Source organism: Balaenoptera physalus (genome assembly GCF_965194825.1).
Source record: "Balaenoptera physalus genome assembly, chromosome: 2".
NCBI lineage: Eukaryota > Metazoa > Chordata > Mammalia > Artiodactyla > Balaenopteridae > Balaenoptera > Balaenoptera physalus.
Window position 1 is genome coordinate 141,706,326 of NC_138883.1, and position 127,563 is coordinate 141,833,888.

A 127,563-nucleotide genomic window follows, 5' to 3' on the forward strand; every position below is an offset into this window, starting at 1 on the left:
GGGAAGATGCAAGAATCTGGGTTCATTGAAACTTTTCCTTAGATATGCATCTTAACTATCCAAGGATCCTTACATCCAAAGCACAGAATGCTTCCTGTTTTTCTCCATCCTGAGCTCCCCTCAGGCACACGGAGGCCAACGACTGCAGTTGCTACTGACTTGATCCCTATAGAAATGGAATGGCAGGCGACACTTTTTTCCTCTACAGGAGTTACTGACACCTCCACTGGCACAAGAAGTAGGACACCTTCCTCCGCCTTCCAGACACTTCCAATGCAAAGACCTCTACAGCCATCACTAGATTCATCCCCTCTCTCACTGACCCTTTCCCCAATAGTACACAAGAAGGCCTTAACTGGTCAAGACACCGTGGTGGCCACACCCAGGCCACACTGCCCTGGCTCACTCCGCGGTCCCCAATTGGAGTTCTTAGGCTGCCCCCCTCCACAGTGAGTGGGATCGTCCCAGGAGTTCCCCCCTCCCTTCTGCCTTAATGGTACGCCCCATGCGCACGCTCCCGGGCGGCGGAAGTGAGCCGCGGGAGGCGGGACCCGCTGCTCCCGGTAACGGAAGTGCGGCGCAGTTGGGTTGAGCGGGCTTTTTGGAAGATTGTGGAGGAGGTGAGGCTTCGGTGACCGTCCGGAGGGGCTTCGCGCGTTGCAGGGGCGGTGGGACTCAGCCCCGGGGAGGTAGCGGGTCTGGGAGGAGAGGAGGACCCCACTTCCATTGTGACGTTCTGGCGTTTTCCTTGGCCTGGAAGGGTCGATGTGCCCCGCCGTCTCCCTCCGCGTCGGTTGGCTCTCCCTGCTCCCCGGGCGTGCTACACTCTCGGCCCTCTTGTTAAATTCTTCCTCTCTATCAGCGTTTAGCTCCTACGCCTGAGAAATTTCTCTAAACCTGTTTCACCTTTGTAGCTCGGTCACAGCGCACATCACCAGCTGCCTCATTTTATAGTTTCTTTATTTGTGTTTATTTCTTGCTCTCTGAGGAGCCCCGGTGCAAGACCCGCGGCTTTTCACTTCTGTGGTGCGTCACTAACCTCAGGGCCCCTTGACAAAGAATCTGCAGCCACCTGTCTGTTACTCACCTCTGGTTTTAGGAAGAATTTAGCAAATGTACCTGCTGAAATAGAAAGAGTTCAGCATCTTCCCCTTAGGGCTGGACGTCTCTTTCAGTTGGTATGCCTTGTTTGCATCCTCTACTGTCACCCAGCCCCTAACAGAGGGTAGCTGGTAAAAGCATGGGATTTAGGGTCTGGAGCTGGACAGACTCGGATTTCAGTTCTGCTTCTACCCTTACTAGCCTTCTAACTTTGGGGATTTGGGGAAATTCCTTACTCTCTCTGAATCCCAAAAGATCTTTATCTAAATTCGGAGTAATAACACAAACCTCATAGGGTTGGTGTGAGGATCAAATTAATGAGTGTAAAGTGCTGGGCCCAGGGTCTTGCCCATTGTAGGGATTCAGTCATTCATTTGTTCAACAGATATTTATTGGGCACCTTTTATGAGCTAGATACTGTGCTAAGTACTGGAGGTTCAGTGATAAACAAAACCAGACAGGTCTCCCTGCCCTCCTGGAGTTTGTAGTGGAGTGGGAGGTGTAGTTCCTAATCTAATAATTACAAATGTAATGTTAAAAGTGTGGTGATGGTGAGAGATTATAGTTGCCTTGAAAGGATGTAATAGGGGAGTGTTTAATCTAGACTGAGCTTCTAAGGAAGTGTGGATTGAGCTGAGATCTGAAGAATTTGTAGGAATTAACAATAAAAGATTGGCAAGCAGCAGATGAAAGGAGGGGTATTTCTATAAGTTCCAGACAGAAAATCATGTGTAAGGGTCTGTGGCGAGAGGAACTTGGGGGTTTGAAGGACTGAAAATGATTCAGTGTGGCTGGAGAATAGAGTGAGGAAGGGGAGTTAGCATGGACCAGACCTTTTTATCCTGAATTCAGGATTTTGGACTGATATGAGAGTAATGGAAAGCCACTGAATAGTTTTAAGATGAGGATGGAGATTGAGGGAGGATAAGTCACATAATCTGGTTTGTGTTTCAGAAACATTATTTTAGCTGCTGTGTGGGGGACAAGTTAGGAAACTGTGCAGTAGTTCAGGTGAGAGATGATGGTGGCTTTGGAGTAATGTGGAGGTAGTGGATCTCAGAGAGAAGTGGACTTGAGAGATGTTTAGGGGGGTAACATCATCAGGACTTGGTAGTGGATGTGGAGGATGAAGGGGAAGTGGTTAAGAATGTTGTCCAGGTTTTTGGTTTCAGCAGCTGAGTGGATGATGGTACAATTTATGGAGATTGGAAACAGGAAGAAATGCAGGAGGAGGAGCAGGTTTTCTTTCCATTAGTCTGCATTTCCCCCTTCCCATAATACTCCCATAGCTACACACTAACTCCTATCTGTCTAATGTGCTTCCATTTCACCCTTTCCTTTCTGCTCCCCAGAGTCACCACCCTAAGACAGGCCTTTGTCACTACCACTAAAATAGCCCCCAGTAGCCTCTTAGCCTCTGTTCTTCCTCCTTACTCCCTCTCTACTTTAATCTGCACATCGATGCCAGATTCAGTTTCCTCAAACACTGTTTCAATCTTGTCGGTTATCTTTTACTCCAGAAATTTTTGTTGCTATCTATTATTTACAGAATAAAATCTGAATTCCTTAACTTGGCTTTTAAGAGCTTGCACAGTTTAGTCCCACCCTTTCTTTCTAGCCTTCCTACTCACTACTCCCCTACTTGAACTGTCTACTAATTTTCCCCAAATAAATTTTTCAAATTCTCTTATGAATGCCTTTGTTCATGATACTCTCCTTCCCAATAATGTATACCATGTGGTTATCTTGACTGTCTAAATTTAATCTTTAAGTTCCAGTTTAAGCTTTCCTCTGCTGGGAAGCCTTCTTGATGTTTGAGCACACATTTATTTCTTAGCCTTTTTAACTTCTCATTTGTTTTTACACCATTTAATTGGTATAAATGCATTTACAGTGCTGTTGATTTATTCATTTATCAAGTGTTACTTTATTATATGTTATAATATTCTTGTGTATGTGTCAATAATAATTTATTATATATTTGCTATACTGTTAAATGATAGCTTTGTTCTGGGCAGCATACTGGGTAGATGCTTAAAAAAAATGATAGAAATGTGACTTGGAATTAGGAAACCACTTGATTAGACTACAACTTCCTAATAAGGAAATTCCAGGGAATTCTCAAGATTATTTTGGTTTGGATAAGAATCACCTACTCACACTAGTTGGTAGTCCTTAGCCTGTTGAGTACCCACTGTGTACGCTGTCTATAATATGTATGAAATACTCAGTTAACAGGTAGAGAAGGGGAAAAAAATCAAACTTGTTTACTTCTGGAAGTTTCATCCAGCTCTGACATTTTCCCTTTCCAGTTCCTTGATATGTGCAACAATGGACCAGAAAATTTTATCTCTAGCAGCAGAAAAAACAGCAGACAGACTGCAAAAATTTCTTCAAACCCTGAAAGAAGATGATGTGAGTATTAGAAAGGATGTTCTGCCAAAAGCAAATGTCAAGCATGATAACAAATTCAAGGGACATGTTAGAAAAATTAATTCTGCCACTTCATCTATCCCCCACTCTCCTTAGGAGACAAGGATTTATTTGATAACAACTCATAGATACAAAGAAATGGGAGAGAGGAAGAGATATGGACAACTTAAGGACATTTGTGTACATTTATACAACTGTATTTATTTGTTTGTTTATTGATTGATTGTTGCAACGTGCGGCATGTGGGATCTTAGTTCCCTGACCAGGGATCGAACTGATGTCCCCTGAAGTGGAAGCGTGAAGTCTTAACTGCTGGACCACCAGGGAAATCCCTACAACTGTATAATATTTAAATGACATTTATGCAACCGTATAAGCAAATTAGTACACTTTTTAGTTCTTAGAACAATCCTACTTGAAAGCAATATCCAAACTATAGTTGTTGATGTGAGACATTAGATTTGCCTGTTGATGCTTCTTTATTTATGTTTTTCCCTAAAGAAGATAAGTTCATAAGTAGTAAGATATTTTGAAATTATTAGTAAAAGCGAAAACCAACCAATTTACATTGTGTCTTCACTATAAGTATATGATTATAAAATGGGACAATAGTTACCTTCTATGTTAGGCTTTCTTTCTAATCTTTCTCTCCTGATATACTTCTCCTTATTCCATTATAAATGATCTCAGCTTATTCAGATCCCTACATGGAAAATAATCCCTCCTTAAAATTAACCTTAAACATTAGTATATATGTATAGACAAATTAAGACTTTGAGTATTATTATTTTTTTTAATTTCTTTAATGTTGTATCTATTTTATTTATTTTTGGCTGCATTGGGTCTTCGTTGCTGCGCGTGGGCTTTCTCTGGTTGCGGTGAGCGGGGGCTACTCTTTGTTGCAGTGCACGGGCTTCTCATTGCGGTGGCTTCTCTTGTTGCGGAGCACGGGCTCTAGGCGCGCAGGCTCGGTAGCTGTGGCTCACGGGCTCTAGAGCACAGGCTCAGTAGTTGTGGCGCATGGACTTAGTTGCTCCACAGCATGTGGGATCTTCCCGGACCAGGGATCAAACCCGTGTCCCCTGCATTGGCAGGCGGATTCTTAACCACCGTGCCACCAGGGAAGCCCCGAGTGTTATGTTTTTAAGGAACTTTTTATGTGCTAGTTTTTATGGTCATTGAAGCTAGGTGCATCTTAATCTTTGTTATCTTATGCTAACTGGGAATTGATACAGGGATGTGCTCTGATTTTTTTTTTCTTTGAAATTATCCAGAAATTGCTTTTTGTGGCACTTTTTAAGACAGCCTGTTGCATGAGTTGAGAGTTGAATCATCCTATAGACAATTTAAAATTTGGTTGAAACCTGCTTTCTATTTATTTATTTACTTAGAATTTATAGTTTACCTGCTTCCAAAAGGAATTTGAGGAGGCTTTAACCTTACACTAGAAAATAAGTAAAAAATAAGAACTAGAACAAAACCCATGAGAGATGCTATGAATTACTTCTCTGATTCATGCTTATCACAAAAAGAATTCCTATCTTGGTTTTTGTGAGGATGAAATGAGATACTGTATGCATCTAACATCTAATAGACCCTCAATAGGCATCCAGTAGACGCTGAATAAATATTAGAAAAGGTCCTTCAGCTCTTCCTGTTTTAAGTTTCTTCGCCAGCATGGACACAGTCCTCTGAACATTTTTGTTTTGTTAACATTACCTTTAAAAGTTTTGTACCTCAAATTGAACACAGGGCTCCACATGTGTTCTACCACTAGAGTAGAGGGGCACTAATATTTCCCTAATTCTTCCATTAATGCAGAGTCAACTTTTTGGCAGCAATATCATATTATTGTCTCATTGCTCTTACAAGCAACTAAAAACCCCAAGCCATTTTTGCATATAGGCTAAATTTCCTTCATCTCTGAACTTCTATAGTTAGTTCTTAGAACCCACATTAAAATTTTTACTTTAAATCTGTTACTTATCTTTTTAGATTAATTTGATTTCACTCCATCAAGATCATCTTGTTGTATCCTGATTCTGTTGACCATTGTATTAATCATCATTTTATATGCTCTATAAATTTGATAAGCATTCCAGCAATATATGCATTCAGTCCATTTGATAAAAATGTCCATAGAAGATGTGCTTAAGAGTAAAAAATTATAAAACACATAAGCAAGTCCATGACAAGGAAGACTGACATATCCAGCAGTGGGAAAATTTACATTCAAAGATTTAGAGAGAATAGAGGAATCTAAAAGGGACTGCTAGAATAAAAGTGGAAGTTAATAAAGTGGAGAACAGTAGATCAAATTAATACATAAAAATCCTGGTTCTTTGAAAAAATAGACAAAACTATTAACTAATCAAGAAAACAATGGAGTAAGCACAGATATACTAAATAAGAAATGACAAGGGGGAAATAACTATTCATATAGAGAAAAATCTCAAAAAATACTAAGAGACTACTCTGTATATATCTACTACAAATAAATTTGAAAATGTAGGTGCAATGGATAATTTCTTAGGAATATACAGTTTAATTAAATTGACCCAATTTGAGATGGAAAGCTTAACCAGATCAATTTCTATAAAAGAAAAAAAGAGTCATCAAGCAATTACTTGACACAAAAATACCAGGCCCAGAAGTTTCATAGGAAACGTCTACCAAATCTTTAGAGATCAGAGGTAAGAGATAGTCCTGATGCCACATAAATTGTTTTAGAGCATATGTGATACATAAGGAAAAATGTGCATATATAAGGAAAGCTTCCAAATGCTTTTTATAAAGTATAACATTGATACCCCAAACCTGATAAAGACAGCTTGAAGGGGCTTCCGTTGGTCAAATTTGAACATTGAAATAATCAAGTTCAGTTATGAATTATAAACCACTGAAAAATATAGAAATTTGTGAGTCCATATTGATAATAAATGATGAGAAGGGCTCTTGCTTACCACAGAGTTAGAAAATCATCATTTGGCAACCATCATGATAAGGATTGGATCAGGCAGGAAGCATCAGTGGATGCTAAATCCAGGAAAAATTTTTTAACTCTTTATTTTGAACTGATTTTAGACTTACAGAAAAGTTGTAAAAATAATAGTTTCCATCTATCCCTCTCCCAAATGTTAGTATCTTACATAATAACTTTAGTAAAAATTTAAGAACCAGGAAATTAACATTGGTACAATGCCATTAGTGAAACTAAAGACCCTATTTGAACTCTACCTGGTAGTTTTTTCACTGATGTCCTTTTTTTATGTTCCAGAATCCCACTCAGGGATTCACTGCACTTAATTGTCATTTTTCCCTGATTTTCTGCAATCTGCAACCATTCCTTAGTCTTTCTTTGTCTCTTATGATCTTGATAACCCTGAAGAGTACTGATCCGTTACTTTGCTGAATGTCTGGTGTGTCTCATGATTGGACTCAGGACATGCATCCTTAGCAGAAGGACCACAGAAATGGTGCCATGCCCTTTTCACTGTGTGTCATATCATTGAGCTCATGATGTGGGTGTCATTCCTGGTGATACTGACTTTGAGAACCTGATACCAGAGGTTGCTGCTGGGCTTTTTCATTATATGAGGGGAAAATTAGATGAGGAGCAAGATGCCTGCATGGTCTTAAAGTTTCTTCCTACGAACTGCATACTGGTTGCAAAGGGAGGGGAAAGAAGTAATTACAGAGTGGGAAAATCAGGCAGCGTATTTGGGTGATCAGACTCATATTACCAGTGAGGGAGAGATGGATATCACATGCCTCCATGTGTGATACTCCAAGAAGGGCACAGTGTCACCTGTGTTCTGGCCAAGAATGCCTAAACTCAATCTAATCATGAGGAAACATCAGCACAAAATGAGGAATGTTCTGTTTTTTTAAAAAATCTGTATTTGGACTGTGCCATTAACTTGGTAGTTCCAGTCTATCAATTAAAAGAAAAAATTTTAAGCCTTCCAAAATAACAAGGATACTTAATCTTACTTGGTTTACTTCTGCATTTTAAAATGCAGTATAAAGCATAACTGAATAAGGTCAAAAAGTAAGACCAAAGATCATGTAAGTAGGGGGAGTAGAGGACAGAGGGAGTGGGAGAACTAAATTTTGTTGAGTACCTGTTGTGTGCTAGGCCCTGTGCCAGGTCCTCTACCTGTCATCTAATTTAATCCTCATAACAGTCCTTTGAGGTAGGGAATAGACACCCATAACAGAGATTAAGTAACTTGAGGTTATAAAGCTAATAAATGGTAAAGCGAGGATTCATACCCAGCTCCTCTGATTCTGGGTCCCATTTTTTTCTCCTATGCCACATTGCCTTCTGTTGAAACTGAATTTTTTTGAGAAGAGTCGGGGTTTCTCAGTCTTGGCACTGTATTTTGGACTGGATAATTCTTTGTTGAGGGATGTCGTCCTGTGCATTGTAGGATGTTTAACAGCATCCCTGGCCTGTACCCATTAGGTGACAGCACCCTTCCAGTTATGACAACTAAAAATGTCTCCAGACATTGCCCTATGTACCCTGCCGGGGGTGGGGTGCAGATCACCCCTGGTTGAGAACCACTGCTCTAATGGTTATGTCAAAGGCTGTTGGAGGTTCCAGGCAGAGCAACCAGGTACTTCCTTATTACGTATGTAAGAAGGTAGAGATGGACTCCAGTTGGAAAGACCAGGCACGTGTAGAAGAGATCGAATTCACTGTTTTATTAATTTTGGCCTCTGTGACAGTCCTTTGGATATTACAACCTCACCTTCTCCGTTGTTTTTGCTGGCTGCTGCTTTTTTAATCGCTGAATGTTGGTGTCTCTTTTCTCTTTACATTTTCTCCCTGGATGATCTTACATGTTCTCACTGAGCTCCACTTTGGCATATTCAGTTATCGATTTGACATCTCCACTTGGATATCTTAAGAGTAACAGTTCTGAGCACCACATCAGATCTGCTGAATCAAAAACTGCAGGTGGAGTTCTCTGTTTTAACATTCTGTTTTAACAAGCCCTCTGGATGATTTAGATGCTTGCTTAATCCGAAATTTTCACCATGTCAGTAAATGGTGCCACCATCTACCCAGTTAGTTGCTTAAGCCAGAAATTTGAGTCCTCCTTGATTTCTTCTTTTCCTTCATCACCACACCCGTTTCACGTCTAAAGCATGAGGAAGTCTGTCTTAGTCCATTCAGGCTGCTATAACAAAATACAGTAGACTGGGTGACTTATAACAACAAACATTTATTTCTCATAGTTCTGGAGACTGGAAGTCCTAGATGATGGTGCCAATGTGGTCGAGTGAGGGCCCTCTTCTGGGTTGCAGACTTCACATTATACCCTCATATGGTAGAAGCAGCCTGGGGGCTCTGTGGGATCTCTTATAAGAGCACTAATCCCATTCAGGGGAGTTCTACCCTCATACCTAATCACCTCCCAAAGGCCCCACCCCAAATACCATAACACTGGGTATTAAGATTCTAACACGTGAATTTTGGGGGGACATAAACATTCAGACCATAGCAAAGTCCTACTGATCAAGCTCTCTCAAATATATCTTCAGTGTACGGATCTTCCCCAAATTTTGATGGGGTTACATCCCAATAAACCCATTTTAAGTTGAAAATATTCTAAGTTGGAAATGCATTTAATATACCTAACCTACCAAACATCCTAGCTTAGCCTAGCCTTACCTTAAACGTGCCAAGAATGCTTACATTAGCCTACAGTTGGGCAAAATCATCTAACGCAAAGCCCATTTTATAATAAAGTGTTGAATATCTCATGTAATTTATTGAATACTGTACTGAAAGTGAAAAACAGAATGGTTGCGTGGGTACAGAATGGTGTATCGGTTGTTTATCCTTGTGATCCCGCAGCTGATTGCTAGCCCAGGAAAAGATAAAAATTCGAAATACAGTATCTACTGAATGCCTATCACTTTCGCCCCATCATAAAGTTGAAAAATCATAAGTTGAACTGTTATAAGTTCGGGGCCATCTGTACTTTTCTTCATCTTACAAAGTACTACAAACTGAGTACCTTAAACAATAGACAGTTATTTTTAAAGTTCTAGGAACTAGAAGTCCAGGATCACGGTGTTGGCATTGTTGGTTCCTGCTGAGGGCTGTGATCATCTGTTTCGTGCGTCTCGCCTAGCTTCTGGTGGTTTGCTGACGATCTTTAGCATTCCTTGCCTTGTGTCACCCATGGTCTCTGCCTTCATTTTCACATGGCATTCTCGCTGTGTATGTGTCTCTGTCCAAATTTCCCCTTTTTCTAAGGACATTAGTCATACTGGATTAGGGCCTACCCATATGACCTCAGCTTAACTAATTACACCTACAATGACCCTATTTCCAAATAAGATCACATTCTGAGATGCTGGGGGTTAGAGCTTAAACATGAATTTTGGAGGGGGACACAGTTCAACTCAGGACATCTCCCCTGCTATTACCTTGCTGTAGGCCATTGTCATCTCTCATTTGATCACTGATAACAATCTCCTAACAGATGTCCCTATTTCACTCTTAAACCCTCCCACAACCTATTTTCTACAAAAGGAATAAAACTGATTTTTTTTTTTTTTAAACATCTATCATATCACTCTCCTCTTTTCTCATTAGTTACTTCTGTTGCACTTAGAGAAAATCTAAGCTTCCTACCATGGCCTACAAGATTCTTATTATCTGGTTCTTGCCCATCTCTCCAAATTCATCTTGTGCCACTCTTTTCTTACTACTCTTCAGCCAAATTGGTCTTTTTTTTTTTTTTCAGGCCATCCACTATGCCAAACTCTTTGCTCCCTCGGCCTTTGCACATAACAATACCTTTATCTGAAATGTTCTTCTTTCCTCCCTTTGCATAACTAGCTCTTTCTCATCCTCCAAGTCTCTATAGAAATGTCACCTACCTCAGAGAAGCTTTCTCCCTGACTACTCTAGCTAAAGTTGCTTCCCTTTCCTCAATTATTGTCTCATTGTTTTGTTTCTTTTACAAATTTTTTTTCTGATTTTTTTTCTTGTCGTACTTTTCCCTCCTGCTCTACTGTAAACTGAGTCAGATTATCATGTTCATCCTTGTATCCCTAATGCCTAGGAAGAAGAACATGTTCAAAGAGTATTTGCTGAATGAATGTATATCCCCAAGAACATAGCTCGATACCTAGTGCTGATTAAATACTTAATAAACGTTTGTAGAATGTATGAATAAATTTCAGTCTTGACAACCCAGCATCATGTTAAGATCTACCCTGCTATATGTAAATAAATATGTTACTTGTGATACCTGGAGTCTCTGAAGGATATGAACTTGACAGATGGGTGTTTTTCATACCGGGAGTTTAGGTCATTCAGGTAGGGAAATTGTTGCCAGGGACTTGTAGCTTTTTCTTTCTTTGCAGCTGGCTAATCTCCTTCAGAATCAAGCAGTGAAAGGAAAAGCTGCTGGAGCACTCCTGAGAGCCATCTTCAAAGGTAATAATAATGCCACTTCTATCTCTCTGGATTCATTGATATATTTGTTTACTTTGGGCGCATATTGCTACTTTTCTTACTGTTTGAAGCCCCACTGAGACTTTTCTGTTTTGGGGATTTTACAGAATCAACTAAAGCAGCAGTCTCCTGTCTTGTGGACTTAAATAATTTTGCTAAAGGGGGTTGAAGTGGCTACCTGAGATTGTATTGCTGGTTTTGGAGCCTGTAAAGGATGCACGTCATAAAATCCGCTTTGATTTATTTGTGCTTTTAAAATTGTGGAGAAGAGGACTTCCCTGGTGGTCCAGTGGTTAAGACTCCGTGCTTCCACTGCAGGGGGCACGGGTTCTATCCCTGGTCGGGGAAGTTCCACATGCCCTGCGGTGCAGCCAAAAAAAAAAAAAAATTGTGGAGAAGAGAGCAGCAATGTTTAATAGTTAATCTGTGCTTAACAGAAGAGGCTAGGGTGCTCTGAGTTTTAATGAAATGGAGTATCTTAGGTGACTTATGTAGAGATTCTTAATTCCCAGTGGGGCATATTTTTATTCCATATCTTGAACAAGGGCCAGTTCTACCATTGTTGCGGGTTGTGACTCATAGTTGTTTTATAAATTGTAGTAGAATGAAATTCTACAAGCAAAAATTAAAACTCGCTTTACATTCTTAGCAGGTTATTTTAACTTGGTTTATTTTTCTTACCCCCTCGAGTAAATTGTGTCTCTTCTTGCAAGGGTTCAAAAACACATCTTCCAAAAAAAAAAAAAAAACACATCTTCCTATGCATGAAAAAAATTTTTTTAATTGGTTAAAAATTGGAAACTTGCTAAATGACTGTTTTGTAGAAATATCAGAGAAAAGGAAATAATGAAAGATCAAAAGCAGCTGTCTATACTTGCTAAGTGACAGTAATAAGAATAAGTGGAAGAAATAAGAGTAATTTCTTTCTTGGGTAGACAGACCTGGAACAGACTATCATGGCTCCCACTTCTGTAAATAACCTTATTTTTACCTTATTTAAAAACAGAGATTTGGAAATCCTAGTTTAAAAGTAGCATGAATTACCAAGTATATATGGAAACTACCTCATAACCATTTTAATCCTGTTAAATCAATGACGTAAACCAATAGTTAGCTAATGATGACATTTTAGAAAATTGAGATATAATCCACATACTAAAAAATTCACCCTTTTAAAGTGTACATTTTTTGTTGAGATATAATTGACATCGTACAATTCACCACTTAAAATAATGCATTTCAGTGGCTTTTAGTATATTCACAGAGTTGCACACCTATCACCACAATTTTCAAGTATTTTTATTACCCCTAAAAGAAACTTTGCATCCCTTAGCTGTTGCTTCCCTAAACTTCTGATCCACGCCAGCCCTAAGAAACCACTCATCTACTTTGTCTGTAGCTTTGCCTATTCTGGATATTTCATATAAGTGGAATCATACAATATGTGGTCCTTTGTGACTGGCTTTCACTTACCATAAGGTTACTAAGATTCATCCATGTTGTAGCCTGTATCAGTATTTCATTCCTATTTATTGGTGAATAATATTCCATTATATGAATATATCATACTTGTCCATTCATGAGTTGGTGGACAATTAGGTTGTCTACACTTTTTAACAGTTATGAATACTGCTACACGTTTTTGTGTAGACATATTTTCATTTCTCTTTAGTAAATAAGAGTAGAATTGCAGGATCATATGGTAACTCCATGTTTGTTTGGGGACTGCCAAACTGTTTTCCAAAGCTGCTACATCATTTTACATTCCCACCAGTACTGAAATAAGGATGCCCATTTCCCACATCCTCTGTCAACACTTGTTATTGTCTTTTTCATTCTAGCCATTCTAGTGAGTGTGAAGTGGTATCTCACTGTGGGTTTGATTTTCACTTCCCTGATGGCTAATGATGTTGCGTATCTTTTCTTGTGCTTACTGGCCATTTGTATATCTTCTTTGGAGAAATGTCTATTCAAATCCTTTGACCTTTTAAAAATTGGGTTGTCTTTTTATTACTGAGTTCTAATATTTCTTTAAATATTCTGGATACAAGTCCCTTATTAGATATATGATTCACAAAATTTTTCTCTCATTCTGGTTGTCTTTGCACTTTTTTGATGGTATCCTTTGATGCACAAAATTTAAAATTTTGATGCCTACTTAATTTTTTTGTAGCTTGCGCTTTTAGTTTTATATCTAAGAAGTCATTGCTTAATCCAAAGTCACAAAGATTTGTACCTGTGTTTTCTTTTCAAAGTTTTATAGCTTTAGCTTTTAAATTTAGATTTTTGCTCCATTTTGAGTTAATTTTTGTATATGGTGTGAGGTAGGAGTCCAGCTTCATCTTTCCCCATTTTCAGTAGCACCCTTATTGAAAATCAATTGCCCATAAATGTGACAGTTTGTTTTTGGACTCACAGTTGTATTCCCTTGATCTATGTGTCTCTCCTTATGTCAGTACCACACTGTCCTGATTAGAATAGCTTTGTAGTAAGCTTTAAAACTGGGAAGTGTGAGTCCTCTAACATTTTTTTTTTTTTTAGGATTAGTTTGGATATTCTGGGTTCCTTGAGTTTCCATATGACAAGATTAGCTTGTCAATTTCTGCAAGAATGGAAGCTGGGGTTTTGGTAGTGATTGTGTTGAATCTGTATATGAATTTGAAAAGTATTGCTATCTTAATATGTCTTCCATTAATGAACATGGAATATCCTTCCATTTACTTAGGTCCTCTTTCATTTCTTTCAACAGTATTTTGTACTTTTCAGAGTACAAGTCTTACACTACTTTTATTAATTTATTCCTGAGTATTTTATTCTTTTTGGTGTGATTGTAAATGGGATTGTTTTCTTAATTTAATGTTCTCAGTGTTCATTGCTAGTGTATAGAAATGCAATAGACTTTTGTATATTGATCTCATATCTTGCTACCTTCCTGTACTTGTTTATTAGCTCTAGTAGTTTCTTCTTTGTGGATTCCTTATAAACAAGATTGTGTCATCTGTGAATAGATACAACTTTACTTCTGTTTCAACCTAGATGCCTTTTGTTATTTTTCTTACCTAATTACCCCAGTTGGAACCTCCAGTAGAATAGAATTGGTGAGAGTAATCATCCTTCTCTTGTTCCTGATCTCACAGAAATCTTTCAGTTTTTTATTATTGAGTGTGATGTTAGCTGTGGGTTTTTCATGGATGCCCTTTATCAGGTTAAGGAAGTTCCCTTCTATTCTTAGTTTGTTGAGTGTTTTTTATCATGAAAGGGTATTGGAATTTTCAAATGCTTTTTCTGTGTCTACTGAGGTGTGGTTTTTATCCTTTACTCTATTTCTATGGTATATTACATTGATTTTCATACACTGAACCACTCTTGTATTCTTGGGTTAAATCCAATTTGGTTATAGAGTATAATACTTTTTAAAATGTTGCTGGATTCAGTTTGCTAGTATTTTGTTGAGGATTTTTGCATCTATAGTCACAAGGGATACTGTTCATAGTTTTCTTAGGATGTCTTTGTCTGGTTTAGGTATGAAGATAATAGTGGCCTTGTAGAATGAGTTGGGAAATGTTTCCTCCTCTTCTTTTTTTTGGAAGAGTTTGTGAAGGGTTGCAGTTGATTCTTTAAATGTTTCGTGAATTCACCAGGGAAGCCATCTGGTTCTGGGCTTTTCTTTGTAGAAGAGTTTTGATTGCTAATTCAGTCTCTTTTTTTGTAGGTCTGTTGTGGTTTTCTATTATCTTTTTTAGTCAGTTTTCATACTTTGTATCTTTATAACAATTTATCCATTTCATATAAGTTTTGTAATTTATTGGTATACAGTTATTCATTGTATTACCTTATTCTTTTTACTTCTTTAAGATTGGTAGTAATGCCCCTCTTTCATTCCTGATTTTAGTAATTTGATTCTTCTCCCTTTTTATCTTGGTCAGTCTGAAGATTTTTCAATTTTGTTGATCTTTTCAAAGAATAAGCTTTGGATTTCTTGATTTTTCTCTATTCTTCTATTCTCTGTTTCATTTATGTCTGATTTTACTTTTATATTCTTTTCACTTGCTTTGAGTTTAGTTTCCTCTTTTTATAATTTCTTATGGTGGAAGATTGGGTTATTGATTTGAGATCTTTCTTTTTTAATATAGGTATTTACAACTATAGATTTCGTTCTAAGCACTACTTTAGCTGTATCCAATAACTTTTGGAATGTTGTGTTTTTGTTTTCATTCATCTCAAGGTATTTTTCTAATTTCTCTGTGCTTTCTTCTTTGACCCATTGGTATTTAAGATTATGTTAATTTCCACATATTTGTGAATTTTCCAGATTTCCTTCTGTTATTGATTTCTAGTTTCATTCCACTGTGGTCACAGAACATAAGTGACATGATTACAATCCTTTTAAATGTATTGAGAATTTTTTTATGGCCTAATATGTGGTTTATCCTGGAGAATGCTCCATGTGCACTTGTGAAGAATGTGTCTTCTGTTGTTGTGTGTAGTGTTCTATATAGATGTTTGTTAGATCTGGTGTGTTCAAGTCTGTTTCCTTGTTGATCTTCTAATTGTTGTTCTATTGATTATAGAAAGTGGCGGGTTGAAGTCTCCAACTATTGTTGAATTGTCTATTTCACCCTTCAGTTCTGTTAGTTTTTGCTTTGTGTATTTTGGAACTCTTTTGTTAGGTGCTTATATGTTTATAATTGTTATGCCTTGATTCTTTTATCATTATAAAATGCCCTTTTTTGTCTTTAATAGTAATTTTTGTCTTAAAGTCTACTTTTTTCTGTTATTTTTAGAGCTACTTCAGCCCTCTTTGGTTAACTGTTTTCATGGTATATCTTTTCTAAACAATTTGTATCTTTGAATCTAAATTGTCTCTCTGATTGACAGCACATAATTGGATTTTTAAAAATCTGTTCTGCCAATCTTTGCCCTTTTTTTAATAAATCTATTTATTTTATTTTATTTATTTTTGCCTGCGTTGGGTCTTTGTTGCTGTGCGCGGGCTTTCTCTAGTTGCGGTGAGCAGGGGCTACCCTTCGTTTTGCGCAGGTTTCTCATTGTGGTGGCTTCTCTTGTTGCGGAGCATGGGCCTTAGTTGCACGGGCTTCAGTAGTTGTGGCTCGCGGGCTCTAGAGCACAGGCTCAGTAGTTGTGACACATGGGCTTAGTTGCTCTGCAGCATGTGGGATCTTCCCGGACCAGGGATTGAACCCGTGTCCCCTGCACTGGCAAGCAGATTCTTAACCACTGCTCCACCAGAGAAGCCCCAATCTTTGCCTATTGATTGGAGTATCTAATCCCTTTACATTTACCATAATTGCTAAAAAAGTCGGATTGATATCTGCCATTTTGCTGTTTGTTTTCTTTATGTCGTGTTTTTTTGTTCCTTTGTTACTACCTTATGTGTTATATGTTAAGTAGGTGTTTTCTAGTGTACCATTTTAATTCCTTTGTAATCTTTTTCACTATTTTTTTTCAGTTGCTTTCTTAGTGCTTGCCTTGGCAATTAGAACTGACATCTTAACACATTATTGACTGGAGACATATCAATACATTTTTAGAGAGTGCTACAATTAACATCACCATGAGAAGTTGTTAGAGCTTGAAATTGATCAAGGGTTCATTATACAACTTATGATTGTCATTATCATTCACATTTTGCTCCGTTTGGTTTTTGCTTCAATCTTGTGTATATTATAAATGTAAAATTTTCAAAAATGACACATCATGAAATTTTGAGTGAAAAATTTTTTGGTGAATTTTATGCAGATACTTTCTCTGATTGTCCAAGTGACATATATACTAGTGTCTCAGAAGATGATAGTTCTTCAGAATATAATTCTGATTCAGACGATGTGAATAATAGACCAACAAAAAGACAAAAAACCTTAGTGATTGATTCTGATACAGAAAGTGAAAATGAAAGTCATGGTGCAGGAGAATGCTCCTTTGCTTCTACAGAAGAGTGGCTTGAAGACAACATTTTACAAAAATTAGAAGACTTTACAGGTGTGTCAGGTCTAGCTATTGAATGTAATAACCCACAAAGTGTTAGTGAAATAACAGAATTAATTTTCTGGCTGGCCAAAATAAATATCGCCGGCCACAGGCATTAGTTTCTGCAAAAATTCCCCCGGGCAATAATGAGTTAATTTATAACAATCTAGTTCAGATTAATACCAGCTTAGATTTAATAGTTATAAAACTTTGCTCTACATATAGCTTCATTCTTCCCCTTCCTCCTTTGTGCTATTATTGTCCTACAAATTACATCTTTACACATTTATTCCCACCAATGCAGATTTATAATTGTTGTTTTATGCAGGTGTCTTATAAATCAGATAGGAGAAAAAATAATTACAAAGTACATTTATACTATCTTTCATATTTTCCTATGTAGTTACCTTTACTGATGTTCTCTATTTCATGTGGATTCAGATTACTTCTGGTGTCCTTTCATTCCAGCCTGAAAGACTCCCTTTAGCATTAGGGCAGGTCTTCTGGCAGCAAATTCTCTTTTGTTTATCTGGGAATGTCTTAATTTCTCCATTTTGGAGGAATAGTTTTTCTGGCTATAGAGTTCTTGGTTGACAGTTTTGGAGGGATAGTTTTTCTGGCTATTGAGTTCTTTCAGTACTTTGACTATGTTATCCCATTTCTGCCCTTCAATGATTTTTTTAAATGAGAAATCAGCTGTTAATCATATTGAGTACTCCTTTTACCAGATGAGTTGCTTCTCTCTTGTTGCTTTCAATATTCTCTTCTTGTCTTTAACTTTTTTATTTAACTGTACAGTTCAGTGGCACTAAATGCAATAATTGCTCTATCTAGAACTTCCAGTATTATGTTGAATAGAAGTGGCAAAAGTGGGCATCCTTGTATTTTTCCTATCTTACGGAAAAGTTTTCAATCTTTACTTATTGAGTATGATGTTAAGTGTGGGTTTTTCACATATGGTTTTTTTTATGATGAGGCATCTTTGATTTTGATAGTTTGCTATGGTATATCTAAATGTGGATCTCTTGGGTTTATCCTGTTTGGAGTTCTTTGAGCTTCTTGAATGTGGGTTTTGTTTGTTTGCTTTGTTTTTTGTTTTTTTGGCTGCACTGTGCAGCTTGTGGAACATTAGTTCCCCGACCAGGGATTGAACCTGGGCCCTCGTCAGTGAAAGCGCGGAGTCCTAACCTCTGGACTGCCAGGGAATTCACTGAATGTGTAGATTAGTGTTCTCATTAAAATTGTGAAGTTTTTGGCCATTACTTCTTTCTTCTCCTTTCTCTCTTTCCTTTCCTTCTGGGACTTTCATTATGTCTATGTTGGTATTCATGGCGGGATCCCGCAGGTCTCTGAAGCTCTGATCATTTTTCTTCTTTTTCTTTCTGTCCCTGAGACTGGATAATCTCAATTGCTCTATCTTCAAGGTCTCTGATTCTTTCTTCTACCAGATCAGATCTCCTGTTGAGCCCCTCTAGTGGATTCTTCAGTTCAATTATTGTACTTTTTAATTACAGAATTTTTATTTGGTTCTTTTTTATAATTTCTATCTCTTTATTGATATTCTCTATTTGGTGAGACATCATTCTTTTATTTTCCTTTAGTTCTTTAGACATGGTTTCCTTTTGTTCTTTGAACATATTTAAAATAGCTGATTTCAGTCTTTGTCTAGTAAATCTAATATCTGGGCGCTCTCAGGGACGGTTTCTATTGATTCCTTTTTTTTCCTGTGTATGGACCATACTCTTGTTTCCCTGTATGTTTTTTATTTTTTGTTGCTGAAAACTGGACATTTTAAATGATATTTTGTGGGAATTCTGGAAATCAGATACCACCCCCCTCCCCCAGATCTGTTGTTGCTGTTGTGGTGTTGCTTTTGTTTTTATAGTTGTTCTTCTGAACTAATTTTGTAAAATATGTACTGTTTGTTGTGTATGGGCACTGTTCTATGTGGCCACTGAAGTCTCTGTTTGGTTAGCTTTGTGGTCAGCTAATGATTTGGCAAAGATTTCCTTTAAAATGCCTGGAACCAGTGAGTTTCCCAGCCTTTGCTGAGGGACCCTGTGCATGTCAGGTGCACACCTTCAGTTCTCAGGCAGGTAGCTTATAACTCCTGCTTAGCCCTTCTGCTTGTGCAGAGCCTCAGGATCAGCCAGAGGTGAGAGATTAGGGTTCTCTTGGGTGTTGCCTGGCCATACACACAGCCCTTTCCATGTGCACAACCCTAAGTATTTGCATGGCTTTCTAGGTTCCCAGGAATATGTCAGAATGTTTCAAAGTCCTCTATGCACCTTTCTCCAGGCTTATATTTTAAGTTCTTTGGTCAGCTTGTTGCATGCCCAACTGTTATTGCTATCCAGGCAGCTGAAAAAGTAATCACTTGCAACTGGTTTAGACAAATGCCCCTGGTAAAAGATTGCACTGGGCGAGTTCTAAGTCAGGTCAAGTAAAGACAAGTCTTGCGAGTGAAAATTTCTAGGGAATAGCCAGACAGGTCAAATAATGACAGTAATCTGGGAATTGGGCTTTGGTGGAGCTCCAATCATATTCTGTCCCCTCCAGAGGCTGCTAGACTGATGGCTTGTACCATGAGTGTGAACTGTTGGTTTTAAAGACTACTGGACTGGTGGGGGTAGGGGTTAGGAGGTGGAATGAGGGCATGTTGAAACACAACAGAGCTTGCTATTCTGTCTTAGATTCAGCTGTTTATCTTAAATAAACTCTCCCTGGATTGTTGCAAGTCTGGTTAATTTCCAGAATTCTGAACAAGTTGGTTTTCACTATTTTTGTTAGTGTTCTAGTTGCTTTTATGTCTTTATTACTCTACATTCCTGCTGACATCAATCAGTGATGATGTTTTGAAGTGAAGTATGTTAAAGGCACTTAATTTGGGTTTCTGGATCCCAGAAAAGCTCTAAAGTATATTAGAAGGTGTTCCTTCTTCTGCACTATAAAATTATTTTAAAAATTAATGACATGGGTGGAAGTAGAAAAGGTAATGTTTCAGTTTTCTGTCTAAATTAAGCACTTTTTCAAAGCTCCTAAATATTGCTGTTCTAAACACCATAGTAATAAGTAGTTTGATAATTCTGTTTCTATATTCAACTACAAAGCTGTTTGTTTTTCCTGTTTACCCTTCAACCTTGTAAGAATTCTTCCTTTTTTCTTTCTTTGTTTCTGTACCACCTGTTTAAAACAATAAGGTTTCCCCTGTTCTGAGGAAGCTGGAGCTCTTAGGAGACTTAAGATATACAGTTGTTGTGTCCAATTGTTGGAATCAGGGGATTTGCAGAAAGAAGTAGCATCTGAAATCATAGGATTACTAATGCTGGAGGTGAGATGGAAAACAAAAACTTTTGTGGTTTTGGGTGGATTTTGGGGGGTTTGTAATTTGTTGAGGGAGGGAAAACTTAAGTGTGCCAAACCTACCATAGCTCCTATTTATGAATAAGAACTACTGTTATAAAACAAAATAGTTGATGGATGAGCCATAAACCATTTAGATGTTTACGTTACATTTCTGGTATCATGGACATGTATCTCTTTGAAGAGTTGGCGTATTTGAAAACATCAGGGAACTGGTGGAAGATCCTGATCTGTGAAATCCTTTACAATTATAAGTTTATACCAGAGCAGAATGATTCCCTGAACCACTTATAGGACCAGTTCTAGGTTTCAATGCCAGTTCTATTAATTCAGCAAAAGAGTATTTCCTAGAAAGAGATATCAAACATTTAGATTTCTGCTTAACATTTTTTTAATCCTATGAACTTTTAGGTTCACAACTTTCCAGGAGCATTATTGGTTGAATTAGCCAATGAGTTTGTTGATGCTATCAAAGAGGGCAACCTAACGAATGGAAAATCTTTGGAGCTATTACCCATCATTTTCACTGCCCTTGCTACCAAAAAGGAAGATCTAGCTTATGGAAAAGGTAATTTTCTTCCAATCTTAGTGGCTTTTACTCTCTTCACTGAATTAAATTTATTCCTCAGTGTATTTTGCATTTCTAGGTGAACTAAGTGGGGAAGAATGTAAGAAGAAGCAGTTGATTAACACCCTCTGTTCTGGCAGGTGAGTCTTTCTTATTAATATGTAGAACTTTCTTAGGACTACAAGTGACCAAAAAAAGAATTATCATTTATTTTAGGAATTTATACCACTCAAGTTTTTAGTCCATTTTGGTTTATGGTCTACCACTATAAAACCATTTAGTCTGTGATGAATTTTTGAGATAGATTATTTACTGTATTCTCTGTTCTAAGACTATACATACAGTTTCTACTTACTTGATTCTCCATCTTAACACAGCAGTTTATCCCTATAGCAGTATTTGGAGTCCCAAGGTCCTTGGGGCTGGAAAGTCACCCTACCACTATCTTTTATAGTTTTTTGAGGGAGTGAGATGTATAAGTGATGATTGTATCTTTAAACCAGAAATATGAGAATCTACCCTAAGGAGAAATTGCAACATAGAAAATCTTCATACATGAACATTCAACACAGAAATTTGTGACCAACTTAAGCATACAATAATAGAGATATGTAAGTTATGGTATGTAAGCTATGTATCAGTAAGTTAAGGTAGAGCCACTCCATGTAACTTATACCCATTAAAAATGAAGTATATAAAGACATACATCAAAGATGAAAAATTCTTACTATATATATATCTCTGTGTGTGTATATTTATAGTAAGAAATCCTTAATATATATATATATTTTTTTTTAATTAATTATTTTTGGCTACATTGGGTCTTTGTTGCTGTGCGTGGGCTTTCTCTAGTTGCGGTGAGCAGGGGCTACTCTTTGTTGTGGTGTGCGGGCTTCTCATTGCGGTGGCTTCTCTTGTTGCGGAGCAAGGGCTCTAGGCACGCAGGCTTCAGTAGTTGTGACTCGCGGGCTCTAGAGCACAGGCTCAGGAGTTGTGGCGCACGGGCTTAGTTGCTGTGCAGCATGTGGGATTTCCCGGACCAGGGCTCGAACCCGTGTCCTCTGCATTGGCGGGCGGATTCCTAAGCTCTGCGCCACCAGGGAAGTCCCTTACAGAAATAATTTTAGGCGTGAATCAGCACATGTATATTTATCCATTTATTTGTTTTTAATTACACAAGAGTTTATTCATTACATTGTAATATACCTTTCATTTTTCATTTAACACATCTGTTCATGTCAGCATATACCACTTTACATCATTCTTTTTAATAGTTCCATAGTATTCTGTTAAAATATTTGGCTAGTGTCCAATTGTTAGATTATTTGTTTTTTGCCGATAAATAATATTTAGCTATTTGGTTTTTTGCTATTATAAAAAGTGTTGGAATTAACATCCTTATATGTCTAGGTGACCTTTTATAAGCATGTACATGGGATATATTTCTAATAGTAAGTTGGGTGGGTCTTTGGTTATGTGCATTTTTAAAGTTGATAAGTAGTATTGCCAACTTGTCTTCCCAGAAGGATTATATCAGTGTACATCCCCTAAAACAGTATGTGAAGTACTTGTTTCGCAAAATCTCACCAGCACTGAATATCATCAGAGTTTGATTTTGCCAGTCTGATAGGTTAAAAGCTGTTATTTCATTGTTTGAAATGTCATTTCTTTGATCTTGTTTCCCAGTGGTACCAAATCAAACTTGAACTGGCCCTAATTTTTTCCTCCTTACTAATTTTACAAAGTAATATGTCAGTAAGTTTAAATGACATAAACTTTCTTTGTCAATTTCTTTAATCAGATGGGATCATCAGTATGTAATCCAACTCACCTCCATGTTCAAGTAAGCATCATCCTTCCCTTTTCTTTTTCTATCCTGCTATGAGAACTTACCTACTAGAAACTGAAATGTAGCAAGCTCAAATACCACTGTTCCCCAAATAAGAATATCAGTACCTCTGTTTTCTGTTACAGAATTTGCCCCACTCTTTTTTGCTTTGATTTCTTATTTAAAGTATAACTTAATGATTTTTTTTTCCAAGATAACTTTGGTTAGGTAAGGTTATTGGTCCCCTTTAAGGTTCTGCATTAGAGAAAAATCAAAAGAGGTAGTTATAGTGATCTAGTATCTCCCAAATTAGGCTCTGATCTTTAGAATCTTTGATCCACAGGGATGTCCCTCTGACTGCAGAAGAGATGGAAATTGTGGTGGAAAAAGTGTTGACGATGTTCTCCAAATTGAATCTTCAAGAAATACCACCCTTGGTCTATCAGCTTCTGGTTCTCTCCTCAAAGGTATAAGTGAAAAATTTGCTCTTTTAACTCTGGTGAAATGACCAGTTAGTACCATTCAGCTTATTCATACTCTTGTTTTATGTACTAGGGCATAGATGCTTTTATTTCATGTATGATGATTTGATCTAGTAAAAAGGTCATGGTCCTCAGCCAATGTAAACATACATTATCTCTTGTAGTACCACATTTTGTGTGTGTGTGGTAGTAAAAGGGATAAAGATCTCAGAAAGGGTGGACTATAGGCCCCTTAAAATCTGATATTAAGATGTATTTCAAACTCAGTTTCAACATGGAAGTGTTCTATAAATTCTTAGTGTGACTCTAGGTTATAATTTATCTATTTAAATTCATACTTGAAAATCCTTCAAGCTGAAAAGAACTTTAAGTTCAACTTGCCCTTTATGGGGAGACCTTACTTATTTTGTATTTTTTTTCAGGGAAGCCGGAAGAGGGTTTTGGAAGGAATCATAGCTTTCTTCAACAAGCTAGATAAGCAACACAGTGAGGAACAGAGTGGTGATGAGTGAGTAATACAGTATAGAAATAAAATCATTTTTCCAAATTCATCTTATTGTTATCTAACTGTTCAGTCCGTACCTTCACCTCAGCACAGAATTTCCCTAGTCCCCTTAGCTGCTCAGTAATAAAATTAAAAGAATAATGTAGTCTCTTCAACTCTTTCATTTTAATCTTTCCAGGAAAACAGCAATAATTGTTCTGTAAGTTGCAAGCTTAAGAGCTATTTAAGTGTTTACTCTGTGCCAGAAACTATTTGGCCCTAGGTCTACAGTGATGAACCAGTCAGACAAGGTTCCTGCTCTCATGGAGATATTTCAACGAGAAGAGAAAAGAAAATAAATAACAAAAATATTAGAGTGAAAAGTGTTATGCATATATTTCAAATGGATGATGTGATAGTGACAGCATAGCTACTTTAGGTTGAGTGGTCAGGGAAAACTTCTCTGAGAAGGTGCTATTTTAACTGAAGCCTAAATGATAAGAGCCACAATATATAGATCAGGAAAAAGCACATTCTCAGTTAGTGGAACAGTTAGTGCAAAGGCAGGACACAGCATGATGTGGCTGAAAAAGAGGATTTTTTTTTAAACAGATATTTACAGAGTGCTTGCTCTGTGCCAAGTGCTGTTCTAAGCACTTTAAACCTTACGGCAACTCTGTTTTGCCTCTGTTTTATGCATGTAGAAACCAAGGCACAGAGAGATTAAGGAATTTCCAAGGGTTATGTAGCCATAAATTGGTGGACCTGGGATTTGAATTCAAGCAGTTTGGCTGCAGAATTCGTGCTTTTAATCCTGTTTCAGCTTACTGCTTCTAATCTGGAATAACTTTTAGTTATTTGGCTTGAGCCATTGATTAGAAGGTGGTCTTGTATACTGAGTTAGGAAAGACTGACAAAAAGCAGGTTTAGGGGGAAATAAGTTCAGTTTTGACCATGTAAGTTTGAGATGTATATTAGTATCCCATATGGAGGTGTTGAGCAGGCAGTCTGGGGTTTTAAGGAGAGGTCAGGACAGGAGATACAGATTGGAAAGGACTAAAGCCTTCGGACTGGATAGGGTCACCTAGGGAAATCGTGAAGAGAAGAGAAAGAAACCCAAGATTGAGCTCAGAGGCGTTCACCATTTAAAGGGAGGATGAGCCAGCACAAATAATTAAGAGGCCAGTGACAATGCCCCAGAAGCTAAGAGAAGAAAATGTTTCAAGAAAGAAGGGGTCAACTGTGTCAAATCTGCTGAGGCTTTAATTAAGATGAGACTTGGTTATTGGTTTTGACAGTGTAGAGGTCATTTGATTATTCTTGCAAGGGCTACAAATAGCATTGGAAGGGAGGTTAGGGAGGGGACAGAAGCCTAATTGAATTGAATTGAACTGGGAAGAGGTAAAGAAGTGGAAATAATGACTATAGACAGTTCTTTCAGAAAGTTTTGTAAAAAGGAGCAGAGAATGAGACAGTAGATTTTGTACTTTGTGCCTGCCTCCAGTGAACATATTAGTTCAGCTTGAGTTTTTCTGTTTGTTCATATGAGCATATGCACTGTTGGTTGTCTCTTTCCCAAACTATAGCTCATACCGTTCTGTTGAATCTTTTAGGCTGTTGGATTTTGTTACTGTACCATCAGGTGAACTTCGTCACGTGGAAGGCACCATTATTCTACACATTGTGTTTGCCATCAAGTTGGACTGTGAACTAGGCAGAGAACTACTGAAACTCTTAAAGGTAGCCCCACACTCTTAAGGAGATCCAGGATCTCTTTATGAAACAGGGATGTTTGAACTCAAGCCTCTTTTATGCCAGTTAATGACAGGAAACAAATACATAGAAATATTGTAGAATGACCCTGGGTCTAGAGGATCTCTTTTTTTACTTTGAAAGTGGAAGATATATGATATCACTACATTCTTAAGCAAGTTCCGTTTTAAAACCATACCTTAAGTGTTTTAGTGTTTAAAAAGAAAAAAAAAGGTGAAGACTGTTCAGCAGGAAACTCAAAATTTAACCTTAACTCCATTATTATATGAGCTTCAGTCTTGACGTCTGTTTCCGTATTTGTGAATTGGGGAACTTGCCTATTTCTAGTACTATATTGTGGGGTTTTGTGAAGCTAAGTCATTCATCATTAAATATTTGTGAAGTAGTAAGATAAAAATTAGCAATGTTTTGAACTCTTTTTAAGTATTTTGCTACATTTACCTTATCTCACTTTCTCACAAGTATAGATTTTTTTCTGAACCATTTAAAAGAAGAAATCATGACACTTCGATGCCTGAATACTTCCACAGATGTCTCCTAAGAATAAGGATTAATACCTTTTCATTGAGTTTTTTGAAGCATCCAGCCCAGTTTTCTCGTGTCTCTCATTGTCAGATTTGTCTGTTTCCTCATGATTAGATAAAAGTTAAACATTTTTGTCAAGAATATGTCATAAGTGATGTTGTATACTTTCTCTTGTTGGGGTCAGCAAGCTTTCTGTAAAGGGACAGACACTAACTATTTTAGGCTTTGCAGGTGATACAGTGTCTGTCGGTGCTACTCAGCCCTACTGTTGTAGCAAGAAGGCAGCCAGAAACAACACATAAATGAATGACTGTGGCTGCGTGCCAGTGAAACTACATGGGCACTGCAATTTGAATTTTATTTAATTTTCGTGTGTCACAGGATAGTATTCTTCCTTTGATGTTTTTTTTCCCCTCAACAATTAAAAAAGTGAAAATCAGTCTTAGCTCATGGGCTGTACAAGAATAGGTGATGGGCTAGATTTGTCCCAGAGGCTGTAGTTTGCCAACCACTATTCTATTGCATTATGTCAAAAGGCTCATAGTATCAGGCAGTCTTAGCCAAATCATTTGATCAAGACAATGACCATCAGTTTTCTTCATTTGCAAAGATATATGTTTCCCTTTGTAATTAGAAAGTAATCCATGGGATCATAATTCGAGGCATGCGAAAATTCTTTTCCTCAGCAACCTTTCACACAGTAGATTTTGTTTTCCCGTCTACTGATGATTCGTGGCCTAAATCACTAATTATACTGGGAGTTACAAAATGGTAGAATTAAGATTAGAAATTTTTTTTTTTAAATGTTAGCCGCTATTGATTAGCTTTTTCCTCCTAACGACATTTATTCTTTTTTTTAAAATTAATTTTATTTTATTTATGGCTGTGTTGGGTCTTCGTTTCTGTGCGAGGGCTTTCTCCAGCTGTGGCAAGCGGGGGCCACTCTTCATCGCGGTGCGCGGGCCTCTCACCATCGCGGCCTCTCTTGTTGCGGAGCACAGGCTCCAGACGCGCAGGCTCAGTAGTTGCGGCCCACGGGCCCAGTTGCTCCACGGCACGTGGGATCTTCCCAGACCAGGGCTCGAACCCGTGTCCCCTGCGTTGGCAGGCAGACTCTCAACCACTGCGCCATCAGGGAAGCCCAAGATTAGAAATGTTTAATTCTGTCATTCCTTCTACATTATTAGCTGGTTTTCGTCTGTGAAAAGAGCCACCCCCCCATTTTTTTGGATATTGTTATGCAGCCATAAACCTTTTAAAATTCAATCTACTCGTATGCAGTACCCAAAGTGACCCATATTTGGCTAATTGGATCCTTGAGGTAGGCTTATGTGTCCTTCTGACATGGCCCCATTAGTCTTTGAGCACTTCTGTGGCATAAGCTATCCAAGACACACTTGTACTTTCCTTACCCCATCCTGCTTTCTCTAAGGAGCCTTGGGTCCCTTTTGTAGGAAAGGATATTTAAAGACCATGATGTGGGAACTAGCCTTTAAAGCTCCTTTGTCTTCTCTGTATCTGTTCACTCTTCTTTTTATTTAGGTTTACAGTAACTATATTATTGATCTTTTCAAAGAACCAGCTTTGTTTATCGACTGTTTTATATTTGTTTGTTGGTTTTCTGTTTTATTCATCTTTGATTTTATATTTATTCCTTTTTTTAAAATTAATTAATTAATTTGTTTTCATTTTTGGCTGTGTTGGGTCTTCGTTGCTGTGCACAGGCTTTCTCTAGTCGGCGAGCCAGAGCAACTCTTCATAGCAGTGCATGGGCTTCCCATTGTCGTGGCTTCTCTTGCTGCGGAGCACAGGCTCTAGGCGCGTTGCGGAGCACAGGCTCTAGGCACGCGAGCTTCAGTATTTGTGGCACGCAGACTCAGTAGTTGTGGTGCACAGGCTTAGTCGCTCTGCAGCATGTGGGATCTTCTGGGTCAGGGATCGAACCCGTTTCCCCTGCATTGGCAGGAGGATTCTTAACCACTGCTCCACCAGGGAAGCTGTATTCCTTTTTTTCTTCTGTTTCTTGTCTATCATTTCTTTCAGGGCTCAAAGACCTATTTTTTAAGCTTTATTGAGGTACAATTTACATAACATAAAATACACCCATTTGGGGCTTCCCTGGTGGCACAGTGGTTAAGAATCTGCCTGCCAATGCAAGGGACATGGGTTCGAGCCCTGGCCCAGGAAGATCCCACATGCCATGGAGCAACTAAGCCCGTGCACCACAACTACTGAGCCCACGTGCCACAACTACTGAAGTCTGCGCGCTTAGAGCCCGTGCTCCACATCAAGAGAAGCCACGACAATGAGAAGCCCACGCACCACAACGAAGAGTAGCCCCTGCTCACTGCAACTAGAGAAAGGCCGCGCACAGCAACGAAGACCCAACACAGCCAAAAAAAAAAGGAAAAACAAATACACCCATTTTAAGTGTGTAATTCATTGATTTTTCATAAGTTTACCCAGTTGTGCAACCATCATCATAATTCAGTTTTAGAACATTTTCACCACCTTGTAAGATCCTTCATGCCTGTTTCTATAGATTTACCTTTCCTGATTTCATATAAATAGAATCATACAATATGTAATCTTTTGTGTATGGCTTCTTTCATTTAGCATAATTTTCGAGGTTTATCCATGTTGTAGCACTTACAAGTCCTTCATTCCTTTTGATTGTTGAATAGTATTCCATTGTATAGACATATCCATTGTTTAGCTGTTCACCAGTTGATGGACATTAGAGTTTTTACTTTTTGGCTATTATGAATAATGCTGTTGTGAACATTCACATGCATGTCTTTGTGTGGACATATGTTTTCATTTCTCTTGGGTAGATACCTACAAGTGGAATTTCTGGGTTATGTAATACATTTATGTCTCTCTCTCTATATGTATAATGTTTTTCTTTTTTTCTTGGCCATGCCGTGTGGCATGTGGGATCATAGTTCCCCGACCAGGGATTGAACCTGTGCCCCCTGCAGTGGAAGCACGGAGTCTTAATCACTGGACCACTGGGGAAGTCCCATATGTTTATAATTTAAAGAAACTACCAAATTGTTCTCCAAAGTGGCTACATCATTTTACATATCCGTCAGCACTGTATGAGGGCTCCTGTTTATCCACATCCTGGGCAACATTTGTTACTGTCTTTTTTTTTTTTTAATATACCTATTCTAATAGCTGTGAAACAATATCTCATAGAGGTTTTACTTTGCAATTCCTTAGTGACTGATGATAATCGAACATCTTTTCATGTGCTTATTTAGCTCTTCTAATATCTTTGATGAAATGTCTATTCAGATCTTTTGCCCATTTTTTGATTGTGACTTAAAGAGTTTTAAGAATGCTTTGTATATCATGGGTACAAGTCCTTTATCATGTATGTAATTAGCAAATATTTTTTTCAATCTGTGGCTTGTTTCATTTTCTTAATGGTGTCTTTTGAAGCACAAAAGTTTTGATTTTTAATGAGATCCAATTTATCAATTTTTTTCTTATATAAATTATGTTTTTGTTATTGTATCTAAGAAATCTTTAATCCAAGGTCTTGAAGATTTCCTACTGTGTTTCCTTTGAAAAGTTTTATAGTTTTAGCTCTTATATTTAGGTTTCTGATCCATCTAAGGACTTGCTTTTAAGTAGAATATGTTATACTTTTAAGATGTAAGTTATGACTCCTTTTTGGTTTATCTGTTCTAGGCAGGACAGCAAGGAGATTTCAGTAGTAATATATGTCCTTTCAGCATTGCCCTCTTCCTCTCTGTAACAAGAATACAAAGATATGAGGAACAGGTATTTATGAATGACTTTTTGGTTCCTTCTGTAGTTGATAAAGTGTACAATAGCCTGGTTTTTTTATTATCTTTTCCTGAACAATTCCACTCCCACCCTGCCAGCAGCATATTCCCCTATAAGAATGTAAGCCCACACTGTGCGGGCTGCTTGACTTCTTCAGATACTTGGTTTATACCTCCACTTCCTATTTTGTGGTAAGCCAGGTGGTGAGATGGGAATAAGAGTGGAAACATCACACAGTCCAAGTAGCAAGAATGGGAAGTTTAGCTGGATATTCATTGCTGTTGTATTATGTTGTAGCTTTCTAAGAAACTGTCCCTGATCAACTTGAAATTAATGAGAATATGTTATTTGAAAGAATGAAAATATAAAATCCTTTACCCTTTTTTCTCATATGTGTTTCTCTGGTTGTGGGTAATATTGATTTTTAGCCCTTTTTCTCTCAAGGAAGGCCTGTCTTCAGCTCTTTTAAGTTCCCACTGAAAGTCATAATTTTTGTATCATACTCATCAGTGAAACAGTTGTCATAGGGATATGAGTGTATGGCAGCAAGTAGGAACAGTTACAGGGTTAAGATTCTGTAGTATGGACTATCATTTTTTGCTTCATTTTCCTATTTCTTTCATTATATTAGGTATTTGACCTTTTAAAGTCTTTGGTTATAAAAAGCTTTAAGGATCTTCAGCTTCTCCAAGGCTCAAAATTTCTTCAGAATCTAGTTCCTCATAGATGTTGTGTTTCAACCATGATCTTGGAAGTGGTAAAGAATAGGTAAGTTCATGAACCTTAAGGTTCATAGGGTATTTAGTGTTAAGATCAGAAGATCCTTGAATCCCAAGGCCTGAGTTCTTGGCCACCTTGATAGCAAGGATACAAAACTGAAGTAGGTACCTTTGCTCCTTTCATGCTATTACTACTCTATTGGCCTGAGTCTTCACTGGCTTTTTAGGTGAGTAGAAAACAAGAGTTTTATTTACTTAAACTGTTGGAGTTTGGGACTGATGGATGGAATTGAATTAGCAGTTTTAGACAATTAAATTAGCAGTTTTAGGCAAATCCATTTTAAATCAAATTGAAAAAACTGGTAACCATCCTGGTTGTTACTTTCATGTTTAATGTTGTATTTCAGAATATACGTTAGCTGTTATAACAGTCTTTACTGTGTCATGCTTTGTCTGTGGTTTGTCTCCATGGTTTGCTATTATTAGCTCTACTGACATACTTTGTGTTTACCTGCAGATACTTAGAGGTGCAGAACATTAATGTACTAGGAAAAAAAATCACCTACGAACCAATACAACTTCCAGGTTATACTTACTCCCCTATTTACCAATCATGTATGAGCTCTTTCATGTTACAGATAAACATTTTGTAGCAAACCGACTACAACTGTCTCCTCCCTCCAATATGGGAACTTTAGCCCACAGCACACACTATTTCTCCATTTCATTCTTTTTTTAAAAAAAATTTAATTAATTAATTAATTAATTTCTTTATAGCTGTGTTGGGTCTTCGTTTCTGTGCGAGGGCTTTCTCCAGTTGCGGCAAGCAGGGGCCACTCTTCATCGCAGTGCACGGGCCTCTCACTATCGCGGCCTCTCTTGTTGCGGAGCACAGGCTCCAGACGTGCAGGCTCAGTAATTGTGGCTCACGGGCCCAGTTGCTCCACGGCATGTGGGATCTTCCCAGACCAGGGCTTGAACCCGTGTCCCCTGCATTGGCAGGCAGATTCTCAACCACTGTGCCACCAGGAAAGCCCCTCCGCTTCATTCTTTTTAAGATTATTAACAGACTATACTTATTTAGACTTCATAATTTTACTGGTTTCTTTGTTTACATCTATCTTTTGAACCTCATACTTTTCACTTGGAAACATGCCATAAGTATATATTTTTTGTGGTAATCCTTTCTGATATGGTTTGTGGATAGTAAAATTTTCATATCTGAAAATGTCTTTGTTTTGCTCTTCCACTTGAACAATAATAGTTGGACCAGGTTTAAAACTCTGAGTTTATAATCAGTTTTACATTGTCTTTTTGCATCTAGCATTGCTGATGAAAAGTCTGATGGTTATCTGATTCTTGTATTATTTTAGATAATCTGTTATTTTTCTTCATGGGAACTTATAAGACTTTATTTTTATACTTGATCGTCTGAAATTTAACACAATTTGTGTTGATGTAAGTTCCTTTTTAATTCATTTCTGCTTGGTAATTGGTGTGCCCTCTCACTGTAAGGAGTCATGTCCTTCCTAAACTCTGTAATGATTTTCTTCTTTTATTTGCGTACTGTCTCCCCTTTTTCTCTCTGTTGTCTATTAACTGTTGGAATTTCTTGATCTGTGTGCTGTATCTCTTAATTTTTCTTTCATGCTTTTCATATTTTTGTCTTTTTGTGTCAAGTTCAACAGAAATTCCTTAGCTCACTCTTCTCAATAATTATTTCTTCAGCTCTGCCCATTTTATTCTTAGGTCCATTTATTGAGTTTTTCACTCTATCCATCATGTTTTTTATTTCCAAAATTTCCAATTGGTTCTTTTTTTATAACAGTTCATTTTTTGTTTCATGCTATAATATTCTTTCTTATTTCTCTGAGAATATTCATTAGACTTTTAAAATCTTCTGTTTGTTCCATTAACCTTTTCCCTTAGCGATTAGTTCTCTTCGTTGAGTTTGGTGCTTCTCTTTCATGGTGATATTGTTTTCTTGTATTTGGTGGTTATTGCTTATCTCCGTATTATTGTTTTTGATATTCCCCATTAGTTTGTCTGAGAGTGCTGTATGTTTTAACACATTCTACCTCTGTGACTTGAGGATAGTGGTAGGATGTACCAAGGGCTAATCTTCTAGGTGTGGCATCGCCCTAATCCTCCAGCATGTTGTCATCCTCTCAGAGTGCTGCTCTGCCTCTCAGGCCCAAGCTCCTCTATGCACAGATCCCATCTAAGGACAAGCCTCATGGTTGCTTATTTCTTGGCATAAACTGCAGATGCAGTGAGGTCTTGGAGAAAAAGGTAGAGAAGGCTGCTGTGTACCAAACTGTTCATGCACAAAAGTTGCCCCAAGGTTCCTTCCAGTTCCCAGTATATCTGCCTTTGGTATCTGCTTTTGGAGGCACCCCTTCATTTTACACTATGTGTTCTGTGGCTTCCTTCTTATATTATGTTCACTTTTTAAGGATTCTTCATAATTTCTAGAGAGTCAAAAACACCTCGTTTTTCCACATTATCATGGATTGTATGTATACACCACATACAGACATTCGCACACAGGTATATGTATCTTTTCTGTCATTTGTAGGTATTTGGGGTGGGAAGAATGGAGCATGTGCTCAGTCTATTATCTTGATCCCAGATCTCCAGAGTGTGACTATTATTAAAATCTGTCAAAGTGTTATGAGAATCTGTTCACAACTATCTCCTTCATTCTTTAATGCAGCATTATAATTTGTTGCTGTTTAGCAGGTAGATATAATGATATAAAGGTTATTATAAACATATCATTTCCACTATAGTGGGTAACATTAAGTGGTATAAAATCACCAAGGATTCTACTGCTTTACAAAGGCTATTTGTAGTTTCAGCTCATGCTTTTGAAACCCAGTCATTCATCAATTCATACTATAGATATGAATATGATATAAATATGAATATAAGTATTCCTACTGTAATTATTTACTTAATGCCTTCTATATGCCAGCCATTGTGCTAGGCTATATGGGTAAAAATATGACTACAGTGTACTCTCCATCGTAGAGAGTCTCAGTTTAGAGAGGGAGGAAAACTTGTAAGCATATGTATAGTGTAAGTGTTGTTATTGGCATGAGGGGAATAGAAGCAGCAGCAGTTAACTTCTAGTCATGAAATCTTGAATAGAAATCTCTAATGGTCAGTACATTGAGATATTCCAGTTTCTTCCATATGTTTTTTAATGTTCTGTAGTTTTTGGATTTTCTCGGTGTTCTGTCGGTAGAGATTGCTTGCCTGCCATTTGCATTACTGTTCATTAAGAAATTCAGAATTCATGTGGAGTGTTGGTTATCCAGGTCAAGTTTGGGAAATATGTAACATGGCAAAGAATATAGAGGTAAGGTATTTTACTAAGTTTTTCTTCTTAACTAAACTTTGTTTTCTTGCAGTGTTCATAGTTGGGATCATATTACTCAGGGCCTGGTAGAACTTGGCTTCATTTTAATGGATTCCTATGGGCCAAAGAAGATTCTTGATGGAAAGACTATTGAAGCCAGCTCAGGTCTTTCTAGAATGCCAAACCAGCATGCATGTAAGCTGGGAGCTAATATCCTGTTGGAAACTTTCAAGGTGAGACTCTAGCAACCATTCCCTAATTTTGTTAAATTATATTATAAATAGGGCATTAACTTGGGAGTTTGGGGGACAGGGCAATTTGAGTATGTAGCAGTTTCCCAGAACAGAGATTGGGATAGTAATTGAAACATTATAGACCCAGTTTGATGGAATACTTACTTTCTCACTCTTTATTTATATGAGATTTTCATTTATTCTAATTTCTGTTCTTCCTGACCATTTCTTAGAAGTTTGAATATAAGTTAACTCCCTCATGATTTCCTCTTCTTCCTCTAGCAGTAAATCATTTCTGGGTTTTTTTAATTCCCTTATACAAAAAATAATCTTTTAGGTTGCTGTAGAACATCAAGCTTGAAGAATCATGCTTACTGGTTCATTGTTTTTGAAGAACCAAAAATGGGGAATTTACACTCTTTTAATTCATTACCATATTATGACTATCATCTCAATCTTAATTTCTGAAATAGCTTTCAAAAATTCATTTCAAGTTAAAAAAATCATATCTGAGACTAAACAAATTTGCTTTGCTAGTGATTTCTCTAAGACATCTTCTTTACATTCAATTGTTCACTGTATCTACACACCAAAAGTATCTGCTGAAAATGTTATTTGGAGGCCAATTTAAATGTAAATCTGATGTTCTGATCCATAACTATGAAGTGAATGCCATATAATAGTCCTTGAGAGTTGTGTATTAGATACATATGACTCTCCTTAACCATAATCTGATTAAAAACATTCTTAGAATAAGAAAATGGTTTTTGTTTTTAAATTAATCTTTTTTAAAACTAAGAAGGTTCCACTTGATTTCACACAGATGTTGGCTTTGTCAAGGTATCTATAGAACATAGAATTTACTAATAATCAAATTATTAGTCCAAGGTCTGAAAGAAATTAGTCTGTACCCCAAAGTTATCAAGTTCAGGTATGAAATTTAACTAAAATTCAAGTAAAAATTCAAAACAGGTCGTTTTTTAGGCAATTGCTCTGCTTGTAGAAAGTGAGGAAGGGCTTGGTGAAGATTTTCTAGGTTTTCAGAAATTTTCGTGGGCTTTTAAATTTTAAAATAAAAGTTGTGCATACTGTCAGGAATATGGACATTGGCATGTTATAGATACCTAGGTAGAATTATTCCTGTTTGATGCTGGACCTTATATGTGGCAGTACTTTCATATGATCTCTCTTTTAGGCTAATAAAAGTTTGCCCTGCTAATGAATTGTCTGAGCACAGAAGGAGGGTAGAATTGAGTGATTCTTTCCAGATGATTCACATTATATTTGTCTTTGAAATAAACAGTCCAGTTTTACCCATATTCAAACTGTTCTTTAATCTGCCTAACATGCATTGATACAATTGTAAGCTGAAGGTCACCAAGGAATATTTTATTGGTTCTTCTGTTCTTTTTAGATCCATGAGATGATCAGACAAGAAATTCTGGAGCAAGTCCTCAACAGGGTTGTTACCAGAGGATCCTCCCCCATCACTCATTTCATAGGTATTGAACTTTGGAAGGGTGGATAAAGTTGTCAGGAACATTTTTATTTAAATGTCAATGCTTTTGGTCCTGGAAAAAAAATTTAATGATACAGTAGATTGACATCTTTAATGACATCTTTGATTATGATGCCAGTAAAACATAAATGCATTTATATTGTCTATGGTTGTCAAGAAGGAAAGGAGCATATAACTAACGAGTGAAACTTCTGTCTTGCATCAGCTTTCTCTCTTTTTTGTTTGAATACTTCTCAGGTGAGTGCTGTCCTTCTGCTATCACTCATTGACCTCCCGTTCTCTTAACCCTTGACATTCTGACTTCAGTACTGGTCTCTTTGGTGACCTCTGAATGTTTGGTTCTTTTAATACATATATCCTAATGCCTAAATCCACTGGTCTTATCTTAATCACCAACTTTCTTAATTTCTCTATCATTCTGTACTGTTTACAACTCCCCTGAAGTTGATAACTGTAATAATTTGCATCTTATCCTGCCTATGATCAGTTTTTCTTTCTTCTTTAGTGATTCCTTTTCTTTCTTCTATCCTTAAATGTCAGGGTTCTCCAAAGCTCTGTACTTGACACTTCATTCTACTTTTTTTCTTTCTTTACAGCTTTACTGAAGTATAATTGAGGTATAACAATGTCCACATATTTAAAGTATAACAGTTTGATAACTTTTGACATATGTATACACGTGCGAAACAGAAAGTATCACCACAGTCAAGATGAACATACCTATCACCCACAGATGTTTCCTGGTGCCTCTTTGTAATTTGTTCCTGCATCCCTCTCTTCCTTCCCACCTCTCATCTCTAGTCTGGTCTGCTTTCTGTCACTATAAATTTAAAAAATGTTATGTAAATGGAATCCTACAGTGTGTACTCCTTTTTTTTTCCTTTCTTTTTGGTCTGGCTTCTTTCACTCAGCATAATTCTTTTGAGATTTTTCTGTAGTTGTCACATGTATCAGTAATTGATTCCTTTTTATTGTTAGTAGTATTCCCTGATATGGGTATAACCACAGTTTATTTATCCATTCACCTGTGTGCAGGTTTTAGGTTGTTTCTAGTTTTGGGCTATCATGAATAAAGCTGCTATGGACATTAATGTATAAGACTTTCTGAGGATGTATGCTTTCATTTCTGTGTGGAAACATGTTATAGTGGAATGGGTACACCATATGGTAGGTGTAGGCTTTATAGTTTAAGAAACTGCCAGACTATTTTCCACAGTCGTTGTACCATTTTACATTCCTATAAGCGGTGTTTCTAGTTGCTCCACATTGTGACCAACTCTTGGTATGATCAGTCTTTTTAATTTTACTCATTCTAATAGCTATGTAATAGCATCTGATTGTGTTTTTGTTTGCATTTCCTCAATGCCTAATGATATATTGAACATTTGCCATGCTTATTTGTCATTTCTGTATTTTCTTTGGTTAAATGTCTGTTCAAGTCTTCTGTCCATTGTTAAAAAATTGAGTTGTTTCCCTTTTCATTACTGAGTTGTAAGAGTTATTTATATATTCTAAATACAAGTCCTTTGTCAGATATATGTTTTGCAGATATTTTCTCCTGGTCTGTGGTTTGACTTTTAATTTTTGTAACAGTGTCATTTGAAGAACCAACATTTATAATGTATCAGTTACCAGTTCATCAGTTTCTTTGTATAGTTCCTGCTTTTTATGTCATGTATTAAAAAAAATCTTTGCCAAACCCAAGGTCACTAAGATTTTCTCCTATATCTTCTACTAGAAGCTTTATAGTTTCAGCTCTTATACTTAGATCTATGATCCATTTTTGTTAAATTTTGTATAGGATGTGACATAACAGGGTTCATCTTTTTGCTTAAGGCTATCCAGTTGTTCCAACACAATTTTTTGAAAAGATTATCTTTTCTTCATTGAGGTACCATGACATCTTTATTGAAATCAACTAACCATCCATGTGTGGGTCTATTTTAGGAATCTGTTCTATTCCAGTGAGCTATGTGTGTGTTACGTCTTGATTGCTATAGCGTCATAATGTGTCTTAAAAGCAATAGTGTAAGTCTTTTAACTTCGTTCTTTTTCCAAATAATTTTGTCTATTCTAGGTCCTTTGCATTTCCAAATAAATATTCTAATCAGTTTGTCAGTTTTTATAAAAGGTCTGCTCAAGTTTTGATGGAGAATGCCTCAAATGTATGGATTAATTAGGGAGAGAATTGGCATCTTAACAATATTGAGTCTTCTAACCCATGAACACAATGTATCTCTCCATTTATTTAGGTCTTCAATTTCTTTCAGCAATGTTTTGTAGTTTTCAGTGCGTGGATCTTGCATATCTTTTGTCAGTTGATCCCTATTTCATTTTTTTGACACTGTTGTAAATAGTATTTTTAAAGTTTTCAATCTCTGATTGTTGATTGCTATTGTGTAGAAATAGTTGCTTTTTTAATATTGACCTTATATCCTGCAACCATGCTAAACCCACTTATTAGTTCTAGTCGCTTTTTTGGCAGTTCCTTAGGATTTTCTACATAGAAATCATGTCATCTCCAAATCTAGACATTCTTGATATCAGTGATATGTCTTTTTTCTTTTTTTCTTTATCAATCTGGCTTAGAAGCTTGCCAGTTTTACTAATCTTTGAAAGAATGAGATTTTAGTTTGAATTTTCTCTGTTTTTTTTTTTTTGTTTTCAATTTCACCAAATTCTGCTTTTTATTATTTCCTTCCTTTTGCTTGCTTTGGGTTCATTTTTCTCTTTTAAGTGATTGAAAAACATCAAAAGAAGAATATATCATGATACATGAAAATTTTAGACTTCAGAGTTCATAAAATATAGTATTATTGGAATACAGCCATGCTCAATCATTTATGTGTTGTCTATCTTGCTTTTATACTTTACCAGCTGAGTTGAGTTGGTATATATATATATATATATGTATATACCAACTCATGATATATATATATGTATATATATCTCACATGACCCATTAAGCCTAAAATAGTTATTGTCTGGCCCTTTACAGAAAAAGTGTGCCAACTTCTGGTCTGTTATATTTACCTAGATATTGATATTGCTTTTTTTTCCTTCCTGATGATTGAAGTTTCCTTTTGTTTGTGTGAAGGGTTTTAACTACAAAATCCATTCTTTTAATAGAAGTAGGGCTAGTCAGGTTATCTAAATCTTCTGGGTGAACTTTGGTAGTTTGTGTCTTTCAAGGAATTTGACCATTTCATCTTAAGTTATCAAATTTTTTGTCATGAAGTTGTTCAGAATATTCCATTTAATGTCTCTAGGGTCTATATTGATTTGCCCTTTCTTACTCCTGAAAGCCGTAATTTGCATCTTTTCTCTTTTTCCTGATTAGTCTAGCAAGAGGTTTATCAATTTTATTGATTTTTCTCCACGAACCAGCTTTTGGTTTCATTGAGTTTCTCTGTTGTTTTTCTGTTTTCAGTTTTATTGATATGTGCTCTTTTTTTGTTTTGTTTCTACTGCTACTTTGGGTTAGTCTGTGCTTCTTTTGATTAAAAGCTTATGTCATTAATTTGAGACCTTTCTCTTTTTTTTCAATACAAGCATTAAACTAAATTTCCTTCTAAACATTGCTTTAGCGGCATCCCATAAATTTTGTTTTTTATTTTCATTCCGTTCCAAATACTTTTAATTTCTTTTGTGATTTGTTCTTTAACCCGTGGGTTATTCAGAAGTGTTGTTTAGTTTTCAAGTATTTGTAGATTTTCCAGGTTTTCTGTTATTGATTTCTAATTTGTGGTTATAAAACATACTTTGTATGATGTGAATTTTTAAAAATTTATTGAGACTTGTTTTATTCTCAGAATATGGTCCATTTTGATAAATGTTCTGCATGCTATTGAAAATAATATGTATTCTATTATTAGGTAGTTTTCTATAAATCACTGAGCTCAGATTATTCAAGTCTCCTGTGTCCTTACTGATTTTCTATCTACTTATTCTGTTAACTATTAAGAGAGGGGTGCTGAAATCTCTGACTTTGTATTTATAGAAATGACTGTCTGTGCCTTTCAGTTCTATCAGTTTTTGCTTCAGGAATTTTAAAACTCTGTTATAGGGCATAAACATTGAGGATTGTTACGTCCTCTTGGTTAATGGATCCATTAATTGTTATGAAATGACCTTTTTGTTCCTGGCAATATTATTTACTCTGAAGTCTACTTTGATATTAATATAACCTCTGCAGCTTTCTTTTTATCAGTGTTAACATGGTATATTTTTTCCATCTTTTTAGATTTAACTTATTTATGTCTTTATAGGTAACTTGGGTTTTATTATAGACAACATACAATTGTGTTTTACTTTTTTTATCCAGTTTGACAATCTCTGACTTTTAATCAGGGCAGGCCATCTACATTTAATGTGATTATCATCTGGCTATTTGTTTTCTACTTTGTCTGTCTGTTTTTTGTTCCTTTTTTTTTCTTCTCCCTTCTCTTGAATTGAGGTTTTTTGGTTTTTAATGATTCCGTTTTATCTTGCTAATTTGATTAGTTATATCTCTTGTTTTATTTTCTTTTGGGTTGCTTTAGGGTTTATGATATACATCTTTAACTTATCATAGTCTACCTTCAAGTAGTAGCATACCTCTTTACATATAGTATAAGAGCATTACAACAGTATACTTCCATTTTTTACCCCTACTCCAGTAGCTTTTGTGCATTCTCATGCATTTTACTTCTCTGTCAGTATATTGAATTATATCTACATTGTTGTTAATTTAGCTTGTTTTTATTTTTTTTAATCTTTGGCTGCATTGAGTCTTTGTTGCTGTGCACAGGCTTTCTCTAGTTGTGGCGAGTGGGGGCTACTCTTTGTTGTGGTGCTCGGGCTTCTCATTGCGGTGGCTTCTCTTGTTGCAGAGCACGGGCTCTAGGGCGTGCAGGCTTCAGTTGTTGTGGCACACGGGCTCAGTAGTTATGGCTCACAGGCTCTAGAGCACAGGCTCTGTAGTTGTGGTACATGGGCTTAGTTGCTCCGCGGCATGGGGGATCTTCCCGGACCAGGGCTCGAACCCATGTACCCTGCATTGGCAGGCGGATTCTTAACCACTGCGCCACCAGGGAAGCCCTAATTTAGCTTTAAACATTTATCTTTTTAAGAATTTTTAAAAATAATAAGTCTTTTTATTTTTACCCATGTGTTTCCCATTTCTGGTGCTTTTTCCTTTGTGTAAATCCAGATTTCTATCTAGTATCACTTTCTTTCTGTCTGAAGGACTGCCTTTAATTTTCTTATACTGCTCATCTGCTGACGATGAATTCTTCTGTGTATCAGAAAAAATCTTCATTTCATGTTAGTTCTTAAAAGACATTTTCATTGGGTATAGAATTCTAGATTGACTTTTTTTCTTTTTTTAGTTTTTTAATTAATTAATTTATTTATTTATTTTTGGCTGTGTTGGGTCTTCGTTTCTATGCGAGGGCTTTCTCCAGTTGCAGCAAGCGGGGGCCACTCTTCATCGCGGTGCGCCGGCCTCTCACTGTTGCGGCCTCTCCCGTGGCAGAGCACAAGCTCCAGACGCACAGGCTCAGTAGTTGTGGCTCATGGGCTTAGTTGCTCCACGGTATGTGGGATCTTCCCAGACCAGGGCTCGAACCCGTGTCCCCTGCATTGGCAGGCAGATTCTTAACCACTGCGCCACTAGGGAAGCCTGACTTTTTTTCTTTTAGTGCTTTAAAGATATTGCTGTACTGCATTTTGGCTTTCATCATTTCCAATGAAAAGTCTGCTTTCATTCTTCTCTTTTTTCTTCTCTTTATAATGTCTTTTTTCTTTTTAGATTTCTTCTTTATCAGTGGTTTTAAGCAATTTAATTATGATGTGCTTTAGTGTTGTTTCCTTCATGTTTCTTGTGGTTGAGGTTTCTTAAGCTGCTTGGATCTGTAAGATTATGGTTTTCATCAAGTTTGAAAATTCTTCAGGTATTATCTCTTCAAAAAAATTTTTCTGTCATCTTCTTCCTCACTGGTGCACGCGCACGCACACACAGACACACACACACACACACACAGTCTTCTGCAACTCCAGTTACACATATGTTAAGTGGCTGTAAGTTGTTACACAGCTCATGGATATCCTTTCTTTAGTCTTTTTTACTTTGTGTTTCGTTTTAGATAGTTTTTATTGCTGTAAATTCAAATTCCAAAATCTCTGCAGTGATCTTATCCATTAAAATTTTCATTTTTAGATGTTTGATTTGTCTTCCATATCTTCCCTGTCTCTTTTTTTTAAACATGCTTCCCTTACCTATTTTTTTTTTTTTTGCTGTGCCACATCTTCTTGCAGGATCTTAGTTCCCCAACCAGGGATCGAACCTGGACCCCTGGCAGTGAGAGCACCAAGTCCTAACCACTGGACCACCAGGGAATTTCCTTCCCTTACCTTCTTGAACATATATTTATTTTAGTTCTTTTAATGTCCTTGTCTACTAACTCTATCATTGTATAATTTCTGATCTGTTTTTATTGATTTATTTCCTCTTTGTCATGAGTTGTGTTTTCCTGCTTCTTTGCATGATTAATAATTTTGATTGGATGGCAGACACTGTGAATTTCACATTGTTAATTTGCTGGATTTTTTTTCCTTCAAATATTATTGAGCTTTAAGTTTCTTGGAAAGCATTTAATCCTTTTTATGATTATTTTTATGTTGTGTTATGTAAGACCAGACAGCATTTAATCTAGGGCCAACTTGGTGCTACAATTAAAGCAATGCTCCTTGTATATTATGAGGTGTCTCCACTGTGGATGTTGTGAATATAAACTATTTCCTGTCCTTTATGACCTCTGAGAATGGATTTGCCTACTGCTTGCCTGTGATTTTTTCCCTGACTTCATGTTGTTTTTTCATACAGATGCACTGACTAGCATGCAGCTAACATACAAGGGGAGCTACCTGCACATCTCCAGGGCTCTCTTTCCATGCAGCTCTTTCCTTTCTGGTACTCTGCCCTGTGAATTCTAGCTGCCTTGGCTTTCCTGAATTGTCAACTCTGTCTCTCTAACTCAGGAAGACTGCTGGATTCTGAGTTTCCCCTCTCTGTGCTACTGCCTAGAAACTCTCCAGGCAGTAAGATGGGGCAATTATATAAGCCTCTCCTCATTTATTTCCCTTCTCTCAGGGATCATTGTCTGTACTGCTTCTTGTCTGGTGTCTGAAAATTGTTGTTTCATGTAATTTGGCTTGTTTTGTTGTAGATGTTTAAAGTGGGAAGATAAATCTGGTTACTCTTACTCCATCCTGGTGGGCAGTGTCTGTCCTTCTTTTTATACATTCTCTCACTTGCAGATATCATACCCTTCTCATGATTTCAGTTATTTTGGTGGGGTCTTTTATGGGCATGGCTCCCAAATCTTTATGTCAAGACTCTCCTCTTTCCTTAGTTCAGTACTTCAATGACTTCATTCCTGCTGGATATTTCCATTTAGTATTTTTTTTCCTTTTATTTCAAATGCAATACTGTTTCCTTCAAACAAATTCCCCTTTCCGTTGTCCCTATTTCTGTTATCTGAAACACGGCTCTGAGTCTCAGAGGCTAGAATTCCTTTTAGTCTTCTCAAATACACTTGGTACCTAAGTTCTTTCATTCTTTCCCTCATACTGTTACCTCTTTCTTCTTTTTTATACCCTCCCCCACACACGTACACCCATTGCCTAATTCCCAGTCTTATAACCTTGCATTTAGACTACTACCACAGCTTCCTAACTGGTTTCCCTGCTTTCTTTTTTCTCTGCAGCGATTCTCCTTGCAAATTGCCGCCAGATCAGTATTCCTAAAATACCACTCTGTCATTCAAAACTCACCAATACCTTCTTTCATAAATTACCAGCTCTTTATCCTGGTATTTAAAGTCCTTGATGGAATTCCCTGGCGGGCCAGTGGTTAGCACTCAGTGCTTTCACTGCCATGGGCCTGGGTTTGATCCCTGGTCGCAGAACTAAGATCCCAGAAACCATGTGCCACGGCCAAAAAAAAAAAAAAGTCGTTGACAATTTGATCCAACCTGCCTTTCCAGCATTAACTTCCATTATTTACTTTTCTGAATGCTTCACCCTATCTCCACAGATTTCCCCACCATTCTCTGAATATGTCTTACACTTGCCTTTCCTGTACTTTTACTCGTACTTTTCCCTTTAAATATAATAGTTATTTCCAGTTCTTTGTGCATCTAAATGTTACCCATCTTTTAGAATCCAGCTTAAATTCCTTCTTCTCTTTGCTCTCCTAAAGCACACCATCTCATAATGATCTCTTCCTTTTTTGCACTCCTGTTTAAACTCTCTCTTTACCATTTGCTAGACAATAAACAATGTTTGGAATTATTAGATTTTTGATATCATTCTATTACTTCTTTCATTCTTTTAAAATATTTTTTTCTTGACTTCCAGCTAAATTAACATTCTTGAAGGAAGAGAGACCAGGTTTTGTGCTTTTGAATATTCTTTATAGGACCATATTATTATGCTTGCACATAATAGAAATTCATAAATATTTATTGATTTATTTCAGTTTGGAAATATGAAGACAATGTGTGCTACGTATTCAGGCAGTATAATGGGTTTCTTCCTTTCTTTTAGACAGTTTAATTTTTATAGTCTTACACTATCACCAGAAGAAATTTTACAAGTATCCTGGTTACATTGACCTTAAAGTATTAATATATAGAATCAGTAGAAATCTATATTGCAGTGTACTTGGCTTATTTGAGAAAGAAACAAAAAACTTTTTACCATTTCTTTCTCCATTTTATGTTCCTTTTATTTGAAACGTTTTTAGTTATTAGAGGCAACTGATTATAGATTCTGTTTTTCAGACCTGCTTTCAAATATCATCATGTATTCACCCTTAGTTCTTCAAAGTTGTTCTTCTAAAGTCACAGAAACTTTTGACTATTTGTCCTTTCTGCCCCTTCAAACCGTACAAGGGCTGCTGAAGGCAGTGCAGGTAAGTCTTGACTCCTAAGGAGCTTACCACAACTGAGGTTGAACTGCCGAGTGGAGGTCTGATGTATTTCTTACACATATGTACATGTAAGAAATACTGTTTCCCTTGATTCTAGAACATAAAACTTTCTATTAAAATAGAGTCTATTTTCCAAGTTTACCCCCTCTTCATAGTGCTATTCTCTCCCCTTTGATTCAGTTTCAAGTTAGTGAAGTAATTGAAAGGCTCTTAGGAAATTATTAATTGAGGACAGTAGGTTTAAAGGTATTCACAACTAGTTTCAATTTAGCATTTCAAAACATAAAATTGTCCTTATTACTAAGTGTAATAAACAATGCAACTTGTTTATAAAACAGAGCCAAACTTTCTTATAAAAGCCAAATGGTAACAGTATTGAGTAGAAATGTGCTAAGGCTAATAAACAAATTGCTGTTTTTACCTACTGATTCTTCCTCTTTCAGCCCCTTCTAAAAGTCAGCTTGTCAATAAGAGACTCCTTGATACTTGTCCTTCGGAAAGCTATGTTTGCCAGGTATGTAGCCACCCATGAGATCTGAGCAAGTGACGCTTTCTCATGTTACTTAGAGTCCTCTCTGCAGTCATCTCTGGTACAGCCTGTTCACAGCAGTCATGCAAATTCCTAACCCAAGCTAGAGGTGATAATACCGTCTCCTAAAGATATGATGAGATGGGTAATATGTGGGAAGCATTTGTTACTTTAAGGATAAGATACCAAGTTAATATCACATTGGCCATATTATAATACACCCATGGATATTCAGAGGAGCAACTAGTAAGTAGCCATGTGCTGTTTATCCCTAGTCTAGAACTGGCAGCTTGTTGTTGCTCCTTACCCAAAAGCATGTCTGATAGGCCAAGGTTGTATATTGTGGCGTCTATAACATGAATTAATCATTGAGCCTCAGTGAGATGAGTGTATCATTTTTCTGGATGGAGGGTTTATAAGGCACCAAGCACTGCACTCCTCTATGAAGAAAGGAAGTGCTCCTTTAAACTCAGAGAAAATCAGCAATTTCCTTTGCTATATTTAGTACTTACATTTGAGTTATCAACCCATTGTCCAGCCTTTCAGCACTCTTGTTCTCATTTCCCTCATAGACTTGTCAGCAGGATAGAGGAAAGTATAGATAGTGTCATGAGGTTAAGTAGATAATGCAAAATTCAGCTGAATTCCTATACTACTAATTGCTGTGAACAGCTGATGCCTTATTTTGAGTATATAAATTCAATTTATTTTGCTCTGTGCTTCATTGTTTATACATATTCCCTTCCTGTACAGAACTAACTGAATTTTTCTGACCCAGAAGCCTATTCCTGTGAAATCAGTACTGTTTGGTAACTTCTTCTGTGTCTATTCCTGAGCTAGCCAGCTTGATGCCCGAAAATCTGCAGTTGCTGGGTTTTTGCTGCTCCTGAAGAACTTTAAAGTTTTAGGCAGCTTGTCGTCTTCTCAGTGCAGTCAGTCTATTGGTATTAGCCAGGTAAGGATTTTTTTTCACACCAGCTTATAGTGTGTGCACTGATGCAGGAGCTGATGATGTGCAGACTCTTTTCTTTTAGTCCTGTTCTGGTTGTACAAATGATCCTGAAACTGAGAGTCTGATGATGATGATGATATCAGCCAACACTTTTTAAATTTTTATTTATTTATTTATTTAATTATTTATGGCTGTGTTGGGTCTTCATTTCTGCGTGAGGGCTTTCTCTAGTTGCGGCAAGTGGGGGCCACTCTTCATCGCGGTGCACAGGCCTTTCACTATCGCGGCCTCTCTTGTTGCGGAGCACAGGCTCCAGACGCGCAGGCTCAGTAGTTTTGGCTCACGGGCCCAGCCGCTCCGCGGCATGTGGGAACTTCCCAGACCAGGGCACGAACCCGTGTCCCCTGCATTGGCAGGCAGATTCTCAACCACTGCGCCACCAGGGAAGCCCCAGCCAACACTTTTTAATGGAAAATTTGCTGTGTGTTAACTGTGCTTTTCAATATGGTAGTCCCTAGCCTCAAGGTGGCTGTTGAACTGAATATTGATTGAAATGTGGCTACTTCAAATTGAGTGTTGCTCTGTGTAAAACACACACTGGATTTTGAAGACTCTGTGTAAGATAAAAGAATGTAAACTATCTCATTAATAATTTTTTATTTTGATTATGTGTTGAGATAATATTTTGGCTGTGTTGGGTTAAATAAAATATTAAAATTAATTTCACCAGTTTCTTTTTACTCTTTTGATTTGGCTACTAGAAAATTTAATATTATATGTGTGGCTTGCATTTGTGATTTGTATTGTGTTTCTACTGGACAGCACTGTGCTAGACTCTATGCTAAGTGCTTTACATTTATTTTCTCATTTAATCTTCACGGCAATTCTCTGAGGCTAAATACTGTTATTGTCCCCAATTTTAATAGTTTATTTACTTTGCACATCTATTAAAACCTGTAACCTGAGAAAACAAAACTTTTTACAGTAATTTGATAATCTAGGTTTTGCAGGAATAAAATTGTCTTTGTCATTTAAATTCAGTAATATACGATTTGTAAATAAGAGACGTATCTGTTTACCAGTTTCATTAAGAATCATTTATTGCTCTGGTATAACTATATAAAACTTTTGTTTATAACATATGGCATAGATTAAATGTTATTAACACTGGATATCATTTATGTATTGTTATTATCCCCAATTTAAGGGTAAGAAAACTGAGACTGAGAGAGGTTAAATAACTTGCCCAAGGTGATATGGCCAGTAATGGGTAGAACTGGGATTTGACCTCAGTCAGTATTAACTTCCTCACTAAGATGCCTGAAGTAAGGATTAGGAGTTCTTGGTCTATAATGGCTGAATTTATTATGTGAATCAAACAAGCAGTGTTGTTCTTTGTCAAGTCCAAAACAAAACAACTACCTACCTCTAAAACTCTCAGGAGTTCACGGAACCAAAAAGAGCTCAATTCTTCTAGCTATTGAAGACATTTAAGGAAGTCTTTTAGACCTTTTATGTAAAATCAAGTTTATTATGACTACTGAATTCTAGAGGCATGAAATAATCTGTGTGCCTTCCTAAGCAGGTGACATTGCCAAGGAAAATCTTAAGGAATAAGGAAGAGTTAATTTTTTTAAGTGCTTGAAAATTCTCTTAGTCCGAACTAGAATAAGAGTGATAACTTGTCATGGCCTAATAATGCTTATAATGTCGGCCTCAGTCCTGGGTTTTGGCATATGGGGAAAGCTAAATGTAAGGTTCTTTGACCAAGTACATCAGCTCATCTTACCCCCTTAATAGAAACTACTTACTCTGGTAAGATAGACATGAACTGGCCTCTCTTCTTTTCAGGTCCATGTGGATGTCCATAGCCGTTACAATTCTGTCGCCAATGAAACCTTTTGCCTTGAGATCATGGATAGTTTGAGGAGATGCTTAGGCCAGCAGGCTGATGTTCGACTCATGCTTTATGAGGTAAATCAGCAGAGTGAAGAGATGTAGTACTTCCCTCCCCAACTCCACTAATAATCCGTTTAATTTTAATAATTTTTTTTCTGATTATCAAAGTACAGTAGGTATGCTCTTATTTAATGCAGTTAGGACCAGTAGTTAGTGATGCTTAACCAAAAAGTCGTTTAAGGTGAGGAATCATAAAGAATAGTTAAATCACCATAAATGTTTTATTTTAATTTGAAATATTTAAATGTACTGTTAATTTACCAGTCTTTAGTTTTAAGGCCAAGTTCTTTTGGTTTTGAGTATGAGTCTGCCATTTGGAACTTCCTGTCTCTCAGACAAACCATAACTTTAATGTATTGCCTATAATTTCAAGGTTTTGCTTACATAAAGTAGGATAAAAACTTTAAGACACTTCAGGTACAGTCTTAGTATAGAAATCTTCTAGATATGTTCAGTTTTTCCCCTAAGTTTTTAGAATTGTCTTACCCCTAATTCATCAGAAATTGGTTTTAGAGATTTACTTTTATTAAGTCTTTCCAAAACATTCAACTTAGTTTTTATAAAAGCAACTTCTCGTTTTTTCGTTGTTGTTGTTGTTTTTGGCCATGCCACATGGCTTGTGGGATCTTAGTTCCCCGACCAGGGATTGAACCTGTGCCCTTGGCAGTGAAAGTGCAGAGTCCCAACCACTGGACGGCCAGGGAATTCCCAGAAACAACTTCTTTTTCGTTTTGCACTTGGTTTCCAACAGTTTACAGAATGTCTGGTTAGATCACATAATTAGCAATGATGGTACAATTAGCAAAAACTGAGTGGAACAAATATTACTACTGACTTGTGATTAGGATATAATTCAGCCAGTGGGAACAGAAGTTTGCAGTCATGAGGGATTGCACTACAATTGCTAGCATTTAGTATGCTGTGTACTTCAGCATACATATTTTATAGGATGGCGAGCATTAGATAATCTAGCAAATAGATTAAGTGGAAGTCATTTCAGAGAACAGCTATTGTAATACTTTTATTTGCCCTTTTTAAAATAACATTTATTGAGCTACAGTGGTTGCCAGGCACTGTACCAGACATCGGATTTTTCAGGTTCATTGTAGAAAATACAGGAAAATATTTTTTAAAATATTATTACTAATCCCAGCACTCATATATGTATATTTATACAAAATTGGAATCATAAGATTTATCTAGCTTTTATCTCTTAATATTATGTTTTAAGTATTTTCCCATTTCATTAAATATTCTTTGACACATAATTTTTAATGCTAAAAAGTGTTCTTTATGTATACAGTAATTTATTTAACTGTTTTGGAGCATTTCTGTTGTTTCCAGTTTTTCACCATGAATGTTGTTGTACCCGAATATTTGACCACATTGCTGGGTTAAAGATTAGAACATTTTAAAGTCTACTGGCATACTCAGTCAAGCATTGAATTTTTTTTTAATAATTAAAAATATCTTGGACTTCCCTGGTGGCACAGGGGTTAAGAATCTGCCTGTCAATTCAGGGGACACGGGTTCGAGCCCTGGTCCGGGAGGATCCCACATGCCGCGGAGCAACTAAGCCCGTGCGCCACAACTACTGAGCCTGCGCTCTAGAGCCCGTGCTCTGCAACGAGAAGCCACCACAATGAGAAGCCCGCGCACCACAACAAAGAGTAGCCCCCACTCTCTGCAACTAGAGGAAGCCCACGCACAGCAACGAAGGCCCAGTGCAGCCAAAAATAAATAAATAAATTTAAAATATATATAATAATAAAATTTATGTGGAGTGTAAACCACCTAAAATGAACAAAACAATTGAACAAGTATAAAGTTGGTCAGTTGAGTTTTTTCTTTTTTTTTTTTAATTAATTTATTTTTGGGCTGCGTTGGGTCTTCGTTGCTGTGCGCAGGCTTTCTCTAATTACAGTGAGCGGGGGCTACTCTTCATTACGGTGCGCGGGCTTCTCATTGCGGTGGCTTCTCTTGTTGCGGAGCACGGGCTCTAGGCGGGCTTCAGTAGTTGTGGCACACGGGCTTAGTTGCTCTGCGACATGTGGGATCTTCCCGGACCAGGGCTTGAACCTGTGTCCCCTGCATTGGCAGGCGGATTCTTAACCACTGCACCACCAACGACGTCCCTGGTCAGTGGAGTTTTGACGGAGATCCCAAGGTAATTCAGTGGAGAGAGGATGGTCTTTTCAACAAACGGTGCTGGAACAATTGTTTGTTGTATTGGGGGTCCCCAAAACCACCTCTGTGTTTAAAGATTTCTTTAGAAGGACTGATAAAACTGAGCGTAAATTTGTTCTCATGGCTGAGATTTAGAGTTAAAGGATACAAAGCAAAAAACAGAGGCGTGAGGCACATAGGGTGAAGTCCACAGGAGACCAGGTGCAAGCTTCTAAGAGTCCTCTCCAAGTGAGGTTGCACAGGATGCACTTAATTCTTCCAGCAAATGAGTTGTGATAACGTATGCAAAGCATATTCAAATAAGTTGTGATAACATATGCAAAGCGTATTCTCCTAGGGAAGCTTATTAGCACCCAAGGGTTTTTATTGGCAGCTGGTCACATAGGCACCCTTACTTAGCATGTACCAAAATTCCTAACTCCCAGAAGGAAATCAGGTTTTCAGCATAAACTATATTGTTTGTACAAACAGTTTAGGCACAGTAAGCTTCTCATTGTTTAGGGAGTTTTATATCAGTATAGGAAAAAACTGTTTACCAGGCAAATTCCCAGCCACCAGCCAAGGGCCAACCTTGGAAGCAGACCTTTCTAAGGATAGCAGTCTCAGACCACTGTGTTAATAACTCTTTTCTGCACAGTCATCCATATCAAAAAAAAAAATCTCAATCTTATCTACCTCCAAATTTTAAAAATTATCTTGTAACTGCCACCCTTCCCGTCCTGCTCTCCTCCCGCGTGGGGCTGAATGGGCTTCCGCGACGCCCTCTGCCGTGAGGCGTTGGCGATTCCTCAGCACCCTGAGCACTGCTGACTCATCTTCCTTCGGCCAGAAACCCTCCTCCTTGGGCGCGCGCGGGAGGAGCGGAGCAGCGAGTCCGCTGGCCCCAGTCTCTTTCCCTGGCAGTCGCGGCTTCTTCTGTAGGACAGTATGTTCAAGAGAATGGCCGAATTTGAGCCTGACTCCGGTGGGAGAGTGAAGGGGGTTACTGTCGTTAAACCAATAGTTTATGGTAATGTTGCTCCATATTGTGGAAAGAAAAGAGAAGAGGATGGGCACACCCATCAGTGGACAGTATATGTAAAACCATACAGAAATGAGGATATGTCAGCATATGTGAAGAAAATCTAATTTAAATTACATGAAAGCTATGGCAATCCTTTAAGAGTTGTTACTAAGCTTCCATATGAAATTACTGAAACAGGTTGGGGTGAATTTGAAATAATCATCAAAATATTTTTCATTGATCCTAATGAAAGACCTGTAACCCTGTATCATTTATTAAAGCTATTTCAATCAGACACCAATGCAATGCTGGGAAAAAAGACAGTGGTTTCAGAGTTCTATGATGAAATATTTCAAGACCCAACAGCAGTGATGCTACAATTATTAACAACATCTCGTCAGCTTACCTTAGGAGCCTATAAGCATGAAACAGAATTTGCAGAACTTGAAGTGAAAACCAGAGAAAAATTAGAAGCTGTGGGGGAAAAAAACAAACTTTGAAATTGCAGAGCTTAAAGAGAGATTAAAAGCAAGTCGTGAAACTATAAATTGTTTAAAAAATGAAATCAGGAAACTCAAAGAAGATGATCAGACAAAAGAAATATAAACGGTTCTGAAGAGAACTCGTTAGGAAGTGAAACTAAAAATAAAGTGGAGTTTAAAGGAGAGATGGACTACAAGTACTGCGATGTTTCTTAGAGGAACTGCACACATAGTTGTCAGCCATAGATTTCTCAGCAATGGGGTCAAAGTATTTGTACTTTACAAGCAATCTTTAATGTGAAATATATCTGTATAGTGCTGTATAGGCATTTTATCAACCCATTTCGGGGTAGTTCTGTGATACTAAGCACAATTTTAAAACATTTTTTACTGCATTGTATGTATAACTTATCCTTTTGACAGATATCAAAATTTCACTATAAAGTATAACTTGTACAAATTTGTACTTCCCTAGTAGTTAAATTAGTGGTAAAATTAATGTGTATATTTAATTTCTTAAGTTCTTACCTGCCCCCGTCCCAACTCTTTTGTATCTGATGTGCCCAGTAAGCACTCTATGAATGTAGTTTACAGATGCTGGAAAAAAAAAAAAAATTACCTTGTAATGGATCATAGACCTAAATCTGTTAGGATATTGTTGTTCATTTATTCATCAAAGAGCTTATTTGTCCTCTGTTTGATTCCTTTTAGGGGTTCTATGATGTCCTTCGAAGAAATTCTCAGCTGGCTAATTCAATCATGCAAACTCTGCTCTCACAGGTAAAATGTATTTTTATGGATATAAGGGAACAGATACTAAGGCATTAAGAGGCGATTGCCATTCTTCATAATTTTCAAAATATGAAATAGTTCCCAACTAGTGCAGTGGTACATTGTGACCATGCCTGAGGTATGTGATGCTATTTCATGTTGTTTTATTTTAATCACCACTTATTGCCATTATCTGACAGTTATCCCTCTCAGTTAACAGTCTACATCCTAAGTTAGCAGGACGTTCTGAAGAACCATTTGTATAGAGGCCATCAGCAGCTTTATCTGTTATGTTTATTTCTGAAAGAAGAAAAAGAGAGATTTGGAGAAAATATAGCACAATATTGACATTTGTTAAATCTGAGTGACATATTCATGAGTGTCTATTAGGTTATTTTCTGTATTTCTCAGTTTTAAAAAAAGCTTTAAATTATGAAATATTTCAGAGGATTATCAAGATGAGAAGAATTCAACTGGAGAATATCTGCTGTAAATAAGACCTTTTACTCAACGTTTATTCATTAAGCATTTATTTGAATGTTTTTTTAATAACAGTTTAATAACAGTTTTGTGGTGATATAATTCACATACCATGCAGTTCACCCATTTAAAAAAATATAACTCATATATTTGCAGAGTTGTGCAACCATCACCATAATCAATTTGAGAACATTTTATCACCTCAGGAAAAAAAACCCTACACCATTTAGCTACCACCCTCTAATTCTCCCATCCTTCCCCCATCCTCCTACCCCTAAGCAATCACTTATCTTCTTTCTGTCTCTATAGACTTGCCTATTCTGGACATTTCATGTAAATGGATTCATACAGTGTGTGGTCTTTTTTGACTGACTTCTTTCACGTAACATGATGTTTTCAGGAGTCATCCATGTTGTAGCATGTATCAGTGCTGCATTCCTTTTTATGGCTAAATAATATTTCGTTACATGAATCTTTTTATATATTGAGAGAGTTCAAGATACTATTATGTACTAATAGTAATAACAACAGTACCTAGTGTTTAGCACTTATAGAAGGCCAAGCAATTTATGCAGCACTATATGGTGGATGATCTCATTTAGTCCTCACAAAACCCTGTGAAATAAGAACTGTCATCTCCATTTTACAGATTTATATTTTAAGGGTCTGAGAGGTTAAGTAATTTAATTTGCCCAAGGTCACACAGTTAATTAGCGGCAGAGCTGGGATTTGAACTCAGATCATCTAGCTCAAGAGTCCAAGCATGTTTTTCTCCTATTTGGAGTTGATTAAGCTTTTTGGATCTCTAAGTTGATGCTTGTCACCAAATTTGAGAAATGTCCACTGATTATTTCATCAAATATTTTTTTCTATCCCCCTTTTCTCTCCTTTCCTTCTGGGACTTCATTGGTATGTATGTTGGAATGCCTGATACTGTTCCACAGATCTCTGAGAGTTGGCTCATTTTTCCTCAATGTTTTTACACTATTTTCTTCAGATTTGATATTTTCTCGTAATCTATCTTCAAGTTTACTTTCTCCTCTGCCATTTCAGATCTGTTGTTTTACTCTTGAATGTATGTTGAATTTTATCAAATACATTTTTGTATCTATTGAGATGACCATTATGATTTTACTCCTTTAACCTATTACTGTGATGAATTATATTATTTAATCTTTTAAAACAACATGGCGGGGGGACTTCCCTGGCAGTCCAGTGGTTAAGACTCCGCACTTCCAACTGCAGGGGGCGCGGATTCCATCCCTGGTCATCAGGGAGCTAAGATCCTGCCTGCCGTGTGGCACGGCCAAAAAAAAAATTGCATTCCTGGGATGCACTCAAATTGATGATGATATATTACCTTTTTTATACACTACTGAGTTTGGTATTCATTTAGGACTTTTACATATATGTTTATAAGAGGGAATGGCCTGTAATTTTCATTTCTCATACTGAACTTCCTTGGTTTAGTATGAGCTTAATAAAATGATTAGGGATGTTCCCTCTTTTTCTAGTTTATGTAAAATTTGAAATTGTCTCTATTTCCTTTTTTCCATTTTTTCCCTTAACTTTTTTCAAAGTTATATGTTATCTTTCTTTAAACTTTCAGCTAACTTTTTGGCTTTTGATTTGTCGGACTACACAAGTAGTGTGAATTCTAGCCCCATCTACATTTGGAGACTGGCTTGTGGTTAGAAAGTCCCAGGAGAGACATTTTTCCCCCTTCACCTAAAGTCAGGGGTCAGTTAGGCAGGTACATATCCCTCTACCATCTTCCTCCATGTGGTGGATTTATTTTTTAGGTTTATCCACTAAGAATATCTCCTTCTGAGAATTCGAGCTTTATGTGAAGGTTTCTGATCCAACCTCCACCCCATGAGGGCCCTAGGCCTTGTCTTTAATTTCATGATTCCTTTTTACTTTCCTTTTCCTTTCCTCTTAGCTATCTATTTAATAAATATGTCTATATAAAATTTTTAATGCAATATTATTTACCGTTCTTTACCTTGAGGATTTCTCTAAACCCTAGTCCACCATTTTGCTGTAAATGGAACTGCTCTTTCTCTCCCTCTCCCTCCTTTTTATGCCGTTGCTTTGTGATAATTCTGCTAAAGAATCTCCATTTGAAAGTAAGGTCTCAGATGTGGAGAAATTATTGGAAGGTCCTATACTATTCATCAAAAGCTTTTCAGTGGGCCTTGGACCTGATCCTATATAAAATCTGTATCCTGTTATATTGTGTCTGTCAAACTGTAATGATCAGTCCATCTACATTTGCACATTTAACATTGCAAATTATGACTGAAGGCATAGACCAGTGCTTCCCAACTTAGGTTAGTATGTGGACCTGTAAAATTCTACAGACTCCCAAAAGTTAAAAAAGAGAAAAATGATAACTAACTTTTTTTTTAATGGAAGTATAGTTGATTTACAATGTTGTGTTAGTTTCTGGCGTACAGCAAAGTGATTCAGTTATATATATATTCTTTTTCATATTCTTTTCCATTATGATTTATTACAGGATATTCAGTATAGTTCCCTGTGCTATACAGTAGGATCTTGTTGTTTATTTATCTTATATACAGTAGTTGGTATTTGCTAATCCCAAAGTCGTAATTTATACCCCCTCTTTCCCCTTTGGTAGCCGTAAGTTTGTTTTCTGTATCAGTGAGTCTGTTTGTTTTGTAAGTAAGTTCGTTTGTATCATATTTTAGATTCCACATATAAGTGATATCATATAGTATTTGTCTTTCTCAGTCTGACTTACTTCACTTAGTATGATAATCTCTGGGTCCATCTTTGTTGCTGTAAATGGCATTATTTCATTCTTTTTTATGGCTGAGTTAACTAACAGTTTTTTGAGCTCTGTTATGTGCCAAGTAGTATTTGAAGCTCCTTACATGTGTTAGCATGTTTAATCCTTATATGAATTTATACATTTATATTAATAATATCCTCATTTCACAGATGAGGAACCAAGGCATGGATACCTTTATTGAATTAATAAGTGGTGGTACTGGGATTTTAGACTCAGCCAGTCTGACTCTAGAGCCTACATTCTTTTTTTTTTTTTATTTTTTTTATTTATGGCTGCGTTGGGTCTTCGTTGCTGTGCGCAGGCTTCCTCTAGTTGCAGCGAGGGGGGCTACTCTTGGTTGCGGTGAGCGGGCTTCTCATTGCGGTGGCTTCTCTTGTTGCGGAGCATGGGCTCTAGGCCTGCGGGCTTCAGTAGTTGTGGCACGTGGACTCAGTAGTTGTGGCTCCCAGGCTCTAGAGCACAGGTAGAGCCTATATTCTTAACCTTCAAGCTATACTGAAAATGCTGATTGCCTATACAAATTTAGGAATTGGTGTGAGAGAGTATGACGTTTTATAGGAGAGGTTATGAAGTGGAAATAGGAGAGGAGATCTCAGTTAGTACAGTACCTAAAGCAAGGGCAAAGGATATGGTTGAGCCAAAGCAACACAAATTTTGCTGCAATGTTCTTTGGACAGTTGGGAAATAATGTCTTAGAAAGCATTAAAGGTGCCATTAGCTTGACCCGCTAAAAAAGTGAAAAACATTCATAAGCCATGGTATCTTTTTCCTTACTATACACAGTTAAAACAAGTCTATGAGCCAGAACCTGATATGCTGCCACCTCTGAAATTAGAAGCTTGTATTCTGACCCAAGGAGATCAGATCTCTCTACAGGAACCACTGGTGAGACTTTTTTCCCTCCTCCCAGAACCATTATTTTTACTCTTAAGTAAAACTATCAGCCCTGTTGATATGGTTGATCTTCAGAAACAGATACCTTCCCCTGTGAAGCGCTCTTCCTGGTACTCCCAATGAATTTTTACTCTTAACTCTTACCTGCTTATCTTTTCTGACCCATCTTCACCTTGGTTTTCTTGGTAAGATATCTGCATGTCAGCACTTTACTAAATCAAGGCATCCATTGTTTCTCCCAAGGAGCATTTTATCTCCCGTTTATGGCTCTTTGATTACATATACTAAATAAATATACTTTAGAATGGAGAGAAGGAGGTCGCCCAGAAGCAGATGAACTCAGGGGACCTGCTTCATTAGTCTGGGGTATATGATTTAGGCTGAGCTAAGAATTGGCATTCTGTCGAACCTTCAGAGGAACTAGGACAGGTTGGTTTTCTATTCTAGTTGTCTAGCCTCAGAAAGAGAAGAAAAGATAAAAACTGAAACTCTCTCATCCCAAGTGACTTATAACTGAGATGTCCTCAGCCTGGATCAGAGATGCTAAAGATTGGTCTCCCAAAGATTCCCTCAACATAAACCCCTATCTTTAGAATAGCCTCTGGGACTCAAAGGAGCTAGAGAGGATTTAATTTCACAACCTGGCTCCATGGTGTTTGTACCAGATCAGAGGCAGCACATCTGTTGCATTCTTAGGTGTCAGCTACTTATGAAGACAGTGCCTTTGGGAAAGGCCAGAAAACAATGCCTCTGTTAGTTCAATTATTTTTTTTCCGGTTTTGTTAATCCAGATTGACTTAACTTGTGATGCTAATGAATAACTTACTTTAGCCTTATAGATAAGGATTATTTGTTGATTATCAACAGCTTCATAGGTTATCCTTTAACAAGAATATTCAATTATTATTTTCTTCTGCAGGATTGTCTGCTATGTTGTATTCAACACTGCTTGGCCTGGTATAAGAGTAGAGTGATGCCCCTACAGCAGGAAGAAGAGGAGGAGGAAGAAGAGGGATTCTACCAAGACTTAGATGATATGTTGGAGTCTATTACTAGTAGAATGATTAAGAGTGAACTAGAGGACTTTGAACTGGTAATTGCTAAGTCTCAGCTGTGTTGAATAATGGAGGTTTTTAATAGCTTATTAATTTTATCTTCCGTCTTTTAGGACAAATCATCAGATTTTTCTCAGAGCACTGGTATTGGCATCAAAAACAATATCTGCGCTTCTCTTGTTATGGGAGTTTGTGAGGTTCTAATAGAATATAATTTCTCCATAAGTAATTTCAGGTAAGGTATTGCTGTGACTCTACTTGTAGTTCATTTTATGTGTGTGTGTGCGTTTGTTTTTTTTTTTAACACTAACAATATGCTAGGTATGAACAGACCACAGACCATACACTATGTATTAATGGACATGTAGCCTAAGACCAAACTATGTTCTTTCTACCAGGGAACACCAAAGCATATGCCAAAGAGGCTGGTGAATTTTGTCCCTCCAGCAGGCTTTAATGTATTCAAAATTCCTCAGACCCTGAACATAAGAACTCCTGATTTTAACAGAGAAATTTTGATTGGTGGTAGTATTGAACTTTCATTCTCTGCAGTGACTGGTATAAATAAGGGAAGAAAAGAAATAACCCGGATTGGTATGACCTGGGAGTGCTATGTTAATGAAGATCCATTCATTTGTAATGTTGGGTCTAAAATATGACCTCTAAAGAAGCATTGTGATTTCTTTATTACTGTATGTGAAAGTAAACCACAGTATTCTGATGCTTGTCCTTGGTGGTCTCTTTTTCCTTTTTACACAGTAAGAATAAGTTTGAGGAGGTTCTGAGCTTATTTATGTGTTACAAGGAACTCTCTGACATCCTTAATGAAAAAGCTGGTAAAGGCAAAACTAAAATGGCCAACAAAACAAATGATAGCTTTTTGTCCATGAAATTTGTGTCTGATCTTCTCACCGCTCTTTTCAGGTAAGGTGCTAACAGAGTGCTTAAAGACAGCAGTGTGGTGAAGCTAAAAATACCTACCCAGGCTCACTGATATTACCTAGCTTGCATTCACAATTCTTAGCACATATACAGTAAGAAGTAAGGTAGGAGGTTTGTAATTTTCTTGAAATGAAGGCAGAACAATCTTACCTAGGCATTAAAGAGATACTTTGAATTATTAAAGGAAAAATCAGAAACAGTGGACTAGTGAATGAAAAAATAGGATGAATTCCAACAATGTGTTCTAAGAAAATCAACCTAAGTAGCTCAAACACGCTAACAGATAAAAAAAGAAGAAAGAAAAACCTGAATTAAAAAAACAAAGGAACAACAACAAAAAAAAACCACTAAAGAAAACTAAGACATTTAAATTTCATCAGAGTTAAAGGAGTGGGGGAGGGGGAGAAAGTGAGGTAACACTGAGAATGATATTTGTAGGACAGCCATGGCAGTGACTCTGGCATGGGCTGCCTAGAGTCTGTCATTTAGAGCTTGCTGGGTACTATTATCCTGAACAGTCCCTAGAAAACCTAATTCCAGGTCCCAATAGCTGTAGAGGAATCTTTCTCTTTCTCTCTCTCTAGGGACAGTACCCAAAGTCATGAAGAGAGCCTGTCTGTTCTAAGGTCCAGCAATGAGTTTATGCGCTATGCAGTGAGTGTGGCTCTGCAGAAGGTACAGCAGCTAAAGGAAATGGGGCATGTGAGTGGCCCTGATGGCCAGAACCCAGAGAAGGTCTTTCAGAACCTCTGTGACATAACTCGGTAAGCCCCACTCACCCTTAGAAACCGTTTCCACTTGCTGTGGAGTCTCCAAGAGAAGAAATTGGGGATGGGGATGAAGGTGGGTTTGAGGTTGGGCATTGCCCTAAAGGTGAAAGTGCAGTCACTATATTGGGTTTTTTTTCCTAGTCATGTTTTGGTGTGGATTGTTAGTCACATATAAAATGTTATTCTATTACCAGGAATAAAGAGGGATATTACATAATGACTAAATAATTTATCAAGTAGACATAACAATTTTAAATGTATATGTACCTAACAACAGAGCTTCGAAATACTTGAAGCAAAAATGGATAGAACTGAAGGAGAAATACACAAATAATAATCTACCTCGGGCTTCCCTAGTGGCGCAGTGGTTGAGAATCTGCCTGCCAATGCAGGGGACACGGGTTCGAGCCCTGGTCTGGGAAGATCCCACATGCCACGGAGCAACTAAGCCCGTGAGCCACAACTACTGAGCCTGCGCGTCTGGAGCCTGTGCTCCACAACGGGAGAGGCCACGACAGTGAGAGGCCCGCGCACCGCAATGAAGAGTGGCCCCTGCTCGCCGCAACTAGAGAAAGCCCTCGCACAGAAACTAAGACCCAACACAGTCAAAAATAAATAAATAAATAAATAAATTTATTAAAAAATAATAATAATAATAATCTACCTCTGTTGGTAATCAGTAGAAGTAGATAGAAAATCAGGGAGGATGTGGAAGACTTGAACAACACTATCATCCAGCTTGATTTAATTGACATTTATAGAACATTAAATAAGTTTCAAAATACACATTCCTTTCATGTGCATATGGTACATTCATCAAGATGGACCATATTTTGGGCCATAAAACAAACAAACAAATTTTTAAAAGAGAAATCAGCATATTCTCTGACCACAACAGAATTAAACAAGAAAGCAGTAACAAAAATATGTGGATAATCCCCATATATTTGGAAATTAAATGCATTTCTAAATAACCCATAGTCAAAGAGAAAGTCAGAAATGTTAAAATATCTTAATAGAATGAAAATGAACATTTGAGCGTGTCAAATTTTGTATGGTCCAGCTAAAGCAGTGCCTAGGTAGAAATTTAGAACAATCAGTGTTTATATTAGAAAGAAATCTGAAATCTCTAATGTAGGCTTTTACATTAAGAAAATAGAAGAGCAGGTTAAAATGAAAGTGAGCAAAAGGAAGGAAATAATAAAGACAAAAGTAGAATCATTGAAAATAAAAACAGGGGACTTCCCTAGTTGTCCAGTGGTTAAGAATCCGCCTTCTAATGCAGGGGACGCAGGTTTGATCCCTGGTTGGGGAACGAAGATCCCACATGCCTCAGGGCAACTAAGCCTGCGCCGTAACTACTGAGCCCACGCGCCACAACTAGAGAGAAGCCCATGTGCCGCAATGAAAGATTCCACATGCTGCAACAAAGATCCCGCGTGCCGTAACTAAGACCCAACGCAGCCAAATAAATAAATAAATCTTTTAAAAAAAATAAAGGAAAAACAGCAAAAGCAATAGAGAAAATGAGACCAAAATCTAGTTGAGATCAATAAATTCAATAAACTTTAGCCAGACTGACCAGGAAAAGAGAGAAGACACAAATTACAAATATCAGGTATATGAGGAAGAGGAGACATCACTACTGATTCTACACATATTAAAAATTCATAACAGAATGTTAACTTTATGCCAATAAAATTCATAACTTAAACGCACAAATTTCTTTAAAGCTCACTCAAGAAGAAATAGGTAACCTGAGTAATCCTATCTCTATTAAAGAAATTGCATTTGTGATTCAAAATTTTCCCTCAACAAAAACTCCAGACCTACATGTCTCCACTGTTGAATTCTACCAAACATTTTAGGAAGTAATACCAATTTATGCAGACTCTTCCAGAAAATGGAGGAGGGAACATGTCCCAACTCATTTTATAAGGCCAGTGTAAATTACCCCGATACCAAATCCAGCCAAAGACATTAATAAGAAAAGTACAGACCAAATTCTCTCATGAATATAGATGTAAAAAAATTAGCAAATTCATCCCAACAGTTTATAAGAAGAATAACATATCATTTAAGTGGAATTTTTCCCAGGTTGCAAGGTTGGCTCAAAATTTGTAAATCAATCAGTGTAATTCACCATGTCAACAGACTAAAGAAAAAACCATATGTTCATCCCAGTAGATGCAGGCAATCAGAATTCAACATAAACCATGATAAAATCTCTTGGGAAACCAGGAATGAAAGAGAATTTTCTCAGTCTAATAAAGGATATCCACAAAAACCCTATAGTTAAGAGCATACTTAATGAAGAAAGACTCAATGCTTTCCCCCATGTGCTTTCACCACTACTATTCAAAATCATACTGGAGGTCCTAGTCAGTGCAGTAAGACAGGAAAAAGAAATAAAAGACATCAGATTGAAAAGGAAAGAATAACACTGTCTTTATAGACATAATTGTCTACATAAAAATTTCCAAAGAATTTTTTTGAAAGCCACTAGATCTATTAAGTAAGTTTAATAAGGTTGCAGGATTCAAGGTCAGTTTTTTCAAAAACTGTATTTTTATGTACATACTAGTGGTGAACAACTGGAAATTAAAATTTTAAAAACAGTACCATTTACTATAGTGTCACAAAATGAAAACTACTTAGTGATAAATCTCACAAACATGCAAGATCGATGTGATGAAAACTATAAAACATTAATGAGAGAAATCAAAGAAGTCCCAAGTAAATGGAAAGATATACAGTGTCCAGGGATTGGAAGATTCAGTGTGTCAAGGTGTGAATTCTTCCCAAATTAATCCATAGATTCAACACAATACCAATCAAAATCCTATCAGGCTTTATTGTAGGAATTGACAAGTTTATTCTAAAACTTATGTGGAAAAGTAAAGGACCTAAAGTAACTAAAACAAATGTGAAATAAAACAACAAAGTTAGAGGACTCCCACTACGTGACTTCAAGTCTTACTATAAAGTTGCTGTGTTTAAGGTAGTGTGGTATTGCCAGAATCAATGGAACAGAAATAGATGGTTCAGAATTGATCCACACAAGTATGGTCTTGACTTTCGACAAAGGTGCCAAGGTAATGCAATGGAGAAAGAAAAGTCTTTTCAACAAGTAGTTTTGGAACAGTTGGACATGAATATGTGAAAAAATGAATCTTTTATCCATTCCTCATGTTATATACAAAAAGTTGACTTGAGATGGATCAGAGACATAAATGTAAAACCAAATATTGTAAAACATGTAGAAGAAGACAGAAAAGGCTTTGCAACCTTGTTTTAGGTAAAAATTTCTTAGATGAAATACCAGAAGCACAGTCGATATTTTTTAAAAACTTAACTCTGTTCTTTGAAAAACACTCTTAAGGAAATGAAAAGACAAGCCACAGATGAGGAGAAAATATTTGCAAAACACATGTCTGATGATGGACTGGTAACCAGAGTATATAAAGAACTCTTAAACTTGTTAAGAAAACAATTAAATTGCAAAATGGGTAAAATGCTTGAACAGACACTTTACCAAAGAAGATGTATAGACGGCAAATAAGAACCCAAAAGGATGGTCAGCATAATTAAACACTAGGTAAATGCAAATTAAAATCACAATGAGATATCAGTAAACACCTGTTAGAATGCCTAGAAGTTTAGATTGACCATACTAGAGTGTTGTCATGGATGTGGAAGAATTTGAACTCTTATACACTGTTGACAGAAATGTAAAATGGTGCAGCCACTTTGGAAAATAGTTTGGTGGTTTCTTAAAAAAGTTAAGCACATACCTACCATATGATATTCCCACCCCACTCTTAGATATTTACCCAAAAGAAACGAAAGTAGATGTTCATATAAAGGTTTGTATACGGCAGCTTTATCTGTAACAGCAAAATCTGGAAACAACCTAAAAGTCTGTCAATAGATGGATGGATAAATTGGTGAATGGACAAGCTGTGGTACATCCATACCCTGGAGTACTACTCAGCAATAAAATGGGACAAACTACCAATACATGCAGCAACATAGGTGAATCTCAAAAGCATATGCTGTTAGCAAAGCCAGATTCTAAAGGCTGCATAATGAATGATACCATTTTTATATGATAGTTTGTAAATAGTAAAATCACTGGGACAGGAAACAGACGAGTGGTTGCTTGCAAAATTGAGGAGAAATAATTGATTACAAAGGAGCACATGGAAACTTTTAGGGTGATGGAAATATCTTGATTGTGGGGCTGAGTACACAACTGTGTAAGTTAGTCAGAATTCATAGAACTATACATCTATAGGATGGGAATTTTACTGTATGTAAATTGTACCTTAGTGAACCTGACTTTGAAAATAAAATCACTTTTCCCCAGGGTCTTGCTTTGGAGATACACTTCAATTCCTACTTCAGTGGAAGAGTCGGGAAAGAAAGAGAAAGGAAAGAACATCTCGCTGCTGTGCTTGGAGGGTTTGCAGAAAATATTCAGTGCCGTGCAACAGTTCTACCAGCCCAAGATTCATCAGTTTCTCAGGGCTCTGGGTGGGCATTTCAATTCTGATAAATCGGCTCTCTCTGAGTTTGTCTTTTTTTTTTTTTTTTTTTTATTCATTTATTTAATTTTTTTGGTTGCATTGGGTCATCGCTGCTGCACGCGGGCTTTCTCTAGTTGCAGTGAGCGGGGGCTACTCTTTGTTGCGGGGCGCAGGCTTCTCATTGTGGTGGCTTCTCTTGTTGCAGAGCACAGGCTCTAGGCGTGCGGGCTTCAGTAGCTGTGGCGCACGGGCTTAGTTGCTCCACGGCATGTGGGATCTTCCCGGACCAGGGCTTGAACCCGTGTCCCCTGCATTGGCAGGCGGATTCTTAACCACTGTGCCACCAAGGAAGCCCTGAGTTTGTCTTTCTTAACCAAACCTCTTGATTCTAGTTGTTAACCTACCAGAGGACACCTGAGAAGTCCTGATGTTGCTAAGGAGTGACATCTAGTGGATTCAGAATTGGCACTTACTGGATTACATTTATCCATGAACAGTGACTGGAAAATGGAATATAGTATTAAGAAATTGCAGAATGTTAGGAATATAATTAAATCTGCCTCCAGACTTTTTTGGCTTCCTAAAATTTTAGTATGAAAAGGCAAAAAAAAAGCCCAAGCCCACTTCAAAGAAGGTAGAGTTCTTTTCCTTTCCTAGATGCCACAGATGAGGAAGAAGAGGTGGAAGTCAGTGTCACTCAAAGAGCAGCATTCCAGATCCGGCAGTTTCAGGTGAGAAGCCTGGGAAACTGCAGTACTTTGTGAGGGTCCTTGGAAAGGGACTGTTAGCAGGGCCAGCTGGTGAGAATGGGCAGACAGTGAGCAAGCAGAACAGGAATTTCTTCTGGGTCATCATTCAAGCAACAAGACAAAGCTCTTAGAATGAGAGAGAATGCATTTAAGAGGATTCTAGGAAGGATATGCATTTAAGCCACCCCAACCTGCAGGAGTCATTGCCTCTAAGAATCACTGTTTGAGCTGATACAGAGAGATAGCCAGGAGCCCATTAATGCATGCAAATATAATTTGGCTTTGTCTGTCAGATTGCATAAAAACTGGACAGTGAAGCCTATTAGCTTTTTTTTTTTTTAATTAATTAATTTATTTATTTATTTATTTATTTATGGCTGCATTGGGTCTTCTTTGCTGCCCACGGGCTTTCTCTAGTTGCGGAGCTTGGGGGCTACTCTTCGTCGCGGTGCACGGGCCTCTCATTGTGGTGGCTTCTCTTTGCTGCAAAGCGTGGGCTCTAGGTGCGCGGGCTTCGGTAGTTGTGGCTCGCAGGCTCTAGAGCACAAGCTCAGTAGTTGTGGCTCGGGGGCCTAGCTGCTCTGCGGCATGTGGGATCATCCTGGACCAGGGCTCGAACCCGTGTCCCCTGCATTGGCAGGCAGACTCCTAACCACTGCGCCACCAGGGAAGTCCCTCCTATTAGTTTCTAACCACTAGTTGTCACAATATCAGGATCTTTTATCACAGAGGACTTCTTTAATAAATAATTTTAAAGTTCCTATTATATGCCAGGGACTGTTCCAGGTGCTGAAGATATAGCAAGGGATAAAAGAGACAAAACCCTACCCTCACAGAGCTTACATTGTAGTGGGAAGAGACTAACAGACAAAATACAGTGTTTCAGGTGGTGAGAGAGAAACAGAGAAAAGGAAAACAGGGAAGGTGTGTAGGGAATACCAGCACTGGGGCGTGGTCTAGCCCTGAGGTCGGCGGATGGGCTTCAGGGAGTTGCAAACCACCCAAAACTGGGTGCACGGGAATTCCCTGGCGGTGCAGTGGATAGGACTCAGTGCTTTCACTGCCATGGGCCCGGGTTCAATCCCTGGTCAAAGAACTAAGATCCCGTAAGCTGTGTGGCATGGCCAAAACAAAGAGAAAAAAAAACTGGGTGCACAATTCATTCCTGATGGACATTTGGCAGGGGGTTGGAGAAGGAGTCCATAGTTCTCAAGAGAACACTTAGGCCTACGATCAGAAACAGGGTAGGAAACCACCTATTCAATCCAGGTTTATTTTCAGCTTTAATCCTCTTGGATTTTTGGTATTTTTGAATCCTTTCTGTCCCAGCCTTAGGAATCTCTGGGTAGATGTCTCTTCTCCCTGCTAGTAACATGTCTGCTAATGTTTCTGTGTATACTTTTCCTTTCTCAGAGGTCCTTGTTGAATATACTTAGCAGCCAAGAAGAAGACTTTAATAGCAAAGAAGCCCTCCTACTTGTCACTGTTCTCTCCAACTTGTCCAAGCTACTGGAGCCCTCCTCCACTCAGGTATGAGTACCACTCATTCACTCCCACTTAGCATCCCTCAGAAGGCAAGGAGTATTATGTCCTAAAGTGTATATCTAAATGTCTGCTTGAAATCTGGCTTATTTAAAATAATATATTCAATTATGCTTCTGAATTAATATAAGATCTATAAGATGTACCTTTCACTACATAGTGTTTCTACCATGTTATAATTACTGCTTTTGTTTGTTTGGCCACTGTCAAGGGTAAACAGTAAGCACTACAGAAAAAAATCTTGTTTATCTGTGTTCAGCCTTCTTAATGTGGGTTTTTCCCCACTCTTGGTGTTTTCTGTTCTTTTCTAAAATGAAAGTATGTTAATTATCAAGAAGGTAGCTGACATTCAGCAGTTAACTTTTTCATCAAGGTTAGCTGGTACTGAGTTTGGGGGAGATTCAACAAAAGGTGGTAAGTCAGAAAGCATGATCATAGTCCTAAAACAGAATCAGCTCTGCCCAGATAGGTTTTAGGTATATGTGTACGGGTCTGCACACATACACGAAGAATGTATGTACCCACGTGAGCATTCACACATACAGAATAAGAGAAGTGCCACATTTTGTGTGTCTGTTCCATTCAGGAGTGATTTCCCTAGAGGATGATAAAGAGAGTGCTTGAGAGCCTAGGGCTGTGTGGTTCTACCAGACCTCCTTCCTGATCTGTGAGGAGACAAGTTGGAGTGCCGAGATGCAAGCCTCCATGTGTAAGGCCTTGCTTTAGGAAGAGCTAGCCAGACCATAGCCCTGTGTGTTATGGTGTTTGAGCACTGAAAAGCAGACTTGATTTTCCTGTTGTCCTAGTTCCAGGTAGCCCAAAGAAAATCCCTTTTGTTACTTATGTCATCCTAGATCAAAACAATGCATCTCTGCACTTTACTTTCAGCTTCATTCTTTCATATTGCTACTTTTGCTGCAAGGAGCCCAGGATTAGGAAAGAAACACAGACAGAGAATTGGAACATGGTGACATCTGAGGGAAAATAAATAGATGTGGAAAGGCTAATATAAACAGGAAATTTTTTAAATTTAATTTTCATCACGCACCCCCTCGTAACTTCAGGTAGTCTGTTTAAATTTTTTTAATTTAATTTTGAATGGGTAATAAAGTTCTATGATTTGAAAACCAAAAATTATAAAAAGATTTACAGGAAATGGTCTCCTTCTATCCATGTCCTCCATCTGTTCAGTTCTTCTTCTCCCCCAGTAAGTAAATATCTTCTTTTAGTTTCTTATGTAAAGAGTTTTTTATTCCTGTAGAGCAATATGAATATAGATTCTTATTCCTGACCCTACCCTTTTCACACAAAAGCTTGTTCAGCATCCTGCTTTATTTATTTGTTGCATTTAATACTGTATTCTGGAAATCAGTATTCTACAGTAATCACTGTATTCTGGAAACCCTTTTTGTATCTCGCAGAGAACTTTCAGTTAGCCTCTAAATTGATCTTTTTCCCCAACAGATCAAAAACTAGATTCTTACTCATCGTTTTACTCTTAAGTATCACTGCATTTCAGTGCCTTTGTGGCTGAAAGCCTATCCCAAACAACTGCTGAAGCAGAAAGCTGAGTGTGTATCTGGAAACATAGGACCTACTATCCCAAGACCTTAAGCTTCCCCGAACTCTGTTTTTTGGCCTCTTTTCTTTTTCTTTCTTCTTCTTTTTTTTTTAATCCCTCCTCCCTTTTAACCTCCTGTGGCCTCTTGGCTCCTAATAGCTAATTCGACTATCACTATGGCCAGGATCTTACTCTCCTGCACCTCTGTTAGCTTACTATCCTTAAAGATGTCTCAAATGCAGAGAGTGTGGGGCATGGGAAGAGGAAAAAGGATACTTTAGCCCTAGACTGTGGTGGAAGGGGCAGAGGAAGCTCAAAGGGTAAGAGCCCAGACCCCAGGACCTTTGGCCCTTAATGAGGGCATTGAGAATTGAGTCATATGCTATATTTGAGAAAAGTATCAATAATTCTTCTCATAACTTTGGACTTATTTTTATGCTATTTTTAGTAGATTACCACTTTAGATCCAGGCACGTGTTTTAGCAGGTGATTTGCTTAGACTTGGAAAGGTCTAGGGCTCTTTTAGTCTGACAACACCTAGGTCTGTCTTTTGGCATGATTCTGTAATATCTGAATGATCTCTAGTTTGTGCAGATGTTATCCTGGACAACTAAGATTTGCAAGGAAAACAGCTGGGGTAAGTTTCCTGACATGTTTCCTTTTAGGCTTTATATAAAATCATCACCACCAAACAACATTTAGAAAATTACATATTCACCAGAGTGGCCAAAATGAAAAAAACACACACAATACCAGTACCAAGTGTTGGTAAGAATATAGAGCAGTTGAACCTCTCATTCGCTGCTGCTGGAGCTGTAAGTTGGTATAACCACTCTGGAAAACTGTTTAGCAATATCTAACTACTAAAATTAAACATATGCTTATGATCCAGCAGTTCCACTCCCAGCAAAAATAGGTGGAAGAATTCTCACAGCAGCACTATTCTGATAGGCAAAATCGAACCCAAACATTCATCAGCAGTAGAATGGATCAAGGGATTGTGCTGTATACACATAGTGGAATACTGTAATGAGAATGAACAAACTCCAGTGACACAACATGGAGGAATCTCACACACATAACATTCAACAAAAGACAACAGACACAAAAAAGAGTACTTACTGTACGATTCCATTTAGATAAAGTTCAAAATCAGACAAAACTGGATTACAGTTACAAGGCAGAATAACAGTTTCCTTGGTGGGGTGAGGGGGCAGTTCTGGGGTGCTGGTAGTGTTCTATTTCTTGACCTGTGTGCTAGTTATGCAGTGATGGTGACTAATAATGGGAAGCATCTCCCTTGTTTGGACTCGTGGATAGAAGTGCACCTTTCTGGGAGAGCTGCCTTGATTGGAGTGTGTGCAGCACAGGGATATTGTGCCTGAAACATGACAAGCTACATGTTCCAGTTAGGCACCCCACACCCCCCAAAGGACTGACTTGGATTATAACTTACCTTTTCTTTCCTTCCTACTCCTAGAGGATGCCTCATTTTGCAAGGGCTTGATGAATTTGCTCTTCAGCCTTCATGTTTTGTGTAAGAGTCCTGTGACCCTGCTGCGTGACTTGTCCCAGGATATCCATGGACATATTGGAGACATAGACCAGGTACCATAGTGAGCCTTTAATACAACACCCTGAGTTGGGGATAGAAGCCAGGGGAACAGCCTTACTGTCATTATATCTCACCTCTCTTTCCCTCCCCAGGATGTAGAAGTGGAGAAAACAAACCACTTTGCAATGGTGAATTTGAGAACAGCTGCCCCTACTGTCTGTGTAAGTGTTGATCCCCGACCCTTGGGAAATAGCCTTGTCGTACCTTCCATTTTATTCCCTGTGAAGAGTGAATTATAGTGGCTCACATCCTGAGGCCTGTAACCCACCCGCAGGTGGCCATGGTTATCATATTACACCAGCAGCTGTGTGCAGTGAGCCATGCCAGGCATTCTTTTCTTTCACAGTTACTTCTTCTGAGTCAGGCTGAGAAGGTCCTAGAAGAAGTGGACTGGCTAATCACCAAGCTTAAGGGACAAGTGAGCCAAGAAATCATACCAGGTAAGTTAACTAAAATCTGAATTGGAGGACTGCATAAAAGCAGATGCCCTGAGCTCTGTTTGTTTGTGCTAGATTTCCAAAGTAATGAAGGAAGTAGAAGGTAGTGTGCCTTATGACAGCATGATTATTAATGTATTTTGCATGATGAATTAAATACATGCTCATTTTCCCTACAGACTTCCTAGTTAATGTTTCATTGGTTTCTAAATCTCTTTCACTTGAACTAGAAAATAAGGTCAGTTGGGTTTGAATATTCCAGTTTCCTTTCCTTTCAGAAGAAGCCTCTTCTCAGGCAACCCTACCAAATCATCCCATTGAGAAAGCCATCATCATACAATTGGGAACTCTGCTTACATTTTTCCACGAGCTGGTGCAGACAGCCCTGCCGTCAGGCAGCTGTGTGGACACTTTATTAAAGGACCTTTGCAAAATGTACACCATTCTTACAGCGCTTGTCAGATATGTGAGTATTGGAGAGACAATCACTACTATCATTCTGTCCCACCCAGCCAGGACATTACCCCCTGCTGCAGAACGCCCCTGTGCAGAGAGCTCTTGACTACATCTTTGCAAATGATGGTTTGATCAGTAGGTGGCAGCCGTCTCCACAGGCCCGGAAATAACGGTTGAGGCATAATTCTAAATCTGTTTTTAGAGGCCCTTATTTCTTTAGCATATGAGTATGTAGCACCTGATGGAGAGTAAATGCCTCTTCAAACACCTTCTAGGACTCAGTCTAAACTATAGCTATAGAACTTAATCTGATTCCAACTGCACAAAAAATTAGACTATTTCAGACCAGTCTGGGCACTGAAAAGGTGTTTGTTCCTTTAACAAGTGGGTGTTAAGTGACTCACAGGTCAGGTACTAGGGTAGGGAATAAGTTTATTTTTAAAAAATAAAAGGCATAACTTGCCCTGGGTTTAAGTTAATGCTTCTTAGTATCTGTTAACAAGAAACTCTTTTTGTACTTGCAATATTTTGATTCTCAGCAGACATTCAGAGAGTGATAAGAACTAGGTAATTTAGTTCTGATTCTAGCAACGACCCACATTAAATACTTAGAAAGGCGCAGACAACCCAAGAAAGATAGTAGACCACCTCACACCATGTACCCAAACAGCAGTGTGGCCATTTCTGAGAACGTGCAGCTCTGGCTACAAGGTATGGCTACTAAGCTTCTGTGGTAGAAATACTGAGAACCTCTAATCTTTATTGGCTTTTTCTAAAGCAAAAACAGCAAAGTCATTGGTTTTCTAGATGCAGGGACTACCAGCCTGAAGGATTTTTAAAGCAATAAACGGAACAAGTCAGAAACAGAAACCCTTTATTGCCTGCTGTCTGGGAAGCTTTGGAACTTAGAGGAGGGGAAAAAGGAAGCCTTGAGTCTTGGATTCTCCATGAATATGGTAGCTTACTTTCTTTTCCCTCTCCAGTCAGAGCAATAAGTCATACTCCCTTTGCTCACTGAGTCACTACCTGTAGTTTCATGGGACATTTATATAGGAAGGCATGCTAAATCTTGGAATCTTTTGTTAGTATCTCCAGGTGTGTCAGCACTCCAGAGGAATTCCGAAAAATATGGAAAAGCTGGTGAGCTGAGAATGCCTTTCTTAGGAATGGGGAAAGCATCTTATTCATACAGTTACATTGATTTCCTTTTCCTTTGCTGCAGGTGAAGCTGTCAGGTTCGCATCTGACCCCGCTATGCTATTCTTTCATTTCTTACATACAGGTAAGTGATTCAGAGTCTGTACCAAAATGCATCTTCAAGTAAGAAAGGACTCCTTATATTCCCAGGGGACCGCTAGGTCACCTGAGCTAAGCGTATATAAAGTTTCTTCCCTACTTAAAGTAAGCCAAAGGTGCCCATATGAGAACAAGCCAAGGTTTGAAGTCTTTACAGCAAGGAAATCTTTATATATATAAAAAAAAAGTTTGATTTAGAGAGAGAAGGCATTTGATATGTGTGCACTTGGAGCAGGGGAGAAACAAACATGCTTGGGCTCAGTGACTTGGTTTATTTCTGGGTGATTCCAAATCCATGCCTTTGGGCATCCTTTGGGAATGTAAGTAAAGTAGCGGCATAGTGAGAATGAATGAGGTGATGCATGGAAAGTGCTTAACACAACACCAGGCAAGTGTTCTCTAATGTTAGCTGTTCTAATAAAATGAACGTGGCCTTACAGCATCATTTCCCAAGCTGAACTCTATGGAACGTTCTGCCAAATAGTAATATTAGGTATTAAAAAGACCAAGAACAGGACTTCCCTGGTGGCGCAGTGGTTAAGAATCTGCCTGCCAACGCAACTAAGCCCGTGCTCCGCAACAAGAGAAGCCACTGCAATGAGAAGCCCGCACACTGTGACAAGGAGTAGCCCCCACTCGCCGCAACTAGAGAAAGCCTGTGTGCAGCAACAAAGACCCAACGCAGCCAAATAAATAGGTGAATAAATAAGTTAATTAATTTTTTTTTAAATTTTTTAAAAAAAGAAAAAAAGACCAAGAACAGCTAGTTAAGAGGCCAAGCTGAGACTTGAACCCAAGTACTTTGACTCTACAACAGGGGTCAGCAAACATTTTCTGCAAAAGGCCAGATGGTAAATGCTTTTAGGTTTTACAGACCATACAGTCACTGTCACAACTAAACTCTGCCGTTGTAGCATAAAAGCAGCCATAGTCAATACACAAATGAATGAGCTTGGCTGTGTTTAATAAAACTTTATTTTGAAAAACAAGCAGTGGGCCTCTGGGTTTTAGTTGGTCACCCCTTGCTCTAGAATCATACTTGGTACTCATTGACATGTAAAATGTTGGGAGGTTTTGGGGTTTTGTGTTTGACCCCATTCTCAAGCTCTTCTTTTGCTTATCACCAGGCACCTTCTAGACTATCTTTTTTTCTACACTACACAAAAACCAGTTTATGTATTCCCTGGATATTTCCCCCCTTCTCGATTCATATTTGACTTAAAGCCTTACTTGACAAGTCAGCTGATCCACAGGCAAACATTTTTCTCTTTGTGAGATGTGCTTAATGAGCGACCTTGGGCAAGAGCCCATGGTTCCACTAACTCCAACTTCTATCTAGAAATCTGGATTGCATTTGCCGCATCTTTCAGAGAGCTGTTTATTCTCTTATAGCCACTTTCTTTTTCTCATAGCCTTGGCTCTCAATGGGAAGAAAGCAGTGAAAGCCATTGCTCCAAAACCCTTAGCATCCTGCTCAGAACTGTATACCTTTAAAAGATGCTTCTCTTCCAGCTACAATTTTAGTCCTACCTGAATCAGCAGAAATGGGCAGTAGATGGGGTTGATTTAGGGAGTTCCAACAAGGTCCCATGTTGGGTACAACTTTTAGGAAGATGGCTCACTTCCCATTTGGTCCACATGAGTTCTATCTATGGCTGCTACTCTGCCCCTCCCTTAAAAAGTCTTCACCCTCTACCCTGCCTTCCAGGGCCAAAAACAAGTTTCTTCATACCAGCATCTCTGGGATCCCTACATTTTCTTATTTTCCAGAACATGCCGTGTGGACCAAGCCTCCCGCCTTTCACATAGCTCCAGTAGTATAATTTGTCTCCATTTGCAGGTCTCTGTTTTTAATTCTTTTCCTTGTCACATGGAACGTGGTAATGTTCCATTCGTGGAGGGCACAGAACTCCCCTTCAGGTAAAAGGTTCCTGTTTGTGTACCTCACACTTGGGTGGTCTCTCCCGACTCATGTCTCAATTCTCTTCTGCCTTATCAGAATCCTGTTCTTCTTGGTTCCCTTATTGGTTCTTCCTTTTTCCAGGAGCTCTTTATTCTCTAATTATGTACAACATAGGGAAATAAGTGTTCCTGTGACCTTTAAACCCTTCTGGAGCATGTAACCACTTGTCATGTAAGATACATTGCTCCGGGAACAGCCTCTCCAGCTTCCTCTTCTTTATGCAACCCTTTTAGCTAACTTCCCAGTTGGGAAACACCTATTCCTACTTAACCGTGACAGTCCTTTTGTGCCTCACTAGTCCCTTGGCTGCCCTGCTATAGTAATGGTTGGTCCTGCCCTCAGTTCCATGTGCTAGATGTATCCAACAGCAAGATGGTAAACCTCCCAACAAAAAATAGAAAAATATCTGAGGATTATAAAGCGTCCCAGAATGCTTCCCACCTTCCGGCATCTGCTGCAGGATAATCTCTTCACGCAGACTTGGTCCCCCTAAGAGTTCCCCCATACTCCACTGTAATCATCATACTAGAAATTTACCACTAGCCTGCTAAGCTCTACAGAACAATCTTCAGAAATGACAGAATTTGTTTCTGTTTCTTTAGAACAAGAATAGTAAGAGCCTAAAACATACAGGAGAAAAGAAAAAGGAGAAAACCGCTGCTGGGCCCACAGCCGTGGTAAGCTGCTGACAGTGATCAAGATGTGGTTGCTGGGACCTCCCTGGCGGTCCAGTGGTTAGGACTCCGAGCTTCCACTGTGGGGGGCATGGGTTTGATCCCTGGTCAGGGAACTGGGATCCCGCATGCCGTGCAGCACGGCCAAAAAAAAATGTTGCTGATGAACCTTGAAAATATTATATTAAGTGAAAGAAGCCAGTCAGAAAACTACATGAGTCCATTTATATGAAATGTCCAGAAAAGGCAAATCTAAAAAGACAGATTAGTGGTTGCCTAGAACTGGGGAGTGGGGGGAAGGGGGGTGTTGGAGAAACTGGGAAGGTGCCTGCTAAAATGCGTGTAGGATTATCGGGGGGGGGCGGCGGTGGTGAAAATGTTCTAAAATTGATTATGGTGATGGTTATACAACTCTGTGAATACACAAAAACACACTAAACTGTACAATGTAAATCGGTAAATTGTATGGTATATGAATTATATCTCAGTAAAGCTGGAGGGAAAATGTTTGTGTATGGCTCCTTCTCAGCTCATGGACTTTATGTTCAGATGGAACATCTTTTTCCTCTGAACCAAAAAACATATACTTTATTCAGGAAGTACCAGAAAATCTTGAGCTCTTTCTTTAAAAATAGAAATAGCTTAGGATAACCATTGTGAAGGAACTGGTTTTAAGAAAAGTTAGTGAGTGCAACAGGTGCTCCCTAAAGGATGTGAAAGAGTTGGAGAGGGTGCAGGGAAGTGGGTTCTCTAGTGCACTGCTGGCAAAGGTGAGAATTCAGTACTCTCTCACGGGGGCAGTGTGGCAGTAACTGCTCAATTTTAGACCTATACATTCACACACACACACTCTTTACTGCAACAATTCCATTTTTAGGATATAGAAATTGTAAAGGCCTATGTATAGAATAGTCCTAGCAGTGTTGTAAAGTAAAAGTGAAATATTGGGAAAACTAAGATACCCACTAATAGAGGACTGGCTAAATGGGTTTATAGTATATTTATACTGTAGAATACTATGCAGACATGAAAAAAATACAAATCTAAATGTTCAGATATAGGATTCTCTCCCAAGATAATGTTAAAAAGAAAAAAAAAAAAGATGAGAACAATGTCCTCATTTGTAGTTTTAAAAAATATATATAGAAACATGTCTATATACATAAGAAACATGGAAGGATCTACAAATTACAATTCAAGTTGAGGGGAAAGAGATATATTAATAATACCAGCAATGAAAATTCATATGTAGACCAGAGAGAGGAAATAGAGGTAGTGTAGAGTGGGCTCATTGTTACAAGAATATCAAGTCAGGCAACCAAATATCTACAAATGGTCCATCCCTCAGCCAGTTTCTAGATAACAAATATTTAGGAATTATAAATAGGATTCATTGCAATCTCCATTAGCATTTAGCTCCTTTGCTGAGAGTGAACTGTTAAAAAAATCTTAATTACTGGTATATAAGTAAAACTGCATTTGATTGGAAGACTGACTAGCTTTCTCTCAAAGCCATGAGCAGTTCTGCTACAGACAGCTTCAGAGGACTTCAAGAACCCTTGAAGGGACTTCCCTGGTGGCGCAGTGGTTAAGAATCCGCCTGCCAACGCAGGGGACACGGGTTCGAGCCCTGGTCCGGGAAGATCCCACACGCCGCGGAGCAACTAAGCCCGTGCGCCACAATTACTGAAGCCTGCGTGCCACAACTACTGAAGCCCGCACGCCTAGAGCCCGTGCTCTACAAGAGAAGCCTCCGCAATGAGAAGCCTGCACACCGCAACAAAGAGTAGCCCCCACTTGCCACAACTAGACGAAGCCTGCGCGCAGCAACAAAGACCCAACGAAGCCGAAAATAAATAAATTTATGTTAAAAAAAAAAAAAAACCGCCTTGAACCCAAAATTTAGGTGGTCTTCTCCTCTTTGCCCTGTAGGCCAGAGCTCTTCGGGAAACCAAGCCAATCCCTAATCTCATCTTTGCCATTGAACAGTATGAAAAATTTCTCATCCACCTTTCTAAGAGGTCCAAGGTAAACATATTCTGTTTTCTACCAATTCCATTTACCCTGTGAAGGGACCTGGCAAACTGAAGCAACACAACTGCAGTGGGGGAAAAATCTACTGTTCTTTTCTGTTTCTGATCTGATGGCCTGAATCCAAACATTCATGGATTCAAGTGGGTGTGTGCCTTCCTAGGGGAACTGAAGGGTTTGTCAGAGATGGTTTAGGCTGTCCTGGGCAGGACCTATCAGTAGGAAAATGTGTCCATGTTTACAATCCTGTCACAGGTGAACCTGATGCAGCATATAAAGCTCAGCACTTCACGAGACTTCAAGATCAAAGGGAACATCCTGGACATGGTTCTTCAAGAGGATCAGGATGAAGATGAAGAGGTCAGTGCCTGCTTCTGACTGGAGTGCAGCAAGCCCTAGCCACCCTTTCTAACTGGGGTTAGCAGCCTGTCTGGGGGCAGTCGCGGGTTAGTGGAGGGGCAACCACCACAGAGAACGGGCCAAAAGGTGGTCAGACAAAGATGAAACAGGCTCCTCGAGAGAGGGGCTGTAAACTTGGAACAATACACAGTTGCCCAGGCTTGTATACATTTTGGGTAGACATTTCCAGAAAGGGGGTGATGAAAACAAGGCCTTCCTGTGGGTCTTCCCCTGTGACCTTCTGAGCCGTTGGAAAATTACGAGCCCAAGCATTCTGGCTCAGAAAGCAGTTTACTTCCTCTTTTATCATGCCCTCATTCGAAGGAGGGCCACTCTATGATCAGCTCAGGTAGTCATGCCAGTTTCTTATCCTCCTTTTGCCGTCTGGTAAGACTAAAGGGAGAGGAACAAACCAGTTACAACAGCACACCGTGAGCCCTATAGCATCTCTGAAGCGGAACTCAATGTTTCCTTACCTCTAGTGCCTAAAATTTCTATCACCTCAGGTTTGTCTAACATAAACTGGGAGTTTACATAAAACACCCTGAATTTCTAGCTTCTCAAAAATTTTGAACTTACATTCTTCAGTTTATCACACTCCAAGCCATAATGCACCTGGCCCCGTCCACTCCCTTTGCCTACTAGGCATTTGAGTTCAGGGGAGTTATGTAGCATCTTGATGCCCCTTCTCTGTCATCTTGTCCCACGCATCTCCCCAGGTATAACAAAAGCCCCCAAAAAAGAAGTTAGCACCACCTTACTCTACTGTAGAACTCTCCCCATCTCCAACATAATTAACTCCCAGGAGTGGGAAAGGGGAGAAAGCATGACTAACACAGGCTTTGATGAGAAGATAGATAAAGGATCTTTGTTTTTATTTCCACTGCCTCCGAGCAGGCTTATCACATTTAGAGCATTACTTCTCTCCCCTAGGGCACTGCATCAGAGCATGAGGGACAGAACAAAGAACCAGCCAAGAAGAAAAGGAAAAAATAAATGAAATGCCTGAGTTAATAATTTTGGGGCTTCTGCTTTCTTTTTACCCAACAAGCAACAATGCCCCCTTGTCCGACAGCCTGCACCAGTGTTGGCATCTTGGTTCTGAACTCAATTGCACCGTCAGTTAGAGGCAATCATTCTTGGCAGGTCCTGCTACTGAAAAATGGCTGGCCTTAGGCAAGCCCTTTTGCAAAAAGCACAGCTGAAAGCCTGAGTTTAGGAGCCTGCACCGCCCCGATGAAGCTCCACGGGAGCAAATACAGAGCCTCCAGGCAGAGCTATGGTCCAGGCTGGCTTCATTTTTCCAGGGAGCCTTTGGTGAGTTCAATTATCTGGTAAATATCCAGTGCTTCACCTGAAAAATAGTGCAAATTGGTTAGGATGCTTCCTCAAGAGTTGTTAACTCACAGGTCAGAAGTGAGAAAAGGAGCTTAATTAATGTTAAGGTCAAAAAGGACGGAAGGGTTCAGAGTAATTGCCAGGAATGGTAATGTTAAATAACATTTGGGGAGGATCTGTTTTCTTTTTTGTATAAAATAAGTTTATCTTAGACACATAGAAAATAAGCTTTCTGATTTACTTGTTTGGCACTCAAAGCACAGTTTTTTCACTTAAGAATGTACTTTGACTTTATACAATAAATCTTCAAACATTTCCGTTGTGGTTGAAGAGGGAAGGGAACAGATGGAAGAAACCAGAGTTTCAAACATTCCTTCATTTACTATGAACAGCTTTCTAGAAACACATGCCTTTGTGATTTGAGCATCATGCTCACTTTGGAGCCAGGGCACATTATAAACTGAAATAGCCCAGTACACAGCACAAGCAGCAGACTTCTTATCCTCTGATGCCCCAAGCTTCATGTTGTCCAAGACCACTTTCTAGTCTGCCTCACGTCCTACGAGTAAGGAGGAACAAAGGTGTTGTGCTCACCCTCGGGAATCCCGTATCTCCTTTCCATCCCAGTTGGGTTGGAAGGGGTTTTACAATCCATGGTCACTTCCTTCCTGAGGCACTGGTCGATATCGACTGTACTGAAAAAGGCGACTGACTGGGGCAAGTCATTCAGACCCAGCTTGTAGGCAAACATGCACCTGAAAGAGACCCAACCTCCTCTCACAGTCATGTCCCTGCTGTGAATACAGGAGAGATGACCTGGTATCAGTACAGCAGAGGCTCCCCCAAGCCAGCTCTGTTCACTTAGCAAAGAAAGCTGAAGGGCCAGCACTGCCCGCTATCCAGCAGCCGAACAACACCTCCCGCTGAGACACTCACATGCAATTATGGACTCAAAACACACCTTTTTTTTTTTCCAGTTTGGTACACTTTATTGATTGATGTCAAAAATTTCAATTATTGGGCCAGAATTTGAATATACGAGGACTTTCATTAGCTTTGTTAAACATAACCCCCCAGGAGATGATTAAGAGGGCAGTGGAGACCGTGTTGAGTATTGTAAACATTCATTATTTACCCATTAATCAGGATAGATCATGGTTCCCAAACTGGTTCTGAGGGGCAGATCAACATGGAACTGTAACATCATTTAATGAAACCATATAAACTAGGAATTTTACTACAAAAAAATACAACTCAATATATAAAAAAATATGTTTTTAAAATCACATTTGAGTTTCCCCATTAACAATGTTTTCTGTCGGTATTCAGAATAACAAACTTCTGGCACTTAAGAATTAACATTTACGAATGGAAGAAAATATCTGTTTTCTACGGGTTGAGAAAAGCCTCTGTCATTTGACTTTCACAACAGAAAGGTGTGTTCTGAGGGGAGCACAATTTGAGAACTACTCTTCGGAACAACTGCCCTGGCTTCTACATTCTCACCACCTCAGTGATCTAGTCTTGGTATATGACACTTTCAATCCCAAACAAATTTTTTCTAAAGGTTGAGGCCAGTCTTTTTTAAGACTGCTACAAATTTTTAAAATCAGAGATAAAAGTGGGAACATTTATTTCTGGGGGGATGAAAATTCAGATCATGCTCAGCCCGGTCCAAGCCCCACATATCTGGTATATGGTCAGGCCAGAGAGGCCACGGGCCTTGCCTACCTGGTCAAGAGGTTGGTGATCTGCAGGGCGAGGGCAGCGCGGTAGCGGTCCTCCTCCCGCACCAGGTAGCGAACCTCATCGTGGATGCTGATGCAGAAGCGCCCATCAATGGCAAACTCCTCAAACAGCCACTTCATGGCCACAAGCATGAGGTGTAAGTAGTCCACAGCGGAGCTCTGCACCACCCAATTCACACGGCTGGTCATAAACTGGGGAGGGAAGGTAGGCACAGGCGAGAAGCGTTAAACCACATACCAGTTCACTAGAGTAGGAGGTAGTACAGGAGCCCTGCCCTCCCTGCGACCCTCTCCCCATGTTCCAAGGGTAGTAGGATACCTCCCCCTGGACAGCAGAGGGCTCCAGGGCTCGGGTGATGCGGCAGCCCAGCACCGGGGTACATGGTGTGTCAGACATCGCAATGCTCTCCAGCTTATTGAACATTTCTGACTCTGTGCCCCCCATCCAGGCTCGTTCAGCAACCACCTCCCACTTCTTCCATTGAGATCTGGGGGGCGAGAAACAGAGGGCAAGCTTTGTCTTTTAGCATCTTAGAGCTAAAAACAAAGCATCCCAGCTTTCCCCGGGCCAGCCCAGACCCGCCCTCCATCCTTAACAGACAGTTCTCACTTCCTAGAAGCTTCTCTCTGGATCTTGCGTAGATCCTGCAGGGAAACCCAGCCATCCTCGGTCCTGTCCACAGGGAGGTCCAACTCCCTCACCAGCCACTCGCCCTCATCTGACAGCCGATACCTGGGGTGGGGGTGGGGGGTGCAGTGTCACAACTGTCATTCCCACAGGAATGCCTCTTCTATGCCAAACCCTGGGCTAGGAGTGTTCAATCCCACCTCACTCCACTTCCACAACCACCCTGGGGTCATGCCTATCCCCTACAAGCTCCACTTCAGAGGGGGAAAAAGCTCAGAGATGCTAAGTGACTTTGTGGGATCACATAGCCAGGAAGAGGTAGAGCCTAGACAGGAACCCAGGATTTTGGGGACTACATGAGGGTAGCCCAATAAAGGACAGACTCCAACACGAGAACCACTACTGTTATTACTGTCCTAATGCCTTAGACACTGCACTGCCCCATGACCAACAGGTGGCATGTAGTAGTCCAGGAGGCAGCAAGAGCTATCACCCCACACTGGGGGGGTGCACGTAGGGGGGACAGAACAGGCTACTCCCTGAAAGGGAGAGGACAGAAGACAGAACCTACAGCCAGGCCCGACTGACCCTTCTCAGTCCCCACTGCCCCAGACTCCCAGCTTCAGTGCAACTTCAGACATCACCAGGCTCATCCCCCGATGGCTCCAGAGCCACGTCACTCACCTGCTCAAAGGTACACCAGGGTTTCCCTACCACCCCTCAGTCCAGACTCCTCTGTGAGGCCAGCAAAGGTTTCCACAACTAAGGCCCAATCTCTTCTGTCGTCACTGCCTTGCCTCCTCCGCCAGCACACGCCGCCCACAGTGCATGCCACCCCCAACCCCATGTCCTCCTCTCACCTCCGTGGACAATACTCGGCTCCCCTTTTCTGCCTTTATGCAGTTACTACTGAACTGTTATCACTTACTTTTAGTCTTTCCATGAGGTCAGCTAATTAAACACAGACACCGTATATTATACCCACGCAAGTCGTAAAGGCACCTCTCCTCCCTCACACTCGATTCAGGAACCCTCCTAGGAGGCTGCTGAGGCCCTGAGCAAACAATAGGTACTATGGGCGGAAGCAAACTGGAAGCCTGGGAAGGCTTTCTCCTCTGTCAAAATCAGTTTAAAGTCTCTGGTTTTCCGCAGGTCCTCCTGTCAGCTGTCTTCTACTAAACCACCTGCTGCACTTGCTCTCACTCCCTGTAGGCACGTGAGTTTGCAACCCCATGTTACTGTTTACTCTGCATGACCAGAGCTCTGACAGCATAACAAAAGCACAGCTTTAACTCTATGAGGAAAACTGACCATTAAGCAAGCAAATGTCACAACCCAAGGACAAACCACCCTAGAACTAGGTCACAGGGGTCTGGAGGGAGAGGGGCCAGGTGAGGACTCAGGTGAGGTAGAAAAGAAGGGGGCGGTAAAGGTAGTAAAGCAAGCCCGAGGCCCTGGGGTAACGTGGCTGTGGATGGGAGAGGCACCCTCACCTGCGGAGGCCCTTGGTGACCGCATACATCTGTCGGGCCTTCTCAGCTGCCTCCTGCCGCGTGAGCCGGTGGTTGAACTGCATTAGCAGGCGTTCAGCGAAGGGCTGCCCGGCCCCATAGATGCGGCCATAGTTGAAGACCTTGGCGTGCTCACGGCTGATGCCCACTGTGGCAGCTGTCTTACTGTGTAGATCGGTGCCCCTGCTCTTCCTGCCCTGCAGTGTCATCCACCCAAAGGCTGTGCAGCCTGGGGAGCAAGGCAGAAGTGAGAAAACAGGCTTCAGAAATATTCCTCCCGGTGAGGCATCAGGCTGCCACCGCTTTGCTCCAGCCCTGGCTCCTGCTCACCATGCATGCCGGCAAAGTGGGCATCTCCAAGCACAGCTGCAATCCACAGCTCCTGGGAGTCCACATCAGCACCCACGAGGACATAGCCGGGCGGGGCCTGCACCATGGCCTTCAACTCACTGCCTACTCGGTCAGGCTGCAGGAAGAGTGAGGTCAGACCCGACCTAGATATCCCAGTAGACTCCTCCCACCCATCCCTGGAGCCTGACTAGACTGAGAATGCTGGAGCCCTTCCTGAGGGGATGGTTTTAAGGAATGCCAGCCAGCAGTGCCCCAAACTCCACAGTTCCAGGTAAAGAATCCCTGCTCCGTACCTGGCTCTATACCCGGCCCCATCTAGACTCCACAACAGCTGTGCCTAGCATGCCTTGTCAATGTCTGGCCAGGAGCAGGTGCCCAGAACATATTTGCTGAAAAGCTGGATGAGTTGTGAAGCTAGATTTGAACTTGAGTCCTGCCTGACCCAGATTTTAGGCTCCTTTTCATGCTCCTCAGCAAAGTCCCTCTGCAACCCCAGCTTCTAGACACAGGAGAGGAAGGGCGGGACCAGAGGTGCAGAGGACATATACCCGGGCGTTGCTGGCAGTGAGCCACGTGGGCTCTACAGCCCGTCGAGTGATGGTGCCAGCGGTCACGACCTGGGGCAGGATGGCCCCATAGCGGCCTTCCTCATCATACTGTGGGTGCCTGGGGGGAGGACACGAGGCTCAGCAGCTTGCTTGGGTCCTAGGACCCGCCCCCATTTTCCCGTTCCCACAACCACTTGCCAGGACATACCTGGTCACAGCACGGGGCAGAGCTGACCTGGGCAGCCACACCACCATCTGGGAGCTGTGGGGACAGACGGATTGCTCAGCACAGCCACAGGGAGCACACTCCATCCCCCATCACAACACGGCCCTCATTTGCCCAGCTTTGGGGGCTGCTGTGCCCCCTCCTTGCCCAGCCTCAACGCTCTTCCCATTGACTTGACTCAGGGTGGGCCTAGCATCCACCATCTAGGAGCATAAGCCACCGGGAACTGGCCAGGCATCTGAGGCAGCTTCGGCCCCCATCCTGGAGTATCCATGAGACATCCAGCACCAGCCCTGCCACCACTGCCTTTTCCAGGCTCAGGGCAGACTTTACCAACCCATCACAGCACCCTTCTCACAAGAGTGTGCCGCTGGCAGCCACAAACCCCTCGGAACTAGCCTTCGATCCATTTGCCATTCCCAGCCTACAGGACCCACTCCCAGGCCCCAACAGAGCTTACAGGTTACTAGCCCTCCATGGAAGGGGCCACCAAGGTCCTACAGTACCACTCTTTTTACATAACAGGGAAACTGCAGCTGGAGAGGGAACGAGTCTTGCCCACGGTCCCATGGCACCAGGACCACAAGCAGCCAGGCCTCTAGACCAGGCTGTCCCTCCACTGCAGCACAGGCTGTCAGGGGCCCCTGGGTGGGAGGCAGGGGAAGGGATCCCAAGACTGCAGTAACCCGGCCAGAGGCACGGACAGACAGCATGTCTCTGCCCTCCCACGGTGACCCACCTGATACGTTTATGGGCGTTCCTCCAAAAAGAAATCATTTTGTTGATTTCCAAGGCACGGGGCCCACTGGCACCTCCTGGGCCAGCCTGCAGGGTGCCGTCCTCCATCTTGGGCAGGAAGTCTTTGGCAAAGGGGCTGCCCACATTGCAGCTGTTACCATCCTGAAAAGAGCAAAAGAAGCAGGGGCTGGAGGCACACGGCAGACCCCTAGCTGGGGAACTGATGCCCTGTGTGCCTGGGCTCTGCCCAACACTGAGCCCAGAACCTCAAGCAGAGCGGTCTGGGCCAAATCCCCGATTGCAGCGCGTGCGCACACACACACACGCACACACAGGCACTAACACACAGACACAAACAAACCTAGCTCCCCTCACAGTAACAGTCATCAGTCAACAGATCCTATCATGTACCAGATGTGGCACTAGACACCTGACATGCCCTGTGTCATTTAATTCCACCACCATGCCCCTCACCACCCAATTTTCGGAAGGAAGACAAAGCCTCAGAGAGATGGCAACATTTGTCTGAGATCATACTCTGCGCCACTACTACCAGCATTCCTGCAAAAAGGGAGTCTCCTTGTTCGAGTCACTCTGGAGGCCTACTGTGCTCCCTGAGCACAGCAAGGACACCACAGAACAGGCATGAACCAGGACACACACCTTGTGAGGCAGCTTGAAGAACCAGCAGCCGGGGATATCCACATCATTGTAGGGTCCGTTGCCATGGTGATAAGCTGGCTGGCTGGCTTTTGGGCCGCCAGCAGCAGTCTGTGGGGGCCACACACCTAGATCAGGCCCTGCTCCAGCACCTGCATTCAGCGAGGGCCATGGGGTAGGGGGTGGGAAAAGGGCCTGAAATGGCGAGCAGGTAAGCTGGGAAATGACAGGATGGCTATGAGGTCTCAGGCTTCCTCCTTGGCCTCCAACAAGTATGGGGCCACCCAAAGGCAGGGCAGCCATCTCCCAGCTCCCCAAGACCCTGGGAATTCTCTGGGGGGAAAGAGCTACTTGGGCACAAGAGGAGGGCCCTGCCACCCAACACCCACCCAGACAACCCCTGAGCAGGTGCCCAGCTCACCAGAGCTGGGGGTTGACCTGGAACTGCCACTCGCAAGTTCTCCATCCTGGCCTCGGCCTCCACTTCTAAGCAGCCCATTTCTTCCACCTGGATGGGCCCAGGTACCAAGGAAGTGAAGCAGGGGGCTGGCTTGGCCCAAATCCACCACCCCTCCCTGCGACACGCAGACAGCCCAGGACAGCCTGGGGTGGGCAACTGAGTGCATCCGGCACCCCGCCCCCACCCAAAAGGCCACCCCTTCCTAGAGGGAACAGAGCCCCCTCCCCAGAGCTCAGGCTCAGAGCCCGCCCTCACCGTCTGCCACATGGCACTGCTGTCGGTGAGCAGGAACTCCTCAGCCAGGTCTGCCTCCTGCAGCTCCAGCTGCTGCTTCCCCTGTTCAAGACAGTGCTTCCTGTACAGGGACTCGATGGCTCTGCGCAGAGAACAGCAGCAGCAGCCTCTGATTACCGGGTGCCCCCTCCGGGCCAGGCAGCTCGCTGGGGGCCTTCCGCGATTCCCTCCGTTTAGCCTCAGAATCAGCTCTGAGGCGGAAGTGGACAGCACTTCCCCTGGTTCATAGACAGGGAGTGACAAATTGAAAACGACAGCACAATGGTGGCAGGCTGGGTTTCGAGGCCTGGGCTGACTCAAATCTAAGCGCTTCTCCCCAGAGCCGCCACCTCCCCAGGGAAAAGGTCTGGGAGCTGAGCAGTGGGAAGTCAGGGCCGGGCCCTGCCCCAGGCTGGCTCCTGCCCGCTCATCCATCCTGCAGCTCAAAGGAGCAGGCTGATCCCTGCCCCTCTGTCCTAAGGCCCCACGGGGGGTTCAGGCTGCCCCGCAGAGCCAGGACTCTCAATTCTGGGCCACTTCAAGTGCTATGGCTTCTCCCCAACACCTGCCTGTCAAAAGCTCAAGGGTTTGTGAGCTCAGACAAGAAACTGACTTCCCGAGGCCTTTGTTTTGCCAACTCTAAAATGAAGATTACCATGGGACTGCCTGGGGAACAAACGAGGGAAGCACTATAAAAGGTTTATTAACACAGAGTATAATCAGTGCTCAATAAATTATACTAAAAAAAGGGGGACAAAGCTCATCCCCCCTGTCACTTCCAACAGCCCTCCCTCTGCACACTCCTGTGAGGGCAGCGGGGCTGCCAGGCCCAGGAGCAGGGCCTCAGTCCCACCCACTCCAAGCACCACGCCCTCAGCCCCACAGGGCTCTGAGGCCCAGACAGAAAAGGCAGCCACCAAACAAAGCACTAGAACCCAGACTCTCAGACCCGAGCTCTTTCTACTAGCCTGAGCTGGGTTTGGTCTCTCCAGCAAGGGGAAGGGGTCCCTAGCCTCCAGCCCCTTCCTCCCTGAGCCAGAGCCTTACGTGTAGGGGCAGGCCACCCCAGACGACGTTAGGCCGCTGCCTGGTGGCACCTTAGCCAGGTTGTCCCGCCGCCCGGGCACCAGGTATCCCCAGCCATGCCGCTCCGAGTAGTGCAGAGGGAAGCCGTCCCAGGTCAGCGCCATGAGTTTAGGTGTGACCCGCATCTGGAGACTGAGGAGACTGGGGCCTGGGGTCCACGCAGGGTCATCTAGCCGGGGACAGAGCTTCCGATACCACCTATGCCCCGCCAGGAGAGAGCAGTGTCATGGTAGTCGGGGGAGGACAGTGTATGACGGCAAGGGCCCCACCCACTCTCCAAGACCCCAAGGCTTTCTGGTGACCTCAGCCTACAGTCACCATCCCTTCCCTCTGGGATACAACCAGGACCCCCATGGAGTCCCCTAGAATAATTCGAATATCCCAGAAGGAAAGATCCTATGTCAGCCCCCCTGTACTACTGTACTACTCAGAAGCCAGGACCCACATGCATAGCCTAGGGCTGGACTCCTTCCCCAGCTCCAGTTCATGCAGGGAAACTGCCCAGAGGAGCAAGTAGATCTGCCCTCCCACCGCTGCTCTAAAGGCACACCAGGGCCTTCAGAGCTCCATCCCTCACGTGCTGTTCACCGGAGCCAACACAAGGGTGAGGCAAGTAAGGCACTCAGGGCACAAAATTTAAGGCGGCCTCATCTCAGGCAAATGTAAAGTTGGCACTCTGCTGTTCACCCGGGCTGCCCCTATTTTCTCATCTCTGCCACTCTATGGGGTGTGAATGAAGAGTCACCTCCTCAAGGAAGCCTTCCTTGATTTCCCCAGGCAGAGTCAGGCACTGCCTCAACACTGATGGATATAAACTCCAGCTGCGCTGGCTGGTCTGCACAACTGGCTCCTCCCAGGGAGAAGCTACTAGAAAGAAGGGAGTTATGTTCCTATTTGTACTCTCAGAGGCTACTATGAGGCCCAGCACACAGCAGGTGCTTAGTGCACTTGTACTGCTTGAGTCCAGTGACCCAGGGGTCAGAGCAAACTGGAAGATGGCAGGAACAAATGGCAGCAGGTTACTAAGGGCCCATATGCACACCACCCCCTGTGCTGGGGCCCAGAATAGGGGTGTCCCAGGGTGGAGAGAGGGGTAAGGATGGCCGCTGGACATGTTAGGGAGACAGGGCTCACCCTGGGTGCCCAGGAAGGTGCTGGGGCCGCTTGGGCAGGAGCTCTGTGGTCCCCCTCAGCTGCTCCAAGCAGGCGCGGGCCATGACATCTCGCTGAAACTCCTCCTCCTCACTGGGGGGGCCAGGGTCTGCACAGGGTCGGGGAGGACAATCAGGACCAGAGAAGGGTCTCTCACAAAGACCTGCCCAGCCTACTCATCTCCGGAAGGCTGGAGCAACCCCTTCCAAGGGACCCCCGGGTCCCAGGACCTTCCCAGGGTCCATCCCTGCCCCACCTCCCGCCCATGTTCCCCACCTTCCTGATCCTTGGGATCCGCAGGGGCCTCGGGCCCCTCGACAGGCAACTTGCTGGCTGTGGCCGGCTCCTTCCTCTTCACCTTCTTTGCCTTCTTCTGCTTAAATTCCTGTAGGTCCCACTCTAGGTCCCAGAGCCAGGGATCTTCTTTGTACCTGCACAGCCAGTCCACCAGGGCAGGGCTAAGGCCAAGCCGAAGGCCAGCCCTCCCACCTGCCCACCCCCTGCAGGGGGATCCAGCCCGCCCAAGGCCTGGCTACCTCTCTCCTGAGAGCAGCTGGCAGGCATCGTTGGCCAAGTCCATCAGCGACTTCTTCATCTCCCACTGGAGCTCCTCGTAGGTGCTCTGTGCCTCCGCCAGGTAACGCTCCCAGTTCTGGTTGACGGGCAGGTAGGAGACACCCATCTCCAACATGCCAGCCAGAGTCACTGGGTGGGGACACCTTGAGGACAAACACCAGGGCTGCCATAAATGACCACAGGAGGCAAGGCCTTGGCCCAATCCCTGGGCCAGCCTGGCGATCCTCAACCCAACCACCCACGTCAGACAGACAGGGGTTTAAACCCCAGCTCTACCGTTTCCCAGCCGTGAGACCCTGGGTAAGTCACTTCATCTCTCTGAGCCTAAGTTCCTTCATCTATAAAATGGGAATAATATCATTCCATCCTCAGGGGGAATGGGGGAATGACAGATCACAAAAATGAAAATGGCTGCCATTTGCTGAGTAATGGCTTAGCGCCAGGCACTGTGCTACAACCCCATACACACAAAAGATCATACAAGAACCTCACAACTGTAGTCAAGTATATTTGTGTATGCTTCACAGATAAGAGCATTGAGGCTCAGAGAAACCAAGTAACTTGCCCAAGGTCAAATGAGTTGGATAGGATAATCAAGATTAGAACCAGGTCTGGCTGACACTTATGACTCTGACCACATCATAAAACTGACTCACTAGCAAACATAACCAAGACGGATGCGAAGTCCTTGGCTCAGGATCTGGGTTCAGAGACGGTGCTTAGCAAACCAGGACCACGCACATGAAACAAGCACAGCCTCAGTGCCCCCCTCCAGGGCACTGTAGAAACCCCCGAGTCCAAGGCCCAGCTGGGCACCACTGGACAGAGTGGCTCCATGCTCTCAGCCCAGAAAGGCTAAGGCCCCCAGCCTGAGAAAGGCCCGGCACCACCTGGTTACGGTGGGCCTGGGTACCAGGAACCCACTGACCCCCATGGGTTCCCAGAGGGGCTCTCCCTCACCTCTCCAAGAAGAGCGGTAGCTGCTGCTGGAAAACCTCATAGGTGGCCCACACGTCCTGGGCACAGTACTGCATCAGGTCCTGGCACAGGCGACAGGAAGGCGCTGGGTGGGCAGCCATCCCACTACCACCACCGGGCCTCTCAGGGTCAGGTCTGGCAGCTACGCTCCCCAGGGTCGCTAGGGGTCTGCCACAGCCCATGTCCCCAGAGCCCCTCTCCACCACCATACCTGGAAGTTCTCACGGATGTCCTTCATGCTACCCTTGACAAACAGCTCGCGGGGCTCCTTCTCTAAGCGAGGCCCCCCCACGTAGAGGCTGTGCACGTCTGCCAGATTATTGACACTGCTGATGTCCAGCCAGTCCCAGGATGAGATCTGGAGGCCAGAGCAAGGGACATGGCAGATCAGCTCGGTCCCAAGCCAGGCAGGCAGGCCGGGGAGGGGGTCCCCCCCCAGTGTGCTCTCACCGCTGGGCCGTTGGCTTTGCTCTGGGATTTCTGGCCTCGCTGTGTGGGGTGCCGGGCCTTGCGCTTGCCCTGCTTGGCTGCCATCCACAGACTGCGCTGGAAGCTGCTTAGCCCTGAGATGGCCATGTGCATGCTCATGGTGTCCAGGAAGCGCATGCGGGAGCCCTGAGGAGGAGAGGCTGCAGCTGAGGGGCCAGCCTACTCCTGCTTCGGCACTTCAGTCCACCAGCCCCACCTCAGCCTCCCCTCCCAGCCCACAGCCTCCCAACGCTAAAGACAGAGTGTCTTCATGCTTGCCAACGCTTGTCCCTCCACCTGTGAGGGGCCTGCCTTCTCAAACCCTAGCCACCCTTGAAGGCGCAGGCCTGGTTGAATCCCAACACACAGGCCTTCCCAGCATCTAGCAACAGCTCCAGGGGCACCTTGGGAACACAGTGGCCAAAACGAGGCCTTCCAAGCTATCAGGCTCGGCCCCCAGCCCTGCCGCTCAGAAGCGCTGTGGCCCTGGGCAAGTCAACAAGGCTGTCTGAGCCTCAGCACCCTCAGCTAGAGGTTAAGGCTACTCTCACCTGCCCTGCCTTTCTCCTAGGGCACTTTTCACAGAATTAAGAATTGCCACAACTATGATTCTGAGTGTTTGATGTGTGCACTGTTCAAATCCTCTCAACAATCCTATGAGGTAGCTTCTGCCATCTCCCTCTCTTTACAAATAAGGAAACTGAGGCTCAGTTTCCTTAATAGTAAAGGGATGTTAAGAGGCTCGTGCTGCTCACCAGTGGCCGAGGCAGGATGGGAGCCCAGGCCGTGGAGCCCACGGCCTCCAAAGACCCAGGCTAAGCTCTAAAATGCCGCACAGAAAAAGGGCCATTAGTACCCTGTGACAACTCAGGTCCTGTGCCAGGCAGACCCTAGGGACAGAACAGCTGGGTACAGGGACCACGGGCAGGGCTGGTCAACAGGAGGCCCTGTAGCTTCTACAAAGGCGATGGAGGCACTGGCCAGGAAAAGCAATGCCTTCCCTAGCCACTGAGAGCAGGGCTCTTAGCCCACCCCGTGCCAGAGCCTGCATTTGGCCCCATGAACCATACCCGGATCAGGTACTGCTCCCTGACATGGGCCCGGTCGAAGGACACGTTGTGCCCCACCACTAACTGCTCCTGCCAGTCTCGTTGGGTGGGGCCGCCGGCACTGGCAGGGACCTCCAGGGGAATGAGGTCAGCCGGCGACAGCTGGCTGGTCCAAGAGTAACGCTCTTCCACCAGCCGCCGGCTGCACCAGGAATACCTGAGGGAGGTGAGAGGCAGGCAGGTTCAGCACGGAGGCATTCAAGTTCCGCTCCACAATCCCCACTGCACACCTACCACCACATGCCAGGCCCTACACTAGCAGCTGGGGGTACAAGGGAGACCACGGGGTGCTCCTAGTCCTCACAGAGCTAGAGGTCGGGTGGGGTGCTGTCCGGGTATGTGTTGGGAGTGCGGAGGAGTTACAAAAGCTTCTTTACTTTTCAACCTCCACAGAGAGAAAGGGAGCTAAGTGCCACAGTCCCGAGTGTCCCGGATGGGCATTCAGCCTGGGCCATCAAGGTGTTTGTTACGCCCAGGGCTCATCAAGTCTGTGCTTGGCTCTGAGATGTCTTAATGACCATTATCAACCCCTCACGTGTATAAGCACAAAATGGCTAATGTTTAAAGTGCTAGTAAAGAAGAGAGACAATTATAATAAAACCCAGAGTGGAATTTTTTTAATTGAATGTGGCAAAAAAAAAAAAAACCAAAAAGACAAATGCTGCACACATGTACAGGATGAATCATCTGACGACTGGAAAGATTCTGAAGGACAAAGAGCGAATCACGCACCTTATAGAAGGTGCTGTCTCTCTGAGCAACCACCCTCAGTGAGAGACCAGGGAAAGTGCCGGAATGGAGGAAATGTATGCACATGTGCTAGGAAATATGTGCTAGGGTTGGGGTGGGAGGGGCAGGGGATGAGTGCTGCCTGCTGGGGGCCGGACACTGATTCACGAAAAGGCTGGAGTTCGCGCAAGATCCACAAGACTAAGTGTGGGGAAATGGCCACTGAGCAAAAGCTTTTTGTGAACCACAGATTACGCCAAAGGGTCAAGGCCACTCAGCATCAAAGTGAGTGATGAGACCACATGTGTGGCCACCACAGCTGCGAACAAGCTGCCTGTTTCCCTTACGGTGGGGAGGAGGGGTTATCTGCCGCAACAGTTACAACAAACATAAAACTAGTTTCTTTGGGGGAAGGGGTTACCAGCAAAAAGAGGTTCCTAGTGTTAAACGTGGTAAAATCTAATTCACACTCCAAATGATGGGAAGACACTCAGGGGCTCAAGTTGAAACCTCCTCCCCTTTCAATTCAACATGTCAAAGCCCTCAAACACAACACAGAAGAAAAGGCTGAAGGATGTCAAATATTTGAGGCTGTGGTGATGACAGGGACTTTAGTTGCAATAAAAAGCCAGAATGGTGTCAAGATCCGGGTCTGCAGCTGTACATGAGAACCATCTTGTTAAATTTGTGATAAAAAAAGAAGAAAGCCAAAATGCAAACACCTCTGGCAAATTTAAGATGAGCCAGAACCAATGCCGTTAACACTACACTTTTCCTGTGAATCTTAGATCGGTGTTGACAGCCTGTGTAATGTCCCTCTGGTCTGATGACCAAAGCCCTTACCAGCAGCCTTCGGGAAGCTGCCCTCTGGGCCATCCAAGGCTTCTCCCTCCCACTGGAAACTGCGGGCTGCTCAGGAACCTGATGTTACGCAGCCACGCGGCAGGCCCAGGTTAAAAGTGGACTGCTGGCAGGGCCCCACCTGGCACCCCCCACCCCCCCACAGTCAGGCTCCCAAAAGGAAGGCCCCAGCATGAGCCCAGTCCTCAGCAACGGCTTCTGCCGCCAGGCAAACTGCACAGTGCCCCCAGTACCACCGGCAAGAATGCAATGAGAATGACAGGAGGATGGGAAGGACAGGGAGAGAAAGAGATGAAAAATTAGCAGAGGAAGAAGGAGAAAAAGAAAAAGGGGACTTCAGGGAAATTGGCCAAGAATGACCAAAAGATCAAAAAACAAGCCCTTCTTGTCACTGGTTTCCTAATTTCCTTTCAGCCACCACAGTCTACTTTACTTCCTCAAATGATGGACAGTATTCCCTCTATTTTGACCATCAAGTTACACAGTAAGCACTGAGATTCTCATCTTAACTGGAACTAAGTCAATGAGGAATCATCTAGTTTTGCTCTTTTCAGCCGTTAATGCCTACCTTATCTATTTAGCCATGTTTTCACCATTTTCAACTGCATATTTAACATTTCGCAGCTTTCTTTACAAAGATGTAGCTTCCAATAGGAATAAAGAAACTGCCAACTTTTTTGCTGGCCATGCCTGAAAGCATTAAGGTTGTAAATAGTATTTTAATCCTGGAATGAAGAATAAAAAAGGGGAGAAACAGTACTGCCATCATTGTTTGAAAAAGAAACTTGGGTAGCACTTAGAAAGTTATTAAAAAAGAAAAGAGAGATCGGATATACCTTTTGGGGACAAAAATGCCTGCAAGCCTGCTTGGAAGGCTGGGGGAAGGAAGCAGTTTCCCAACTGGGGGTGGTCACGGGGGTGTTACCTGAGGGGAGTGGGTATTTGGAAACAATGAAATGGGTCGGGCGGGGGGGTGGGGGTGGGGCGGGATTTGGTCTGGCATTTAAGGGAGCAGCTGGGGATGCTGAGTGTCCTATACTGCCTGGGACATTCCCGCAAAAAGGAGCTTTCTCCTGCCCAAAATTACCAAAAGCATCCCCAAACGGAAACACTGTTCAAATGTCTTGGACTAACTTCTCAGGAAGCTACTAGGGAAAGGGGGAAGGCACCAAATCAAGGTGATTTCAAGTGGTCTCCGAGTCAGTCTCAAGTTCAACACTACTGTGATTCTCTGCACAGCCCCTATCACCACGTGACATTTGCTTGGGTGTTGTTTACTACCCATACCTTCCTACCAGAAAGTAAGGTCTGTAAAAGCTGGGGTCAAGCTTGTTTTAGTTCACCACTGAGTCCACAGTCCCTGGAAATCCGCCCACCAGACACATAGTGGGAGCTCACCAAACTATTAAGCTGGGCCCCCCACGTGTGCTCAAGTCCCCTGACCCCCGCCCATACTCACCAGGCCGAGGGGGATATGGCCACCGCCAATGTGGGGCAAGTTCCCTCTGCCAAGCAGACCTCCACGTCGAACACCAGGGCCCGCTCCTCGGGGATGGCCACGGGTTCGGCCTCCCCCGCGGGGCCGTACCGGGTCCAGCCCTCCGCCCAGGCCCAGCTCGGGGGCCGGGGGGCCAGCTGGGCCTGCAATAACAAGTTGGCCGCCTCCAGGTAGGGCAGGCTCTGCTTCTGGGCCAGGAGGCGGAAGTGCTGGTCCAGGCTGCCCCCGTAGAGGGGCGGCAGGCGCAGCTCCACGTCGGGCAAGGGCGCGGCCGGCTGACCCCAGAGCCCGTGCTTCTGCAGGTGCTCGACGCTGCGGCGCACCGCGGCCTCGCCGGGCATCTCCCCGCCGTGCCCGAAGATTTGCTCGTGAAGCCCTCTCGAGAGCATCTGGATGTGCAATGGGTTGTGCCGCAGCTGCCCGCCCTCCGAGGACGGCACTGGCGGCGGCTGCGGCTGCGGCTGCGGCTGCGGCTGCGGCTGCCCGTCGCTGGGGACGGGGACGGAGGCGGAGCTGGAGACCCAACGCCCCGGAGCTGGAACCGGCCCTGGCCCGACGGTGGCGCCGGCCACCTTCCTCCAGAGCAGGCGGCTCATGGTTGGTGCAGGGAGCCCCCCGCTGGGAGTCAGCACACCTGGCTTTGGGCTCCAGCTTGGCAGCTTCTACTGGCTGAGAGACGTGGTGAGAGACACGTCCTGTCTCTGTTTTCCTGTCAGTGAAATGGTTCTGACCATGCCTGCCTTCCACCCACAAATCCTAAAGGAGACAGATGATATACAGTGTTACTAATTACACACGTAACATGTGTGATATTAACAGCCATCATTCCTTGAGCATTTTCTGCGGCCCAGGCAGTGTGCCAGGCGCCTTTAGGTACATTTTCTCAGTGAATCATCAGACAACCATGGGAAATAGCAATACCCCTCCTGAGGAAAACTGAGGTTCACGTAAGTTCATCAGGGAAGGTTGACGGCCGTGGTTAAGAGGGCAGACTCTGGATAGAAGGACGCGGGTTTGAATGCCGGCTCTGGCTCTTACGAGACGTGTGACCTTGGGCAAGCTCCTTAGGCCCCAATTTCCTACTCTGTAAAATGGGGTTACGGATTCTACCTGTCATACAGAGCTGCTGTTTGGGTGACACAGGGCGAACACGCCGCGCGGCCCGGCCCTCGGCAAGCCCTCGGCAAATGGTGGCTGCCGTTATCGCGACCGCCGTAGCCCGAGGGCCTAGCGCCTTTAGGAGACAGCGCCCGGATTCGAACCCGCCAGGTGGGCCGCCGTCCCGCGGGGCCCCCACCCACGCCCGAGCCCGGGCCCAGCAGGCCAAGGGCGCCCTGCAGGGGGCGTCGGCAGCGGCCCCCGCGCTCCCGGCCGTCCGACCAACCGACCGCTAGCCTGAGCCCGGCGGCCGCGCCGCGGTGCGCCCTGGGACCAGCCTCCGCCCAGCTCAGGGCCTCGCTCCCTGACTGGAGAGGGAGGGGCCGCGCCGCCGCTCAGGGACCCGGCCTCCCCCCAACGCCGAACCCGCCGGAAACCTCAGTCCGCCCGGTGCTTCCTGGTCTGCGGCTCCCGACCCCAAGCCGGCGGCGCGGCGTCTCCCTCCGCGCGGCCTATGCAGCCTCGGGGTGGCGTGTGGCCTGCACCGGAGCAGTCCGCCTCGCTGGCAGCCTCAACTTCCCGTCTGCGCCCCGCTCACTCCCGCGGCTACCCGAGAGGCAAGAGGGAGACTCCCAGCGCGACCAATAGGAGAGCCAAAAGTGGACCGGTCCGCCCGTGGGGTGGGGAGGAAGGACTTCCGGGTGGGCCTTCCCTGCGGAACTCTGGGAACCAAGGTCCAACCTCCCCTGCTCAAGAAGCAGGTGGATTGGTCCTGGGCAAGCCGGTGGGCGGTAATAATACTTTTTAGATTGTCCAAAGAAACTCAACTATCGGGTGGCCGCGTGGCCTAATGGATAAGGCGTCTGACTTCGGATCAGAAGATTGCAGGTTCGAGTCCTGCCGCGGTCGCAGGGATATCCCAACATTTTTGGCTCATTCCTTATTCGGAATTAAGTACCGGAATACCACGAAATACTGTCGCTGATTACCACCCCACGTGGAAGTCTGGGAACACCAAGATTTGCCGAAGTAACTACCCCCGCACTCCACACCCAGTATGTCCCACTGAAATTGCCCCCTTGCTTCCCCTGGGGGCGGGAGTGGTGGTACTTTTCTAAAATGTACCTTACGCGCTCACACCCCCACGCTGGTAGAGTGGGGGGGCGGGTGGGCATCCTACGCGGAAACCCCGATTTTAAATAAACTGATACGTGGGAATAACAGAGACTCACGTTTGAAGGGAACCCCCTCCCTCTCTTCATCCTGGGCAATTCTGATGGGTAAAAATACTGCCTTTCGTTGAACCCGAATCTGCCGCCCGCTAGATTAAGCCCTCGCCCCGGCGCGTCCGGCTCCCCCCCCCCACCGCCTGAGGAGCTACCAGAGGTTGCCCTCCAGTCTTTGCGGGCTCCTGTCTCTGCATCCACCTCCTGTTGCTGCAGGTGCCTCTGATAAACTGTAAAGCGCCGCAGAAGAAGGCCCACGTGGATTACGAGAGCCTGGGAGTTGGATCCTGGAGACCTAGGAAAGCGAGGCTCAGAGAGCTTTGAGACAGACCTGAGGACACACAGCTGACTAGGGACAAAACTCAGGCCTCACAGAAAGTGGGCGCCCATCTCCCAGGCCGTGCGTGTGCCAGGACACCGTGAACTGACTGGAGAAACCGACTTCGGTATTTTTCAGGGGTGTGGTTTGGAGATACCCAGGGACACACACTCCTCCGCCTGTCCTGCGGACTGATCCCGCCCAGAGAGGCGGAGAGAAGCCCCAGACCAAGACTTGCGAAGGTTGCACTAGCATTGAACCTAGATCCTTCCATACATTTTCCTTTTCTTTATTTTTAAGTATGAAATATTGTTTATACATTGTTCTAGATGTATTTAATATACACACAAATGTATTTTTGTTTCCTTCTTTTGGCAAAAAATACAAGCAACTGAAAATTCAGCGTCTTAGAATCTGGGCTTTTCCACGTAAACTTGTACCACTGATATTTAACAAAATGCGAGAGAAGAGGTTCTCAGCTTAAATCAGGGACTCCCTAAATGGCGAAAACATTTTCATTATTTCTTCTAATCTCCTACTGCAATTTAGCATTTCCTTCAATTATGAGGTTAGGCTACCAGCCACAGTAGTATCAGCAGCACCTGGGGCTTTGTCCCCAGTAGCAATCACAGATATTTCCATGACACATTACAGTTGCTGCAGATTTTTCAAAATATTGTTTACACTCATCTGTACTTCATTTCTTTCTTTTTTTTAATTGGGGTATAGTTGTTTTACAATGTCCTGTTAGTTTCTACTGTACAGCGATAAGTATCCCCTCTTTTCTGGATTTGCTTCCCATTTAGGTCACTACAAAGCACTGAGTTCCCTGTACTATACAGCAGGTTCTCATTAGTTATCTATTTTATACATGTTAGTGTATATATGTCAGTCCCAATCTCCCAATTCATCCCACCCACCCCCCATTTCCCCCCTTGGTCTCCATACGTTTGTTCTCTACATCTGTGTCTCTATTTCTGCCTTGCAGACAGGTTCATCTGTACCATTTTTCTAGACTCCACATATATGCGTTAATATACAGTATTTGTTTTTCTCTTTCTGACTTACTTCACTTTGTATGACAGTCTCTAGGTCCATCCACATCTCTACAAATGACCCAATTTCATTCCTTTTTATGGCTAATATACACTCATCTGTACTTCAAAATAACAGTGTGGTAGGCCACCGCCCTGATCTCCTTTTTCATGAGTTAACCAAAAAATTACATATTATATCACCTATTTGTTTTTTCTAATATTTCATTATCTTTGTTTTCCTTTGTAATCCTATGTATTTTATGCATTTTAAAAACATTATTCTTAGAAGGTGTCTATGGTACAAAAAAGCTAAGCTCTCTTGGCCTAACTGAATGTCACTTCTGGGGATGGTGTTGCTGGACCTGCCTGATATCCATTAAGAGAACAGCCCTCCCCATAGGTTCAGTGTCAGGAAATGTCCAGCAGGATGCCTGCCCCTCCCAGAAGGTACTTCAGGCCAGTCTGGTACCCTGGCCCTGGAATTAGAATCTTCAGCAAGGATAAAACTGATTGACACTGATTCTTGCTGAGGGAGGGTACCCAGAGGCATAAGCCCTTCCTGACCAGCTGCACTGTTTCCAGGGTTCTGAGCCCAGCTCCCCAACCTTCCCTCCTGTCTTTTCTGGGAGCTCCTGCGAGAGTGTGTCCTTCTAGAAAAGTCTATTTTTGCCAGTAATACTTGAGAAGCCACATACATTTCCCTACAATTCCCTGGACCTCTCCTCCCACATAGCAAGAGACAAATTTATTAGGAACCCCCTGTCCAAATTGAAACACTGTACTTTTTTGGAAAGTGGTGTACCTCAGTTGTAACAAAAGCTGATTTTTTTTAAATCCCGCCTTCCACTGTTGTAAATTCCCAGGAAGACTGACCTTGTGTCTCACTGGATGCTCTGCTCCAGGCCCTGGCTGGAGCTTGGTAATAACAACCAGCACTTATTAGATGTAAGGTTCTGGCATCTAATTAATTAATCCTCGCATTGACCACTAGGATAGGGGTACTATTATTATCCCCTTTTACTGATGAGGAAACTGAGGCACAGAGAGGTAAAGTAGGGCGCTTAAAGCCCTACAGCGGGTAAGTGGTAGATCTTCCCCAAGATTTGAACCCAGGGAGACCTGCTCTAGGGGCAAGGATTTCAATAACTGCGTTACACAGTAAACACCCACTCACCCTGAAAGCTGAGGACCCCAGCTCCAAGGTTATGTGCCAGACATGGGCTGGTGCTGGAGATGCAGGTTGGTGCAGACTCTGCATCACTGCTGCTGACTAAGGGACTCTTCAGTCACGGCCTGCTCCTCCAGGGTCCCTCTAGTGAGCTTACTTCCTGGTGACTGTTTTCTGTCGTGTTTGCCAAGCCCAGCTTCAGCAGTTTCTGCCTCAGAGAGAAAATATCACTGTTCTACCTCTATCAAAAGCTACCACTGCCAAATGAACCAGGCTAAACATTTTAGAGTACCATCTGCTTTAATCCTCTCAATAACCCCTTTGGTACTATTGGTACGTAGGTACAATTATTATTCCATTTTACAGAGGAAAAAAGAAGAAGTCTCCAGTAACAAGTATGAGGTTGACTCACTTATCCAAAAATTACACAGTGAGCGCAGGGCCTGGAATAGGACCCAAGCACTGTATGATTCCAAACCCACCAGGCATTTCTGCGAGCCCACTAAACTCCCCATGTGATAAAGGGAGTCTGAGAAGACAGAAAGCCAACGCTGATCCTGGGTTTGCTACCGGCTCACACCAGAGTGACTGGCGTAAGATGCCAGGTCATGCTAATAGCTGCCCCAATATTTGTCAGAAGGCAACATGAGTTTATTTTTATTATTTTTTTAACATTTTATATTTGTATCTGAGTGATACAGGTCCTTTTTTTTTAACTTTTTCTTTTATATTGGAGTATAGTTGACCAACAATGTCGTGATAGTTTCAGGTGTACAGCAAAGTGATTCAGTTATGCATTGAGAACAGCCCCTGGCCCAGAGTAAACGCTCACAAAATGTAAGGTGTGATTATTCTTATGTCAGCACCTCCATAAAAGCTGTGCCAGCACTATGAGCACCTCCAGGGCACTTGTCCCTGAAATAAGCAGACCGGCGCTACCAGCCTTCAGAAAGCAGAAGGCGACCATCTCTTTTGAGCTGTTTCTAGCAAAAACACATGGGAAGGGGAGGGCTCGTTTGGGGTCAGCTCCTGCCGTGCCAGGTCTCCATCTACCACCTGTGGGATCAAGTTGGCATGTGTGTAAAACTGGGAATGAGAGGTGTGGGCTATTTTCAAAATGTGCTTCATATTTCAGAGGGGTAATTGTTGATGTCAAACCTGTGTAGTTTAAGGGAACAAGGGAATTAACGGAAAGGCAATCATTGGTTTTGTGGATGAGAGGCTTCCTGACCAGAAGAGACCGTGTCCCGTGCATTTGTGTGTCCCTAGCGTGGAACCTGGCACATAGAGATGGACGTTTATTGTCTCCCCCAACCCCCGGCCAACACCAATAGTCCCTTCCTGACTCCTGGCCAGGGCTGAGGAGCTGAGTCAGTCCCCACCGCCAGGGACTGGGCTCATTAATGAAGCCAAACCAGGCAGGCATTCCACCAAAAAGTGAACAGTATTTCCTTACCATCCAATAGCCTATCAATGTTGAAATTTCCAATGGCAAGAGCCCCTTTTTGCTTTAGCTCATTTGGGTTGATTTCCTGTTGCTTGTGATGGAAAGAACTCTCACGGATTAAGTACTCATTAAATATTTGCTGAATAAATGATCGAGCTTTTCTTTTTTATCTCTTTAGCTAAATTTCACCGAAGTAAATTTCACCGAGGTAAGACCAGGCCATACACAAGATTCTCCACAACAATTTATGATACTGGAGATATCTCTGATACAGAGAAGTATTTAAAAAGAAAACTTGATTTATTTCTACCATAAATTGAAAACTATCACATCATAAATATAATTTTAATATATACAGCTATAGAATACCTAATTTATATATTAAATATGCATTGAATGTATAATTCAACATATAAAATTTAAAAATAACAGACACCAGCAAGAAATTCAACCGGTTTACAAAAATCCACACCTGAAAATAAGTTCCTCTCTCAGAAGAATGAAACATTATGAACACTATGTAGTAAGGATACACTCAGTTCACGTATCTTAGTTTAAGATAAAGATGAGGTTCTCGGTCAATAAGACAATTTCATTTTTAAAATGTTGATGTTAATCAGCCCCAAGCATCTCAATCCACATGTGCATGCCACGAGAAAGGCAACCGAACTGCCTTCTCTGATATACATTTGCATACTTGTACATACTTCACATACTAAACAAATGCCAACTTCTGGAAGTGACATTTCTACAAATCACTGAAAAAAAAAAAGTCCCCACAAGGATCCATCCTGGGGGCCATGGCATCAGTGCAGTGTGTCCTTCCAGACAGAGAAGGGCAAAACCCTCAGTTCCTGAAGGATTGAAATATCCACGGGCTCCAAGCCCTGGCCAGGGCCCTGTGGCCTGTTTTGCCAGCTGCACAATTGCGAATCCCATGTCCTAATCTATTAGATCCCGGCCAGGCCCGGCTTGGCGAGCAGTGCCCCCTGTGGGATGAGCACAGCACCGCCCACGGAGCCTTGACCTGCAGTGACTACTCTGCACACCCGCCAGAGATGCTAAACGGGTTTCTTGCCATTTGTTTGTCACTAGAGATTTTAAGCTCAAAATATAGGCTGCGGGATTAAAAGAAATACATATTTCTCTCTTGCAGAGACATTTCCTTAAGTTGGGCTAAAGTCGAAGCACCTAGAACTTTTGTGGAGATTGTCTTGCTCTCTTGTTAATAGGGGACAGACCCCATCCCATCCCAGGTACAAAAAAAGGATGAAGTCATTCATTCATTGGGGGATAAATGAGAGCAAGACTCTCTGAGATCAGGTGTTTACATGCAGGGGAACATCTCAGGTACCCTGCTTCTGGAAGAAAATGGTCATCTTGCCTTGGCATTTAATTGTCAGGGTTTCGAGAGAAGATTCTGTCTGTTGTCCTTCAGGGGAGATTGTAATGTCTGGTAATTGTAATGTGCCGTTCAGTTTAGATTGGTCTGGTTATTTATTTATTTATTCCCTCCCTGCTCTGTTCCAGAAACACTTTCAGGTGGCAGAGGTTGGTTTCAATCACATAATCATTACCGTCGGAGCATAAAGCCGGGAAGCAGCTCAGGTTGGCATCTGGTGGGGTCAGTGGCCGTGGGGGGATCCTGCCAGGAGGCTCACAAAGGCCTGCCATGCCCAAGGCCCCACTCCCCAGCAAACCAGCTGTGCTCCCCTGGCCACAACTGGCTGGACTCAGGCAGGTACCTGAGTCAAGGTAGCTGTGGACCAACCAGGTCTGAAAGAGACTAAACATCGATGAGGTGAGGCTTAGCCCATGGGGGTGATCCAAACCAGACGGTGACCAAGCATCCTGACTGCATCCTCTTTCAGGAAGCGTGGAGGGGCCATGAGCATTCTCATCTGAGAACACAAGATGCCCAAGATCACCAGAGCTACTGCTGCACCCACGTGGTGATGAGGCTGGCAGGCCATCCCAGCCTGGGAAGCTCAGGCAGCTCTCCCCTCGACGTTGGAGTGCCACACTGATGCAAAGTTGTAGGCACGGCTGTGACTGTGGCAGGATGGTCGCTTTGCTAGAGGCCCAGTTCTGGAAGTCATTCTGGAGGCCCAGCTGAGAGCCCACCCCCCAGCCCTTCCAAAGATCTGTAAGCACCTAATTCCCTGTACTAAGCGCCTTTTGTATTAAAATATCTGGAAAGGTCTCTGTTTCCTGAAACTGAACCTGACTGATGCCAGGACCCTCCTCTGGGCTCCCAGCGCACCCTGTGGTGTGGATCACATGGCCATGGTGGCTTAGCTTCCCCCGCCCTCACCCACACGCCCATCCAGCTGTGAGCTTGCTGAGAGCTGTGTCTGGTTTCTCTTGTATCCCCAGCACCCAGCACAGAGCCTGCAGGAAGGAGGTGCCCAATCCATATATGTTGCACGAACCAATGAATCTCCCCAGTGAGAATAAATTATTTTTCACCTTCATACCCATATCATTCAGAGTAGGAACTAAGAAACACTCTGGTTATTTCAAGCAAAATGAGATGTGGTACAGAACTTCACCAGCAAGAATAAAGATGGCTGGAAGGGCTGGCATAGTGGGTGTTAGAAGGTGACTTGCTTCAAGGTCACGCCACTGCAGCTGGGATCTGGAGCCAGATTCTAGAGGACAGGAGGCCACTGTTGCCACGGCTACCACCGTTGCTGCCACCACTATGCAAATTCAGTGACTAGAGAGTGACACGCCGAGTTGGACTGTGACAACAGTCTTGTCCGCCAGAGCTGGTCTGTGCCAGGGCCACAGGAAGACGGCCCCTGCCTCTCTCTGGCCTCTCAAATCTCTCACGAGTGTACCTCACAGGCAGAATATAAATCATACCCAGAACCCTAGCTGCAAGGGCATCTGGGAGATGCACACTGGCTCCCAGCACTGAGGGCAGGGGCTGTTTCTTCATTACCCTGGGCCTGGCTCATGCTCGGAGGACAACAAGGTCTCCATCCATGTTTCTGGCCAAGTTCTCCGCCAATTTCTGTGGGCTCCCAAGAATGGGGATCTAGGAGAGGGACTGCCGGGCTACCCTTAAAACCTGCCAGCAAACCACCAGCACTCCCTGACCCCTACTCACAGGAAGGGAGAGGCCGCAGGGAAGAGCGGCTGAATGCCTGGGCCTGGGGCCTGAGGCACCTCAGCTCAGGGACCGGCAGCATCTTGGAAAGCAGAGGACACAAGCTGGTAGGAGGGCGGGCCTGGACCAGGCAAACAGAGGAAGCCTGGGGACCTTGCTGAGGAAGCCTGCTGGCTCCAGACAAGGAGGATGCCCAGTGTGAGGGCCCTGGGCAAGGTGTGTAACCCCAGGAACCCACAGCAAGGGAAGACAGGGATCAGCTGCCCCTCCTTGGGTTTGCAGGGAGACTCGGTGACTCCCAGCTGGAAGCAAAGGCCGCTGAAGTGTGACTGGGCTCTGAGAGGCAGGACCCCAGGGGAAAACTGTGCCCCCACTGCAAGGGTCAGAGAGCAAAGGTGGCTGCTCTGACCCACCGGCACGGGGCTCCTCACCCCTCAGCTATCGAGGTGGCGGGGATTCGGCTGTTCTGATTCGCCACCTCCAAACCAGAGTGGGTCGGTGTGTCTCTGGTTCCTTCAGCAACCCACGCCTGGCAGAGAGCAGACTCTGCCCACCCCGTCCAGGTGCCCTAGCCTCCTGCCAGGCCGGGGTCTGATGGGCTAGGAGGAGACCTGGGGGTGGGGGAGGCCACGATGAGGCCAGCCCTCCGGATTGGAATCTAAGCCCCAGCGGGGCGGGGTGGGAAGGGTAGGGCATCGTGGAAGCTGCTGACACACTCCAGCCCCAGGGTCACCTGCGCCTCTCCCGGGGCTCAGCTTGGGAGGACAGAAGGGCAGGGGAGGCCGGGCCCACCAAGAGGCAGGCACGCCCCCAGGACCAGATGGGAGCAGCAAACGCTGCCTCTTGGTCCTCTCCGTGCCTTCCCTCCACCCTGGAAGTCCTGAGGGGAGCTCCAAAGGCTCTTTGCCTTCCCCAGAATGCAAGAAACTGACACCATCTATGACCACCTCCAGGGGGCGGGGACATGGGGAGACTTTCCACTTCAATCCTGCGGTAGCTTTTGAATTTGGAATGGTAGACTTGTTATTGGTCAAAAATCATACATTACACTAAACTTTACAAAGAAAAAGAAGTCATTTTTCTCCCTCCATACATTATCTACTTCCATGTTTAACACACATTCACCTTGAGCGCAGGGGACAGTCAAATCACTATGGTTCCTCGGGCAGGACCCTCGGTGTTAACTGCTCCCCACCCAGCCCGTGCACACACCCTGCCTCCCTCAGGTGGTCTGTAAGAGCTGCAGGCCCCACCTTGGCCACAGGGACAGATCTAAAGGTGGCAGGTGGGCCAAAGGGGGCCCATCAGGCTCTTTGCCTGGGATTTTTTTTAAACGGTAGCTAGAAGAGAGGGTCAGGTCTCAAATCTGCTGCGGCCATGCACCTGTGGTGTGGAGAAAGCTGGTCTGACCCGCGGGGAGGGGAGAGGAGAGCCGGATAAGACCCCAGTGACGTCAGGTTCCTGTCATCCTTTCCCTGTCTGCAGTTTGGCTGTGTGAGCCAAAAAATTCCCCCTTTGTCTGCCCAAACTGGTTTGAATCAGGTTTCTGGTGCTTGTAGCCAGAAGAATCCTAAGTGACTGGCCTTCCCTTTTGTAAAATAAAGGGGCTAGACAGGCTGGTCTCTGGGGTTCCTGGTGGCTTTGGCATCCGGGGTCCCTGTGCCCTGGAGTGACATAGACCATTCGCCTCCATGTCAGGCAGAATGGTTCATTCTTGGGACACTGCATTCAGGAGGATGGGCCAAATGAAGAAAAGGCATTTGGCCACCTTCTCTGGCCCTATCCTGCCATTACCTACCCTGCTGCTGGGCCAGCCAGCTTAGGGGAAGCGGACACACAACCAAAGCCTCTCCGAATAGGGAATCAGCCCGTGTTACCGCAGGTAAACCTCACAAGCTCCCTCTGAAGCCGTGACCTTCCCCTTCTAGAGATGAGGACACTGCGGCCCAGGGAGATCCAGCATAATTTGCTTGAGGTCACATAGCTTAGACAGGTAGAGTCAGGATTCAAACTCATTTTCTTCATAGACCTCTACTTGGCATTGCCACAGGCCTTCCAGGTCCTCTAGCCAGACCCACCTGGAAGGGAAGAGAAAATCCACTCTTTTCCAGGGGCTTGGCCCCGAGGGGCCCCGAAGCAGCACTGACTCCATGGATGTCGGCAGGAAGTGTCACGGTGAGAGGCCTGAGCCAGTGTAGGTCACGTCCAGCGCTACGTGGCCTCAGCAGGGGAACTCTGAGAACTGCCATCGCTCATCTGTGAAATGGGGAGAAAACGTCTCCTCACGATCAGGTGAGCCCTCAGGTGTGGAAGCCTCAGGACACTGTTCAGCTCCCTGCCCTCGTCAGAGTTGTGTGTGCCTTGTGGGGAGAGCTGTGGCCTCCCACATCCCCTGGCCACAGCCCATGCCAAGGGCCACCTCCTGGGACCAGCTAGGCTGCTTCCACTTTATCTCTGTACGAGGGACCAGAGCAGAAAATGGAGTTAACAGGGGAGGTGAAAGCTCAACCGCTCCCCCCAACCCCTGCCTTTTTTTTTTTTTTAAGTAATATTTTTTCTGTTTACCACCCCCCTACACCGAAAAACCCCCGCAGACTAATCGTATAAATTTTAGAAAATATATCTTAATCTATATACAGTCCACACACATTATTCATGGATTCTGTATTTGTGAATTCACCTATTCTCTAAAATTTATTTGTAACCCCAAAACCAATACACGCTGGGATTTGCACAGTCATTCTCCAACATGGGCAGAGCCGGGAAAATTTTGAGTGGTGGAGCGCTGGCGTTTCCAGCTGAGGTCCAGCAAGGCAGCATTCTGCCTTCTTGTTTCAGCTCTCAGATGCCAAACAAGTGTCCTTTTGGCAATTTACGCAGGGCCACTTGTTTTTCCACATCTATACGCTTTTTGTGAGTGATTTCGCTCTTTGAAATGACCCCCAAGCCTAGTGGTGAATGAAGGGCCGTCTGGTGTTCCCAAGTGGAAGCAGGATAAGATGGGCCTTAAGGAGAAAATACGGCCATTCGATTAGCTTTGTTCAGGCATGAGTTGTAGTGCTGTTGACCCTAAGTGCAACGTTAATGAACCAACAATATATATTAAATAAAATGTCTTTAGGTAGAAACATCCCCCAAACAAGGCTATACAGCTACCTATTGATCCACTGAGAAAAATGTGGTGACCTGAGGCTGGCAGGAACCCAACCCCGTGTTGCCCTAGGAGCGCTGGTTCAGCCTTCTCTTCTTCCCCGTTTTCGCAGGATTTTACAGAGTGTGACTACTGAATGATGAGAATCATCTGTTCACTAATCTAGACGGAGGCCATGATATTCAGTTCAATGAAGACTGAAGGTTGCACAGTACTGAGTATAGGATGATCCCATATTGTAAAAAGTAAAATAAATAAAGCAAAGTTAAAAAAAAAAAAAATCCTTCACCTGTGCGTTTGATGTTTGCTGGAACTTGGAGAAAAGAGTGGAGAGGTTCAACCTGACTTTCCTGCGTGGATGGAGAACAAGGTGTGTATGGGGGATGATGAAGTCTTTTCTTTATACACCTCTGCCTTGTTATGAGAGGCGTGTGTCACTTTCGTAATTTTTAAAAGTTTCATACAACAGAAAAAATCAGTATCCCTTTCTCCTGGTGGCGCCACCTTGTGGGTACAGCTGGAGTTACTGACATTAGTGATCCTCGCTCTGACAGGTGTCAGCCAGGACCCCAGCCCTCAGCCCCAGGTACCCCTCAGAGCCTCTGGGGACATCTCACATGGATTCAGGGACAAGCCACACAGTTTGACAACCCATCGAGGCCTCTATGCATGCCAGCTGGCCCCCAGCACGGCACCCTGAGCGCCTGGCTCCTCTGATGGGAAGATGGAGGGGGGTCATTCCCAAAACCACAGGGAACTTTGAAGGGTGGTCAGAGTGAGTGGTTAAAAGCTGGGTTCTTAGCACTGTGTGACCTTTGATGAGTTACTCAACCTCTCTTGGCCTCAGTTTCCTCATCTGTAAAACAGGGATGCCAGGGGTACCTATGCATCAAAATCAAAGCCAACTGCTTGGCAAATACCTGGCCCCTTGTAAACACCATGAAACCTAGCTATTATTATTGTTATTACAGAATTTGTCAACTTTCAGAAGATTCCTGTGATGTTGTGATTTATAAGAAATGAACATTTGGTCCTTATCCATGCTTCCTGGCGCACAGCTCCCAAAACCCTTGGGATTTCCTGAGCAATAAAAGCAATGGGAACATCTTTTGCTATAATACTTGGTCTCTTTTCCTCAGTTCCTGAAATCACTTCAGAGCTATAAAAGTGAAATGGGTGTCTGATCATTCACAAGCCCCTTTCCACCACAACTGGCTTTATGTTAATGAGACGACTTTGGGAAATCCTCTAAAGACAGGGAGCTGGTTGCCAGAGGAAGCAGCCCTGAATAGAGGGGTGGAACTTTCAGTCTCACCGTCGATTTCCAGGGAGGAGAAAGAGGCTGGAGGTGGAAGCAATCACCAACGGTCAATGAATTAATCAATCATGCCTATGTCATGAAGCCGCCATAAAAACCCAAAAGGAGAGGGTTCAGGGAACTTCCAGGCTGGTGACCCATAACCCTTCCACATGCTACCTTGCCAGCCCCCAAACTCCCCAAACTTCACAGGGACAGAGGCTCCTTTATTCAGGGCCGCGTCCTGTGTAACTCTTCATCTGGTTGTTGATTCACATTCTTTAATATCCTTTGTAATACACCAGTAATTTAGTGAGTAAATGAGTTTCCTGTGTTCTGTGAGCCGCTCTAGCAAATTAATCAAACCCAAGGAAGGGGTTGTGGAACCTCTGATTTATTTCCAGTTGGTCAGAAGCCTAGGTGACAACATGGACTTGCAACGGACATCTGCAGTGGAGGGTGGTCTTGTGGGACTGAGCCCTTAACCTGTGGAGTCTGATGCTATCTCCACAGTGTCAGATTGAGTTGCATAACAGGACACCCAGCTGGTGTCCAACAATTGTGTGCTGATGTGGGGAAACCACTACACACATTAGACTCAGTGATCAGAATCCTGGTTGGTGGGATTGTGGAACTAGAATTGTAGTTTCCAAAGGTCACATGAAAATAGCCTTCTGGCTGTAAGTCCTGTTAGTCCACAAGGCCAGCCCAGACTGTATGAATCCCATTTAGACCCAAGCTGGCCCTCACCACCACCCCCATACTGACAAACAAAAAGAAGAGAATTCAAACCTTCCCCAAGCCCATCACCCAGAGATAATCACTGCTGACGCTTTGGTGAGTGCACTTCATGAAGTTGGTATATTTGTACTTTTCACTACATGCAGTGGACCTACACCCGTGGCTTTCACCTGACACTACAGAGTGATTATTTTTCTGTGCCCGCATGTAATCATTTACACAAGAATATATGTGACTGCCTGGACACTCGGCTGTTTTCCACTGATTTCTCGCTTCACTTGGATTTCCTCACTCCAGATGGTTTATGTGGATCTGTGGGCTCTGCCAAGGTGATGACTAACTGGTCAACAGGGCTGGGAGGTGCCCCTGTGGCACAGAAGGGTGGCATCGCTGCGTTTCAACTTAGCTGAGACGCAAACACCCACAGACGCCACCGGCACAGGCTGCTGGGAACATGGCCCTGATATATGCCACAACATCTCTCCTGATCTGGAACCAGCGTATATCTAGAACAAAAAGGCTTTGGATAGATGAAAATAGGCCTTTGGGGAGATACGTCTTATGACCTGCTCTAGCTTGGAGTGAGATGATGCCCACTGCTGTCCCTGGCCGGCCACAGAGCAGGGACAGGACAGGAGAAATGCAAAAGAACAGAGCCTCTCTCCCCAACTGGGCAGAAATTGGGGCCAGCATCAGTCTGGAGCAGTCTGAGTTTCCAGGGTGAATGTGGGACTTGATGGCTAAAAGGAGCCGATGGCAGATTTCTGAGCATGTGTGAGGTGGGGACAGGTGAGTGTGGATCAGGGAATGACAGCGGGTCCCTCAGGGAGCCACACCAGGCTTCAGGGAAGGAAGGGGAGGGGGAGCAAGAGAGTCCAGTGACCTGGTGACCAGGTAAGACCTGTGGACCTGGACCGCATACCTTAGGACATGGATGGGCAGGGTCTTTGCATCGTGATGACCCCTCTGTCCCAAACCCACACTGGCCCCAGAAAGCTGGAGTTCACCAGCCAAGACGGGAAATGGGGGTGGGACGCAGCTCATCTATTATGGGTTAAACTGTGTCCCCCACAAATTCATAGGTTAAAGTCCTAACCCCCAGTACCTCAGAATGTGTCTGTATTTGGAGACAGGGTCTTTAAAGAAGTAATAAAGTAAAACTGAGGTCATTAGAGTGGGCTCTAATCCAATTTGACTGGTGTTCTGATAGGAAGAGGGGATTAGGACACAGCCAGCACAGAGGAAAGACCATGTGAAGACACAGAGAGGAGAAGACAGCCATCTACAAGGAGGGAGGCCTCAGGGGAAACGAACCCTGATCTACTAAGTGCCAACTCCATGCCTGGAACTGTGTGGGGGCACGTGGTCCCTGACAGGGAATCCACTGCTTGTACTTAGAGCGCATGCTCAGATGACCTCTACAGCACAAAGAGCTGGGCCACTTTGTTTCCTTCCCCTTCTTCACACAGGATAGGATCGTGATGGTTGGTATTCTTTGGGGTGTCTATAGAAGGCTGTTGGAGGTTAAGCGGGGCCTAAAGCCACCCCTTGGCCGACCCCTCCTGCTGGTGGCCGGGACCCCTGCCTTTTTACCCCGTTTGGCCCTCCCCCAGCCTGTCCAGTGCCCTCCACCGTACATTCACCCCCTGTTGAACACCAGAGGTGGCAGCCAGGAGCTCGCCCACTCTTTGGGACAACAAGATTTCTCAACGTTTTTCTCTGATCGCCTTTTAACAGACATAAACATCTCCTGCTCTCCCCGACCAGTTGCACACACCATTGAGAATCAAGATCTTCTCCACAGGCCCCATCAGAAAAGAAGATTTAGTCCACCTTTACTTTCTATGGTTGTCTTGCCTAAACAATGCGGGATTTCATTTTCTCAAAAGGAAATTATTTTTATATATTGGATATATAAAGATATATCCAATGATGGATATATTTTTCAGGATGACATTCCTCCTCACCTACAGGTTCTGATATGCTTCCCTTCCCCCTGCAATAAGCAACCCTGGGAGGAAGGACCAGGGCACCCCCTGGAGTAATGCAGTACCCAACCCGCACAACTGTGCATGGTGGCCCTGGCTCAGCAGGCAATCCTAGCTGAACAAGGTTGCTCTACAAGCTGTCAAAACTGGACTGTCATGGTGCTGGGACTGCAGTCACCAAGACAGGCAGAGATGCCTGCAGAGAAGGAGAGAGAGAGCCTGCCTGGCTCCTTCTGAAGCCAGAGCAGGGACCTGAAACTCCTTGTTTCAGGCCTGAGGAAGGTATTCAGGCCTTGGCTGGCATCCCTTGGCCTTAGCTGGGAGGGTGACTTCAATCACCAAAAGGGACAGAGAAGCAGCCAAATCACAAGGGCTTGGCAGAGAGAAAATCAGGGCATGAAAGCAAGGAGATGGGAACCAGCAACCCATTACAGGCTAAAATCAGGAGGGGCCTTCATAGGCTGGACACATAACACACAAGCTTTAACACAGTTCCTGAAGCCCCAGAGGAACTGTAGCCTGAGGGCATCCCTCTCTGGTTCACCCATCCTCTTGGCTCTGTTTACATACCTCCAACAACAGGGAGCTCACTACCTCAAGCAGGAAGCCCATTTCTTGTTTGGGCAGATCAGGTTACTGAAATCTCTGACTTGTGTAATCCTAGTATCTCAGAACGCACTCAGAAGGAGAGTGGGGCCGTTGCTATAGTAAAAGCTGGCGGCTAACATGGACTGATCACTTATGTTCAAGCATTATCCTCAGCGCTTTCTAACGATCATCCCATTCGATCCCTTCAATAACCCCCATGAGGAGGGAACACCACTAGCCCCATTTTACAGATAGAAAAGATTCAGGTGCAAAAAAGTTATCAGTTGCCAAAAGTCCCACAGCAAATAAGTGGTGGGTGGAGATGAGAGCAAGGACTATGAGAACGTTGGTCTCAGGCTCAGGGTCCCCAGTGGTGCTGTTGGGGAGCTCCAGCCCCCTCCTTGGCAGGTGCCACAGAGGTCAACACACATCTCCCTGGTGATGCCAGGAACGGCTCTGGAGTTGGCCACCCTGTTCCACTGCCCTGGGGCCTCTACTCAGTTGCTGAGCTGGGGCCTGGGGTGGCAGGCCTATCCTCAGTGAACCTTTGGGATTGGTTCCTGCCATTGACCTGCATGTCCCTGGGCTGTTGGTCCTCCCCACCTACCACCCAGGACCTGCACTGCCCTGTCTTGCCAGCCTTCCTGTGGTGGACCCTGCCGTGGTGCTATCAACATAAAGCCTGCCCCTGGCTTGGGGCATGTATTAATCAGAGTTCTCCAGAGAAATATAACCAATAGGATAGATATATATTAAGAGATATAATATATATGAGAGAAAGAGAGAGAGGGAGAAGGAGAGGAGGAGAGAGAGAGAGAGAGAGACATGTATTTATAGATATGGTGGCTGGCAAGTCTGAAATCCACAGAGCAGGATGGCAAGCTGGAGACCCAGGGAAGAGTTGATGCTGAAGTCTTGAGTCCGAGGCAGTCTGGAGACAGAATTCCTTCCTCTTCAGGGGACCTCAGTCTTTTTCTCTTAAGGCCTTCAACTGATTGGATAAGGCCCACCCAAATCATGGAAGATAATTTGCTTTACCCAAACTCCACTGATTTAAATGTTAATCACATCTTTTAAAAATACCTTCACAGCAGCATTTAGACTGGTGTTTGACCAAAAAACTGGGTGCCAAGGCCTGGCCAAGTCAACACACAAAATTAACCATCACAGGGCAGTTCCGGCTTCTGGATGCATCCCATGCCGTTCTGCCTGCTCTTTCACAGCCTTGCCTTTCAATGGACGGCATTCCCTTGGTCTCTTCTTTCTAGGCCAACCCCCAGCCTCTGCTATTTACACAGCTTGAGGACCAAAGTCCCTAAGGCCCTGATCACTCTGTCAGTCCCTTTTAAGTTAAGCCATCTTTGGTCAGCTTCCCCCAAAGCAGACCCCAAGGCAAGGATCTGCAGGCTAATGAAGTGCTCCAGGAGAACTGGGAAGGGAGTGGCGGAAGCAGGACAGGGGAGGGGCAGAAGCCCAGCAAAGATGGGATTTCCAGCAAAGTCCCAGCCTCAGTGTATTTCTGCAGAAGGCCCTGGGATGTGAGTCACACCTCAGAGTTTGTCCTTGAGGGAGCTGGGCTTTCGTACTTCTGCACAAGATATCATCGGTTACAGGCTGCTCTGGGGCTGGAGTCGAGGCATAAACTCCCAGGCACTTCAGCCCTTCAAGTATGCAGCTGACGAAGCTCCAGTCTTCTGAAGGAGCTTGCAGTGCTTGGCCTGGAACGTCAGATGCTATGAGAGGAATGGGAGGGGAGCTGGATGGGGACCCAACAGTGTCCACTACAGCGCCCACCTGAACACAGTGCCCCAGGGTGGTGTGACCACACAGCTCTGGGAGACTAGCACGAGGTTGGGCCTCCTTGAGGGCAGGAGCCGTTTCTTTACCATGGCACTTCCTGGTCTGTGTCCCATTTTCAAGCAACATTTGGGAAATTAACAGAGGAAGGAACAAAAGTTATATCAATCAGGCATCTGCACAAGAACCAGAAACCACTCTGATATGTTAAGCGGAAAGGAATTTCAAAGAATTTAATGTAGAGAATTAGGCAATTATAAAACTGTTGGAAGGACTGGGGAAGCAGTTGGAGGCTAGACTTGTAGGAGTGACTCTCGGAATGCTGCAGAGCTGGCCTGCCAGAGGAGCTACACTTCCACCACTGTCTGGAAGGTAGGAAGTTAAGAGGTGGCCCATGGAACTGTTGACTTTAAGAACACCCTGCTGCGGTTGTGATCCAGGAATCAAATAGTCACCACCCTTAACTATGAAAACGCCTATAGATTCTCAAGAAGCTGAAGACTGTACACTGGAACATCTTGCTGGAAGTTCCACATCTCCACTGCATTGCTCAGAGGCGACCAGAATATGGCCCTGGCCTCACTTCCGCCTTGAAAATTGCTTCTATCCAGAAAACGAGATGCCAGGGAGTCTGGATAAAGTCGTTTTAGCTTTCCAGTTTGTGCAGTACCACCTGACAGTTCATGACCTTTGTTAGCGCCCTTGCCACCAAACCGTTGGTTTATGAGAAGTTTGTGGTCCACAAGGAAGATCCATTTTTTTTCCTCCAAAACCTGCTCTAGAGTATACCGTGTGAGGATGTTTATATGCAATAATTCAAAGACTTTTGTTGCTGTCTCTGGAAGAGAGATGTCAGAATTTGCCATGGGAGTAATGAAAATAAGCAGAAATATGCAAAGTATTTCAGCAGCTTCTTGTCTCTAGGAGGGTGCAGCTTCTAGAGACGTTGCCCGTGTCTTCTGAGTTAGGAGCTGAGAATGTGGAGGTGAATAAGACACGATCCCTGGACTTCCCTGGTGGTGCAGTGGTTAAGAATCCACCTGCCAAGGCAGGGGAGACGGGTTTGAGTCCTAGTCCGGGAAGATCCCACATGCCGCGGAGCAACTAAGCCCGTGCGCCACAACTACCAAGCCTGCGCTCTAGAGCTCGCGAGCCACAACTACTGAGCCCACGTGCCACAACTACTGAAGCCCGCCTGCCTAGAGGCCGTGCTCTGCAACAAGAGAAGCCATCGCAATGAGAAGCCCACACACTGCAATGAAGGGTAGCCCCCGCTCACCGCAACTAGAGAAAGCCCGCGCGCAGCAACGAAGACCCAACGCAGCCAAAAATAAATAAATAAAAAATAAACACATTATTCTGAGCTGGCTGTGGAGTGGACTGCAGACTGTGTCACAATTGCCACACAGTGACGTCCTGCAGCTGGCTCAACAGAAGCACTTGTATTATGCCAATTGTGAATCATGCCAAGTCCTCAGGAGGCCTGCTTCCGTGAGATGTGCCCACGGCCAGGTGCTGCCCACGTGGGAAGGCACACGAGGTAGGAGGGCCAGGCTTGACAGGAGGGATTTGGGTCAGGGAGCTGGCAGGGGCAGAGAACAGAATCCTCCTCCAAGCAGGCCAATGGAAAGGGGTTTATTGCAAGACTCTCCTGGGAGGGGAGGGGCAGAAGCCCTCTGAGAAAGTCTCAGGCACTCTCTCCCTGGAGCCCCAGGGCCTTTTCTCTGCTGACCTCTTTACCCATCTGCTCCATTCTCCTGTCAGCTTCTCTGCTCCCTCATCACCTGGGCTGACACAGCACCGACTCCGTCAGGCTCATGCAGACCTTCTCAGCCTGGTCTCACTTCAGTGCTCAGGAGAGACTCAGGTTGGGCCAGGGATTAGTCCCGGTGAGCCAGTGGCCATGCCTGACAAAATCAATGGATCGTCAGGGGGAGGAGAGAATGCAGGAGGTGCAAACATGGCCACTTAGGCCCATCTGGTCTTTTATCTGAAGGAAGATATGTCTGGGTAAGGTTTTATGGAGGAGGTGACATTTGCCTAGAGTCTAAAAGATACTCCAGAGGGACTTCCCTGGTGGTCCAGTGGCTAAGACTCCATGCTGCCAATGCAGGGGGCCTGGGTTTGATCCCTAGTCAGGGAACTAGATCCCACATGCTGCAACTAAGAGTTTGCATGCCACAACTAAGACCTGGTGCAGTCAAATAAATAAATAAATATAAAATACACTAAGTGTATAAAAAACAGAATTACAAAAAAATTTTTTTAAATAAAAGATACTACAGATTCAATGCAATCCCTATCAAATTACCAATGGCATTTTTTACGGAACTAGAACAAAAAAATCTTAAAATTTGTATGGAGACACAAAAGACCCCAAATAGCCAAAGCAGTCTTGAGGGAAAAAAACGGAGCTGGAGGAATCAGATTCCCTGACTTCAGACTATACTACAAAGCTACAGTAATCAAGACAATATGGTACTGGCACAAAAACAGAAACATAGATCAATGGAACAAGATAGAAAGCCCAGAGATAAACCCATGCACCTATGGTCAACTAATCTATGACAAAGGAGGCAAGCATATACAATGGAGAAAAGACAGTCTCTTCAGTAAGTGGTGCTGGGAAAACTGGACAACTACATGTAAAAGAATGAAGTTAGAACACTCCCTAACACCATACACAAAAATAAACTCAAAATGGATTAGAGACCTAAATGTAAGACCAGACAGTGTAAAACTCTTAGAGGAAAACATAGGAAGAACACTCTTTGACATAAATCACAGCAAGATCTTTTTTGATCCACCTCCTAGAGTAATGGAAAAAAAACCAAAAATAAACAAATGGGACCTAATGAAACTTCAAAGCTTTTGCACAGCAAAGGAAACCATAAACAAGATGAAAAGACAACCCTCAGAATGGGAGAAAATATTTGCAAACGAATCAACGGACAAAGAATTAATCTCCAAAATATATAAACAGCTCATGCAGCTCAATATTAAAAAAACAAACAACCCAATCCAAAAATGGGTTGTGTCTCCATACAAATTTTAAGTATTTTTGTTCTAGTTCCGTAAAAAATGCCATTGGTAATTTGATAGGGATTGCATTGAATCTGTAGTATCTTTTATTTAAAAAAATTTTTTGTAATTCTGTAGAAGCACCTAAATAGAAGATGGCCAAGAAGCACATGAAAAGCTGCTCAACATCACTAATTATTAGAGAAATGCAAATCAAAACTACAATGAGGTATCACCTCACACCAGTTAGAATGGGCATCATCAGAAAATCTACAAACAACAAATGCTGGAGAGGGTGTGGAGAAAAGGGAACCCTCTTGCACTGTTGGTGGGAATGTAAATTGATACAACCACTATGGAGAACAGTATGAAGGTTACTTAAAAAACTAAAAATAGAATTACCATATGACTCAGCAATCCCACTACTGGGCATATACCCAGAGAAAACCATAATTCAAAAAGACACATGCACCCCAATGTTCACTGCAGCACTATTTACAATAGCCAGGTCATGGAAGCAACCTAAATGCCCATCGACAGACGAATGGATAAAGAAGATGCAGTACATATATACAATGGAATATTACTCAGCCATAAAAAGGAACGAATTTGGGTCATTTGTTGAGAAGTGGATGGATCTAGAGACTGTCATACAGAGTGAAGTAAGTCAGAAAGAGAAAAACAAATATCGTATATTAACGCATATATGTGGAACCTAGAAAAATGGTACAGATGAACCGGTTTGCAGGGCAGAAATTGAGACAGATGTAGAGAACAAACATATGGACACCAAGGGGGGAAGTGGCAGGGGGTGGTAGTGGTGGTGGTGTGATGAATTGGGCAATTGGGATTGACATGTATACACTGATGTGTATAAAATTGATGACTAATAAGAACCTGCTGTATAAAAAAATAAATAAAATTAAATTAAAAAATTTTTTAAAAATCAGAAGGAAATACACCCAAAAAATTAAATAAATAAATAAATAAATAAAAGATACTTGAGAGAGGAGTATTACAGGCAGAAAAATGGTAGGTGCACACAGAGGCAGGGAGTGAGTGGTGCTAGAGTCTGGGCCTTGGGGAAATGAAGACATCTGGGGTGGTGGGAGTGTCGGGGACACAGAGAAGGGGACACAGAGAAGGGGACACAGGTCAGGTCACAGGGGGAGTTTGTATGCCTCTGAGAAACATAGGCTTTTATCCTGAAAATAGTAGAACCCCACTGAAGGATTTTAAGCAAGGAGGAGATATGATCAGACTGGCATTTTAGAAGATTCCTCGTCCAGAAGCGTGGATGACACATTGGAGGGGGTTGAGTTCTGAAGTGGAGCCCCAGACAGAAGACCTCTGAAATCATTCAGGTGAAAGAGGAGAGTTGGAAGTAGGGTGGCACACATCCGAAGCTGAATCCCGGCTCCAGCAATTTTTAGCTGTGTGACTTTCAGCAAGTTACCTACCCTCTCTGAGTTTTGTCCCCGGAGGCATATAGTAGGAGGTCAGCACAGACTTGTTGAATGAATGCCAAGAACCTATCAAAATGTATGACCAGAGAGAAAGCAGAACACCATGCTGGGGCGGGCAGAGATGCTCCTACCACTGGAGGTGTGAGGGGAATCTCAAGACTCTCCAAACCCCAGGGTTTGCCTACAGATCCCACCATTTCCTTTGCCCATCTCTCATTCCCCTCTGAAACAAGAGGTCCTTAGGCCTAATGAGAAGTTTTTTGTTTTTGTTTTGTTTTGTTTTTTAAGTTCTCTGAGGTCCTACAGGTATGAAAGGGACTCTGCCTGAAAGGGAAGCTGCAGAGGTGGGAAGGGCGAGGCTGGGAAGTGACTGACACTGCCATGGAGACAAGGGGCACAGCTTGCCTGGTTACAAGAACCCTGGGGAAGGTCCTGAGCCTGCCCTGTCCACCTCAGTCTCCATGGGACCTTCCTAAAGAAGGCCAAGGTAGCAGAGGCCCTAGTCCTAGGTAGGAGAGGAGGTGAACTTTAGGCTTGCTGACTGGCTGCCTCACTGGTGTCCCCATTACCTAAGTGCCCGTTTCCTGACAGGTGAGCGGACCCCATACACATGAGCGGCTGATCTGCATTGAGAGGCCTAGAGGAGCTAGCAGTGAAAATAGATGCCCGGTTCTCTTTAGGCTACTGCATCTTTGTCCCCTCTACCGAGACCCCAAACCATCAGGCAGGAGCCCCGCGGGTCCGGAGGCTTCTCTGCTCGGGCGGCAGTGCACCTGTACCTTCCGAGAATGCCCGCCAGAGGGCGCTGTTGGACAGCGCGCGGAGCCGCGCTCCCGAGGGCGGCGAGGTCAGAACAGTTAACAGAAGGACCCCGGACGCATGGAAAGGACGGAAGGAGGAGGACTTAGGGTGGGAGGCTGGAATATCCTCAGTAAGTCCTGTGTCCTGTAAGAGTCCTGTCGTTGTACGGCCAGGTCTCAGGGGTGCGCGGGCTTCAGCCTCCCCAGCTTCAGGTCTGGAACCCACGAGTAAGGGGGATGGCCGGGCAGCATTGTGCAAGCTCCAGCAGAGACGCCAGGGGGCGCTAGTCTGGCCTCCTCCGCTATCCATCTAGGCAGCAATCCGTTCCTGGAAGTCTCCGCTCTCTGTTCCCCGGCGGTCCCAGCCCGGGGGTCCGAGTCGTGGGGCTTCGGGGACGGCGATCGTGCAGAGGAGGTCGCCCTCCCTCCCTCCTCAGCCTGCATGGGCCACCACCCAGCGCTCTTCCTCTGCGCCCTGCGCCCTTATACACTGTCTTTCTCTGGCGAGGGGCCCGGCCCTCCTACCCCGCCCCGCCCATGGGCTCATCTACCACTTTCCCCTCGAGTTTTGCTCCTGGGAAGGGCGTGCCGATCCTCGAACTGGACAGGGCAAGTCGAAGCAGAGGTTTGAGTGACCTCTGGGGCTGGGCGTCGATATTCACCCGGGACTCAGTGACCCCATAATCCCGCAGTAGGAGAGCAGGATGGGGGCGGTGCGAAGAGGACCTTCGGGAGCCGGGGAAAAATATGCTAACAGCAACTGACCCTTTCCTGGGCACTCGTTCTGGGACCTCGAGGTTTTTCCGTGGGTTCAAGCTGAATGCTCGGTCTCTCCTAGGCTCTTCGGGGCTCAGAGAGAGAACACCTCCCTACAGGACCCGAGGGACACTCGCTAGAGCGCTCGGCAGGGCATAGGCGTCGGAACCCGATCCCCAGGCTCGCACCACCAAGCTGAGTTCCCGGAGGGGTTCACACGCTCTCCGTCTCCTCGGGTCCTGAGGCAGGAGAGGTGAGGTCGCTGGGGAGCCAGCCCTGGAATCCTGGGAGCCTGGAAGTCATGACTAAGGCCAGAGCATCTCTTGTCCTTTTCCCAGTGAGCTGGGAGAAGAGTTGTCACGCTGAGGAGACCAGCCTTTGAGGGCAACATGGTGCTCTCGCTGGGCGCAGGACGGGGATGGCGCGCCCTTCTGTGCTTCTCCCCGAAAACTGGACCGCCTTTTTTCACGCCCTTAACTCAGGAAAGGCTTGATCCGACTGGAAGCTGGGGGTCTGGGCCCCGAGGAAAGACAGGAAGGGGAAATTCAGGCTGCAGGAGTGCAGCGGGGAGGGTGGGGAAGTCGAGGAGGTGCGCTACTGGCTGTTTCCCCTTCCCCCATTCCTGAGGCCGCGGCTACTGCCCCCTCAAAAGCTGCACAGCCGGCAAACAACAGGGTTTGGGCAAGCCCCCGGGTGAGAGCGTGCAGGCTGGGAGAGGGTGGGCGAGAATTATACTAGGCCTGCACCTGTGCTCATTCCCTCCAGACCCGGCGAGACCCAGATAACCCCGTGCGGACTCCGCCGCGGCCTCCAAAAAGGGCAGCTGAGAGGGGGAGTGGAGAGGACGGGAGGGGGCCGCCAGGGCCCGGGTTTGGCGGGCGCGTCAATGGGCGGCAGGGGCCAGAGCAGCGGCCTAATGGATTCAGGCCTGCTCGGCTGAGGCACACCCGCCCGCCCGCCCTGAGCTCTCAATAGCGGACAATGGAGTCCCGGGGTGACCTGAACAAAGAATTTGGAAGTAGTTAAACTGCAGAACACGTTCTGGGCCTGGGTGCCTCCTTTCAAAAAGAGCACAGGGAGAAGAAAAGAAAGCACTGGGGGGTGGAGGGGGTGAGAAAATGCCCAGGGGAAAAGTTGGTAGGTCGCCCTAGTTGCCGCCAGCCACCAGACGCCAGGAATTCAATGGGAAATGGGGGGAGGGGGGGAGAGTGGCCCAAGTCGGCCGGACCGCAGGGAGAGGCTGAGAAAGTTCTCCCAGAGATGGCTAGGGTTCCCGAGCAGGGCCGAGTCTTTGCTCAGGGTAGGAATCCTGACCCCAGGCTTCCACTCTGGGCCAGGCTCAGGAGCTGGGCTGCCCGGGGAGACTAGGAGAAGCTTCTCTTGGGCTTTGGATGCTAGAATGGAGGCCAAAGGGGGGGGAGGGGGGAGGAGGAGGGAGTGACTGGGCCTTGCCCTTGTTCTCAGGTGGAGATTCTAAATGCACTCTCTCTCTCTCTCTCTCTCTCTCTTCTGAGTCCCTGTGTCTAGCCCTCCACCTCACTGGGTCTCTCCGAAACTCCTCTAGCAGGATCTCTCTGGACAGGTCTCCCTCTCTGATCCTTTCCTCAGAGCTTGTTTTTGTTTTTCTTTCTCCATCCATTTCAGGAAGGCTAGGTGCCCTCCCCACCTCGGCTCACCCTACCCCACACAACCAGCAATCGAGATTCTTCCAGTGAGAATATTCTCTCTCTCTTTTTCTTTTAAAGTCAGGCCTCTGGGTGTAGAAATTGAGGCCAATTATTATTTTTATCTCATATTTTTCTGATCTTTCTCAATTTTTCCACAATGAACTGTCACAAAGCAGAAGAAGGGGAAGTCAATTAGAAAAGCAGTCAGTTTCACTGTTGTCAAAGTAATTTAGAAGAGGAGAAACAGGAGAGGTTATAGAGACCAAAAGAGTAAATAAAATGACAGAAAAAAAAATGGTCAAGAAATGCGTTGGGGTGGTGGGGTGGCGAGATAAATCATCTTTCCCTCTTCTAGCCCTTTCCTCAAGTTGTTCAGGAAAGATAGAAGTAGGAAAGAAGAAAGGCGCTGTGGCGGCCACAGCTTTTAGGAGGCAATGCCTCTAGAATCGGAGAGAGCGCGCCCCAGCCAGGCGGCTCCCTCCTATGGGAGGCGCTCAGTTTGCAAGGGGTTAACAGCCTTGCTCGTGAACTTGGCCTGTCTGTCTGGCTCGTGATGGATGGTGAAACCCGCTGACAAGTTCAGCCGGAGGGACCTCCCCTGCTGTGGCGGCGGGAGAAACACACAAGCAGAGGGGACCCGGGACGAGCGGCCAGGGCGCGCGGGGGAAGACGGTGGTTAGGCGACAAGGCAGGGCGACTGACAAGGCGCGCTGCTCTTCCTGCCCTCTCGGCTCCCGCCTCTCCTTGACCGCTCGCCTCCTTCCCTGAAGCTTTCCGGCATCACCGTGGAGCACCAAAGTTTCCCGGGGTTCCGCGCTGGGTGTCCCAGAACCCCCTGCCGGCCCCTGTGAGCAAGGCTGGGCGAAGGGAGCGGGGCGTCGGGAGCCAGCCTCTCAGGAGGCCGAGTTCAGCATTTGGACAGCGGCTCCGGGGCGCCGTCGGCCAAGAGCGTGGAGTTTGCAGGTGCACAGCCCAGGACAGGGCGGGGAGAGGGGAGGTGGAGGCACTGGGCTTTGAAGAGGCAGGACCCAGACTGGAGGGCACCCTCCGCTCCGCACGCGACACGTTTCCCCGACCTAAAATATCCCTTCTGAGCACACACTGGGGCTCCGGGACCGGCCAATCCGGCGTGGATACCCTCAGCCTAACCAACGCTTGCGTAGGGGAAAAGGTCAAACGTCCCCTTTCAGCCCAGAGAGTAGACGCCCCCATCCTCCCAGCTCTCCATTCTCCCCAAAGCATTCTCCCCGGATCCCTTAGCTTAGAGCTGCCAGCGAGGCTTCCAACCCGCTGCTCCCAGGTTGTTGTTAGCTCTGGAAGAGTCTGGCGGCGCAAGGGGAATGGAGGGCTCGAATGGCGCCGCGACTCCCCGGGAAAAGCTGGGAGGCAAGTGGGGCGGGGGAAGGAAGCGCCGGGGCGCGGGGATGGGAGCCCCTAGCAGCTTGCCTCCGCCCCCTCCATTCCGCACTGGTCGGGGTGAGGGGAGGGGGGGCGGGGGGAGCCGCGCTGACGTCACTGCGGGCCGTGCCCGCCCGAGAAGGCGGCGCTGAGAGCTGCTCAGAGCCCGGAGAAGCCGCGTACCGCCAGGAGCCCCCGAACCACCGCTGCTTTGCTCGCCTCCCGCGGCTCTCGGCCGTGCGTCCGCCGGGGCAGGGGTGCCTGGAGAGCGGCCGGAGCCGGGCCTGAGCCCGGGAGCGCGCCAGATCTGGGGCCGCGGAGCCGCTGTCCCCGCAGCCGCCCCACCCCCGCCGCTGCCTCGCTGGCCCCCGGCCCCCTTCCCGGTCCGTAAGTGCCGCTGTCTGCTGTGTCTCAGTGAGGCTGGGGAGAGGGGGCTAGGGCGCCAGGGCGGTAGTCTCGCCTAGGGCAGCATCAGAGAGCTGGTATGGACTGGGAGAGGGGGCTGGGGCATCCCTGCTCAGCCCCCATGGGCAGCACGGGCGGCTCTGGGCTTCCCGTTGCCGCCGGGCAGGGTGCGGGGTGCGCTCTGACTGCGGGTGGAAGGTGGGATCAGCTTCTGGATCCTGACCCATCATCCCCAACAAATCATCAAGGCCAAGGTCAAGGGTCGTGGGGCAGTGGGAAGCGCCCTGCGGTGAGGACTTTGGGTGTGCAGAGAGGGGAGGGCGCAGGGCCGATGGAAGTTGTGGGATGGCAGACAGGTTTAGCAGAAAGGAGGGAATGTTTCCGAAGTGAGGTTTCCTGGAGTCCTCCGATCTCCCCCTTCCTCCCCTCTGCCCCTAACTCTCCTCTTCCTTCGTATCCCCTCCCCCACGAAAACAACCCTGAAAGTGGCTTCCTGAAAAAATATTTTAAGAAATCATGCAACACACAGTACCCACTCTAGACAAGATTTATGGCACGCTTTCCCCTTCTGTATTGGGAAGTTGTTGGAAAATCCTTTCTGCTCTACTCCCCTCTCCATGCCCCAGAACAGGCCTCTTGGATCTGAGGGTGTCTCTTCTGCCTCCTCCATCCCAGGCTCCAGTGAGCTTGGAAAGAATGAGGGTGGCAGTGGAGGTTGAGGCTTTGGTGAGGGGCTTCTCTGGGAGAAGTCTGAGGTGGGGGGTGTCCAGGCTGGCCCACAGCAAGGCAGGGAGGTAACAGAAGCTGGGAGTGGCTCCAGGTCAGATCGTGGTGGCTGTGCATGCACCCAGAAATACACAGTCTGATTCTTTGTGGCTGAGGAGAAATAGAGATGCTGGGGCTGAAAGGGAGCCCCTTTTTGAGCCCCTCATACCCTGAAAAAGGTGGTTTCTCCAGCTATATATAGAGAGAGAATGGAGTTTGATGGTCTGGCTTTCAATCAAGGAAAAGAGGCCAGAAGGTAGGATAGGTGGGCACGGAGGTAGGGGTATCATGCAAAGCTCCACCGCAGGAGCCTCTATCAACAATGCTAGCTGCTGGGGACCCCAGGGGAGGAGTGCTGCTCTGCCCATGCCTTTTCAGGACAGGTGCTTCCCAGTTCCTGCCCAGCCCGGGTCTCCCCAGAGCCCACACCCTGGATGCCTAAGCCTTAGCTTCTGAGGAAAGGGAGCCATAGAGGGCACCACAGCCCAGCTGACCAGGTGTACATGAAGGTGGATGTGGAGGCCCCTGGGGCCCTGGATGCAGGAAGCTGGGTCCATCTGAGTTAGTCCAGTGCTGGACTTTCAGACTCCAGACAATAGGAAGATCAGCTTAATCAAAGCTTGAGCCTGATGAAGGAGCAAGGGAGGGAGGGAGCAGTGCGGAAACGGCACTGTGGACTTGGCCTAGGTTGTGACCTGAGATACTGTCTCCTAATTAAGGCCCAGAGGGGCCCAGGAAAGGAAGGCTAGATCCAGGCTGAATGTCAGGTCCCATGGCCGATGGAGCTTGGGGAGCTCCATCGGTCTCAGGTTCTCAGTCTCTGGATAAAGGCAAGTCTGGTAGAAGGATAATGGGTCCCTGCACAGGACTGTCGGCTAGGGACAGAACTGACTACTCTCGTTCCATTTAACCCGTTAACTCACTGTGTCCTAAAATGGAGGGGGGAGTGCACCCTCCTGCGGGTAGTTAGGGCCCTCGCACTGAGTTGTGTAACCACCAAGAGGAAACAGGAACTTGGGCCAAAGCCATCTCGGAGCCCAAGCAGCTGAGGTTGCCAATGGGTATGAGAGCGCTTGTGGACACGTGTGCCTGCACGGGCAAGGTATCTGCCACCTGCCTTAGGCCGGCTGCTAGATGGGTGTTTGGGCCAAGTGTGGGAGGAGGGATTTTTCAGGTTGTGTGAATCTGAAGGGGTACAGGGCACATGTGTGACTGCAGCAAGAATGGGAATTTCTGTAGATACAGGAGTGGGGGGCCCAGGAGCCCCTCTGTCCTTTGGTGGAGATTCAAGGATGAAAAATGAAGTCTCTGGCCCTCGGTGGAGGTGCCTAGGAGGGAAGCCTCCTCATGAGGAGCCACCTGCCAACGGGACTCTCTCTTTAGCTGTCATTCTTTTCCTCTGGTAGCTGCTGGCACCCCTGGAGCTTGGTTTAGGACTATGGGGAGGAAGCCAAGGATGATCGGGGCAAAGGGAGTGGTGGCAAGAGAGGTCCAGTGGGCGGCTCTCAGCACCATGGCCAGGGCTCAGCCACCACCGCTGGCGCTTTAGTCTCAACGCCCAGCACTCAGTCAGACCCAGTGCCTGCTTTCCCATCACCTTAGGGCCTGTGCTGGGCCCACGGGCCAAGGCCAGGGGATTGGCGTGGGACAAAGCGCACAGATCCCAGACCCAGTCCAATGTGCAGACAAGAGAGTGGTCGGGGCCAGGGCTGATCAGGTTCTCCCCACTCGGGCTTGGAATCAGCCTGCTCGACAGCCTGACACCTCAGCTGGCGGTGCCAGGCCCACACAATGCACCTCCACTTGGCATCAACCTGGATCATTTCCTGGGCCCCTGTCTAATCTGTGCACGGAGGCCGGCCACCAGACCAAGGAGACTACAGTCAGCCCTGCCCCACCAGAGCAGCCTCCTCCCCGATGCCTACGCCCTCAAGGTCGGATTTTTCTGTGGCCTCCTTCCTGGGAGTAGTGCTATAACGGCCAGGTGCTGGAGGGGGAGAGGGAGGGGGAGGGGGAGAGGGAGGGGTCGCGGTCGCTCATCTGGGACAGTCCCACTCAAGCAGGGCATGGGACCTTTGCTGGCTGGCCTCACCTGCTCCCTGCCAAGGGACTCAGTTTCCCATAAAGGGTAGCAGAAATGTGGCCCTGATAACAGTGGCCTCTCGCATCTGAACTCAATCCAAATCAGGCTTTTAATTCTTCCTCCCAGAGCCCCCACCCGCCCTCAGCTTGCCAGTCGGGCCTCCGGCGCCGTTGTGTTACCGTGAGCCTCGCTGAGGAGCCATTTTGTGCAGCATCCTGCTTAAATCACACTCCGAGGGGCTTCTTCCTCGCTTTCTCTTCCCCCACGCTCCCTCTCTCCCCTTCCTCTCTCGCAGGTGAGCAGTGCTTCTCCGCCTCTTCCAGCCTCCGCAGCCCCACCCTTCCCACCCGGGGTGGCCCAGAAGGACTAGGGCTCTGGAGGCCACCCACACACACACCAAGAAGGGGAGACAGTGCAGGTTCCTGGAGCTGCAGAAGGAGGGGAAGTAAGGGGCGCCTCCCAATTATGGTAATCCTTTGGAATTAACTGTCTCGGGCCCAAATTCGGGTGGTTCCTTCCCCAGGGCTGCTGTCAGCCTCTCTCTGTTCCTCCCCCGTTGTGGCTCTCTCTAGTTCTTGTTCGCCTTCTGGAAAAAGGGATGTGTGTGCAAAATGGGATTTGGAGGGAGATATGTAAATGCTAGGTCTGGTCTGGCATAAGCTGACTAGGGTGGGAGTGGGATGCAGGCTGCCTTGGATTTAGGGTCAGGATGAAAATAGAACAAAGCTGAGACAAGCGGTGGGGCTACAGGCACTTGACAAAACTGAGACCTTGGCAAAATGGAGATGTGTCATTTTCAGGAGAGAATAGGAGAGAAAAGCGTATTTAGAAAAATCATGAAATCCTTTCCAAGCCACCCTCTTTTGCCCACTTGTTTGGAACACATCCTGCGGAGATTTGCCTGGCTGTGAGTGGCTCAGTGCCCCAGGGCCCACTAAAATGGATCCTCAGAGGTACCTCTGCCCAACCTCTCAGGTGCTCTGTGCAGCAGAGTCTCTGATCGGAAAAAACTGGTGTGTTGACTGCTGGAAGTCGAGAATCCACCTGCCTGTCCCGCTGCCAAATCTCTCCCTAGCTCTTTGACTAAATTTTTTTTTCCTGGGGGCATCTGGGAGCAAAGATATCACATTTTTCATATTTAATCTTTTGCCTCCCAGGGGCGGCTGGCGTGAGAAGGTGAATCTCAGCACCTAAGGCTGGAGGGTAGCCACACATCAAGGAGGAAAGGGGTGATGGTTGGGGTGAGCAAGAAGGGGCGCCCATGGACCACTCACCTCTGGGAGGCTGCAATGGGGCGTCCAGCTCTGTGTCAGGCTTACTTGGGGGTGATTCTGGTAGGTCCTGGGTGGCAGCCCCTTCCCCTTGTTGAGCTACTTGCAATGAGTAGGCCAGGTGTGTGCTAAGAGCCCTAGGAGGGCCGAGGCAAGGGTTTGTGCTTTCATTTTCCGGTGGAACACGAATTTAACCAGCATCTCAGTTAGGGTCTAGGACATCTCCAAGGGGCCGGCCACAGTCAGCTGTACCCTCCTAGACTTGCAGAGAGAGGAGGGACCCAGCAGCCTGGTACTGAGCGCCAGGGCCTGGACCGAGTGTAGCATGGCTCGGGAGCTTCTGCGTGCCAGGCACGCACTAATGGGTGGGAAACCGACCCACGCGCACCAGGACATTTAATTCCTCCTTCCCTCCTCACTCAGTCTCGGCGCGTGGGTTGGGTCGACTGCAAAGTGCTGGGCGTGAGAGAGGGAAAGGGAAGTTAAAGGTTAAACAGCTCCTACTCTTCGGCTCTCGGCCTCCCAAGTGCGCATTTGGCCGCTCTAGAGAGACCTTCACCACGCCCCACCAGCGCGTCCCCAAATCTTGTCACCGTAGCTCCGTAACTCTGATGGTCCGCGGTGGCTGCCAGGCTCCTAGGGTCTTGGGGGAAGGCAAAGGAGTTGGGGGAAAGGCCAGACGGTGCGCACCCTGGCGCGCAGCCCTAATGCTTTCGAGATCAGCGGGGGCACTGTCCTCCCAGAGGGGAAGCTGTGAATGCCGAGGCCATTGTAAGGCTGGGTGGTGCGGAGCGCGGGAAGGGGGCTGGGATTTGAATGAGAGCCTGTGATTGGCCGAGCCCTGGACTGACGTCACTTCCCCGCGGGGCGATTAGCCTGAGAGAGGAGGGCTGGCAGTCCAGTGCGCTGGGGGCGGCCGGGGCGCCCTAGGCTGCAGAAGCGCACCGCGCGGGTGTCCTCAGTGAGCCCCAGGACGCCGTCGGAGCTGGCAGCCGGCGCCGGTGTCCGGACGCACAGAACGGGTAGCCGGGGAGGAACGCGCTAGGAGGGCGGAGGAGGGAGGGATGGAGGGAACTGGGCGGGGGCTGCCGGCCTTGGTTGTGCAAGTCAGTGTATCTGTGTGTCTGTCGGTCCCCTTTGGCTCTCCGCGTGCGCCCGGGGCTCCGAGAGCGGCGCCCGCTCCGGTTTCCGCGCCCGGTGGGCAGCGGCACGTGGGGCCAACGGCGCGGCAGAGGCGGTGGCGAAGGGAGGCCCGTTTCTCTCTTTGGTTATCTAGCTGTATGAGTGCCACA

At 44.0% G+C, this 127,563-nt stretch overlaps 2 protein-coding genes, 1 long non-coding RNA gene and 1 pseudogene across 9 annotated transcripts; 2 read left to right on the plus strand and 2 right to left on the minus strand.

Annotated features, from left to right (window-relative positions):
* Positions 1-482: 482 nt before the first annotated feature.
* On the plus strand, positions 483-78,382 carry FANCI (FA complementation group I). 3 transcript variants are annotated; one of them, XM_082449155.1, is made up of 38 exons: positions 483-620; positions 3,414-3,516; positions 10,927-10,999; positions 20,206-20,336; positions 20,780-20,936; positions 21,016-21,076; positions 22,738-22,779; positions 23,108-23,231; positions 23,669-23,754; positions 25,344-25,470; positions 29,728-29,820; positions 30,458-30,594; positions 33,962-34,142; positions 35,557-35,644; positions 44,487-44,617; positions 45,079-45,149; positions 46,005-46,119; positions 47,968-48,090; positions 52,459-52,527; positions 56,600-56,701; positions 57,630-57,803; positions 57,879-58,000; positions 58,525-58,689; positions 59,292-59,471; positions 63,847-64,013; positions 64,664-64,737; positions 66,169-66,285; positions 68,444-68,495; positions 69,339-69,466; positions 69,566-69,634; positions 69,820-69,913; positions 70,192-70,376; positions 71,453-71,506; positions 71,589-71,648; positions 74,228-74,302; positions 76,232-76,327; positions 76,586-76,690; positions 77,663-77,746. In XM_082449155.1, the coding sequence occupies exons 2-38, from the start codon at positions 3,433-3,435 to the stop codon at positions 77,723-77,725; spliced, it is 3,975 nt and encodes a 1,324-aa protein (XP_082305281.1). In that variant the 5' UTR covers positions 483-620; positions 3,414-3,432; the 3' UTR covers positions 77,726-77,746. The 3 variants fall into 3 exon arrangements, with proteins under 3 accessions (XP_082305281.1, XP_082305282.1, XP_082305280.1); XM_082449154.1 differs by having other exon boundaries at positions 486-620; positions 70,189-70,376; positions 77,663-78,382; XM_082449156.1 differs by lacking the exon at positions 71,453-71,506 and having other exon boundaries at positions 484-620; positions 70,189-70,376.
* LOC309654743 (YEATS domain-containing protein 4 pseudogene) lies at positions 48,099-52,451 on the plus strand (annotated as a pseudogene). Its single transcript has one exon. The product of its transcript is annotated as a YEATS domain-containing protein 4 pseudogene (transcript).
* POLG (DNA polymerase gamma, catalytic subunit) lies at positions 77,571-95,364 on the minus strand. 4 transcript variants are annotated; one of them, XM_082449157.1, is made up of 23 exons: positions 95,203-95,362; positions 93,629-94,423; positions 90,541-90,736; positions 89,453-89,617; positions 89,214-89,360; positions 88,985-89,064; positions 87,985-88,167; positions 87,725-87,879; positions 87,431-87,557; positions 86,258-86,494; positions 85,193-85,313; positions 84,899-84,985; positions 84,481-84,693; positions 83,819-83,979; positions 83,062-83,115; positions 82,854-82,971; positions 82,285-82,420; positions 81,937-82,183; positions 80,426-80,548; positions 80,135-80,303; positions 79,799-80,007; positions 78,662-78,822; positions 77,571-78,083 (listed from the first exon to the last, which is right to left on the minus strand). In XM_082449157.1, exons 2-23 carry the CDS (start codon positions 94,261-94,263, stop codon positions 78,025-78,027), a joined length of 3,783 nt encoding a protein of 1,260 aa, XP_082305283.1. In that variant the 5' UTR covers positions 94,264-94,423; positions 95,203-95,362; the 3' UTR covers positions 77,571-78,024. The 4 variants fall into 4 exon arrangements, with proteins under 4 accessions (XP_082305283.1, XP_082305284.1, XP_082305285.1 ...); XM_082449158.1 differs by having other exon boundaries at positions 84,481-84,588; positions 95,203-95,361; XM_082449159.1 differs by lacking the exon at positions 80,426-80,548 and having other exon boundaries at positions 95,203-95,364.
* Positions 91,954-93,622, minus strand: LOC309654745. The gene is made up of 2 exons (XR_014260430.1): positions 93,006-93,622; positions 91,954-92,894 (listed from the first exon to the last, which is right to left on the minus strand). It is a non-coding gene; the product is annotated as an uncharacterized lncRNA (long non-coding RNA).
* Positions 95,365-127,563: the final 32,199 nt, after the last annotated feature.

What these genes read in the sequence shown, in the direction of transcription:
- POLG (XM_082449157.1), bottom strand. Translation starts at nt 94,263, where the DNA reads ATGAGCCGCCTGCTCTGGAGGAAGGTGGCCGGCGCCACCGTCGGGCCA. An exon ending in CAGCTGCTCTCAGGAGAGAG is followed by an intron (nt 87,880 to 87,984) that starts GTAGCCAGGCCT and finishes CTGGCTGTGCAG; the next exon opens with GTACAAAGAAGATCCCTGGC. An exon ending in TCTTCAAGCTGCCTCACAAG is followed by an intron (nt 83,980 to 84,480) that starts GTGTGTGTCCTG and finishes TGCTCTTTTCAG; the next exon opens with GATGGTAACAGCTGCAATGT.
- FANCI (XM_082449154.1), top strand. Translation starts at nt 3,433, where the DNA reads ATGGACCAGAAAATTTTATCTCTAGCAGCAGAAAAAACAGCAGACAGA. An exon ending in AACTAGAGGACTTTGAACTG is followed by an intron (nt 57,804 to 57,878) that starts GTAATTGCTAAG and finishes TCCGTCTTTTAG; the next exon opens with GACAAATCATCAGATTTTTC. An exon ending in ACCTTTCTAAGAGGTCCAAG is followed by an intron (nt 76,328 to 76,585) that starts GTAAACATATTC and finishes ATCCTGTCACAG; the next exon opens with GTGAACCTGATGCAGCATAT.